Source organism: Sprattus sprattus, assembly GCF_963457725.1.
Source record: "Sprattus sprattus genome assembly, chromosome: 20".
Classification (NCBI taxonomy): Eukaryota; Metazoa; Chordata; class Actinopteri; order Clupeiformes; family Clupeidae; genus Sprattus; species Sprattus sprattus.
In genome coordinates, this window is record NC_137918.1 from 17,316,794 (window position 1) to 17,460,972 (window position 144,179).

General features: G+C 41.8%; 2 protein-coding genes across 2 annotated transcripts; both read right to left on the bottom strand.

The window, feature by feature from the left end:
- Nucleotides 1–16,112: 16,112 nt before the first annotated feature.
- On the bottom strand, nt 16,113–93,041 carry LOC308381611 (NACHT, LRR and PYD domains-containing protein 3-like; the record flags this gene model as incomplete). Its single annotated transcript, XM_080859201.1, has 10 exons — nt 16,113–16,133; nt 16,586–16,732; nt 26,639–26,955; nt 27,087–27,371; nt 30,711–30,802; nt 56,836–57,009; nt 59,461–61,261; nt 61,383–61,578; nt 92,811–92,871; nt 93,001–93,041. The coding sequence occupies 10 exons, from the start codon at nt 93,039–93,041 to the stop codon at nt 16,113–16,115; spliced, it is 3,135 nt and encodes a 1,044-aa protein (XP_080715327.1).
- A 16,114-nt stretch (nt 93,042–109,155) lies between these two features.
- LOC308381613 (NACHT, LRR and PYD domains-containing protein 3-like) lies at nt 109,156–136,795 on the bottom strand (the record flags this gene model as incomplete). The annotated part of the gene is made up of 15 exons (XM_080859202.1): nt 109,156–109,308; nt 112,035–112,044; nt 113,303–113,451; nt 113,866–113,887; nt 115,107–115,255; nt 116,161–116,278; nt 116,634–116,807; nt 117,040–117,090; nt 120,404–120,577; nt 127,220–127,425; nt 127,777–127,936; nt 128,519–128,692; nt 129,125–130,922; nt 131,065–131,260; nt 136,463–136,795. 15 exons carry the CDS (start codon nt 136,793–136,795, stop codon nt 109,156–109,158), a joined length of 3,867 nt encoding a protein of 1,288 aa, XP_080715328.1.
- Between the last annotated feature and the right edge of the window lie 7,384 nt (nt 136,796–144,179).

The following is a 144,179-nucleotide window of genomic DNA, read 5'->3' on the forward strand; positions in this document are numbered from 1 at the left end:
AGTGATAGAATAAGAGTGCAGGGGAAGAGAGGATCAGACAGTCAGACAGAGTGATAGAATAAGAGAGCAGGGGAAGAGAGGATCAGACAGACAGTCAGAGTGATAGAATAAGAGTGCAGGGGAAGAGAGGATCAGACAGTCAGACAGAGTGATAGAATAAGAGTGCAGGGGAAGAGAGGAGAGACAGACAGACAGAGTGATAGAATAAGAGTGCAGGGGAAGAGAGGAGAGACAGACAGACAGACAGAGTGATAGAATAAGAGTGCAGGGGAAGAGAGGATCAGACAGACAGATTGATAGAATAAGAGTGCAGGGGAAGAGAGGAGAGACAGACAGACAGACAGAGTGATAGAATAAGAGTGCAGGGGAAGAGAGGATCAGACAGACAGACAGAGTGATAGAATAAGAGTGCAGGGGAAGAGAGGATCAGACAGACAGACAGAGTGATAGAATAAGAGTGCAGGGGAAGAGAGGATCAGACAGACAGATTGATATAATAAGAGTGCAGGGGAAGATAGGATCAGACAGACAGAGTGATAGAATAAGAGTGCAGGGGAAGAGAGGATCAGACAGACAGATTGATAGAATAAGAGTGCAGGGGAAGATAGGATCAGACAGACAGATTGATAGAATAAGAGTGCGGGAGAAGAGAGGATCAGACAGAGTGATAGAATAAGAGTGCAGGGGAAGAGAGGATCAGACAGACAGAGTGATAGAATAATAGTGCAGTGGAAGAGAGGATCAGACAGACAGATAGAGTGATATAATAAGGTACAACTGTACAACTGTAAATAATAGCAATTTAATACACATATTGGATGCCATTTGAAAAAATGAATGACCAAATAAACCTGAATTCATGAGATTGAAAATAACACCTGGGTTGAATGGGTGAGAGAAGGTGAAAGAGAGACAGACAGACAGAGTGATAGAATAAGAGTGCAGGGGAAGAGAGGATCAGACAGATAAAGTGGAGGGGAAGAGAGACAGACATACATAGTGAAATACAGTAGAATAAGAAAGCAGGGGAAGAGAGGATCAGACAGACAGACAGACAGAGTGATAGAATAAGAGTGCAGTGGAAGAGAGGATCAGACAGACAGACAGAGTGATAGAATAAGAGTGGAGGGGAAGAGAGGATCAGACAGATAGAGTGATAGAATAAGAGTGCAGGGGAAGAGAGGATCAGACAGACAGACAGAGTGATAGAATAAGAGTGCAGGGGAAGAGATGATCAGACAGACAGATTGATAGAATAAGAGAGCAGGGGAAGAGAGGATCAGACAGACAGTCAGAGTGATAGAATAAGAGTGCAGGGGAAGAGATGATCAGACAGACAGATAGAGTGATATAATAAGAGTGCAGGGGAAGAGAGGAGAGACAGACAGACAGACAGACAGAGTGATAGAATAAGAGTGGAGGGGAAGAGAGGATCAGACAGACAAACAGAGTGATAGAATAAGAGTGCAGGGGAAGAGAGGATCAGACAGATAGAGTGATAGAATAAGAGTGCAGGGGAAGAGAGGATCAGACAGACAGACAGAGTGATAGAATAACAGTGGAGGGGAAGAGAGGATCAGACAGACAGACAGAGTGATAGAATAAGAGTGCAGGGGAAGAGAGGATCAGACAGACAGACAGAGTGATAGAATAAGAGTGCAGGGGAAGAGAGGATCAGACAGACAGAGAGATAGAATAAGAGTGCAGGGGAAGAGAGGATCAGACAGACAGAGTGATAGAATAAGAGTGCAGGGGAAGAGAGGATCAGACAGACAGATAGAGTGATATAATAAGAGTGCAGGGGAAGAGAGGAGAGACAGACAGACAGACAGAGTGATAGAATAAGAGTGCAGGGGAAGAGAGGATCAGACAGACAGAGTGATAGAATAAGAGTGCAGGGGAAGAGAGGATCAGACAGACAGAGAGATAGAATAAGAGTGCAGTGGAAGAGAGGATCAGACAGATAGAGTGATAGAATAAGAGTGCAGGGGAAGAGAGGATCAGACAGACAGACAGAGTGATAGAATAAGAGTGCAGGGGCAGAGAGGATCAGACAGACAGACAGAGTGATAGAATAAGAGTGCAGGGGAAGAGAGGATCAGACAGACAGACAGAGTGATAGAATAAGAGAGCAGGGGAAGAGAGCATCAGATAGAGTGATAGAATAAGAGTGCAGGGGAAGAGATGATCAGACAGACAGATAGAGTGATATAATAAGAGTGCAGGGGAAGAGAGGAAAGACAGACAGACAGACAGAGTGATAGAATAACAGTGGAGGGGAAGAGAGGATCAGACAGACAGACAGAGTGATAGAATAAGAGTGCAGGGGAAGAGAGGATGAGACAGACAGACAGAGTGATAGAATAAGAGTGCAGGGGAAGAGAGGATCAGACAGATAGTGTGATAGAATAAGAGGGCAGTGGAAGAGAGGATCAGACAGACAGAGTGATAGAATAAGAGTGCAGTGGAAGAGAGGATCAGACAGACAGAGTGATAGAATAAGAGTGCAGGGGAAGAGAGGATCAGACAGACAGACAGAGTGATAGAATAAGAGTGCAGGGGAAGATCAGGGGATCATCTGGGTTACAATCAAACTACACAGCAGGTACATCAACAAAGAGATCCTGATCAGACTACTGCCCATATCATAAGGATTAAGAACAAACATGAATTTGTTAAATTAATTTCATAACTGCCCATAATGTTAATCATTTCGACTATCAGCATAGATTTCTAATTCATTCTTTATTTAATATGTTAAACTGTTCTAAAATAATAATCTCACCCCATTTTATCCACAAATCATTTGGTATTGATTATGTCATCTTCATACATGTAGCCTGCTTGTACATTTGTCCCATGTATGGTAGCATGCATACGTGTATGAATTAATCTGCCATGCTTCTGATTCTCTCCCCCCTCTCTTTTATCTCTACCTTTATACCTGGTCAGATGCAGAAATATGCCCTGCAGGCATTTAGTTTCACCCTACTACTGTTAGCAAGAATAATAATCAGTAAGCACCTACAAATCTTTTAAATATGTAGCCTATAGAACAACTACTGAAAACATAACATATTATAGTAGTAGAATAGTAGTGTGAATAGATGAATCACTGACCTGTTTACTATGCCGCCATTTTGTAGCAGTACGTCCCGTGGGGAATCAACCTTTCCTAAATATATCAATCACAGCACGGATGTGTACACACATCAGAACATGTTCCTCAAGATTAGACTTACATGTTTCTATCAAACATAACCAAGCTTAAGGTTTTCAAATTGAGGTAGATAGCTTCTTCCTCCTGTTAAAATGGAGTCTGTAAAGTGAACTTTGACTATTTCTGCCCTTCCTCTTATGTCAGACCTGTAAGGAGGAGCCCAGAGTGTCTAAGGTGTAAAACTTTATTGTCATGGCGAGCAAAGTTGAGCATAGTATAAGAACACACACACACACACACACACACACACACACACACACACACACACACACACACACACACCCTCTCTCTCTCTGTCTCTCTGTCTCCCACTCCCTCTCCCTCTCCCTTCCTCTCTCTCTCCACGTCCCTCCCCCCTCTCTCTCCCTCTCTCTCCTTCTCGCCCCTCTCTCCCCCCACCTCTCTCTCCCTCTCCCTCTCTGTATCTCTCTCTCTCCCTCTCTGTATCTCTCTCTCTCCCTCTCTCTATCTCTCTCTCTCCCACTCCCTCTCCCTCTCCCTTTCTCTCTCTCTCTCTATCTCCCGGTCCCTCCCCCTCTCTCTCCCTCTCTCTCCTTCTCCCCCCACCTCTCTCCCTCTCCCTCTCTCTATTTCTCCCTCTCCCTCTCCCCCCCCCCCTCTCTGAGAAGCAACAACATATGAGGCAGTGTCCCACCTCAGGGAGTGTTTGCCAAAAGTGTCATTGTGCAGCAATCATTGGAAATAATCACATTTATACCTTCTGCCAGCTCCCTATCCCCTTTCTTTATCTCTACCTCTCTACCTGACCCATGCAGATGGCCCCCCTCCATCTCTACCTCTCTACCAGGCCCATGCAGATGGCCTCCTCTTTCTCTACCTCTCTACCTGTCCCATGCAGATGCCCCCCCTCTATCTCTACCTCTCTACCAGGCCCATGCAGATGGCCTCCTCTTTCTCTACCTCTCTACCAGGCCCATGCAGATGCCCCCCCTCTATCTCTACCTCTCTACCTGGCCCATGCAGATGCCCCCCCTCTATCTCTACCTCTCTACCTGGCCCATGCAGATGCCCCCCCTCTATCTCTACCTCTCTACCTGGCCCATGCAGATGGCCCCCTCTATCTCTACCTCTCTACCTGGCCCATGCAGATGGCCCCCCTCTGGGCTCTGTAAAGAGCTCTAAGACAGTTGTATTGTTTTGCCGCCATATACTGTGAATAAAATTACGTTGGCCTATCTTATTAAGTCGAGAGGTATCATTGCCCCTATATTTAAATCACTACTACTTTTAAACACGTGTCTGATAGAACGGCCCCTATATTTAAATACGTACTACATTTAAACACTGCTACGTACTTCTGATAAAACTGCATACATGAAAGAACCTGGGGTCGTGAGCACCAGTGATGTGTATGAAATAATAGTCAACATTTTTTAAATATCTCTCTTCATGGAGAGTGTTGTTTCTATATCCACTCTAAAGGCGGAAATATGTCCCGAAGGCATTAAGTTTTACCTTACTAAGCAAAAATAATAATCAGTATGCACCTACAAATATAAGCACCATTTTCAAAACAGGAAGCCTATAAGACAACTACTGAGACACAACATATCATTTCAGTAAAAAAGTAGTGTGAATAGATGATTCACTGACCTGTTTACTATGCCACCATTTTGTAGCAGTACATTCTGTGGGGAAACAACTTTTTGAAATAAATCAATCACTGCACGGATGTGTACACATATGAACATGTTTCTCATGATAAGACTTGAATGTTTCTATCAAACATAACCAAGCTTAAGGTTTTCAAATTGAGTTTAGCTAAAGGTAGATATCTTCTTCCTCCTGTTAAAATGGAGTCTGTAAAGTGAACTTAGACTATTTCTGCCCTTCCTCTTATGTCAGACCTGTAAGGAGGAGCCCAGAGTGTCTAAGATGTTAAACTTTATTGTCATGGCGGGCAAACTTGAGCAAAGTCCAAGAACAAAGTTGAAGTCTTGCCTTTTAAATTTAACTCCTTCCTGTCAGTCTGTGCATGAGAAGCCGTTTCACACAGCAAACATTGCTAGTGCTGATAAACAGATGGATACATGGGCAGTGGTGGGAGTTCCTGCATAAAAAAGCTGCATGGAGATCAATTCTGTGTTCAACACTTCTCCATTGACAGTATGGGAGAGTACTATCAGAGTTTCATTGCACACATTTACTGACAATCAATCTGAGAGGGGTAGGGGTATCACTAAGTAAAATACATGGGTCTTACTGCTCTCTCCATAGCCACTCCTTGCCTGAAAGGCTTCTAAAAAGCAGTAAAGACCACGGAAGACCATAATTGGCACGTCTATTTTTCTGTAAAGGCAACATATTTCCTTTTGTATGTAAAGAATCCTCAAAGATTTGCAAGAAATGCCTTCACTGGCTGGCAGTGGATGCTGTGTGTGTCGCCCCCTTGTGGTGAGATCAAGAACATTCCTGCTCACCCTCATGTCTCCGGTTCTGCATGTGAAGACTGAGCTGGTCGACCCAAGACCCAGAGCTGCTCCTGAACAGACCCAACAGAAGAGAAGACCCGTAACCTCCCAAACCCACCACAACAGTGTGGATAGTAATAGTGCTCTTTTTCCTCTGGGACTTCAGTCCGCCCTGAACCGAGCTTTAGCACTCTCTCCTGAACAGGGCCAAACCGCACCGGCTCTGCCTCCAGAACTCCCCAATCTCTTCTGTGATTGGCTCTGTCATCACCAATCTCCTCTGTGATTGGCTCAGTCATCCTTCAGTGGGTCTAGTTTTGTACTTCAAAAAGAAGATTTGGTTGAAGTTAAATCTTGAAAGTGGAAAATACTGTACATAGTAAACTGCCCAATCCACAATTCTATCCCTGTGTGAGTATGTTACGGCAGACATTTAATTAACAAAATAAATATATGTTCTCATTGTAACGAGTCGTATGAATAACACTGTTATCTGGAGAAATAGCACATTGAACTGGAAACCACAACAGAGAGACGATGACCTGGAGCTCTTGCCACACAGGAAGTGAACAGAGGATTGTGTTTCAAATTCTGCTGCTTTGGTGTAGATAGATATTTAGCATTAGGTGGGTTCAGGTAGATTTACTTTAATACTGCATTTTAAACATGGTTTCTACGAAAGGTGGTGAAGAATTTAACATTTTTAAAAACATTTTTAATGGAAGTTGCAAAAAAGCTTCAGAAAGGGATATTGAGTGCTAAAATATCTCCTTGGTCTTGCTAATCTCGCTACTAATGAACCTGAGCGGCTGTTTTTCAGGACACAGAGGGTGGGGTGTGTGTGTGTGAGGCCATGATGCATGTTGGGGTGTGTGTAATTGTGTGTGTGTGTGTGTGTGTGTGTGTGTGTGTGTGTGTGTGTGTGTGTGTGGACAGCTCACCTCTCATGTGGAAGCACTTTATGCTGGCTGAGCCGATGTGTCTGCTTTTAAGAATGATTTGTTTAATGTACACCAAGGTTGGGGTGTGTGTGTGTGTGTGTGTGTGTGTAGAACGACTAGGTTAAATGGACACGGAGGGTGGGTGTGTGTGTAGAATGAATGTTTAATGGACATGCACTGCCCCTGAGTTCTACTATAATGACTTCTTTGTCCTAATTTCCTAATTGATCTTTCTCTTCTCTGACTTTAATTTCATTGGACATATTCCTTGAGTTGTTATTAACACAACAGAGCGTCTTCTGTGTGATTAGGGTCCTGGTTGAGCAGTTTTACATGTAAATATGGAGATTCCTATTGTTGCCGACTGTTTTCGTGTGTATTACTTGTTACATGTTTTTGTTTTTTCTTCTTTCATTTCGGTCAGAAGGCCTTTTGTTGCCTGGAGATGTTGATATTATCCCGCACGAAGATTGAGACTTGGATTGAAACACATCTGATGTTTGTTTTGGTTTTCAGAGTTTTTTGTTTCTTCTAAGCATGAATAAAAGTCTAAATGGAGTAATTTGTATGGGGATTGTCCTATTGACATGTTTTTGTTTCATTCATTAATTCATCATTAGTTATTATTACTACTTCTCTTGAGATTGTCACCTGTCTAAAAAGTGTTGATGCCAACCGCATTCCAAAACTGATAACTGAGCGCTTGACACGTTATGTGTGACACTTTATTTGGGACGGGTTGTGTGTGACGGGTTATGTATGACGGTGATGTGTGACAGGTTGTGTGTGATCACGGCCTAAAGAGGGAAGTTGCACATCTGTTCTATGCGCAGGTCTAACAGTTGTCTGTAAACAACAACAATTAACAGTAGAATTCTATAGAATCTATGCAGCCATTTATGGAATAAATGTTTCTATGACATCACAATTCGCTGGCAGTATAAATAGGGGCATTGAGCAGCCTCATGTCATTCTCTAAATCAGGATTTCTTTCACTTTGGAGCCTGATGCCACACACACAGGCCACTATGAACTTTGAGTGGCTAAAGACCTTTCTGCCTGCGGTTGCAACCCCAGACAGTGGTAAGTTTCCGCTGCCGTTAAATTCAGTAGTAGGACGCAGACAGTAAAACTACTTTATTTTTCAGTTTGATATGAACTGATAATCCAGCCCTTCACTCACTTACACAGGAGGCATGGTGGAGCCCCCTACAGGAGGCATGGTGGAGCCCCCTACAGGAGGCATGGTGGAGCCCCCTACTGGAGGCATGGTGGAGCCCCCTACTGGAGGCATGGTGGAGCCCCCTACTGGAGGCATGGTGGAGCCCCCTACAGGAGGCATGGTGGAGCCCCCTACAGGAGGCATGGTGGAGCGCACTAAAGGAGGCATGGTGGAGCCCCCTACAGGAGGCATGGGGGAGCCACCTACTCGAGGCATGGTGGAGCCCACTACTGGAGCAGACAGGAGGATCCAGCTTGCAGGTTTAGGGGCAGGGGCAGGTTTAGGGGGAGTGGAGCGGATGATCCGGTTCCTGGCCCTTCCCTCTGAGCCGACTCAGAGCCCCGTCTTCACTGCTCTCCCTGTCAACCTCATCCTGCAGTCTGCCCCCCTCGTCCAGCAGGTGGCGCCACCTCTCAAGGCAAAGGCCAAGAGGCGCAAGAAGCCATCTCAGTCCAAGGATCCCAACAGCTTCAATGAGAAGTACCGCAGGCTCATGGCCAAGATGGAGCAGCCCCAGCTGGCGCCCCCTGTGGCTCAGGAGGGGAAAGACAACCACACCTGCGCTGGCTACAGTGGGCACGTGTGCCCGGTCATGGGCTCCCCCTTCAGCGGCCCCGGGGCTGGGGGTCAGAACACCCTGGAGCCGCTCTTCAGAGGTTACCATGACAACAGCACCCCACCGCCCATCACCCCGGAGGTGATGTACGGAGGCCCCCATCAGTGGGCAGCTGGCTCTCTGCTCCCCTTCCCAGACACCTGGCTAGCTGCTTCTCCCCCCATACTGCCTGACTGGGGAGCAGTGGAGCCCCCTGATGGACTGGAGGCTGAACTGGAGCTGCTGTTCCCCGATCAGCCAGACCCCGAGACAGAGAGACAGGAAGTGCTCCTCAGTGCCTACACTCCCATCTCTGAGAACACAGGTTGCCGTGGCTACCCAGAGCTGCTCTTTGGGGACCTGGAGGACAGCGAGGACTGGAGAAAGCCGTCCGGCTTGGACCACGTGAGCACCATGTCTCTGCTTGACTGGGCTCTCATCACAGACATGTTCCCTGAACACACCCCCTTGGACAGACCCGCCCCCCCGCCTCTCCCCCGCATTCCTAGCTACACTCACACACCTGCTCAACACCTGTGGAACACTGGGAATTATGGTTACCACAGCAACGTGTTCCATCATAATGCAATGGCGTGTCAAAATGGTGAGGCTGTCTTTCATGCATTGGTCGCTGGTGTGGAGAGGGGCGGCCTGAGTGAGCCAATGAGGAGTGCAGGGGTGGAGCTGGGTCTGGAGTGTACCACGTGTGCTGACAGAGAGGGGTGCAGCCTTGAGTGCTACCTGGAACAGCAGCAGTGAGGAGACATTGCATAACATCCCCCCAGCTATGCAAACTCACACACACTCACACACACACACACATTCACACTCTTACTTCTCACAGTCACATTCACACACGTTTACACACATACACACACACACACACACACACACACACACACACACACACACACACACACTCACACTCACACTCACATACACACACACAAACACACAAACACACACACACACTCACACAAACATACTTTATCCCTCCAACTATGTCAACCATGAGAGGTCTTTTTCTAATGAACTCGAGCTAAGTGGCTAAAACTGTCTGAGGTCGACCTATCAGTGTCATTATACAACTCAAGAACACACACAGTCATTAGTCATTAGTCTGGTCTTCACACAGTCATTAGTCATTAGTCTGGTCTTCACACAGTCATTAGTCTGGTCTTCACACAGTCATTAGTCATTAGTCTGGTCTTCACACAGTCATTAGTCATTAGTCTGGTCTTCACACAGTCATTAGTCATTAGTCTGGTCTTCACACAGTCATTAGTCATTAGTCTGGTCTTCACACAGTCTTTGGTCTGGTCTTCACACAGTAATTAGTCATTAGTCTGGTCTTCACACAGTCATTAGTCTGGTATTCACACAGTCATTAGTCTGGTCTTCACACAGTCATTAGTCATTAGTCTGGTCTTCACACAGTCATTAGTCATTAGTCTGGTCTTCACACAGTCATTAGTCTGGTCTTCACATAGTCATTAGTCTGGTCTTCACACAGTCATTAGTCATTAGTCTGGTCTTCACACAGTCATTAGTCATTAGTCTGGTCTTCACACAGTCATTAGTCATTAGTCTGGTCTTCACACAGTCATTAGTCATTAGTCTGGTCTTCACACAGTCATTAGTCATTAGTCTGGTCTTCACACAGTCATTAGTCATTAGTCTGGTCTTCACACAGTCATTAGACTGGTCTTCACACAGTCACTAGTCATTAGTCTGGTCTTCACACAGTCATTAGTCTGTGGGGGGGTGGGGGGGGGGGTGAGGAGATGAAGTGGAGTGGGGGGGTTTGAGGAGTGGAGTGGGGGTGTGTGAGGAGAGGAGATGAAGTGGACTGGGGGGGGGGGAGTGAGGAGATGAAGTGGAGTGGGGGTGTGTGAGCAGTGGAGTGGGGGGGGGGGGGTGACAGGACATCATGGGACTGGAAACATGACGGAGGGGAGTTGGATCCAGAGGGGGCGTGGCAGGATTGGGCTCAGTGCTGGTGTGACTACGTGCTACATTTAGCCTAGCATCTTAGACTCGCCTCAAGAGGCTGCCTATATTACCTAAAGCGTCATTGTACAGTGACAATAGCAACAAAGACAGGGAAAAGGAGTGAAAAGCCTCTGGTTGAACTTGAACACTTTCAGGAAACGCACCCCTGCACTGCCCACAGCACCCAGCACACGAGCCACACGTGTTTCATCTCTGACTAAAGACTGAGCACAAAGCATCCTGATCACGGGATAATGGGGAATCTAACACACACTGTTTTCAGTGTCAACTTCAAATGACCACATTTAGAATCATTGAACATTAAACATTAATCTGTTCTCATCAGTTCTGTTTATTTTCAATATTAGAATTAAGGGCATATCAATATAAACATTCTTTATACCCTACTAACAATTTTATTTTGTACTGAGATAGGAGTAACATAATTGATTCCTAAACAAAGACAGGTACAGTGGAAAGGAGCTGTTGGACAACTACTATATCACATATGCAGTGACTTCAACATGTCGCTAATCATTCCATTAACTAAAGAGAAATAATGTTTTACAACAGATGTCATTATTTGTTTTATACACAGTGTAGAGGAATATTTAATGTGGAATAAAGGATAAAATAAATGTGAAAGGATTCATGAGAGTCTAGATCGTTATGTTGATATGTTTACAGTTTGGATCTTCCTGAAGTTCAGAGAACAGCTGCAGTGCTGAGGGTCCAGGATGATTCCCACCCAGGTAAAGCTTTCTGAGGGCTGATGGGTTTGATCTCACTGCTGATAGTAAAGATCTGAGGCCTTCATCTGTTATACTGCAGGACTGTAGGCTGTAGAGAGAAAGAAGGAAAGACTCTATTAGGTCAGCTGTGAGTGAGTGTGTGAGTGTGTGTGTGTGTGTGTGTGTGTGTGTGTGTGTGTGTGTGTGTGTGTGTGTGTGTGTGTGTGTGTGTGTGTGTGTGTGTGTGTGTGTGTGTTGTGTGTGTGTGTGTGTGTGTGTGTGTGTGTGTGTGTGTGTGTGTGTGTGTGTGTGTGTGTGTGTGTGAGTGTGTGTGTTAGTGTGCATGTGAGTGTGTGTGTGTGTTTGTTTGTGTGTGTGTGTGTGTGTGTGTGTGTGTGTGTGTGTGTGTGTGTAATAAAGATGGAAAATCAGAGTGATAAGAGGTGTTGACTGGTGGATTAATAGTGACCATCTACACGTGAAGAAAATGATAAGTCACTGAATCAAGAATTGTGTACATCTCTATAACACACACACTCTCTATAACACACACAAACACACACACACACATACATACACTCTATATAACACACACATACACTCTCTATAACACACACACACACTCTCTCTATAACACACATACACAATCTCTATAACACACACACAAACACTCTCTATAACACGCACACAAACACTCTCTTTAACTCACACACACTCTCACTATAACACACACACACACACACACACACACACACACACACATACACACACACACACACACAAACTCTATATAACACACACACACACTCTCTCCATAACACACACACACACACACACACTCTCTCTCTATAACACACACACACTCTTTATAACACACAAACACACACACACTCTATTTGTGTGTGTGTTAACCCTCTATACCCCAATAGAATTTTACAACAATGCTCCTGATTCTAGTTAGGGAAAGATATGGATATTTATGAAAATCTGTGAACTAATTTCTTACCAATAGATTTCTTTACCATGTATTCTTACAGGTGTCTAGAGACACCACACAATTTATCCACGGCCAAATCTCATGGGAATCTCCTGGACAGCCTGTCAAAGTTGGGGTGCCCAGAAGGTCTGTGTAAAAATCGGAACCCGACAGATTGAAAAGAAGGATGCAGAATGGGTCATAACTTTTGAAGTTAACTGCATACAGAGACAAATTAACACATTTTCCCATACAATATTGACCCAGTGAACACAAATAACGGGTTATTTTTGTCATTTGACCACATTTTAATTGTGTTTTTGGTCAAAAACAACAAAAAATTGCCTAAAATGTGTAAAAATTCAACTGTCTTTTCATTATTTCAAGTTTTACTGTGTGCTTTTTCACCACTTGCTCTTCATTTCTTCATTGAATTCTTCATTCTTCATTTCTTCAGTGAATTTGATTATTTTATTGGGTTGTTAGGTGAAAAAATGCCCCAAAGTTAACCTTTTTAACCCTTTAATGCCCTAGACTGCAACCCGGAAAAATGATAAAACTCTCAGAATGTGGGATAACATTTGAAGTTAACCGCATACAGACACAAATTAACACATTTTCCCATACAGTAATGACTCAAGGAATGAAATTAAGTATTTATTTTTTGACTTTTGATGATGTGGGTTTATTGAACAATAACAAATAGAACATCTATAATCAGTTCATCGTAGCATCAATTCTCATCTCATCCAGTGTCATCAAACTCTACTGTATCTCCCTCAGTGCTGTAAACTTCAGGATGGTTGATATTCTGACAAGAGGTACCATGGCAGTTCCTGCACGCAGGGTGTCACATTCCCCTGCACAGCTGCAACTGACAAATCTCAAAAGATAGTGTGGTGCAATTGGATCGGTGAGACAGATTCCGAAATTTAGAAGACTTACGTTTTGAGATCTTCAGCAAGCGGGCCGCAGCAGGGAGAATCAACCCAGAGAAACTGCCTCCAACTACTGGAGCTGCAGCCCAGCACTCACTGAGAGCATATCTTCAGACCCGAGACTGGCTAGTGCTGGAAAGTCCGACATTGGATGTCCTTCAGTATGGATGGACAAAGGGGCAGCAAGGTTATGAGCCAGTGCCGACCACCGATCCAATTGCACCACACTATCTTTTGAGATTTGTCAGTTGCAGCTGTGCAGGGGAATGTGACACCCTCAGGTGCAGCTGTAAAAAGCAAGGGGTAAAGTGCTTTTCTGCGTGCAGGAACTGCCATGGTACCTCTTGTCAGAATATCAACCATCCTGAAGTTTACAGCACTGAGGGAGATACAGTAGAGTTTGATGACACTGGATGAGATGAGAATTGATGCTACGATGAACTGATTATAGATGTTCTATTTGTTATTGTTCAATAAACCCACATCATCAAAAGTCAAAAAATAAATACTTAATTTCATTCCTTGAGTCATTACTGTATGGGAAAATGTGTTAATTTGTGTCTGTATGCGGTTAACTTCAAATGTTATCCCACATTCTGAGAGTTTTATCATTTTTCCGGGTTGCAGTCTAGGGCATTAAAGGGTTAAAAAGGTTAACTTTGGGGCATTTTTTCACCTAACAACCCAATAAAATAATCAAATTCACTGAAGAAATGAAGAATGAAGAATTCAATGAAGAAATGAAGAGCAAGTGGTGAAAAAGCACACAGTAAAACTTGAAATAATGAAAAGACAGTTGAATTTTTACACATTTTAGGCAATTTTTTGTTGTTTTTGACCAAAAACACAATTAAAATGTGGTCAAATGACAAAAATAACCCGTTATTTGTGTTCACTGGGTCAATATTGTATGGGAAAATGTGTTAATTTGTCTCTGTATGCAGTTAACTTCAAAAGTTATGACCCATTCTGCATCCTTCTTTTCAATCTGTCGGGTTCCGATTTTTACACAGACCTTCTGGGCACCCCAACTTTGACAGGCTGTCCAGGAGATTCCCATGAGATTTGGCCGTGGATAAATTGTGTGGTGTCTCTAGACACCTGTAAGAATACATGGTAAAAAAATCTATTGGTAAGAAATTAGTTCACAGATTTTCATAAATATCCATATCTTTCCCTAACTATTCCTGGGAATTCCGAAAGAAAAAGGCAATTTGAGAAACATTTCAAATAACCAAGAATAACTTAAAAACTAATGAAAAGTGTCCATTGTAAGTTTCTTTCTATTTAAAGATTGGAAATAACTCTTTCAAATGATATGTGATCCATTAAGAATTCTACCATCATGTTTTCCATAGATGACCATTGAATTGTATCAAAAAGGATATTTTGTGACAAAACAAGTATTCACTCTGCTTTTTAACCTGATAAAAATAGTTAAAGTAGTAAGTTAAAATACAAAATGTACTTTAGGCATATAGAGGTATTGTTTTGGATAGCATATCAACATCTCAGGTGATTGAGGTGTTTGTTTTAACTTCTAATTGTGTTCAGTTCGCATAGCACGGCAAAGCATGGCATATGGCACAAAGGTTTGACACTTTCACTTGCGCCATCAGTCAGTGTGAATTACCATGTCATTAAATACAACACTGAGATAGGAGAACAATAATAATATTTATTTGTCTTATTGTAGAATAATATGAGATTTTAATTGTTAGTCAATTATATCACATTCACACTGAATCAGAGTATAAAATAAATACTGTGCAACAACTAAAAAGTAACAACAACTATAACTGTAATTGAAATAATAATAACAATCATTTATTTATACATTATATTTAAGCAATATAGCACGAGTGGGAGTGGGGTAGGTAAGGGATAATAAATAGGTAAGGGTGGTGTTCGGCCGTAGCCACCGAGTTCACTACAACATGCCATGGAACTCCTGGAAACATGGTCCCATTTTGCACAAGGGCACTAAACATGTGGAGCAGCCAAAAGATGTTTCTATGCATCTCCCACTCTTAGTGCGCCGTCCCACTCTGATGCAGCTTGAGCACCCTTTCTTCCTCCCCTCAAAATGAGCCAATGAGTGCCCCTCTTTTAAATTTCGTGACCCAACAAAGTCCACCCCTCCTGTGTGCATTCCCTGGACACTCCGCTTCCTCCCATAGAATTCATCACACATTGCATGAACAAGTTGTAATTTAAAGGCCTTCAGGGACCATGACCTTCTGTTTTTGGGCAGTGGCTTCTGCTGCAGCATCCAGATTATGTAGGAATGAATTATTGAAATGTTTAACATACCCCAAAAGATGTACTTCCACCATTTTTTACCAGTACGGCCAACATTGTAGTAGCTTCTGAACTGGTCCAAGTGGTCAACCCCGCCCATTTTCCTGTTGTAGTCTGAGACTACATCAGGTACAGTAATAATATCGGTGCTAAATCTACTGCGAGGCTTCAATGTATCTTGCCCGGAACTGTTTGTGCTGATGAGATAAACATCCCTCTTGTCCATCCAGCGACAAACCATCATACCTGCTTTCATTTCTTTAATGCTCTCCCCTATCGCCAGTTTGGCTTCCAAGATGTGCTTTGGAAAGCCCTTCGATGTTTTTCGGATAGTGCCACAGTAATAGGTTTTATTATCCAGAAGCTCTGTCACCAAGGGAAGTGAAGAAAAAAAATTGTCTGCATAGACATGATAATTTGCCCCCAGGTAACCCTGCAACAAATCCATGACAACCCTGTGGGCCAACCCTTTCCCGCTTGTGCCATCCTTGCCTGTGTAAATTTGGAAGGAAAGACAGTACCCTGTCAGAGAGTCGCACAGGCACCATATTTTAATTCCCCACTTTACTGGTTTTTTGGGCATATACTGCTTCCAGCGAAGCCTGCCATCAAATTTGATCATTGCCTCATCTACAGATAAGGATGGCCAGGGACTGAACATTTTGGGGAAGTTGCTTTGTAGGATTTCAATAAATGGCCGGACCTTTGTCAATTTGTCAGTGGTGTCTGACACACCACTGCACTGAAAATACTGGCAGATGGCCTCAAAACGGTTGCGGGACATTCTGTCAGCAACAAAAGGCACACGGACAGCAAGATCCGTGCTCCAATAATCCGCCAGACATGGCACGCGGTGGATGCCCATTAAAATATTTAGGCCAATAAACCCTTTCATCTCCTCCTCCGTCACATCGTACCATGTGGCGGAGGGATTGAGAGATGCACACATGTTGGTACACATACACAAATTTGTGAGGAAACACATTCCCACAAGCTGCAGCAAAATGTCCAGGACATTAGTCACAGCAGATTTTGGGCCAGGTTGGACAATACATGGCTCGATGGAGGGAGATGTCAGAGTTTGCGACCAAAGTTCTTCATCCAGTTCTCCTTGCACTGCTCTTGGTCCTCTTCCTCTCCTCCCCCTGCCCACTCCACCTCTTGCCCATGCACCCCCTCTTGCTCTTGCCCCTCTTCTCCCTCTCCTCCCTTGCCATTGTCCTCTTCCCCTCCTAACTCTCCCTGTCATTTCCACCATTTCCTCTTCAACCTCCTCCACCTCTCCTACCACTTCCAACATCTCTACTTCCTCTTCCTCATTAATTTCCGCTCCTTCCACTTCACTCTCATCTCCTGAGCTATCTGACACTTCAGATAGATTAATCTAAGAACAAAAAATATAGAAATATGAGGAAATGATAGCCTCACCAAAATAGTATAAACATTATGGCAATACATGATAAAAAGGAGGGTAGGCTACTATTGCTAATAAGGCAGATGTGAGAGAAGTGAAAGTGGCCTATTGTTAAAACTAGGGGCAGATATCAGTGATAATTGCTTAGATTTTCTTAATGATAATTTACAACACTTAGTAAACAAAACAAAAAAAGGTGTGGCATCCAACATGGGCTTGTAGTCTTGTAAATCACTTAGTGTAGGCCTACAATAACAGGGAGCATGAATCTATAGATGTATTCATATCTACACATCCATCCACGCATCCAATATAATGTGCCCGTGGGATCACATGACGTTAGGTACAAAATGTCAGGTCCCTCCCTCACCCCTCATTAGTTGACTCGCAGTGATTCAGGCAGACGGATGGAGGATATCAGGTAACCCGTTGATAATATAGCCAAGGCCTGTATGACTGTCAGGTTGTTGACCAAAAATGTAAAGTTTATATTTCTGTACCCATTGGTTGACCAATAAAAGTTTAAACAAATCCGAGTTATCGTGAGACCGTCGCATTTTTTTATGAGCTAGTCGCCCCAACTGGATAACCCAGTGCTACAACTGACCCAGTGCTACAAGTTGGCTATACACCTGGACAAATGCCCCTACACTCATTCCAATATCGTATATGGATAACAGAGGATGTGATTACAGTATAAATACAGTTAACAAGTTATCTTTGAGTCATCAATTGCGAACAGGTACGATACACCGCTAGCTATAGCCCACCCCATCGTAGCCTACTGCTTGAAAATTATAAGCTGTGCTCGATAGTTAGCACAAATAGCTAAACCTATCAACTTTCGTTGGTGACAGCCTCTGAGAACAGCGATGTATTTGTTCAGTGTGTATTTATTGAAAATGATTAGTTTACCAGGCACTTACATCTATGTCATCCAATCCATGTCCTAACTCATGTGAGTTATCGTTGGTGGTACACATCATTATGGTTTCTTCAAGGCTGAAAATTCGCGATCTTTTTGCTGCTGACATATTGACGAAATGACTTATTATGTGATGAAGTCTTGAGCTGAGGTAATGATATCAGAGGCTACAAAGTTACATTCTTTGCAGCGGGAAAGTGAGTCATATGTAACAAATAATATAGCTCGTGTTTCAAAGAATTAGCTGGAACAAATTACTTTCATTGGGTAGGTAGATATAAGATAGCCAGTGACTTCAGGCGAACTCCGGCTCCCTCCGTGGTGGACACTGACATAACTCATAAGAAAACTAAATTATCCCAAAATCGCTCAATACAAACATATGGTTAAAATCATGAATATATGTTGTCAAGAGTCAAAAGTGTGTATTAGGCTTGAAGGTAACATTCAGAAATAACTTGTTCGCTTGTGTTTGGTCATTATAACATGCTGGCCGGCCACGGCCGCTACAGGAGAATAGAGAGCGGCCGTTCACGGCCGTTACGGGGTACAGAGGGTTAATATGTGTGTTATAGAGAGTGTGTATGTGTTATAGAGATAGTGTGTGTGTGTTATAGAGAGTATGTGTGTGTGTTATAGAGAGTGTGTGTGTGTGTTATAGAATGTGTGTGTGTGTGTATTATAGAGAGTGTGTGTGTTATAGAGTGTGTGTGTGTTATAGAGAGTGTGTGTGTGTTATAGAGTGTGTTATAGAGAGAGTGTGTGTGTTATGGAGAGTGTGTGTGTGTGTGTGTTATAGAGAGTGTGTGTGTGTGTTATGGAGAGTGTGTTTGTGTGTGTGTGTTATAGAGAGAGGGAATGTGTGTGTGTTAGTGATGGGTGTGTGTTGCAATGAGTGTTATAGAGAGAGCGTTTGTGTGTTATTGAGTGTGATGGGTGTGTTAAAGAGTGTGTGTGTGTGTGTGTGTGTGTGTGTGATATAGAAAGTGTGTGTGTCTTAAAAGAGTGTGTGTGTGTGTGTGTGTGTGTGTGTGTGTGTTAAAGAGAGTGTGTGTTTGTATGTGTTATAGAGAGTGTGTGTGTGTTATAGAGTGTGTGTGTGTGTGTGTGTGTGTGTGTTAAAGAGCCTGTGTGTGCGTTATAGAGTGTTTGTGTGTGTGTGTGTTATAGAGTGTTTGTGTGTGTGTGTTATAGAGAGTGTGTGTGTGTTATAGAGATAGTGTGTGTGTGCTATAGAGAGAGTGTGTGTGTGTGTGTGTTATAGAGAGTGTGTGTGTGTGTTATAGATAGTGTTTGTGTTTGTGTTATACAGAGTGTGTGTGTGTGTGTTTTAGAGAGTGTGTGTGTGTGTGTCATAGAGAGTGTGTGTTTAATAGAGAGTGTGTGTGTTATAGAGAATGTGTGTGTGTGTGTGTGTGTGTGTGTGTGTGTGTGTGTGTGTGTGTGTGTTATAGAGAGTGTGTGTGTGTGTGTCATAGAGAGTGTGTGTTTTATAGAGAGTGTGTATGTTAAAGAGTGTGTGTGTGTGTGTTATAGAGAGTGTGTGTGTGTTATAGAGAGTGTGTGTTTGTGAGAGAGAGTGTGTGTGTGTGTTTGTTACATAGTCCTGTGGTTGTATTTGCTTCCTGCTTTGGTCTGAACAATTCCTGCTGTAGGTGGAGACTGGGCGTGGTCCTGTAATGACTGGGGGGCTGGACTACCAGGATAAAAGGCATCCAGTTCACAAGATGGCTGCTCGCTCTCGCCTCGCAAAAGAACAGACGCTGGCACACCCAATACTGCTTTCAATTGACAGGTAGGTAGTTAGGGTAGGTAAGTAAGTTGGACTGCGGAAGACTCACTACTTGTTTTGCCTGTCCTGTGATTTGTACGTCGGGCACGGGAGCCAGGCAAGTTCACCCCATCAGAACAGCAAGCGTGAGGCTTTCTTTTCCCGTTTTCCTTTCGTCCTTATAACCACCCTGTTTGTGTATGGAATTGTGGCGTTCTGGTTTGTTCTAAGTAAACTCATATTTTTGTTCATCAAACCACACTGTGACTCCGTTTATGTTACTACTCCTGGTTGGGATATGTAACAGTGTTATAGAGATAGTTTGTTTGTGTTATACAGAGTGTGTGTGTGTGTGTGTGTGTGTGTGTGTGTGTGTGTGTGTGTGTGTGTGTGTGTGTGTGTGTGTTATAGAGTGTGTGTGTGTGTGTGTGTGTGTGTGTGTGTGTTTGTTATAGAGAGAGATTGTGTATGTGTGTTTTAGAGCGTGATGGGTGTGTGTTATAGAGAGATAGTGTGTGTTAAAGAGTGTGTGTTTGTTTGTTATAGAGTGTGTGTGTGTGTGTTATAGAGAAAGTGTGTGTGTGTGTGTGTGTGTTAAAGAGAGTATGTGTGTGTTTTAGAGAGTGTGTGTGTGTTATAGAGTGTGTGTGTGTGTTATAGAGTGTGTTTCTGTGTGTGTTATAGAGAGAAGGTGTGTGTTTGTTATAGAGAGTGTGTGTGTTATAGAGAGAGTGTGTGTGTGTGTGTTATAGAGAGAGTGTGTAAGTGTGTTATAGAGAGTTTGTGTGTGTTATAGATTGGTGTGTGTGTTATAGCGAGTCTGTGTTATAGAGAGAATGTGTGTGTGTTTTAGAGTGTTTGTGTATGTTATATAGTGGGTGTGTGTGTGTGTGTGTGTTTGTGTGTGTGTGTGTGTGTTATAGAGTGTGTGTGTGTGTATTATAGGGAGAATGTGTGAGTGTGTTATAGAGAGTGCTAGTGTGTTATAGATTGGTGTGTGTGTGTGTGTGTGTGTGTGTGTGTGTGGTATAGAGAGTGTGTGTGTGTTATAGAGAGTTTGTGTTTGTGTTATTGAGAGTGCGTGTTATAGAGAGTGTGTGTGTGTGTGTTATAGAGAGGTGGTGTGTGTGTGTGTGTGTGTGTATGTGTGTGTGTGTTTGACGTTTGTGTCAATGTAAGTGACGTCCTAACAATCGTTGTTCAAGCACTCCGTACTGGAATAAAAATAATACATATCTGGACACTCTTAAAGAAATTAAAACACAATGCACCGGGAGAGAAACCAGGGGTAAACAAGGGAACAGGGGCGCTGCTCATTCTCCCGGCGTGCGCCCTCTTACCTAAATGCCGATTGAACACTTGGACTTGGGCCTGTACTTACATGCTGCCGTACAACATACAATATTTCTCAAAACAATCGTTTCTCCACAAAAATATCCCACCACCACCACCTGACAACGTGTCTGATCCTCAAATACGTTATAATTACTCCAAAAAATATTCTGATCCGATCGTTTTTGAGAGCATATCAGCATGCTAACATTATACTTATTAGCAGTGAGGATAGCTAGCTACTTGTTGTTTCAATGGATTTTTGGTCTAAGCGTTAGCAGCAACCTGTTACCTGTTAACCTGCTAACTATGAGATACTACAGCTAAGGTATTCTAGCGATAGTTTGCTAGTAAACTCATAGCAGAATGGACTACTATAGGATAGGCCACGCATGGCATTCATTTAAAAAAAAAAAAATGAATACGTGTTTGGCGTACATATCCTTGTTATTATCATTGGAACCACTTTCAACTGTCAAAACTATCCGTCTAGGTAAATCTGTTGGCTATCAGATTGCATAGACATTCATATGGAGGATGTGTGGTTGATTTAACCTCTTAGGCCAGGTAGGCATAGTAAACTCCTCAAAAAAAGATATCTCACTGAATTCCAACAAAAGAATATTGCAGGGGATTTTGGCAAATTTTTTTTCAAGGGAACAGGGGCGCTGCTCATTCTCCCGGCGTGCGCCCTCTTACCTAAATGCCGATTGAACACTTGGACTTGGGCCTGTACTTACATGCTGCCGTACAACATACAATATTTCTCAAAACAATCGTTTCTCCACAAAAATATCCCACCACCACCACCTGACAACGTGTCTGATCCTCAAATACGTTATAATTACTCCAAAAAATATTCTGATCCGATCGTTTTTGAGAGCATATCAGCATGCTAACATTATACTTATTAGCAGTGAGGATAGCTAGCTACTTGTTGTTTCAATGGATTTTTGGTCTAAGCGTTAGCAGCAACCTGTTACCTGTTAACCTGCTAACTATGAGATACTACAGCTAAGGTATTCTAGCGATAGTTTGCTAGTAAACTCATAGCAGAATGGACTACTATAGGATAGGCCACGCATGGCATTCATTTAAAAAAAAAAAAATGAATACGTGTTTGGCGTACATATCCTTGTTATTATCATTGGAACCACTTTCAACTGTCAAAACTATCCGTCTAGGTAAATCTGTTGGCTATCAGATTGCATAGACATTCATATGGAGGATGTGTGGTTGATTTAACCTCTTAGGCCAGGTAGGCATAGTAAACTCCTCAAAAAAAGATATCTCACTGAATTCCAACAAAAGAATATTGCAGGGGATTTTGGCAAATTTTTTGGGGTCGCTACCCTCACGGTTAGCTGTGTTGCTCATCCCACGAATGCACGATCCTTAAAAGTTGTAACTATTTGTAAAGGTGACTAATCGGGCTTTCCAACGATATACAATACATTGGTAATTGGTATTATTAAAGGGGAGGAATAATGTTTCCAAACCTTTTTTGAAGGGTTTAGTTGTAATGTGCCATCACATCATTTGAATCTTCAAAAGCTAGACTTGATATTCTCTTATATTTTAATGATGATAATGTTAATTAAGTATTGCTTTAAAATGATTATTTACATTGAATTAATTGGAATTCAGCTGTAGGCATGTACTAGGAGATCTGTATCTTAGAGACTAATTGCACCCACAATTTAAGTACTGCAAGCTTGACTATAATGCAGTTGAAGACACAACACAGGGGGCCCTAGGCCTGACGGAAAATTGTTTAATGTGGCTAAATAAGATGGACTTTTTAAATGTGACTAAAACTAGACCTAAATGTAATGAGACTTAGGGCCTCATTTATAAAACGTACTTACGCACAGAATTGATCTTAGACTGTGCGTGCGATCAAATCCACGTCTAAGTACAGATTTATAAAAACCGTCTTAGACGTAGAAAAGGACGTATCTCTACGTCTGGTTTTAGTTTGTGTAAGTACATTTCCCTGTGGCAATACTGGAGTACTGCAGGAATTCAGAACTCAGCGCCGACACGCAGTTTCATCATCATCATCGTCAGCACCACCGTCACCATTAGGGCTAATGTTTCGCTCAATAAAATCAATTAAACTATTAGAACAATTCACACATGAATGAGATTCACGTCTAATAGGTATTCCGTTTTAATTTCACAAGTGTAAAACATTTCGCTCAATCTAGTATAGCCTACAGAAAGACTAATAGTGGCTAAGTTTTCAGTAGGAGATATGGCTGCATTGGCGTTGTTAGAGGATATTGCCAACTGCGCAATAATGAGAGAAAGGTTTTTTTGTGATCGCGCACACTTTTTGACACAGGATGATGTATCGCTGATAAGCAGGTACAGCTTGTCGAGAGCGTTGTGCCCAAATAGCCTCTCGTCTACAGAGGCGCACCAGATGCAACCAGGCCATATACGTTCAGGTTTTGTCTGTTCTTGGATTCCTGGCTACAGGAACGTTCCGATGACAAATTGGAATTCATTTAGCAGAATTTTGCCCGATGTTCTTCGCAGTATTATCACTTTATATGCCCGTAATTTATTAGATTTCCATACAGTGCCCAGGAACAGCAAAATGTGTAAGAGGATTTCCTGCGTAAAACAGGGTTCCCAATGTATTTTCATCCAGATTGCGCACACTCAAACAGCCTAGGAAGACCATTTTAATACAGCACATGCCCGTGCGCGGTTGGTAGTGGAGCACAGCAAAGGCATGCCTAACGGAAGGTGGCGATGGCCGGCGAGGCTCCGATGCTGGAGCAGCAGGTGCTGCTGCCGCAGATGCACCTTCTGGTGCTGCTCGTGCGACAGTTGTGGCCGCTGGTGCTTCGGAGACGTGCCTTCTACATGTCACATACTTTGCTTTTGCCATTACCAGGCTTTCTAACGATGTTTTAGCCCGCATCTGCTCTTCCATCAGCAGAACGTCGATGTCAGCCTCACTTTAATTCTTCTGTTTACATGTTTCTTTCTTGCTTGCCACTGTCACAGAGAGTTTGTGCATTGAGGATGCGCTCCGTTTGTGCATTAATAATATGCTGATAAGATTAAATAGGGGCGTTTTGAGGGCGGAGATTCAGTTGCGCACAATTTCACGACCATTTGTGATTTATAACCGAAGGATTGGCGTACACACGTTTTTTGTGTGTACGTCTGTTTTCTGTGGATCTCACTTACGCTCATTTCAAGAAATGTCTTAGACAAAATGTAGGTTGGTTTCTACGCAACTGTTTATAAATGAGGTCCCTAGTCGACTAAAACTAGACTAAAATGTTCTGAGTTTTCAACAAAAAATAGACTAAAACTAAGGAGGATACAAATGACAAAGTGACTAAAACTAATATGCATTTTCGTCTAAAGACCAAGACTAAATCTAAAATAGCTGCCAAAATGAACACTGATAGCAACTCAGTATTTGGTTTTGTGATACTCACAGTAGTGTCTCAAGTTTACAGATGGGATCCTCCAGAAGAGAAGAAAGATGCTTCACTCTTGAGTCTCCTGCTTTACTCCCATCCAGCCACAGCCCTCTCATGTGTGAGGGGTTTGATCTCAGTGCTGATGCAAGAGAATTGAAGCCCTCTTCTGTAATACTGCAGTTTGACAGGCTGTAGAGAGAATATCATAATAAAACATAAATACAGAGATTTCAGTGTCCTTTTTATCTTTGATTTTGCAGATGCTTTCATGTTCAGGACTAGGACTAGGATTAGACTCCAGTTGAGTAGACTGAGGCTGAGGCTGAGGCTGAGACCGAGCAGGCCATAGCTGAGGCTGTGTGTGTGTGTGTGTGTGTGTGTGTGTGTCTGTGTGTGTCTGTGTGTCTGTGTGTCTGTGTGTCTGTGTGTGTGTCTGTGTCTGTCAAATTCATTGATATCAACTCAGTATTTGGTCTTGTGATACTTACCTTAGTATATTCAGTTTACAGTTGGAATCCTCTAGAAGAGAAGAAAGATGCTTCACTCCTGAGTCTCCTGCTTTACTCCCATTCAGCCTTAGGTCTCTCATGTGTGAGGGATTTGATCTCAGTGCTGATGCAAGAGAACTGAAGCCCTCTTCTGTAATACTGCAGTTTGACAGGCTGTAGAGAGAAAAGGAAAATATTATAATAAAAGATAAATACAGAGATTTCAGTGTCTTTTTTATCTTTAGTTTTGTAGATGCTTTCATGTTTAGGACTAGGACTAGACTCCAGTTGAGTAGACTGAGGCTGAGGCTGAGACCGAGCAAGCCATAGCTGAGGCTGTGTGTGTGTGTGTGTGTGTGTGTGTGTGTGTGTGTGTGTGTGTGTGTGTCAAAGTCAAAGTCAAAGTCAAAGTCAAAGTGTGTTTATTATTGCATATACCAAATTGCTTCAGCACAGCAAAATTCATTGGCAAGCATCATTCATCTACCGGTAGACGTCATACATATAACATATACCAAAAAGTTACATAAAACTCTATAACACTATGACAATAAAACATATAAAATATAACCTAAACATACTACAATTTAAAGAACAACATATAGCTCTATAACATATAACATATAACATTAACATTCAACAATGAGGAGTACAGTAGAAGGGCTAGCAGCAGTTTAAGTGTGAATTGAGGCATGTTAAGGATAAGTACAGAACATTTTAAAATTGTGCAAATATATCTAGGAAGTGAAGTGTATGAGTGGGGGGAGCAGGGAGTAGGTGGAGGTGGCAAACTGTTCAGTGGGTCAGTGTTTCTGATTCAAAAGCCTTACAGCCAGGGGGAAAAAGCTGTTCGTGAGTCTGGTAGTCCGTGTTCGGATGCTCCGATAGCGTCTACCAGACGGCAGCAATGAAAATAGTTCATAGCCTGGGTGGCTGTTGTCCTTTACATTTTTTTGTGCTTTCCTCAGGCATCTATTGTTATAGATGCCTTGCACGGAGGGGAGATGGCTGCCGGTGATACGCTCCGCTGTCTTCACCACCCTCTGCAGGGCCTTGCGGTCGGTAGCGGAGCAGCTACCATACCAGGCAGTGATGCAGCCTGAGAGGATGCTCTCAATGGTGCATCTGTAAAAGTTTGTTAGTGTCTTAGAAGACATGCCAAACTTCTTGAGTCTCCTCAAGATGTATAGCCGCTTCTGTGCAGTTTTGACTGCTGAGCCTGCCTGCATGGACCAGGTAAGGTCATCCTTGATGTACACACCGAGGAATTTGAAGTTGGACACTTTCTCCACTTCAGCTCCCTCGATGTGTATGGGGTCCTGACCCCCCCCTCTGCAGCTTCCTGAAATCCACGATCATCTCCTTGGTTTTGCAGACGTTGAGAGACAGGTTGTTGACTTGGCACCATTCTGCCAAGCCCCTTACCTCATCTCTATAGGCGGTCTCATCGTTGTTAGAGATGAGACCCAGGATGGTAGTGTCGTCTGCAAACTTCAGAATGATGTTAGAACTGTGTGTTGCCACACAGTCCTGCGTGTACAGGGAGTACAGGAGGGGACTGAGTATGCAGCCCTGGGGGCCCCCGGTACTCAGGGTCAGTGAGGAGGAGGTGCGGTTGCCCATTCTCACCACCTGGGGTCTGCTCGTCAGGAAGTCCAGGATCCAGTTGCACAGGGGTGTTTTAAGACCCAGGCCCCTGAGCTTCGGGACGAGCTTGGCAGGCACAATAGTGTTGAATGCTGAGCTGTAATCCACAAACAGCATTCTCACATATGTGTTGCTCTTTTCCAGGTGGGAGAGGGTGGTGTGTGTTGCTAGGGCAATGGCATCGTCTGTTGATCGGTTTGGACGGTATGCAAACTGAAAGGGGTCCAGGGTGTTGGGAAGGGTAGAGCAGATGTGGGTTCTGACCAGCCGCTCAAAGCACTTCATAATTGTGGAGGTCAGTGCTACAGGGCGGTAGTCATTCAGGCAGGTTACTGATGTTTTCTTTGGTATGGGGATGATGGTGGCCTGCTTGAAGCAGGTGGGGACTTCAGACAGATGCAGTGATAAGTTGAATATGGAGGTGAATACCTCCGCAAGCTGGTTAGCGCACCCCCTGAGGACGCGGCCTGGGACTCCATCGAGCCCCAATGACTTCCGGGGGTTCACTCTTTGGAGCTCTCGCCTCACGTCAGCCACGGTCAGGGACAGAGTGTAGTCGTCCTGGTCCTCGGCCAGTCTTGCTGAAGGAAGGGGGTTGGTTGCCTCAAACCTTCCGTAAAAGGTGTTGAGGTCATCAGGGGGAGAGGCGGCAGGCTGATCATCACTGCTATTCCTTCCTTTATAGCCAGTGATGTGTCGCAGGCCACCCCACAGGCGTCGGGGTCAGAGCTGAGGTAGGTGGACTCCAGCTTGTCCCTATATTCTCTTTTTCCATCTCTGATGGCCGTCCGCAGGTCACATCTGGACTTCCCCAAAGCCTCCTGGTCACCAGAGTTAAAGGCAGAGGACCGTGCTTTGAGCTTAGCACGGACATTACCATTTACCCAGGGCTTTTGGTTTGGGAAAGTCTTAACACTGACCCTAGGTACGACATCATCAATGCATTTGGAGATGTATAAGGAGGCATAGTCTGTGTATTCATTGATGTCCCCATCAGCTGCAACAAAGAACAACTGCCAGTCTGTTGTGTCAAAGCAGTCCTGCAGAGTGCTAATGGATTCAGCACTCCAGCGTTGAACTGCCCTAGAAACCGTTTTTTCCTGTTTGAGGCGCTGTCTGTAGGTAGGGATTAGCATAATGTGTGTGTGTGAGTGTGTGTGTGTGTGTGTGTGTGTGTGTGTCTGTGTCTGTGTCTGTGTGATAAAAATGGAAAATCAGAGTGATAAGAAGTGTTTACTGGTGGATTAATAGTGACCCTTTACATCTGAAGAGCTTGATACGTCACTGACACTGTCAAATTCACTGATATCAACTCAGTATTTGGTCTTGTGATACTCACCTTAGTGACTCCAGTTTACAGTTGGGATTCGCCAGAAGTGAAGAAAGATACTTCACTCCTGAGTCTCCTGCTTTACTCCCATCCAGCCTTAGGTCTCTCATGTGTGAGGGGCTTGATCTCAGTGCTGATGCAAGAGAACTGAAGCCCTCTTCTGTAATACTGCAGTTTGACAGGCTGTAATATAAAACATAATTGCAGAGATTCCAGTGTCTTTTTTATCTTTAGTTTTGATGATGCTTTCATATTCAGGACTAGACAGGGACATAAACAAATTCCCGCCACGGGAAGAAGGCTGTTATCCTAAAATACAGGACCTTAAAGTGATTTTATTCTCAAAAACAAACTTTTGCATCATGTGAAGCAGACAATTGGCTTCACTATTTATTAAGATATTTTAAATATGGAATGTTCAATGCATTATCGCGCTGATGTGTCCGAGCCCGACCCGAGCCCGCTTATACATTTCTAAATATTTGACCGAACCCGGCCCAACCTGTCGGGTTCTGACGGGCTTGAGTCGGGTATCCAACCCCTAGTGTGAGTGTGTGTGTGTCTGATTTTCCATTTTATCACACAGACACAGAGTGATAAAAAGTGTTTACTGGTGGATAAATAGTTACCCTTTACATGTGAAGAGCATGATGTCACTGTCACTGACAAATTCACTGATATCAACTCAGTATTTGGTCTTGTGATACTCACAGTAGGGTCGGCAATTTACAGATGGGATCCTCCAGAAGAGAAGAAAGATGCTTCACTCCTGAGTCTCCTGCTTTACTTCCATCCAGCCACAGCCCTCTGATGTGTGAGGGGTTTGATCTCAGTGCTGATGCAAGAGAACTGAAGCCCTCTTCTGTAATACTGCAGTTAAGAAGGCTGTAGAGAGAACAGGAAAATATTATATATTATTATAATACAGCTGAGGCTGAGGCTGAGGCTGAGGCTGAGACTGAGACTGAGACTGAGACTGAGGCTGAGACTGAGCAGGCCATAGCTGAGTCTGTGTGTGTGTGTGTTTGTGTGTGTGTGTCTGTGTGTCTGTGTGTCTGTGTGTGTGTTTGTGTGATAAAAATGGAAAATCAGAGTGATAAGAAGTGTTTACTGGTGGATTAAGTGACCCTTTACATCTGAAGAGCATGATACGTCACTGTCACTGTCAAATTCACTGATATCAACTCAGTATTTGGTCTTGTGATACTTACCTTAGTATATTTAGTTTACAGTTGGGATCCTGCAGAAGAGAAGAAAGATGCGTCACTCCTGAGTCTCCTGCTTTATTCCCATCCAGCCACAGCCCTTTCATGTGTGAGGGGTTTGATCTCAGTGCTGATGCAAGAGAACTGAAGCCCTCTTCTGTAATACTGCAGTTTTGAAGGCTGTAGAGAGAAAAGGAAAATATTATAATAAAACATAAATACAGAGATTTCAGTGTCTTTTTTATCTTTAGTTTTGTAGATGTTCAGGACTAGGACTAGACTCCAGTTGAGTAGACTGAGGCTGAGACTGAGACTGAGACTGAGGCTGATACTGAGGCTGAGACTGAGCAGGCCATAGCTGAGTCTGTGTGTGTGTGTGTGTTTGTGTGTGTGTGTGTGTGTGTGTGTCTGTGTGTCTGTGTGTCTGTGTGTCTGTGTGTGTGTGTGTGTGATAAAAATGGAAAATCAGAGTGATAAGAAGTGTTTACTGGTGGATTAAGTGACCCTTTACATCTGAAGAGCATGATACGTCACTGTCACTGTCAAATTCACTGATATCAACTCAGTATTTGGTCTTGTGATACTTACCTTAGTATATTTAGTTTACAGTTGGGATCCTGCAGAAGAGAAGAAAGATGCTTCACTCCTGAGTCTCCTGCTTTACTCCCATCCAGCCACAGTCCTTTCATGTGTGAGGGGTTTGATCTCAGTGCTGATGCAAGAGAACTGAAGCGCTCTTCTGTAATACTGCAGTTTTGAAGGCTGTAGAGAGAAAAGGAAAATATTATAATAAAACATAAATACAGAGATTTCAGTGTCTTTTTCATCTTTAGTTTTGTAGATGTTCAGGACTAGGACTAGACTCCAGTTGAGTAGACTTAGGCTGAGACTGAGACTGAGACTGAGGCTGAGACTGAGCAGGCCATAGCTGAGGCTGTGTGTGTGTGTGTGTGTGTGTGTGTGTGTGTGTGTGTGTGTGTGTGTCTGTGTGTGTGTGTGTGTGTGTGTGTGTGTGTGTTTGTGTGTAATAAAGATTGAAAAGGACAGTGTTAAGAAGTTTACTGCTGAATTAATATAATCCCTTTAGATGTTAATATACTCAATGTTGTCTTCTGAGCTTTCACTAAATTCATGGTCGTACTGCTGCAACAACAGCTCCTCCAGGTTTACAACAGAAACTCTGTTTGGCGTGACTTTAGGACAGCTATCCATGCAACATCCATTTAGAGGACGGTTGACAAACCAGCCAGATTTGGTTATAACTGCGAGTGGCCCATCTCCTTGGCTAATGACCACTTCCCATCGTTCAAAAGCCTTTGGAGCATTGCTGCCAATCGACGACTCCAGATGGGCTTTGACTGTAAGAAGCTTCACCTCCCTAATGTAAGGAAATCTAGAGAGATCGTCATTGGTGGGAATGCTACTTGTGTCTACTGGCATGCTTTCCTGAGTGTATACCTCTGGTAATGCAATAAAGTAGTTTTCATCTACAGCAGAGATCTCTAACCCTGTGATGATGTCTGAGCTAGCAGGCTTCTTCTGGGACCTAGTTCAGAGCTAGATATTGGCCAACTGTCACTTAAGAAAACCTATGTATTCATTGCACATGGGGAGCACCTTTAAATCTTTAAAAAGACTTAACTAGATATCCATCCTCTAAAATGAGAAGAATGCAGCTTATGCGTGTAAATTAAAAAGAATGTAACAACATCCACTAACATCAGTTTATGCAGTCTGCAGTGGGAATCCTCCAGTAAAGCACACAGCTGAGTCACTCCCAAGGCTTCTGGTATGAGCTTACTCAGATCCAGCTCAGTCACGAGTAAGGGGTTTGAACCCACAGCTGAAGCCACAGCAGCACAGGCTTCCTCAGCAGCACTCCCCTTCAGGAACCTGTACAAATAGAGACAATAAACATATCTGTTGCTGAAACAAAACATCATCACTGGTGCTTAAATTAAAAAAACACACAAAAACATTACAACGTCTGCCAAGGCAGCCTTTTAAAAAAATGAAAAAATCTGTCACATGTGTGTTTTCTCATTGAAAAGGAAGCACTGCTACCCACTAGCATAGTCTATTAGTTCAATAAGTCTGCTTGGCCTGGTGCAGCAGATTTAAATCTAGCAGGCTGAGTTTTCACTGCAACAGCTGAGCTCATCCTGTCACTATCAATATAATGTTTATCTATGAGGTGTGGCTATTAAATAGAGGGACTAATGCTTTATGTCAATTGTAATTAAGAAGACTTGCTATAGTCATAAAACTCGTCTCATTTTTCATTTTTTATTTGAAACTCTTCGAAATAGTCTTGGTCTTGATATACATTTACCTGAGATAGTTCAGTTTACACTGCGGGTCCTCCTTTAGGTCTAAAAGCAGTTTGACTCCTGATTCCCCTGGATCGTTTCCTCTGAGATCCAGTTTTCTGAGATGATTGGGATTTAACCTCAAGGCTGAAGCCAGACTAGCATAGCCCTCCTCTGTGATTCTGCAGTCTGAGAGTCTACAGTGATAGTATAGTCATAATTCAGTCAAGGCAAAAACAACAAGACATTTGCAATATATTTAAAGTAAGATTATTTCTGTAGATTATTGAGGTGTTCAGTAGTTTACTACGTCAGGTACATTGGATGACAGAGCATTTGAAAGGTTGAAAATAATGCACACTGAAGGTGGTATTCCCACCCAAATGCATGATGCTATGGTCAAGGGGTCACGGAACGTGGGACGACACAGAGATTGCAGGGAGGAGGGAGTTTATCGAAACCAGCCAGTACACGGTTCACAGGGGGGAAAAACGGGAAAAACACAAAAGCAACTTGGGACAGAAGATAAGTTCAGACTGGAATAAACAAAAGATCAAATTGCAAAAAACTGTAACGCACAAAAGATCAAAATGCAAAAAACTATAATGCAGAAAAGATCAAAATCCAAAAACTATAACGCACAAAAGATCAAAATCCAAAAAATATAACGCACAAAAGATCAAATCCAAAACTATAACACAACATTTTAACTGGGGAAACTAGAATGACCTGGGTGTCATGGAGATCATGGAAACACTGGACCTGTCGGTGCAGGAGTGTGGGACCAGAACTAAGACTAAACGACCTGGAAGAGGAGAACACTGTCATGGCAGCGGAGGTCGGGGATCCGGAGCTTGTATCGTCTTGAGGTATAACCCATAAGTGATGTGAGCGTGATTCCAGAACCGACAAGGGAGTGAAGGGAGTGAGGAGTTTAAGTAAGGAGAGTGCCAGGTGTGTGGGATCAGTACTGGTTGGGATTGGGTAGCCGGAGCAGGGTTCAGCACAGACGTGACACAAGATTCCATTGTTAATTAACTGAAGGGTTTTGTTTTCCGTGTGTGTCTGTGTGTTTGTAAGTGTGTGTGTACGTGTGATCAAGTACGTGTGTGTGTGTGTGTGTTTCTAAGTGTGTGTGTGTGGGTGTGTGTGTTTCTAAGTGTATGTGTGTGTGTGTGTGTGTGTGTGTTTGAGAGTGCTTGTGTGTGTCTTTTTGAGAGTGTGAGTGTGTGTGTAAGTGTGTGTATTTGTAAATGTGTTATATGTGTGAGTGTGTGTGTGTGTGTGTGTGTATGTAGGTGTGTGTGGGTGTGTATGTAGGTGTGTGTGTGTGGTTGTGTGTGTGTGTGTGTGTGTGTGTTTGTGTAATAAAGATGGAAAATGAGAGTGATAAGAAGTGTTTGCTGGTGGATTAATAGTGAGCATGTGAAAAGCATGATAAGTAAGCATGATAAGTCACTGACACTCTCAAATTCACTAATAACAACTCAGTAGTTGGTCTTGTGATATTCACCTTAGTTTCTCCAGTTTACAGTTGGGATCCTCCAGATGAGAAGAAAGATGCTTCACTCCTGAGTCTCCTGCTTTATTCCCATTCAGCCACAGCCCTGTCATGTGTGAAGGGTTTGATCTCATTGCTGATGCAAGAGAGCTGAATCCTTTTTCCGTAATACTGCAGTTTGACATGCTGTAGAGAGAAAATATAATACAAAAATATAATGTATGTCATTTTAGACTAAATAAAATGTGATTAGAATATATTTATATATATATATATATTGTGTGTAAGTGTCTGCGTAAGTAAGCGTGTGTGGGTTTGTAAGTGTGTGTGTGTGTGTTTGTGTGCGTGTAAGTGTGTGTATACGTTTGTGTGTGTGTGTGTTTAAGTTTGCATGTGTGTTTGTGTTTGTGTAAATGTGTATGTGTGTGTGTGTGTGTGTGTGTGTACATTTGTGTTTGTGTGTATGTGTGGGTGTGTTTGTGTGTGTGAAAGAGTGTGTTTGTGTGTGTGTGTGTGTGTGTCATAAATATGGAAAATCAGGTTGATAAGAAGTGTTTACTGCTGGATTAATAGTGACCCTTTACATGTGAAGAGCATGATAAGTCACTGTCACTGTCAAATTCACTGATAGCAGCTCAGTATTTGGTCTTGTGATACTCACCTTAGTGACTCCAGTTTACAGTTGGGATCCTCCAGAAGAGAAGAAAGATGCTTCACTCCTGAGTCTCCTGCTTTACTCCCATTCAGCCACAGCTCTCTCATGTGTGAGGGGTTTGATCTCAGTGCTGATGCAAGAGAACTGAATCCCTCTTCTGTAATACTGCAGTTTGACAGGCTGTAGAGAGAAAAGGAAAATATTATCATAAAAATAAAGGTGTGTGGGATCAGTACTGATTGTGAATGAAGTGCAGCTAGGAATGTGAATGTGACTGAGGCTGTAGCAGAGATGTGTGGGTTTAAAGACGAAACAGGGGGCATGGCTGGAGCAGGGTTCAGCACAGACGTGACCCAAGGCCCCATTGCTAATGAACTGAATTTAAGGATTTGGGTCTTTAGTAACAACCCACGTTAGGAGAAAACATATCTGAGTCACCTAGTCATCGAGATTTGGGGAGTCAAACAATTTGTGACATTGTGGTTTCATGATACTCTAAAAAGTGTATTCCAAAATGCACTTGGTTTTAATTTTGTAAACTGAGACAACTTCTGCAGTTCGTTCGGTGAGCTTTTATCATTGAAATATGGAAGGATCTTCAAGTCTATGTGCGTCTGAAACTTTACATGAAAATTTGAAAAAGTGTTTAGGAAATACTGTCTGTGTGCCTGTCTTGATATTTGATCAAGAAATAAACAGTTAAAATGACTATACAGAACTCATTACTAGGGAACACTGAAGAATCAAAATGTCTTACCTGAGTGTCTCCAGTGCACAGTTTGGGCTCTCCAGTCCTCTAGACAGTTCTTGGACCCCAACATCTCCAATACTGTTGTCACTTAGATCCACATTTTTCAGTTTTAAAGATGCTTTGCTGAGGATACATGCCAGTGCTGTACAGCTCCTTTCAGTGAGCCCACAGCTATTGAGCCTTGAGGAAAAAACAGTCATCAGTGACTATAAGCTCAATGAAAAGGACACTGCAGCCGTCTATATATTAGTGATGTGCCTCTAAACTAAATCAAGAATCACACCAAGGATCGTTGACAAGCCAGCAAGGTTTGGTTATAACTGTATGTGGCCCATCTCTTTGGCTGTTTGCCACTTTCCACTGTTCTAAAGCCTTTGGAACATTGCTGCCAATCAACAACTCAAGAATGGCTTTGACTGTAAAAAGGTTCACTTCCCTAAGGTGAGGGAATCTAGAGAGATCATCATTGGTGGGAATGCTACTTGTGTCTACTGGCATGCTTTCCTGAGTGTATACCTCTGGTAATGCAATAAAGTAGTTCTCTGGAGATCTCTAACCCTGTGATGATGTCTGAGCTAACAGGCTTCTTCTGGGACATAGTTAACAGCTAGATATTGGCCAACGGTCACTGAAGAAAACCTCTGTATTCATTGCGCAGAGGAAGCACCTTTAAGTCATTAAAAAGACTAACTTAACATCCTCCAAAAAGAGAAGAATGCAGCTTATGCGTGTAAATTAAAAAGAATGTAACAACATCAACTAACTTTAGTTTCTGCAGTCTGCAGTGGGAATCCTCCAGTAAAGCACACAGCTGAGTCACTCCCAAGGCTTTTGGCATGAGCTCACTCAGATCCAGCTCAGTCATAAGTAAGGGTTTTGAACCCACAGCTGAAGCCACAGCAGCACAGGCTTCCTCAGCAGCACTGCCCTTCAGGAACCTGTAAAAAAAGAGACAATAAATATATCTGTTGTCACAAACAAACACAAAACATCATCACTGGTGCTTAAATAAAAAAAAAAAACACTCTAAAACATTACAACTTCTACCAAGGCAGCCTTTTGCAGAAATGTAAAAAGCAAGCTGAGCAGTCACATATGTGTTTTTCTCATGGGGAAGGAAGCAATGCTACCCACTAGTATAGTCTATTAATTCAATAAGTCTGCTTGGCCTGGTGCAGCAGCTTTAAATCTAGCAGGCTGAGTTTTCACTGCAATAGCTGAGCTCATCCTGTCACTTTTAATTTAATGTCCATCTATGGTAATTAATTATGCCCCTAAGTCAACAGCCTAAAATATGAGGTGTGGTTATTAAATAAAGAGACTAATAATTTAAATTAATCGCAATGAAGAAGACTTGTTATAGTCATAGAACTCGTATACTCGTAATAACAGTCTCATTATTTTTGTATGTATTTGAAACTCTTTGTAATATTCTTGGTCTTGATATCCATTTACCTGAGATTTTTCAGTTTACACTGCGGGTCCTCCTTTAGGTCTAAAAGCAGTTTGACTCCTGATTCCCCTGGATCATTTCCTCTGAGATCCAGCTCTCTGAGATGATTGGGATTTAACCTCAAGGCTGAAGCCAGGCTAGCATAGCCCTCCTCCGTGATATTGCAGTCTGAGAGTCTACAGTGATAAAATAGTCATAATTCAGTAAAGGCAAACACAACAAGATATTTGCAGCATTTAAAATATCTTAATAAGTATTGAAGTTTACGTGTATGCTTTACATGAAGCAGAAGTTCTTGACACATCTTTTAAGGACGACCACAGCGCTTTGAAACAACATGTTTATAAGTTACATTATTCAAAGGTGGAAGATAAAATAAAATATAATCGCCAGGTTTACTTTCTCATTATATGTGTGTGTTGTCATTGTTTGTAATACAATGGTGTTGGCTGCAAGTTAACTCCACTTCACGTTAATGTTAGATTTTGTATGTGAGCGGACAGATAACCGAAAAAAACTCTACCTGCGTTTGCCTCACGGGTGCAATACCATATGCCATTTAATCATATTTGATAGATTGAAGGACAAATTAGTTGTGAATACTATCACCGAGTTATAGAGGTAGACCTATTGGTCAGGTAATAGCCTGGTGACAGCTGATTTTCTCTCTGATTTGACAGTCCTTCTGTGTGTTTTAAGCAAATAAAATGTGTGATGGTTACGAAGGGGCACCTGCTATGTAATTTATACACTAAATACGTTGCAAAATGAAACAAAAACACATTACAGTCAATAGTATTGATTGATTCACATCTATATGAATGGATAGCATGACTAACAAGTGGTGGAAATCGAATATGAAAGTATTTGTTTGATGAAGTAGCGCGTTTGCTCAAAACAGTTAGTCAACGTTTTTTTTAATGTCAACACAGTGGCATACCACTTAACTATCGTTTGACTTAATACTCGGAGAAGGTGGTATGTTGCAATTTATGTTGATTTCTTTGCAGATGTATAGTTTTTGAGGATAAAATAAAAAAAATGTGTGCAGGAGTTTGTATATGTCACGATAACAGGCGGCAAACTGTATCATGGAAGAAGTTGAAAAGAAATCATGTCATTTGGAGGGTTTAAAACAAAACAAAACAAGGGAAATCTGTATGGAAATATTTCTGTCGGATGGCATCCAAGTCGATGCGGATTCTAATGAGGCTGTTGTATACGTCTAATGTCAGAAGTGTGAAGCTTTAATGAAATATGATTGATGCCATCATCTTTCTCCTCAACAACATGGATTAAACCTCGATGGTTGGACTTGTTTTGGTTCTGGTGTAGAAGCCTATATAACAAGAGTTTTTTTAGGCATAGCAGATGCCTAGCGTGTATTAAATGTAGGCTATTTTCCGTTCTTGCAATGTGAATAATTTCATTTCAATATGCTCATCTCCCTCTTCTGCGCGCTTGCGCGTTTAACAGGGCTTGTTCGTGTGAGTGAGTGCTTGTATCTGTTAATGCTGGAGTTTAATAAAGGCAGGCTATTCATAAAAAACGTATGTGCCAGTAGTATGAACATTTGAGACATTGACTCCGTGGGGCTCAGGTCGGTTTGGACAAAATATTTGAATTGCTCTAGGCTGGTGCCGGGCTCTGGCACTACTCTGCCGGACGCGGTCTGGCTCTGACAGAAATAGGAACAGATAGGGAAAGAACAAGAAACATTTCTTTCGGAAATACTGTCGTTAGCGGACCAATCAGAGCCAAGGGGGTGTCCGAAAAGTTAGAAAAATCAGGAGGTGCACGTAGGGATCCGTCAAGCTCTCCGAGGTGCTCAGAGGAGCGTTCCATCTCGGGCAAGGTGTTGCCAAGGCGTGGCCAAGTGCCCGTCTCCGTCCAAATGCAGGAGTATGAATCAGGCAATAGTGTGTGTGTGTGTGTGTGTGTGTGTGTGTGTGTGTGTGTGTATGTGTGTGCAAAAAAGATGGAAAATCAGAGTGATAAATAGTGACCCTTTACATGTGAAGAGCATGATAAGTCACTGTCACTGTCAAATTCACTGATAGCAACTCAGTATTTTGTCTTGTGATACTCACTTTAGTTTCTCCAGTTTACAGTTGGGGTCCTCCAGAAGAGAAGAAAGATGCTTCACTCCTGAGTCTCCTGCTTTACTCCCATTCAGCCACATTTCTCTCATGTGTGAGGGGTTTGATCTCAGTGCTGATGCAAGAGAACTGAATCCCTCTTCTGTAATACTGCAGTCTGACAGGCTGTAGAGAGAAAAGTAAAGTATTATTAAAAAATAAAGGTGTGTGGGATCAGTACTGATACAGTACAGTTTGACATGCTGTAGAGAGAAAATATAATACAAAAATATAATGTATGTCATTTTAGACTAAATAAAATGTGATTAGAATATATTTATATATATATATATATTGTGTGTAAGTGTCTGCGTAAGTAAGCGTGTGTGGGTTTGTAAGTGTGTGTGTGTGTGTTTGTGTGCGTGTAAGTGTGTGTATACGTTTGTGTGTGTGTGTGTTTAAGTTTGCATGTGTGTTTGTGTTTGTGTAAATGTGTATGTGTGTGTGTGTGTGTGTGTGTGTGTACATTTGTGTTTGTGTGTATGTGTGGGTGTGTTTGTGTGTGTGAAAGAGTGTGTTTGTGTGTGTGTGTGTGTGTGTCATAAATATGGAAAATCAGGTTGATAAGAAGTGTTTACTGCTGGATTAATAGTGACCCTTTACATGTGAAGAGCATGATAAGTCACTGTCACTGTCAAATTCACTGATAGCAGTTCAGTATTTGGTCTTGTGATACTCACCTTAGTGACTCCAGTTTACAGTTGGGATCCTCCAGAAGAGAAGAAAGATGCTTCACTCCTGAGTCTCCTGCTTTACTCCCATTCAGCCACATTTCTCTCATGTGTGAGGGGTTTGATCTCAGTGCTGATGCAAGAGAACTGAATCCCTCTTCTGTAATACTGCAGTCTGACAGGCTGTAGAGAGAAAAGTAAAATATTATTAAAAAATAAAGGTGTGTGGGATCAGTACTGATTGTGATTGAAGTGCAGCTAGGAGTGTGAATGTGACTGAGGCTGTAGCAGAGGTGTGTGGGTTTAAAGACGAAACAGGGGGCGTGGCTGGAGCAGGGTTCAGCACAGACGTGACCCAAGGCCCCAGTGCTAATGAACTGAATTTAAGGATTTGGGTCTTTAGTAACAACCCACGTTAGGAGAAAACATATCTGAGTCACCTAGTCATCGAGATTTGGGGAGTCAAACAGGTTGTGACATTGTGGTTTCATGACACTCTAAACATTTCTGAGTGTTTGTTCCAAAATGCACTTGAGGTTAATTTCGTAAACTGAGACAACTTCTGCAGTTCGTTCAGTGAGCTTTTATCATTGAAATATGGAAGGATCTTCAAGTCTATGTGCGTCTGAAACTTTACATGAAAATCTGAAAAGTGTATAGGAAATACTGTCTGTGTGCCTGTCTTGATATTTGATCAAGGAATGAACAGTTAAAATTACTATACAGAATTCATGACTAGGGAACACTGAATAATCAAAATGTCTTACCTGAGTGTCTCCAGTGCACAGTTTCGGTTCTCCAGTCCGCTACAGAGTTCTTGGACTCCAATATCTCCAATACTGTTGTTACTGAGATCCACATTTTTCAGTTTTGAAGATGCTTTGATGAGGATACATGCCAGTGCTGTACAGCTCCTTTCAGTGAGCCCACAGCGATTGAGCCTTGAGGGAAAAACAGCCACCATTGACTATAAGCTCAATGAAAAGGACACGGCTGCCGTCTATATATTAGTGTTGTGCCTCTAAACCAATTCAAGGATCGTTGACAAGCCAGCAAGGCTAGGTTATAACTGCGTGTGGCCCATCTCTTTGGCTGTTTGCCACTTTCCATAGTTCTTAAGCCTTTGGAAAATTGCTGCCAATCAACAACTCAAGAATGGCTTTGACTGTAAGAAGGTTCACCTCCCTAAGGTGAGGAAATCTAGGAAGATCATCATTGGTGGGAATGCTACTTGTGTCTACTGGCATGCTTTCCTGAGTGTATACCTCTGGTTATGCAATAAAGTAGTTTTCATCGACAGCAGCTATCTCTAACCCTGTGATGATGTCTGAGCTAACAGGCTTCTTCTGGGACATAGTTCAGAGCTAGATATTGGCCAACGGTAACTTAAGAAAACCTCTGTATTTTTTGCACAGAGGAAGCACCTTTAAGTCGTTAAAAACAGTGTTGTTTTTGGCAGGCATTTTAGATTTAGTTTTAGTCTTAGTCTTTTTGACGAAATGCGTCTTAGTTTTAGTCCCATTTTAGTCATTTCTATCTTTGAAAGTTTTAGTCTAGTTTTAATCTGACGAAAACTCAAAAGGTTTTAGTCTAGTTTTAGTCCGACGAAAACTCCAAAGGTTTTAGTCAAAAATCAAATATACGTAAGATGCGTGTATTTATTTAATAGGCCAATACATTTATCATAATGAAGCACACTGAGACTGATCTAACTTTCAAAAGGAGGGGAACACAATGTGGCTCCTAGTGCAATGCTACTAAAATATGAGGGGTTGGGGAACAGTAATTATTCTGCCCTAGCAATTACGTGCATGTAAGGCGTAGACAGATAGACAACAATCCAGAGGGTGTATGATGTTCAGGTCTTTACTTTCTGATGCTCTCATTCCCAATGTATTTATTGTAAAACTATAAAACAAACACAAACACAGCAAATTACCATATGTCCAATTTATCCCGTTCAACATGTTTTGTGAATAAGAAGCTAGTCACCAGACACGTTAGTTAGCTTAACAGTTGAAAATAGCTATCCCTCCCAACCAAAGGCAAACTACGCTAATTATGAATTGATTTAATTAAATTAACCCTCTTATTAATTACTACACACCGCACATAACACATCCCACAAACATAACATTTCTACTTACGGACGTTCCACTCCAAAGGTCGGAAGATTTGACAGCTTCCATGCAGCTCTTTGAACAGCTTAAAATAACTGACTATAACTGAATTCTCGCGGGCGAGACGTAACAAATGCACTCAAGGTGCACTACCGGAATGCACCAGTAGGTGTCCTTCTCGGACAACAAATTATGTTAACAAACATATTAACAAATATCAAGTCAGAACACTCTTTTTACGACCACCCGCACCCGGCACATGTTTTGAAGCTTTGTTCGTCCACTCACTAACAATTTAGTCTCGTCTAGTTCTCGTCTGACGAAAATGTCTACATTTTTCGTCACATTTTAGTCTTTATATGGCTTTGGTGACGTTCGTCTTAGTCTCATTTTCGCCATGGAAAAAAGGGGTCTGACGACGTCATTTTCGTTTTCGTCTTGCCTGACGAAAACAACACTGGTTAAAAAGACTAACTTAACATCTTCCAAAAAGAGAAGAATGCAGCTTATGTGTGTAAATTAAAAAGAATGTAACAACATCCACTAACTTTAGTTTCTGCAGTCTGCAGTGGGAATCCTCCAGTAAAGCACATAGCTGAGTCACTCCCAAGGCTTCTGGTATGAGCTCACTCAGATCCAGGTGAGTCATGAGTAAGGGGTTTGAACCCACAGTTGAAGCCACAGCAGCACAGGCTTCCTCAGCAGCACTCTCCTTCAGGAACCTGTAAAAATAGAGACAATTTCTCATGGGAAAGGAAGCACTGCTACCCACTAGTATAGTCTATTAATTCAATAAGTCTGCTTGACCTGGTGCAGCAGCTTTAAATCTAGCAGGCTGAGTTTTCACTGCAATAGCTGAGCTCATCCTGTCACTTTTAATTTTATGTTTATCTATGGTAATTAATTATGCCCCTAAGTCAACAGCTTAAAATATGAGGTGTGGCTATTAAATAAAGAGACTACCCCACAAACAGGGAACGTCCCCAGGACGTTAACAGGACATTCGCAAGGTCCCCAATCGTCCCCAATTGGTCCCCACCACAACGTTCGCTAGAGGACGTTACCAGAACGTTTTTGAAGTTCGTAGCAAGTCTATGTTTGGTCCTTCTGTGACGTTCGCATGAGTCTTAAATCAGACTTTTAGGGAACATGATAATTTGGTCTCTCAGCACACGCCCCCATGACGTCCTCAAAAATGTCACCGTTACCTTTACCTGTGGTCCTCATGCGTGACGTTCGCATGAGCCTTAAAACGGACTTTTAGTGAACCTTATAATTTGGTCTGTCAGCACACGTCCCCAGGACGTCCTTTAAAAACGTCCCCATAACCTTTACCTGCAGGTCCTCTGCGTGACGTTTGCATGAGCCTTAAAACGGACTATTAGGGAACCTTATAATTTGGTCTGTCAGCACACGTCCTTTAAAACGTCACCGTAACCTTTACTTGCAGGTCCTCTGCGTGACGTTTGCATGAGCCTTAAAACGGACTATCAGGGAACCTTATAATTTGGTCTGTTAGCACACGTCCCCAGGACGTCCTTTAAAAACGTCCCCATAACCTTTACTTGCAGGTCCTCTGCGTGATGTTCGCATGAGCCTTAAAACGGACTTTTAGGGAACGTTCTTATTTGGTCTCTCAGCATACGTCCCCAGGACGTCCTTTAAAAACGTTCCCGTAACCTTTACCTGTGGTCCTCTGCGGGACATTCGCATTCGGTCCTTCCAAAATGTCCCCTTGACGTCCTCTGATGGTCCTCTCTGAACCAGAGGTTCCGCTGGAGAAAAATGTTTTTCATTTGCCCGACATTTTAATGATAAGCCGGCCAAATATCCATTTCTGCTTCTAAATTAGCCTATTGAAGAAAACTGACGGCCTGCGTAGCTTAAATAACAAAATATTCAGGTAGTTTAGAATGCAACATGTATATTTTCCTAAGTTTACAATGGGAAACAAAAACATTAATGTCTGATGCGCTTCAATAAGTGGCCTTTGTGGCGATAAAATGAGCGCCGCAACATGGTCATTGCTCAGTTCAATGAGAGCAGAGATTCAAAAATTATTCGACCCTCTTGTGAATCCTTTGCGTCGCCTTTTCGCAGTGCTAACAGAACATTTTGCTGTGACTATCAATTACCTCACACCTTAGCCAAGAGAACTTGTCACTCCATAACGACATAAACGCCCGACATTTCGGCTTTTTTCTCTGGTGAAGCTGTTCGAACATCTACGGCTTCAGGTAGGCTATTCAGTGTTTGGAAAGTTCACTTTCTACATGAACTAGTTCAGTTCATTGTCCATAATTCAAAATTTTGAACTAAGTTCACAGCTCCAATTTTCAATATGCTCCGAGTGCGAGCTATAATTTTTCCAAATCCCTGTCTCTCGGCTCCAACTTCGGCACGCTCACGCACGGGCATAGACAGTATAATGAAATGAAACGCGTTCAGACATAACACTGCAGGTATTACAGGTTCATCCTCGTCAGACGGTTTACCCTCATCAGTTGTGTTTGGCCTCTGAAAAAAAGCTTTTAAGGCTAGTCTGCTTGGCCATGTTGGATCCTGGTCACTCAGTTCGCTCCTCGTTTGAAACCGAGGGTTTGCACTTTATTTAAAATGCAGCATATGCGTGTTGGTAAATAACTTTCTAACGGCAGATTAGCCTGTTCCTTTAAAACATAATAAGGGAAGTGCACGTTTGCTTTATAGGCCTAAATATTAGGATTGTTGTCAAATCCAGATTGTGTTTGTGAGACGGGATTTTTAAGAAATTCCAATCAGTCAATTTGGCCTGTGAGATCTATATTCTGTTGCAGCATCTTTGAAGGGCTGCGGAAAGCTCAATGTTAAAGCTAGACACTTGGTAGACCTTCCTATGTATGCATTGTATTGGAATCATGCAGACATTACATTTATACCACAGATCAGTAGAGAAGCATTCATATTTATTTTATTTCATCATTCTTAGGTTGGCTAGTTATTCTGCCTCCCTGCCCGCACGTCTGTGACGTGCCATGGATGTTAATTAAAAAAGGAATCATTACGGAAAACCCTCAATGCGTAGTGACTGAGATCGCTACAATATGCTTTTCCTCAAACCCTCGGAAAAAATTACTAAGTTTGTTGGCTGTCTCACCCTGAGATAAACGTGTTAAAGTGACAAAATAGTAATCAGACAGTGTTAGTACAGTAGGTAGCGAAGTGGTTTAGTAATAGGAAAGTTAACGGTTCGATTCCCATTCCTCGCAATCAAGTTTGTAAGCGCGTGTGTGTCTGTGTGTGTGTCTATGTATATCATATGAAATATGTAATATAAATGAACTTCAACTTGTGTGTGTGTGCGCCCTGTAAGCAAAATGACGGCTCCGCGATCTATTATTATTTTATTTTCTTCATTTAGCTCAGCAAAAACGGTCGTGCCTGCTACGTCCGCGGTGCGTCCTTGAATAACGTCCCCAGGACGTCTAAAACACGTTTCCCAGAAGTCACCACAATGCCCTCAGGACGTTCTTGCAACTTCCTGCAGAACGTCCCCAGGACCTATAGAAACACGTTCCCCAGACGTAACCACAATGAAAAGTGAAAGTGAAAGTCCTCTCTATGGCAGAGGTGGTGTAGACACACACACTCTGAAATTAACCTCTGCATTTAACCCATCCAGGGAAGTGACACACACACACACACAGTGAAGTGAAGTAACACTAACCCGGAGCAGTGGGCTGCCATTGGCGGCGCCCGGGGAGCAGTGATCGGGGTTAGGTTCCTTGCTCAAGGGCACTTCAGCCGTGGATGTGGGCATGGGAGAGCAGTAGTCTACCACTTCCCCCTCCCACATTTTTCCTACTGGTCGGGGATCGAACCGGCCACCCTACGGTTTCCGGCCTGAATCCCTAACCAGTAGGCCACGGCTGCCCTGCGACGTGCTTGCAACGTCCTGCATAACGTCCCCAGGACCTATAGAAAACCGCAACGTCCTCGGGGCGGTCTTGGAAGGTCGTGCAAAACGTCCTTGAGTTGTCAAGGGAACCATACACATTTACGTTTTTACAATGTTCAGAGAGACCATTACAGGACGTCGAGGGGACGTAATTTTGCTTACAGAGTAATGCCTTAAGTTAACTGCAATGAAGAAGACTTGTTATAGTCATAGAACTTGTATACTCGTAATAACTCTTTGTAATATTCTTGGTTTTGATATCCATTTACCTGATATTTTTCAGTTTACACTGCGGGTCCTCCTTTAGGTCTAAAAGCAGTTTGACTCCTGATTCCCCTGGATCATTTCCTCTGAGATCCAGCCTTCTGAGATGATTGGGATTTAACCTCAAGGCTGAAGCCAGACTAGCATAGCCCTCCTCCGTGATACTGCAGTCTGAGAGTCTACAGTGACAAAATAGTCATAATTCAGTCAAGGCAAACACAACAAAATATTTGCAGCATTTAAAATATCTTAATAAGTATTGAAGTAAACGTGTCTGCTTTACATGAAGCAGAAGTTCTTGACACATCTTTTAAAGACGACCACAGCGCTTTGAAGTTACATTATTCAAAGGTGGAAGATAAAATGCAAGATAATCGCCGGGTGTACTTTCTCATTATGTGTGTGTGTTGTCAGTGATTGTAATTAGTGCTGTCAAACGATTAAAATATTTAATCGCGATTAATCGCATTTTTGTCATAGTTAACTCAAAATTAATCGCGATTAATTGTAAATGTATTAATCGCAATTTTTTTTATGCTCTTATCCACATGGAAAAGTGGAGTGGCTTGCTTTATGCAATGTTTTATTTTATTGAAAAACAACATTGCCAAACAGGGCGTTACCAATAACAGTTAGGTTACCAATAAAAGGTAAGCCTTCTACTTCTGTGCTTTCAGCCAGATGCCTGTTGTTTCAGACAACAATGAAGCTGGCTTTTTTTGCACAACACAACTTTTAAATGTAAACTTTCCATTCCGAAGGTTTTTATCATTAATTTCGCCGTATCGCGCTCACCATTCACTCAAACGTAACGTTAGCCTACTACACAGTCTGGGAGAGCAAAAAGAACGTTAATCTTTTTTTTTTTTTTTACGCGTTAATCGCGCGATAAAAAATGTACGGCGTTAAAATGGGCTTGCGTTAACGCCGTTAATAACGCGTTAAACTGACAGCACTAATTGTAATACAATGGTGTTGGCTGCAAGTTAACTCCACTTCACGTTAATGTTAGAGATAACCAACCAAAACTCTTGCAACACCCTAAAAACACCTGCAAGCACCTGCAAGTGATAATCCATAATCAGCACATTGATAGAGAGATATATAAATAAATAGAGAGACAGAGATACAGCGGCCCTCGTGATAAAGCATTGAACATTCCATATTTGAAATATCTAAATAACTATTATAGTCAACATGTCTGCTTTACATGAAGCAGAAGTTCTTGACACATCTTTTAAGAACGGCCACAGCACTTTGAAACGACGTGTTTATAAGTTACATTAATCAAAGTTGTTCTTTCTCATTATGTGTGTGTGTTGTCAGTGTTTGTAATACAATGGTGTTGGCTGCAAGTTAACTCCACTTCACGTTAATGTTAGCTTTTGTATATGAGCGGACAGATTACCGAATAAAGCTCTACCCGCGTTTGCGTCACCGGGGCAATACCATATGCCGTTTAATCATATTTGGTAGATTGAAGGACAAATTAGTTTTGAATACTATCACCGTGTTTTAAAGGTAGGCCTATTGGTCAGGTAATAGCCAGGTGACAGCTGATTTTCTCTCTGATTTGACAGTACTTCTGTGTGTTTTAAGCAAATAAAATGTATAATGGTTACGAAGGGGCACCTGCTATGTGAATTATACACTAAATACGTTGCGAAATGAAACAAAAACACATCTATAAATCCAGGAACTCTGTGTGTCTGTCTGTCTAGGGCGTATCTCCCTGACGGTAGTTCTGTTAGTTATGAGATTTTGCATGTAGCTTACGCATGTCATGAACCTGTGCATCCTTGATTTTGAAGATTTTTGAATATATAGTTCGCGAGATATTTGTATTTTACCGTTTCCCATAGGAAACAATGGGTTATCGTTTCCCGTCCCGTCGGGACTATGGGTAGTGACGTCACAATCAAACGCGTAGCGTTATTAAACTACCCTGCCTTCACTCAAAGTTCAGAATAGCGTTGGATATGATAAGGAGGTCCGCATTCAAATTCTTCTTGGTGAACAGATACAGACTTTTGCTCAGGTAATCTTAAGACAGTGATTGATTTGATCTATTTGTTTATGTTTAAGCTTCTTTATATTAAGTTTCAAAGTAATGTAGCTTACGCATGTCATGAACCTGTGCATCCTTGATTTTGAAGATTTTTGAATTCATAGTTCGCGAGATATTTGTATTTTACCGTTTGCCGTAGCCTACGGTGCAAACCCATGTCACCGTTGTAGCGGTGTAGTACTCAACTCTTGCAATGCGTTGTGATTTTGATTGGCACCCAGCCTTTTATTCACAGGTTTAATGAACACAGAGCAAAGGCGACCACACACAGTATCTTCCGAATGACAGCCTCTCCAAGCCAGGGTAAATGCAGACTGAGGTTTATAATATTGCAATAATGAGAAAACAAAGTAAACGAATTACAACAGATACATCGGGACACTTTTTTGTGAATTATGTCATAGTCATAGAACAGTCGTCGTCATAGATGTTACCCCCTACGGGCACTGCACTAGTCACAGTTAAAGATGTATTAGTATTGATTGATTCACATCTATATGAATGCATGACATGACTAACAAGTGGTGGAAATCGAATATGAAAGTATTTGTTCTGTGAAGTAGCGCGTTTGCTCCAAACAGTTTCAGTCAACGTTTTTTTTTAAGTCAACACAGTGGCATACCACATAACTGTCGTTGGACTTGAGACTCTGAGAAGGTGGTATGTTGCAATTTATGTTGATTTCTTTGCAGATGTATCGTTTTGGAGAATAAAATAAATCACATTTAGGATAACAGCCTTCTTCATTCTCTTTTATGTCAAAACGCGATTACAGGTGGCAAACTGTATCATGGAAGAAGTTGAAAAGAAACTGTCATTTGGAGAGTTTAAAACAACACTAAACGAGGGGAAATCTACTGTATGGAAATATGTATGCTTAGTAGCCAATGCGGATTCTACGGATTAAACCTCAATGGTTGGACTATGTAGATGTATTGTTTATAAAGACGTTGCGGTGAACTGAACGTTTTAAAAAAAAGAAACTGTCATCTGGAGAGTCTTAAAACGATACTCAACGAGGGGAAATGTAGCCTACTGTATGGACATATTTCTGTCGTGTGCATCAAAGTCGATGCGGATTCTAATGAGGCTGTTGTATACTTCCAATCATGGGCGTCGCGACAATGTGATTGGGGGGGGACAAGACCCCCTCACTTTTAAAAACAAGTCGTTTCGACCCCCCCACTTTTGCAGTCAAAATATCAGTGCGTGCGTGACTGCTGGTCTATTAGTCCAGCATTCTTTCCATTGCTTCACAATTAAATCCGTTCCACTTTATCAGTGGGGAATACCCACAGCAATATAAGTCCACTCCGCGTTTTCCTGGTGTATTACGCAGCCTCATCACGCACGCAGATTCAACTGTCATTCATTTTCATTCATTCTCTGATTTGATCGGAGCGTCGCGCTAGAAGCAGACCACAGAAATGGACATACGGAATTTTTTGAAGAAGAAGAGGAAAGTAAGTCAGAGTTACAGAGTGGACAATTAAGGACCACCCAATGGACATTATCTGGCTATAATCGTATTGTTATTGCCATAACAACCGTGAGCTAATCTGGCGTTAACGTTAGCTAGCTAATGGCAGTTTTTCTAACGACAGCAGCGACTAAACACACTCACCAAAGAAGATTTTTTTTTTAATGTGTCACTCACTTGTCCTCCTTTTAAACCCTTTGGTTTCATGAAATAGACTATAAAGTGTCAAAAAAGTTGTCAGTGTCAGTCCTCTGTGTATTACACCATAGAATATTCTATATCTATGATACGAACCCTCTTATCCATTATAAGGAAGGACCCCTGCGAGCTCCGTCTCTGGCACGGAAGTTAATAATTCTTCAGTCCATCTCAACTGCATGACTAGTTTAACTCTCTTTTTCTATCTTAAAACATGGTAAAATGCACCAGAATGCGAGAAATTGCATCTACGTTTTTCAAAATTTTCAGACCCCCCGCTGAAACATGTCCCCCCCACTTTCAAATTGGTGCTGACGCGATGCTTCCAATGTCAGAAGTGTGAAGCTTTAATGAAATATGATTGATGCCATCATCTTTCTCGACAACAACATGGATTAACCCTCGATGGTTGGACTTGTTTTGGTTCTGGTGTAGAAGCCTATATAACGTGGCTTTTATTTAGGCATAGCAGATGTCAGCGTGTGTAAAATGTAGGCTATTTCATTCCGTTCTTGCAATGTGAATGATTTAATTTCAATATGCTCATCTCCCTCTTCTGCGCGCTTGTGCGTTTAACGGCGCTTGTTTGTGTCAGCGAGTGCTTGTATCTGTTGATGCTGGAGTTTAATAAAGGCAGGCTTTTCATAAAAAACGTAGGTGTCAGTAGTATGAACATTTGAGACATTGACTCCGTGGGGCTCAGGTTGGTTTGGACAAAATATTTGAATTGCTGTCGGCTGGTGCAAGGCTTTGGCACTACTCTGTAGGACGAGGCCCGCCTCGGACAGAAATAGGAATAGATAGGGAAAGAAACAAGAAATTATGTCGTTCGAAAATGCTATCGTTAGCAGACCAATCAGAGCCAAGGGGGCATCCGTAGCTATCCGAAAAGTAAGAAAAATCAGGAGGTGCACGTAGGGGTCCGTCGCACTCTCCGAGGTGCTCAGAGGGTCGTTCCACCTCGGGCAAAGTGTTGCTAAAGGCATTTTTATGCTACTCCGTACGACACGTTTTTGGGCACATAGGAACGCCTTCAGGTAAGTGAAACGCCTTCTCCGGTAGCTGAAACGCCCTCTCCGTGCTCTCCAGAGACGTCGGACAGCTCTCCGTGTCCCCGCAAAAATTTCTGTCGGTCCGCTCATGGCGACGGATACTCCTTGGCCGTGATTGGCACACTACAACCTCATTTCCATACGACATCAACTCCGGAAACTAACATTTCTGGACCTAGCGTTTCCTGTTTCATTACCTTTATATCCATATATATATACAGCCGCGGAAAAAATTAAGAGACCACTTAAAAATTATCAGTTTCTCTGGTTTTACTATTTATTGGTATGTGTTAAAGTAAAATGCATATTTTTGTTTTATTCTATAACCTACTGGCAACATTCCTACCAAATTTCAAATAAAAATATTGTCATTTAGATCATTTATTTGCAGAAAAATGACAATTGGTCAAAATAGCAAGAAAGATGCAGTGTCTTCAGATCTCGAATAATGCAAAGAAAACAAGCTCATATTCATTTTTAAACTACACAATACTAATGCTTTAACTTAAGAAGAGTTCAGAAATCAATATTTGGTGGAATAACCTTGATTTAAAATCACAACTTTCATGTGTCTTGGCATGCTCTCCACCAGTCTTTCACATTGCCGTTGGGTGACTTTATGCTACTCCTGGCGCAAGAATTCAAGCAGCTCGGCTTCTTTTCATGGCTTGTGACCATCCATCTTCCTCTTGATCACATTTCAGAGTTTTTTTTATGGGATTCAGGTCTCGAAATTGGGCTGGCCATGACAGGGTCCTGATCTGGTGATACTCCATCCACACCTTTACTGGCCTGGCTGTGTGGCATGGAGCATTGCCCTGCTGGAAAAAACACTTCTCAGAGTTGGGGAACATTGTCAGAGCAAAAGGAAGCAGGTTTTTCTTCCGGGACAATGTTGTACTTTGCCTGGCTGAGGTTTGTAAAAGACCATAAGGATTGAACCAAAGCCGACTGGAGGGTCTCTTAGTTCGTCTTCTCTGATGAGTCCAATTTCACAGTAGGTGCAAGACTCTGTGGCTTGTAGGCCTCTCCAGGTCTCCGTCTAACCATCAGACGACCATGTGTTGGGCAAAGCTGAAAATTGGACTCATCAGAGAAGACGAACTAGGAGACCCTCCAGTCCGCTTTGGTTCAATCCTTATGGTCTTTTACAAACCTCAGCCAGGCAAAGTACAACGTTGTCCCGGAAGAAAAACTTGCTTCCTTTTGCTCTGACAATGTTCCCCAACTCTGAGAAGTGTTTTTTACAGCAGGGCAATGCTCCATGCCACACAGCCAGGCCAGTAAAGGTGTGGATGGAGTATCACCAGATCAGGACCCTGTCATGGCCAGCCCAATTTCGAGACCTGAATCCCATAAAAAAAAACTCTGAAATGTGATCAAGAGGAAGATGGATGGTCACAAGCCATGAAAAGAAGCCGAGCTGCTTGAATTCTTGCGCCAGGAGTAGCATAAAGTCACCCAACGGCAATGTGAAAGACTGGTGGAGAGCATGCCAAGACACATGAAAGTTGTGATTTTAAATCAAGGTTATTCCACCAAATATTGATTTCTGAACTCTTCCTAAGTTAAAGCATTAGTATTGTGTAGTTTAAAAATGAATATGAGCTTGTTTTCTTTGCATTATTCGAGATCTGAAGACACTGCATATTTTTTGCTATTTTGACCAATTGTCATTTTTCTGCAGATAAATGATCTAAATGACAATATTTTTATTTGAAATTTGGTAGGAATGTTGCCAGTAGGTTATAGAATAAAACTAAAATGTACATTTTACTTTAACACATACCAATAAATAGTAAAACCAGAGAAACTGATAATTTTGAAGTGGTCTCTTAATTTTTTCCGCGGCTGTATATGCATAACAGCCACTGTCAAAGGCGCAGATCCTTTCCTTGAAAACTATTCCCTGTATATCACAATACATGAGCCGGCCCAAGTAGCCTACTGCCAGAGAACCAGCATGAGCGACGGCAATTAAAGATGTGTTTCAACAACGGTAGAAAACTGTGTTTGCTCCGTATTTTACTGAACTCATAATTATATGACAGTGGTATTAGTTACAGTTGAGACACCCGAAATAACGTGCATGCGCAGAAATCCTGAGACGTGATTTTTAGTCTGCACATGAATACATTAATTTCTTTGATCCCAGGAAATTTGAGCACACAACCCATCTCCCTTACGGAGATATTGGCGAAAGTTGTTTTACCTACTTCATTTCAAACGTTGCAAACGTGTCTAGTTTTGTGCAGTAGTGAATAGAGTCTCAGTTTACTACACCGCATATCATGTTTGTAGAAAATGATTAAGGTGCAACAAATGGCAATGATTCACATTGCAAGTAAAATGGTGCGGCTGGAGCAGATACAGGGAGGGACAACGGTGACGCAGTTTGGATGTAGCGACAAACGTTTATGTGCTGTAACAAACAGTGTTAACCAGTATGTGAGTAACGTGGGTTTTATTAAAACATAGTGTGTAATGTGTAGCTATTTCATTCTGTTTATTAACCTTTCCGGCTGTCTGTAGGCTATGTATTAACTAGCCAGCAGTAGACGAAAGGGAATTAACCCCGAAGTTAAAAACATGTAATCTACTTCGGGAGCATTTTACTCCCCCGCATTCTCCCATGATAAAGATAAGTTTGCCCTATCAGGTGTATATATAGCATTAGACACAGTCACAATATTGTGTATCTGCTGACACCTGTTGCATTTGAGTAGTGGCAGCTGGTGGGAGAGTAGAAATTGACTGTTGTGGAGGAGAGGTAAAGCCAACTAACGATTTCCATCGCACAAAGACGTCATGGGGTAGCTTGTCTTTCGGGACTTAAACCGTTACTCCCCCTACTGTTGTGGAAGAGAATTGTTTTCAGCACCCACAGCCGTTGGAGTACTATAAAGGGACACAAATGCTAACTAGTACGTACTATCCGGCCGCCCGCCCACTGTCCAACCATCCGACACGACCGTTTTGTGTACTATATAAGGCCCTTAAGGCGTGACCAAGTCTAAGTCTTAGCTAAGTCCGGACGATGCATGTTCAAGGTTTCCGAGAAGGCTACACTTGTGCAAAGTCCTTGACTAATTAGCTAGCTAGTGAGTAGCTGCGTAGATGAATGATGCTTGCCAAGTCGTAAGAATTTTGCTGTGCTGAAGCAATTTGGTACATGCAATAATAAACACACTTTCACTTTCACTTTGACTTTAGCTCTAGCCGAGTTAGCCTTCTGTGTGAATTGGTGACTCAGTCCGTTGAGTTACCCGAAATAACTTCATATTACACGACTACACTACTGAACTTTTAAAAGAGTCCCTAGTCGTTTGTTTAACAAACATTAACGGTTGCATGCTGAACTGAGAGTATTCCCCACATTAGAACTTTAGCTGTGTCATGGAGAAAAAATCAACATGGTTTCTGGCTTTCTGCAGCTTTGTTCTCATCTCTAGGCTAACGTTTCCTTAGAAAATAAACATAATGTAAACTCTTACATTTGAATTTCTTTTCTTACAATATTCAAAATAAAATGCATGAAAACATTTCCAACATCAGGAACTTAGTATAAAAGAAAACAAAATACATTTCACATCATGCAATTCCAAACCTTTGAATAGTTTTTAACTTTTGAAATTCTATTTATTCTGTGTAACTTATTCTATTTATACTATTTATTACTTCCTATTTATTAATCTATGAACTTTTTTCCCTCATTTTCCATAGGCTATATTTAGTTTTGCCAATGCTTTCACGGTCAGTATCAGCTTGAGGTCTTGCCACCATCTCATCGGCCATCTCGTCTGCCATTATTTTAGAAATAAAAAGCGCCGGGAAGGGCTCCTCCTCTTCACCTATGAGGCCAAGATGGCACCCCTTTAGGGTGAGTTGTGTACATCATTTCACACTGCATTTTTTTTACCATTTGCAGTGCACCATCCGGGTACTTTCAGTGCCCTGAATTCTGCTGGTTCTGTCAGTGTGAACGCCCTAAGCACTGAAAGTCAGTGTTTGAAGTGCACAAGTGCGCAGTAATAGACATATCTTAGGACTAGGCTCCAGTTGAGTAGGCTGAGGCTGAGCAGGCTGTAGCTGAGGCTGAGGCTGAGCAGGCTGTAGCTGAGGCTGAGACGGAGGCTGAGACTGAGCAGGCTTTTATAAGATCGAACAAGGGAACACATTCTTTGTGGCGCGCAGTGAAACAGGAGGCTAGCTAGAGCTAGCGACAACAAAGTGCTTGAGAGCACTACTTGCATTTTCTACAAGAAACAAAAACGACCCGATAAAGTCCACAGGAGCTAGCCAGGCATTTAAATCCTTTTAACTACTTATCAGACATGGGACACAGATGAGTTACACAATCAGCATAGGTGGGACACAGGTGGGTAACACAATGACACTTGTACAACGATAAGACTGTCCAACTGTCGTTTGGCCACCAGATGCTGCCAATGTGCCAAATCATGGCAATCGCTGCCCAAAGTCCTGACAGCAACAGGTAACCTATACGGCTATTGTGAAAGGTACAGTGGTGGCCAAAATTATTAGAACACCTGACAGATCTGAGAATAATTACCTTTTTTTTGCCTCCAAAACATGATTTAATTTCATAATGTTCATGAAACATGCAGATGGCTGTTCTGAGCACAACAAATATCAGATGAAGTGATTCCTACTGTTTTTATCCACTTTTAACTTTAATATGTGGTACGTCCACCTTTTGCAGCAATTACAGCAGCACATCTCTCTAGCATAGAGTCAATATATTTCTTCAACTTCAACAATAATGTTATCCCATGCCTTCTGCAACTCAAACCTAAGGCTTTCCTTGGAATTTACAGTAGATCTGTCAAGTTTATTTTCCAACTTGCCCCAAATTTGCTTGATGGGTTTCAAGTCCGGACTTTGAGAGGGCCGGTCCATAATTTTCAATGTTCCAGCAGATTCCTTGTCGCCGTTAGATCCGGCAATAGTTAAAATAATGTTTAGGGTCATTGTCCTCTTGGAAAATAAATACAGGCCCAATAAGACGTCTCCAAGAAGGAACTCCGTGCCTCACCAGAATGTTGTGGTATACTTTTGTATCCATGATGCCATCAAATTAGCCAAAGTCACCTGTTCCTGAGGCTTAAATTGCACCCCACACTATAATACTACCCCCTCCTTGTTTTACTGTTGGCAAGAGACACTCATTTTTATATCTCTCCCCCTCACTTCGTGGAACATACACGCTTTGCTTGTTGCCAAACTATTCAAACCTGGACTCATCAGTACACAACACTTAAACCAATCTTTATTTGTCCATTTCTTGTGTTCTTTTGCAAATTTTTAAGGCGTTACACTCAATTGTTCTCTTTCAGTAATGTTTCTTTGCTGCTATTCTGCCAAAAAGTCCTTCTTCTCCCAGTTTCCGAAGGACAGTTCTTGAAGACACTGTTGCACCATTAGTCATTGTGATGTTGATCTCGTCACACAGTTCTTGTAAAGTCTTTCTTCGGTCCTGAAGACTGAGAATTTTGAGATGCTTCACTTGTGTGTCTGAGAGTTTCTTTTTGAAACCTCCCTCCTTTCGGTTCTGGTGCCATGGTGGTCTAAAGTGTACTTTACAGTGCTGGGACTGCATCTCAAGTCCTTGGCTATGGGGCAGTAACTCCAGCCAGCATCAAAAAAAGCCTTTATTCGAACCCATTGCTCACTCGTTAGCTCCTTCTTCACCTTAGCCATGTTCAAAGAGCAAAATGTGCTTCAAGACTGCTTCTAGAGGCTTTGGATCTATACAATTTTGTGGTGTTGGCTCAGTGACAAAACCCTGATGTTACCAATCACTTAATGAGCAGGATAGGCCTTGTACATTCAAAAGAATCGCCAAGTTGTGTCCTAAGACTCTTGCATCACCATCAATTTAACCACAATAACACCTGACAATGATTACACAAGTAATTTGGCCTCTTCTGTGTAGGAACATTGTGTGACATTGACAGTGAAATAGGCCTAGCTTGTTTTTGTACGGAAAATGACCTAAATCTCATTATGATGGCTCTATTCTATGATTAATAGAGCATAATGATGACTTTGTACATATTGAATTAGTTTTTAGGGTATTTTAATGGCCAATTCAACAAAAACAACTGAAAACTCTTTAATATGTCTAGTGTTCTAATAATTTTGGCCACCACTGTATATATTTCAAGAAAAGTTATAGCCTACATACATTATGGTAGGGCAGGATTACTAGGCTACAAGTTGGGTAAATAGTGGTCACTATTATTATTTCTTTCTAACAATTTTTACTAGTGCTGTCAAACAATTATAATATTTAATTGCGATTAATCGCATATTTGCCATAGTTAACTCAAAATTAATCACGATTAATCGCACATTTTTATCTATTCTAAATGTCCCTTCAATTATGTTTTTCCATCATTTTAATTTTTTTTAATGCTCTTATCAAAATGGAAAAGTGAATTGGCTTGCTTTATGCAATGTTTTATTTTATTGAAAAACAACATTGCCAAACAGAGCGGTACAAAATAAAAGTGTACATATAAAGTGCACATTTCAGATAAACAAGGACTCAGCCTATAGTGCAGTTCAACCATGGCTTAATATTTTCATTTTTTCAAGTTTGCTGTGAACATAGAAGTCAGGCCTCTTTTTTCAAAAACAATGAACCGTGACAGTTAGGTTACCAATAAAAGGTAAGCTTACTACTTCTGTGCTTTCAGCCAGCTGCCTGTTGACATTTTCAGATGACAGTGAAGCTCGCTTCTTTTGCACAACACAACTTTTAAAGGTAAACTTTCTATTCAGAAGCTTTTTATCATTCATTTTGCCGTATCGCGCTCACCATTCACTCAAACGTAACGTCAGCCTACTACACAGTTTGCAAGGCCAAAAATAATGTTACTACTTTACGCCACTGCACGGTTCTAAAGCCTTTGGAACATTGCTGCCGATCAAAAACTCCAGATGGGCTTTGACTGTTAGAAGGTTCACCTCCCTAAGGTAAGGAAATCTAGAGAGATCATCTTTGGTGGGAATGCTACTTGTGTCTACCGGCATGCTTTCCTGAGTGTATACCTCTGGTAATGCAATAAAGCAGTTCTCTAGAGATCTCTAACCCTGTGATGATGTCTGAGCTAACAGGCTTCTTCTGGGACATAATTCAGAGCTAGATATTGGCCAGCTGTCACTTGCAAAAACCTCTATATTCATTGCACATAAGAAGCACCTTTAAGTCGTTCAAAGGCTTAATGAGACTTCCATCCTCCAAAAAGAGAAGAATGCAGCTTATGCATGTTAACTAAAAAGAAAGTGACATCATCCACTAACATCAGTTTCTGCAGTGTGCAGTGGGAATCCTCCAGTAAAGCACAAAGCTGAGTCACTCCCAAGGCTTCTGGTATGAGCTCACTCAGATCCAGCTCAGTCATGAGTAATGGGTTTGAACCCACAGCTGAAGCCACAGCAGCACAGCCTTCCTCAGCAGCACTCCCCTTCAGGAACCTGTACAAATAGAGACAATAAACATATCTGTTGTCTACCACACAAAATCATTACATTTGCTTCCATTAAAAAAAAACACACAAACATTATAACTTCAAACTGATCGCTCACATATGTGTTTTTCTCATGGGCTAGGAAGCACTGCTACCCACTAGTATAGTCTATTAGTTCAATCAGTCTGATTGGCCTGGTGCAGCAGCTTTAAATTTAACAGGCTGATGCCCCTAAATGTGGCTATTAAATAAAGAGACTGATGCTTTAATTAAATTGCAATGAAGAAGACTTGTTGCATACATATAACTCGTATACTCATAATAACAGTCTCATTATTTTTTTTTTATTGTAATATTATTGGTCTTGATTTCCATTTACCTGAGATTTTTCAGTTTACATTGCGGGTCCTCCTTTAGGTCTAAAAGTAGTTTGACTCCTGATTCGCCTGGATCATTTCCTCTGAGATCCAGCTCTCTGAGATGATTGGGATTTAACCTCAAGGCTGAAGCCAGACTAGCATAGCCCTCCTCCGTGATACTGCAGTCTGAGAGTCTACAGTGATAAAATAGTTATAATTCAGTCAAGGCAAACACAACAAAACATTTGCAGTGTATTTAAAGCAGCATAACGGATTTTTAAAAAAAACAGAGAAACCTCTTGAAATGTCCTTACTTTTACTAGTTACAAAGTAGTTACTCAACAACTGTCTTACCACAGTCAAACATCAAGCAAGTGCAACACAAGACAAAGCAAGACGGAAAATAAGCTACTCACTAGTTCGGCAGACAGTAGAAACCGGGTGGCTTCAGGCAAACCTACAGAACACAGTAATATGCCTACGGACCCTGGTATGGCAGTGGCACGGAGGCGATTCTTCATATTGAAATTCATTTTAGCGGCCCAATTTCTTTTTAAGCTGTTATTTTCAGGTAAAACTGCTTATCCTAACTCTAATCCTGAAGTATAATTACTGCATAATGCCACTTTAAAGTAAGATTATTTTTGTAGAATATTGAGGGGATCAGTAGTTTACTACGTCAGGGACCTTGGATGACATTTGAAAGGTTGAAAATAAGGCACACTGATGTAGTATTCACACCCAAAATGCAGTACTAAATGCATGGTACTATGGTCAAGGGGTCATGGAACGTCAGACGACACAGAGATTGCAGGGAGGTGGGAGTTTATTGAAACCAGCCAGAACAGGGTTTACAGGGAAAAATCATGCCAAAAAGAAAAAAAAGTAACTTGGGATACAAAAGCACAGAAAATTAACTAGAACGACCTGGGTTTCGTGAAGATCATGGAAACACTGGACCTGACGGCGCAAGAGTGCCGGACCAGAACTAAAACTTAACGACCTGGAAGAGGAGAACACTGGCATGGCAGTGGAGGTTGGGGATCCAGGGCTTGTATTGTCTTGAGATAGCCTATAACCCATAAGTGATGCGAGCGTGATTCCAGAACTGACAAGGGAGTGAAGGGAGTGGGGAGTTTAAGTAAGGAGAGTGCCAGGTGTGTGGGAGCAGTACTGATTGGGATTGGGAATGAAGTGCAGCTGGGAGTGTGAATGTGACTGAGGCTGTAGCAGAGATGTGTGAGTTTAAAGTCGAAAAAAGGTCTGGAAGGATCTTCAAGTCTATGACAATTTGAAATGAAGAAATACTGCCTGTCTGTCTGTCTGTCTGTCTGTCTGTCTGTCTGTCTGTAACCATGGGGATAGCAATGAAGAAATTGAAATCATCCCACAGAACTAATTCCTAGGGAATACTGAAGAATCTAAATGTCTTACCTGAGTGTCTCGAGTGCACAGTTCGGGTTCTTCAGTCCACTACAGAGTTCTTGGACTCCAACACCTCCAATACTGTTGTCACTGAGATCCACATTTTTCAGTTTTGAAGATGGTTTGCTGAGGATACATGCCAGTGCAGTACAGCTCCTTTCAGTGAGCCCACAGCTATTGAGCCTTGAGGGGGAAACAGCCACCAGTAACTATAAACTCAATTAAATGCTGCTGTCTGTATTTTAGTGTTGTGCTTCTAAACCAACTCAAAAATCAGACAAAATGTCTTTTTTGCATATCGAAAGCTGGGTTTCCATCTAATTAATTCCCATCTTTTATGCGCTTTCATGAAAATTCAGCTAAACAACTGCAAATCAGTGCACTTTCATCATCGGTATTATGCAAATAAAAAATGGACACTCTCCTAATTAAGGGAAAAATGCGAATGAACCCATTTAACTAACAAACTCGCATTATACCAGAACAGCAGGTTAATCCACCCGCCTCTAGCAAATAGAATATTTATTTGCAAAAGATTTTTATAAGAACTCCAGTGTTTCCAGTCAGGGTTTATTATTCAAATAGTCAAATTGTGCATTAAAAACTTGGATGGAAACCCAGCTAGTGTCATCAACCCCTTCCTTTCTGAGAATACACACTGCCACCATACTTACTTGGCCTTCTGTGATTCCTCCACTACTGGCTGAAGCCTGAGGAAGGCTTCATCAGATCTGATGTACTTCTTCAAGTCAAACACATCCAGGCTCTGTTCTGATGTCAGCAGCACAAACACTACAGCTGACCACTGGGCAGGTGAGAGTTCAGCTTCAGAAAGTGTCCCAGCACTCAGGAAGCTTTGGACCTCTTCCACTAAGGAGTGATCATTGAGTTCATGCAGACAGTGGAAGAGGTTGATGACCCTTTCTGATGAAGGAACCTCCCTGATCTTTTCCTTAATGTAACTGAATGTTTCTTCATTGTCGATCTTATTTTGTCCTGTCTGTAGTAGGCCATGAAGGAGAGTCTGGTTAGACTCTAGAGAGAGGCCAAGAAGGAAACGGAGGAATAGGTCAAAGCGTCCATCTTCATGCTCCAAAGCTTTGTCCACGGCACTCTTGTGTAAGATGATCATGGATTTGCGTACTGATCTCATTTTCAGAATCTTAAAGACTTTCCTGAGGGTTTGCTTTGGAGAAATGATGTCTTTCCTTTTCATTTTTAACATCAGAAGAGCATACAAAGCTGCAAGATACTCCTGGACACTTAAATGCACGAAGCAGAACCCCTTTCCTTGATTAAGCCCTGATTCTTCTCCAAAGATCTGGGAGCAGATGCCAGAGTTTACTGCTGCCTCTCTGACATCAATGCCAGACTCTTTTAGGTCCTCTTCATAGAAAATCAGATTTCCCTTCTCTAACTGTTCATATGCCAGCTTTCCAAGACCAAGGATAACTTCTTGGTCCCACTGTGGATCAAGGTCATGCACATTTTCAAACTTTAGGCTCCTCTGTTTGGTTTGGAAAATAAGGAAATAGGTATACATCTCTGTCAAAGTCTTTGGAATCTGTCCACCTCCTGAAGAGCCAAGAATGAAACCAAGAACAGTAGCAGCAATCCAGCAGAACACTGGTATGTGGCACATAATGTGGAGACTCCTTGATAATTTGATGTGAGAGATGACTCTGCTGGCAAGAGTCTGATCACTGATCCTCTTCTTGAAGTACTCCTCCTTCTGTGGGTCATTGAACCCTTGTACCTCTGTAACCCGGTCGACACACTCAGGTGGGATTTGATTGGCGGCTGCTGGTCGAGAGGTAATCCAAAGTAAAGCAGAGGGGAGCAGATTACCCTTGATGACATTTGTCAGGAGTATATCCAATGAGTTGACCTCTGTCACATCAGTCAAACTTTCATTTTTCTGAAAGTCTAGTTGGAGTCGACATTCATCCAGACCATCAAAGATGAACAGCACCTTGTACTTCCCTTCGCTGGGAAAGGTTAACTGCTTTATTTCTGTGAAAAAGTGGTGGAGGAGATCCATCAAAGAGAGCTGTTTTTCTCTCATGAGATTGAGCTCCCTAAAAAGCAGCGGGAATATGAAGTGGATATCCTGGTTTTCTTTTCCCTCTGCCCAGTCCAGGATGAACTTCTGAACTGAGACAGTTTTACCAATGCCAGCAACCCCTTTTGTGACAACACTTCTGATTGGTTTGTCTTGGCCAGGTAAGAGTTTAAAGATATCACTGCATCTGATTGATGTGTCCTGTCCAGCTGGTCTGTTGGATCTTGACTCAATCTGTCTGACTTCATGCTCTTCGTTTACTTTTCCACTTCCTCCCTCTGTGATGTAGACCTCTGTGTAGATCTTTTCTAGCAGAGCAGAGCATCCTTGTGTGGGTATTCCTTCAAACACACTGTGGTACTTCTTTTTGAGATTTCTTTTTAACTCAGTTTGACAAACTACGTCCAGCTCATCTATTTAAAAAAAAAAAAAAAATCATAATAATGTTTTGCAAGCCACTGACACTAAGGACAAACAATAGCTATGTATTTTTTGCCTAGCTTTAGCTAATTGATGTGAAAAAATAATTCTTACTTTCTTGCAGTTTGTCAGCGAGATCTTGCAGCTTCATATTCTTAAGGAAGTGCAGTGCCATCTTCAGAGCCCCTTTTCTGGCTTCACTCTCATCCTCCTCTTTACTCTTAAAGTTCTCTTGGTAATCTGGACTCAACATCCTCTTGAATCTCTTCAGCTCATTCCTCACAAAGGTGATGATCTTCTCCTCTAACACCTAAAGCACAAATAGTGCATTGCATTACAGAGCACTTATAGACTACTCACATTTACATTACCCTAAACCTGGTATATTAAAGTACAAAGTAATGTTCTATTACATAATGATTCTCAGTATGACATTTTCTATTACTCTGCATTCATTAGTGTAATTACAATATTGAAAGACCACTGTGAAAAAGCGAGACAGGAAATAATAACAGAATGCCAGGTAGCTATCCCTCCACAGACATTATTATGGTATATGTGAAGAAATGATTATCATCGTGGCTGGTATTGGATTTGTTGTGGTGTACATCTGTTTAAGAACACTGTAGAAACATGCTGCTTAATGAACTATATATAGGGCAGAGATGTACACTATAGTTGCCAGCTGGACCCTGGGAGAGAGTTATGAGATTAAAAACTACTGCATGACCAGTGCAGAACATTTAGACAGACAGTGGAGCCTTATGTCACCCATGACCATATGTTAACAATGTTGCAAGACAAAGAAACAACAAAGAAATGGAAAATAGGACTGAGCCCTTCTTACATGGGACGGAAGGTTGAGGCTATGACAACTCAGTGAATTTTCCAATAGGATCATTCATATTATCTAAACGCTTGTCTGTCCAAAATATTAAATATAAACTTACACCCTTACTAATAGATTGCACATTTTACAGAGATACAGATGAGGTCACTATGTGAATTCACACTTTGACATTTTTCAGTTTGGATTACCCAGAAAATGACGCATTTTCCGGGAAAATATATTTTTTTATTTTACAAATAAGGTGCAAAAGGAAAGGAAAATATTATGAAGGCAGTGACAAGGCTAGAAATAATGATTCCTGATTGAAGCAGCAATGTCTGTGTGTGTGTGTGTGTGTGTGTGTGTGTGTGTGTGTGTGTGTGTGTGTGTTTTCCCCTTCAAAACTTCTGAGGGTTGTGTTCATTGGACTTTATTATTCTGAGTGTTGTGTTTTACTGAACTTCTGAGGGTTCTCCACTGTTGAGCTCATGTGTTTTTCCCGTTTATACCTCTATTTCCCTTGTTACTGGCTGTTTGCAATCAACTCTGTGTGACACCCCGGCTTTGCCGTGCTGTTTGGGGTTACGCCTCTTTCTCCCACTGCCTATTGACACTAGGCTCTGTGCATATACAGCCGCGGAAAAAATTAAGAGACCACTTCAAAATGATCAGTTTCTCTGGTTTTACTATTTATTGGTATGTGTTAAAGTAAAATGTACATTTTTGTTTTATTCTATAACCTACTGGCAACATTCCTACCAAATTTCAAATAAAAATATTGTCATTTAGATCATTTATTTGCAGAAAAATGACAATTGGTCAAAATAGCAAAAAAAGATGCAGTGTCTTCAGATCTCGAATAATGCAAAGAAAACAAGCTCATATTCATTTTTAAACTACACAATACTAATGCTTTAACTTAGGAAGAGTTCAGAAATCAATATTTGGTGGAATAACCTTGATTTAAAATCACAACTTTCATGTGTCTTGGCATGCTCTCCACCAGTCTTTCACATTGCCGTTGGGTGACTTTATGCTACTCCTGGCACAAGAATTCAAGCAGCTCGGCTTCTTTTCATGGCTTGTGACCATCCATCTTCCTCTTGATCACATTTCAGAGGTTTTTTTATGGGATTCAGGTCTCGAAATTGGGCTGGCCATGACAGGGTCCTGATCTGGTGATACTCCATCCACACCTTTACTGGCCTGGCTGTGTGGCATGGAGCATTGCCCTGCTGGAAAAAACACTTCTCAGAGTTGGGGAACATTGTCAGAGCAAAAGGAAGCAAGTTTTTCTTCCGGGACAACGTTGTACTTTGCCTGGCTGAGGTTTGTAAAAGACCATAAGGATTGAACCAAAGCAGACTGGAGGGTCTCCTAGTTCGTCTTCTCTGATGAGTCCAATTTCACAGTAGGTGCAAGACTCTGTGGCTTGTAGGCCTCTCCAGGTCTCCGTCTAACCATCAGACGACCATGTGTTGGGCAAAGCTGAAAATTGGACTCATCAGAGAAGACGAACTAGGAGACCCTCCAGTCCGCTTTGGTTCAATCCTTATGGTCTTTTACAAACCTCAGCCAGGCAAAGTACAACGTTGTCCCGGAAGAAAAACTTGCTTCCTTTTGCTCTGACAATGTTCCCCAACTCTGAGAAGTGTTTTTTTCCAGCAGGGCAATGCTCCATGCCACACAGCCAGGCCAGTAAAGGTGTGGATGGAGTATCACCAGATCAGGACCCTGTCATGGCCAGCCCAATTTCGAGACCTGAATCCCATAAAAAAACCTCTGAAATGTGATCAAGAGGAAGATGGATGGTCACAAGCCATGAAAAGAAGCCAAGCTGCTTGAATTCTTGCGCCAGGAGTAGCATAAAGTCACCCAACGGCAATGTGAAAGACTGGTGGAGAGCATGCCAAGACACATGAAAGTTGTGATTTTAAATCAAGGTTATTCCACCAAATATTGATTTCTGAACTCTTCCTAAGTTAAAGCATTAGTATTGTGTAGTTTAAAAATGAATATGAGCTTGTTTTCTTTGCATTATTCGAGATCTGAAGACACTGCATCTTTTTTGCTATTTTGACCAATTGTCATTTTTCCGCAAATAAATTAACTAAATGACAATATTTTTATTTGAAATTTGGTAGGAATGTTGCCAGTAGGTTATAGAATAAAACAAAAATGTACATTTTACTTTAACACATACCAATAAATAGTAAAACCAGAGAAACTGATAATTTTGAAGTGGTCTCTTAATTTTTTCCGCGGCTGTATTTGGTTATGCCTCCTGTTCTCTGTTCAACCTGTAGTAGGAGCTGAGTTACAGGCTGTGGCTAATGAGGGGTGGGGCTCCAGGATGGCCATAGCCGGTGTCCTGGAACATCATAGTTGGACTCTTTTCTGCTCTGGCCTGATTGGAAGGCTGGCTGCAGCATACTCATTGCCTTAACTTTATGCATTACACATAGTCTATATTACTGACGTGCATGACACTTTAATTAACCGTCCTTCTCACTTACTGACTTTTGTACCTATTTTGTAAAAAAAATGTTTTAATTGTTTAAACGTTACCCGACGGTGTCTTGTCTTCCCTATGTCATGGCTACTGCAAGCTAAGTAGTCATGACATCTGCCATATTCTGCTTCTGAGTCCTCTGTGCCTCTCTTTATCTCCTGGTTAACGCTAGTGTGGTGTGTGTGCCTCTCTTTATCTCCTGGTTAACGCTAGTGTGGTGTGTGTGCCTCTCTTTATCTCCTGGTTGCCACCAGTTTGCTCTGTGTGAAGGGTGTGGTGCACACCTTGGGAAGATCTAACCTTTGGAAGATACATTCAGTAACCTTCTAATTTCTTACATGTAATAACTTTAGTTCCTCAGAACAACCCACACCACTTTATGTGAAGGGGTGGGCATAAGACTGACCAGACACTGTCATAACCATAACATGACTCCTGTCATAAACAAGATGGAGTTTTTTGAACGTTTATGACTGTTGTCATTCAGTGGCATTTGGTCAATAATGTCATGTATAAGGGGAAGTTGACATAGTTTGGGATGTCATTGCTATGACAACAAGTATTAACCACGACAACATAACCTGTCAAACACGCCCTAACAGCCCTAATGATTAGCTTTATTATATTTGTGGTTAATCTTAGGTTATTTGAATTGTAAAATGTTATTTTCTTTCAAAAACAAGTACATTAGTGAATAATTCAATCCTTTTGAATGGTGGTGTACATTACTAAATATGAACATATACTCCATAGCAGCACTGTATTAAATGTCTGCATCAAACCTGGAATATGTGCTTCAGATCCCCATGTTGACTCTGGGTGAACTGGTCACTGACAGATTCTTGTTGACATTCCTCCATTTGGCTTCTGGGGATGGGAAATCAAAGTGAGGAAATATGGAGCTCACCTTTAAACATCAACAAAAGGACAGATGACCCTGATTTAAACTACCCAGCTTGATAACGGATGTACTTTGATGAAATATTTGGCAAAACTGTGCTTTCAAAGCAGGTTTTACATTTAAATTTCCACAGGGTTTCAAGCCTATATCAGAAGCCTAGAGCAGGGGTTTTCAGCTGGTTTTGTCCCAGGGACCACCATTCTGACTAGAAAGTATTCGCGGCCCACTGATGTGCCTGCGCGCGTGTTTGTAACCACTGCCGCCACGCCCCTCCCCCGGCACAGATATTCTGCCTATAACCAGGGACGTGCACAGGACAGGGCTAAGTATGCTTGGGCAACTGCCCGTTTGCCCTCCTCGACTGAAGCTGCCCTTCCGAAGGAAATACAGTATATATATTTTTAAAATAGTATTACGGCTGCAGAACTTCCTGTAAGCCTAGATAAAATAATCGCGGAATATTTGATCAGGGAACCAGGGCGTGGTAGCGGCAGTTAGTGAGACTCTAAAATGATAATATTGGCAAAATATGCGATCAGGGGACGGGGCTAGGCAGCGGCGGTGACAAAAATGAACGTGTTGCCCCTTTTTTCCAGGGCAGAACGACTGCCCTTCAAAATTCCTGTGCACGTCCCTGCCTATAACACTTCAATATTTGAAATGATCAGGGTCGATCACTAACTGCCGCCACATATTGCGCCTGTACCACTTGTCAGTGTAATTTCTTCGCTGAATATGGGTCTACATCAGTAGATTTCAGGCAATGCGACTTGGCTATCCAGGCTATCTAGATTGACATATTTTTCTTATTTTAGACATTTTTCACAATATTCAAGAGTAATCTGGAAATGTGTTGAAATATCAAAGGGAATTTATAAAAATAAAAATACATTAATGGTGAACTGATCAACATAGGCTCATGTCGCGTACCCCCTGCAATGCCTTCGCAGACCACCAGGGGGCCGCGGATCCCTTGTTGAAACCCCTGGCCTAGAGAATAAACTGAGTGGATTATGAAATTAAATTAAGCTTATTCCATAACCATAGCTCAAAACCTGTTATAAAGCTGCATCATTCAGTAACATATGATGTTAAATGTACCCAGATCTTTTTTCCTTGCCTCTAGGTTTTTGGGTCTGCACTTGACTGTTGTCTATTCTATAATGTAATTATTTCTGAAAATTATTTCTGGGTTTTTAGTCTGATTGAATTACAAATTACTAATTCTCCAAATGCATCTCAAGGGGGTCTGCCGTCGGACATGAGATTTGCAAAAAAAGCACCCGTGATTTCCTACAGAGACATTTAGACCCAAAATCTGACTGACTATTCAAGAAAAGTGGAAGCTGGAAGGGGAGTGATGATGTTTTAATTAAATACAATTACAAAGTATTTATAGACAAATTACTTGTTTATGACAAATAGAGTTACAAAGCAAATAAAGAAAGCATTTATAGAAATATTGTTTGTTTCTTGACAAAATCTGGCTGTAACACTTCAAATTCACAGTTTTTTTGACTTCCTAACACACCCTTCCTAGCATACCTTTGACATGAGTCTGTTTCATAGACTTGCCTTGATGCAGTTGTACCATCTTCATTTTGGAAGTTGATGTGGCCATCATGTGAGCGGTCACTCTTCATGGACACACAAGTGGGCACAGGTGATAGAGGTCTCTCCTGATGGACGTGTCTATCACACAAAATAGCACCCAGGATTTACTACAAGGGCATTTACACACAACATCTGACTGACTATTCTTAAAAAGGGGAAGCTGGAAGGGGAATGTTGGTATTTAAAGGAAATACAATTAGAAAATATTAATGGGTAGCATCATTTCTTAATTTTTATTTAATGATGCTGCTATGCTCACATTTCCATATGAAGAGCAAGTAAACTAAAGTAGCCGACAGCCTATATAAATAACCTGTAGTCTGGGCAGTTTTTAATATATATTAGACTGAATGAATGACCTTACTTAGAGCTCTGTAACTCTGTTTATTCTGATGTCATTGCAAATTACAAATAATTTACTGATGTCCAAATGAATCTAAATAGGGCCATGGCCGGATTAGCCAATGGGTTTTCCGGATTAGCCAATGGGTTTTTTATGTATTTATTTTACATTTCAACAAAATTATGTTGGTTAACAAATATAGTATCTACCCGGCAATATTTCTCTACTACAGTATGTTGCCTTGACTGCCCTGCAGTAATACCTAAATATAATGAACGTAACCATTGGCTTGCGTCACGATGATGTTTTGTTGTTGTACCCGCCCATAGTAGTAAGAAGCGCAGTGAATTTTCAGATGAATGCACAGAGCACGAAATAACACTAAAAGGACGGGAGCGATTTAAGGTATCAACATTCAATGTCATTGTTGACACGTTGATTGGGTCACAGAATGGACGCATATCGCAGCGTTTGTGACAAATTAAGGGTTTTATTGACCGACGATTTGAGCAGATTTAGATGAGAACTTCACTGATGAAATTATTCAGTTCAGAGAAGTCTCCTCTAAATGTGCTGCAAGTACTTTTGAAATGTAGTCTACCGTATCGTAGCTCTCCATATTTTTTTGACGCTGCCCGTGACAATGTGAGGGAGAAAGGTCATTTTCGCAGTTGGCACGAATTAAAAATGAACTCCGCACAACACAAACACAGGGACGCCTCTGCGCATTGTCCCTCATGGCCATCGACTCTGAGCTTGAGATGGAGTGAGAGGACATACAATGACAGAACTTTGAGTTTGGAGAAAACGAAAGCAGAGGACATACTGTACAATGGACATAAAATGACAGAACTTTGAGTTTGGAGGAAAAGAAAGCAGAGGACATACAATGGACGTACAATGACAGAAATTTGAGTTTGGAGAAATGTTTGGTAGCATATGTGTTTCATGTTGCAATGAGCAGTGCTTTCCCGTTTGCGTTGGAAATTCTCCGTGTCATTACGTGTGTGTGTTAAAATAATAATAATATTATTATAATAATAATAAAAAAAATATATAGAATTTTTTTTTTTTTGTGAATGGGGGGGGGGGCCCTTCAGACATTTGTGCCCAGGGGCCTATGATTTGTTAATCCGGCCCTGAATAGGGCCCTGCCGACGGACTTGAGATTGACACAGAATAGCACCCATGATTTACTACAGAGCCATTTACACCCAAATCTGACCGACTTGGTAACACTTTATAATAACTACACACAATTCATCATTTATTAAGCATGTGTTACCTATTAGATAATGGTTTGTTCACCATAAGTTATTTGTTGTTCATACATAACGTATCATTAGTAAAGCATTTGTTCACATAGTTATGAATGGTTTGTTCATAGTAAATAAGCCTTCTAAAAAACTATTAGATAATGGTTTGTTCACCATTAGTTATTTATTGTTCATACATAACGTATCATTAGTAAAGCATTTGTTCACACAATTGTAAATGGTTTGTTCATAGTAAATAAGCCTTCTAAAAACAATGCTTGTAAATACATAAATTATACTTAATTAATACCAAAATAACCATTTATAAATTAAATCATGTTCTCATTATAAACCAGTTGCAAACTATTACAAAATGCTTTATTCATCATTTGTAAAGCATTGCTCCTATGTTAGTTCTCATCAATAAAGCACACACTCATTAATGGCTTGTTCATAGTAAGTAATGCTGTCCAAAATTACGGTAAGTAATTTTACCATTATTATCTAGGTACTTAGGAATGTATAAGGCCGGTTAAAACATGGAAATTGATGATTAACAGACTATCTAGACATACATTTGTTCATGCCTTAAATAAAATGTTATGATTTAGAAATAGGCCTCAACAAATAGCTGGGGTGTTAATACATATGTTACAAATACTTACCAATTAGGTTATCCATGATTAATTCAGGAGTTACTGCTGGTTAGTAAAGTATATTATGTGAGCCCATCTAAAGTGAGCACTTTCTATGCTTTACAAAGCATTTTTAAATGAGTTGCAAACATCACCTGGACAAAAAACATGTATTATTCTACTTGGACATGCCTTCAGAAATATGCCTACGAATAGTCAGTGCTACTGCATCTTTAACAATAAGTTAACAACACTACAATTGATGCTTAACTCATGAGTTGACTACATGGTCTGAGCCCATCTAAAGTGAGTACTTGTTATGCTTTACAAGGCATTTATTAATGAGTGGCAAAAGCTAGCAGATACCAAAGAGACACAAGTAAAAGTAGTATTATTTTAAGAAAAGGGAAAGAAATGCCAAAGTGATGAAAACGTACAAATATTTATTTAAAACTAAATATTCACACAAGTTGAAAATCATCACTTAAAATAATGAAACTGTTGAGTTCAAGTAATGCTTATATTTAGACATAAAAGCTTTACGCAGACATCAATAAAACATTTGGAAAGAAATTATGAGATTCGGACTGGAAAGGCTTTTCGTATATCCTTGAACAACCGTCCAAGTGACCCATCATCAGGGTGACCGGAGCCAAAAAGTCAATCATTTTATCCGGATCACGGCACCATTGTAACAAGTCCTGCATTGCGTTCTGTGTGAGTGTTTGCTGGGCAAGAAATGGCCACGCACTGAAGTTCTGGTGCTTTGTTCCAGCGAAGCGGAGTTCCATGCACTGAATGTTACGGATTGGAGGTGGGGTGGTGAACTCAAATGCACGACTCAGACACAACAGGAGTAGGCTGAAGAATAAACGTTTTACTATCCAGGGTTCGGTACACGGTAGGGCAGACAATCAAGCAGGCAAACAAATCCAATAGGGCAAGGCAAAAGAGAAGTCAAAAACAGTCCAGGGTCAGCAACACAAGGAACTTACTTAACACTGTGAACACGGAGGAACACGGAGGAACACGGAGAGAACACGAAGGAGACACAGAGAAACAACACGTAACAAGGAGACACAAGTGGACTAAACGAGGGGAATTGGCAAGGCACAGGAGAAACCAATAAGACAAACAAACCAGGTGATTATTGGGAACAGTTGAGGGGTGGAGACACAGACAACAAGGGCACATGGAATACACAAACAAACACAGGGAAGCACATGGTGAAAAGCACATGTTGGAAACCAGGAAGTACGATGACTAGACAAAGGAACAGAGATCACATGACACACAAGGGAGACCAACTAATACACAGAACAAGCAGAATAACAAGGGGAGGGCGTGAGGAGACAGACACGAGGAGACAAGGGTAAACAAACACAAATGAAGAAACGTGAGAACACAAGGGATACATAGGGCAACAAGACAGGGACAGAACACAGAGCTTACACTGAACACATTAACATACAACGAGACAGTCTGTAACATGCATGCATGTCGTCAAACACAATGGATATTAGCCTGTTAGCAGAGGGAAAACGAATGCTAGACCTCATGGCATATGACAAACAAGATACATGCATTAAATATCACATTGTGTGTATCACACAGTTCACAATCTTTTGAGTATATACACCGTTATGTCATTATTATGCCATAGCTTTGTGGGTTAATCACTTATAAATACGTTTAGTATAGCATACATACCTCTTTTCAGATCAGCAACTTGAACTGAAGTCTTTAAGGCCTCCAGGAATTTAATTTGAATAGTTGAATTTGTAAAAATTACGTTTTTATCCAGACTCTTATTTTGACGATGTATTTCCGATTTGAACAGGAAGTAGGCAAGAAAATTGTCGAGTTCCGTTCTTTCAGCAACGATAACCCACAATAACCCCAGGAAGTAAAAGGAAACGAGGAAGTAAAATACGTTTTTTGTATCAAATGAAAGGTTTTTACAACAAACAGCCCTGTAAATCGACTGGGTTATATAAAAACCTTTTTTATGGAACGAGTTTTTGTTGCATTTGTCGTAATTATCGGAAAAATAGTTGAAAGCGTGTTTGAAAGCTATTGTAGACTAATTGTCAGTATAAAGTCTGAGTCTGACTACTTGCTAGATCATTGTTTATAATAGTATTGTGTTATCTGTGCATTATATTAACTTGTTTTAAATCAAGGTAAGATATATTAAATTACTTTTAAACGTACAGGATACTTGTAGCTGAAAACTATATTAAAAATAATGTATTTGATCAGTGCACTTGCATTATAAGAGCAAAACAGGATTACAATGCATATAGTATACATATTTGGTACTGTTTAGAAGTTACTTTAAAATGGTTATAAGATACCATTGACTAGGCAGGCCTAAGATTGAAAAAAAAACTAACCTTTAATAACCAGGACTACATCATGAAAGCACAGGTTTTACTTCACTTTAAATCATATCTTCTGCAGACATGCACCCTCTCAAACTGTCTATATTTGTATTGGTGCTATTTGTATTAACAGTGTAGGCTTATATTTTTTATATTCTCCTATTTTGGATTCAGTATAGGTCCAATGTAGTCAAATTATGCCTAATTATACCTATTATGAAGTCTCTGTTGAAATTCAAGAGGAAATTATGGATTAATAGTGGTTCCATGTCTTCTTTTGACCAGCCTCAGATTATATACCTGATGTGTGGTGGTTAAATCAATCTTAGTGTTATTTTCTTTTTGAGTATATGTATACTCTTCACTAACTGTTGTATATCACCCCTATTACATCTCCAAATTGTTCTAAGTAGCTTCACACTACGTCTTTGACCTTTTGGTCTTTCATAGGGCCAATAAATAGCTGGGAAAATTGGATGTAACACTTTCTTTTACTAGAGAGAATACATTGCAGTGCTATCCTATTGCAAGTGAGGAACTGTTTTTTTCCCTCTAAACTTTTTATGTTCAGTGTTCTTGAAAGGTGTAACATTAAGTACATTACGCTCCCCTCTGCCATACAGTTTAGATAGATGGATACTTTATTAATCCCAAGGGAAATTTAGGTCATCCAGTAGCTTATACACAAATTCCCTCCTCCTCCCCTTATGCGTGGCGTTATAAAGCTGAATGGCCCTGATGACAAAGGACTTCCTCAGCCTGTCCGATGAGAATGACATTGACAGGAGTCTGCCACTGAATATGCTCCTCTGTCTGTTGAGAGTACTGTGTAGTGGTTGGTGGACATTGTCCAAGATGGTCAGCAACCTACTCAGGGTCCTTCTCTCCGACACTGTTGTGAGGCAGTCCAGTTCAGTGCCAACAACAGCTACCGCCTTCCTCACCAGCCTGTTCAGTCGCCCTGCATCCCTCTTCTTTATGCTGCCACCCTAGCACACCACAGCATAAAAAAGGACGCTGGCAACAACAGGCTGGTAAAACATGCGCAGGAGTTTGTTGCAGACATTGAAGGACCTCAACCTCCACAGGAAGCAGAGCCGACTTTGACCCTTCTTGTAGATTGCATCAGCGTTGGCTGACCAGTCCAGTTTATTGTCCAGATACACTCCTAAGTATTTGTAGGTGTTAGCCACCTCCACACTGACCCCCTCGATGGAGACTGATAGCAGAGGAGGCTGAGACCTCCTACAGTCCACCACCATCTCCTTGGTCTTAGTGGTGTTTAGTGCCTGCACCACTGCATAAAGTTGTCCACCAGGCTCCTGTACTCACCATCCCTGATACATCCCTGATACATCCCACAACAGCATAGTCATCAGAGAACTTCTGGATGTGGCATGACTCTGTGTTGTAGGTGAAGTCCGATGTGTACAGGGTGAACAGGAGCGGTGAGAGCACAGTCCCCTGCGGAGCGCCGGTGCTGCACAGCACAGTCTCATAAACTGTGGCCTCTCCGTCAGGTAGTCAGTGATCCAGGATACCAGGTGGTAGTTCACACCAGTCTGCACCAGCTTGTCACTCTCAGTCGGAGGGGCTGGATGGTGTTAAAGGCACTGGATATATCAAAGAACATGATTCTCACAGCACCTTTCCCCTTGTCCACATCTTTACAAACCTCTCTCCTCACAATCTTTAGTTTCATCAGCAAATTATTGTGGAGCATTCAGGGACGTAAATCTCAACTACTTCACACATTTTATTTAATGTTTGGAGTGTCCTGAACATATTCCACCCCCCTTTTATTGAGACACAATCTTTAGTTTCATCAGCAAAGTATGAAACGTGTCGTATGGCCCTACCATTGAAAATAATGCATTTTCGCCTGTGTGTAGGCCTATGTTAAAGTTTTGTGGAGCATTCAGGGACGTAAATCTCAACTACTTCACACATTTTATTTAATGTTTGGAGTGTCCTAAACATATTCCACCCCACTTTTATTGAGACACAATCTTTAGTTTCTTCAGCAAAGTGTGATATGTGTCATATGGCCATGCCATTAAAGATAGTGCATTTTCGCCTGTCTGATCGCCTATGTTTAAAGTATTCTGGAGCATTCAGGGACGCAATTCACATCTTCATCACACATTTTATTTAATGTTTGGAGTGTCCTGAACATATTCCACCCCACTTTCATTGAGACACAATCTCTAGTTTCATCAGCATAGTGTGAAATGTGTCATATGGTCCTGCAATTGAAAGTAATGCATTTTCGCCTGTGTGATCGCCTATGTTTAAAGTATTCTGGAGCATTCAATGACGCAATTCACATCTTCATCGCACATTTTATTTAATGTTTGGAGTGTCCTGAACATATTCCACCCCACTTTCATTGAGACACAATCTCTAGTTTCATCAGCATAGTGTGATATGTGTCATATGGTCCTGCAATCGAAAATACTGCATTTTCGCCTGTGTGTAGGCCTATGTTTAAAGTATTTTGGAGCATTCAATGACGCAATTCACATCTTCATCGCACATTTTATTTCATGTTTGGAGTGTCCTGAACATATTCCACCCCCCTTTCATTGAGACACAATCTTAAGTTTCTTCAGCATAGTGTGACATATGTCACATGGCAATACCCTGGCATTGGAGATACTCCTTTTTCACCTGTGTGATCTGTGTGTCAATTGTTCTTTCACAGTGAATGACCAGAATAATTACTGTTAAACATATTTTACCCTTTCTTTACAGTGTACTGAACATGTTCAACCAACTTTAATGGTGGTATAATCCTTTTATCAGCAGATTGTGGTGTGTTTTACTGTTTCTTACTATAATAATTGCAAAATGTCCTGTTTAGTCAGTGTTCCTTATATTTAAACAAGAAAATCATAATTTTTTAACATCAGTGAATCGTTTTTAACCAATTTTGATGTTCCTATGAAATTAATATTTCTGACAGTTAAAGAAACAGGGGGTAAAAAAAGGCGCTTTTATTTTGAAAAATCGTAACCGGAAGTTGCTCAAGCTCATTTGACTATAGTTGCTCACAGAACGCTGCTAAATTGTCGGGAGTAAGTAAGAAACGGCAGGTTGACGGTTATTACGCCAGATTTCTTCACAGGTTGATTCCCCAGCAGAGGCATCCCGTTGTATGTATTTTATTTCAACTAAGTTCATTAATTAGTATGTTCATTTCATTGTTTACAAAAACGTAGTTATAATGTCAAACTAAATGCTATTAGGAAACGTTAACAGTAGCTTCATGTGCTTTATTTTCTTTATGGAATTAGGTAACGTGGCTAATTGCAACATTTTGTTTGTCTTCTAGTTTCACTCTCTTCACCCATTTCTTGAATGTATTGTTGCGGATTCAGTTAGAAGAATAAACCTGCAACAAGAATTCAAAGCATTCTTCATTTTAAAGAATATAATAGAGTTTAGCTAACTGTCTAGTGGATGTTAGCACACATCACCACGAGGACAGCATATTGCAGACAGTCTCCCGGAAGTTCCAGGAGTCTCCCGCATATTGATAAGGACTTCCTGATGCCCGCAAATTACTTCAAATCTCCCGGAATCTAGAGCGAGCGAGCAAGACCGCGCACACGAGACAGACGTGCTCCAGACCGCGTTAGCCTTTGTGTAGCAAGCGCACGACAGAGAGGGAGAGGGACCCAGAGACTGTGCTTGTGTGAGGCAGTGTACGTGTGTGCCTCATGAGCATCCTGATTGGCCTGTTTCGGTAAGTCAACCAAACAATGTTCAGTGTGGGCGTTTTTTTTTTATCTCTTCTACCGAATTGATCAGTTCAGTGTATCTAGGATCAGGGGCACCATGGCACAGGGAGAGTGCCCCCCAAAAAGAAAATATAAGACATTTTACAACAGACTATACAAAGGTGTACCCCTGTCTTATAAAAGTAAATTACAAAGACAGTCTTGTACGCTGAACTATCGGTTACAGTTATTTCAGCATTGCCCATGGTGGGTTAAATGACTGTAAAAGACATGTTGAGGTAAGTTCATCAAGTTTCATTTCATGTGCATATTATTCATGCCGGGTAGTTGCCTGGGCTACATGAAAACAACAAGCTCCTTAGACTTGTTTAAAGTTGCAATGGAATACAAATAAAAGCAGTTAACATAAATAGGATAGTATTAGCAGCATATAATAGATAGTAAAAGTAATCTACATATTTAAACATAATTATCAAAGAATTGCATAGGGCTTTAGCCTATAGAATGATAGAATGCTTTTATAACTTTTAGGGACCACAACAGAAATACGTAGACCTAGGAGGGGAATACCTCCCTGAAATGACTTTTTGCAGGTTGGGATGTCTGATATTGCTGATCTGAAAAGAGGTATGCTATACTAAACATATATTTATAAGTGATAAACCCACAAAGATATGGTATAATGATGACATAACGGTGTATATACTCAAAGATTGTGAACATGTGATACATACGGTATGATATTTACTGCATGTATCTTGTTTGTCATATGCCATGAGCTAAATGCTCTGAAAACAGTGGAGATGGTTGTAGACTTTAGAAGGAACGCAGCCCCACCCACCCCAATCACCCTGAGAGACTCCCCAGTTGACACTGCAGAGTCCTTCCGCTTCCTGGGCTCCATCATCTCCCAGGACCTCAAGTGGGAGCTGAACATCAGCTCCCTCACCAAAAAAGCCAAAGACATTGATGGTGCACTTCTACACCTGCATCATCGAGTCCATCCTCTCCTCCTCCATCACCACCTGGTACACTGCTGCCACTGCCAACGACAAGGGCAGACTGCAGCGTATCATCCGCACTGCTGAGAAGGTGATTGGCTGCAATCTGCCATCTCTACAGGACCTGTTTGCCTCTAGGACCCTGAGGCGGGCAGGTAAGATTGCGGCCGATCCCTCCCACCCGGGTCACATACTCTTCGAGGTCCTCCCCTCCGTCAGGAGGCTGCGGTCCATCAGGACCAAAACCTCACGTCACAAAAACTGCTTTTTCCCAACTGCAGCTGGCCTCATCAACAAGGCCCGGGACCCCCACCTGTCTTGGACTATTGCCCCTCCCCCACACCCCAAGCCTGAGTTATGTTATCTCACATTTCACTCCTTTACATTGCACATTGCGCACTCACTTTTGCATACCTGCACTCCATTTTTTTTTGCATTTTTACCTCTCACTTAACTTCTTTATACACACTCTTTTTATATATACATCTGTTTCCATACTGTGTTTCTATGTTTTATGTTATGTGTAGTACTTATTGTGTATGTTTGTGTTTTTATGTTTTTATGTTTACTGTATGCACCTGTGCACCAGAGCAAATTTCAGGTAGTTGCATACCTACTTGACAATAAATCTGTTTCTGATTCTGATTCTGATGAGGTCTAGCATACGTTTTCCCTCTGCTAACAGGCTAATATCCATTGTGTTTGACGACTGCATGTTACAGACTGTCTCGTTGTATGTTAATGTGCTCAGTGTACGGAGCTCCACTTCGCTGGAACAAAGCACCAGAACTTCAGTGCGTGGCCATTTCTTGCCCAGCAACACTCACACAGAACGCAACGCAGGACTTGTTACAATGGTGCCGTGATCCGGATAAAATGATTGACTTTTTGGCTCCGGTCACCCTGATGGTGGGCCACTTGGACGGTTGTTCAAGGATATACGAAAAGCCTTTCCAGTCCGAATCTCATAATTTCTTTCCAAATATTGTAATGATGTCTGCGTAAAGCTTTTATGTCTAAATATAAGCATTACTTGAACTCAACAGTTTCATTATTTTAAGTGATGATTTTCTTGTGTGAATATTTAGTTTAAAAAAAATATTTGTACGTTTTCATCACTTTGGCATTTCTTTCCCTTTTCTTAAAATAATACTACTTTTACTTGTGTCTTTTTGGTATCTGCTAGCTTTTGCCACTCATTAATAAATGCCTTGTAAAGCACAGCAAGTCCTCACTTTAGATGGGCTCACACCATGTAGTCAACTAATCAGTAGTAACTCATATGTTAATCATGAATTGAAGTGTTGTTAAGTGCTTGTTAAAGATGCAGTAACATTAACTATCCGTAGGCATATTTCTGAAGGCATGTCCAAATAGAATAATACATGTTTGTGTCCAGTTTATGTTTGCAACTCATTTATAAATGCTTTGTAAAGCATAGCAAGTCCTCACTTTAGATGGGCTCACACCATGTAGTCAACTAATCAGTAGCAACTCATGAGTTAATCATGAATTGAAGTGTTGTTAAGTGCTTGTTAAAGATGCAGTAGCACTAACTATCGGTAGGCATATTTCTGAAGGCATGTCCAAATAGAATAATACATGTTTGTGTCCAGGTGATGTTTGCAATTCATTTATAAATGCTTTGTAGCATAATATGCAATCTACCGTGAAAAACAGAAGGCAGGCGATTTTTTTTTAATCAGTTCTCACCACACAACGACGTCGCATCTTTGCTCCTTGAATGTCCAGTGGTGTAGTCCAGTGTATACGCAGGTATACGGAGTATACCCACTTATTTTTCAGTCAGCATTGGGTATACCCACTTCTCAAAACAGGGTGTTTATCCTGTGCTGTATGAATAAATAGAGAGTATACCCACTTCTCCAGGGACCACTACACCACTATGAATGTCGATATGTAATGGTATGGTGTTATTGAAACTTACTACGTGTAAAAAAGACTAGAAATTGAACGTTTATTATTTCAGGTAGGCGCATACCTACGTGACAATAAATCTGTTTCTGTTTCTGACTCGAGTCTAAAGTTTCTAATGTTGCCTCGGGCGCCTTTACGTGAACATAATTAAAACGTCACATAAGTCCACTAAAGAATTCCCGATTTGCACGCTCCAGTAACAGAAGAGAAATACCCCAGAGGAGGGAGGAATGATAAACCAGGTACTTGCTCGCACCGACGAGCTAGAACATTACCAGCAAAGGTGGCTAAGCGGTTAGCAACAGCACCATTAGGTACAAAGTACCACTAACCTGAAGAGCGCAGGTTCAAATCTCGAGAAGCTCGCATAAAATCTACCTGAAAAGTCACAGGTTAGATATTTACGAGTGGCAAACATGTCCCAAGTTGCGAAATGACTATCTCGATATCAGAGTAAGCCCGACTCTGTATAATCACATGCCAAAAGTGAATCTCAAGAACATTACAGAGAGGAAGCTCCGGAATATGAGTGGAACAGCCTCGAAAGTACATTGCAACCCCCGAACTCTGAAAATTAAAGGCAAAGCAAGAATCGTGAAATCCCCGAAATCAAAACCCTAAAGACAGAACTCTGAAAACGGTGAGCAAATCTAGAAATGTGATAACCCCGGAGCAAAACCCCAAAGACAGAATATTAATTAAATTATAATCGTGTAGCCTACATTTTAATTTCGTTTTTATGGGGCAATAGCTGTAAATGGGAGGGGATACGTTTTGTCAGTTGAAAGCTGACCTATAGACAGAATCTCATTCCGTCTCATCACAAGACGTTTTAATTCAATTCCTTCTCGTTTTCAACCAATGGCTGCAGCAGGGTGTGTGTGGCTAGACTGCTGACAGTCAATATGCTAATAAGAGCATTTCGCACCTCTGTCAGCGGGAGGTGAGAATGCTAAACACATCGGCCCCCCTCCCCTCGCAGGTTCCTTCCCGGGAATTTCCGTTCGTATGCGGCAGACGGATATTTCGGGGGAATGTCCGCGATCAGCCAGTAATGGTGATCATTCGCGGCTGTATCACAGCGTTTACGGGCCCGATAATCTTGCTTTTCGTGCAGTGGTAGCTGTTGGGTAGTGTAATAGCAAGACATTTTTGCACTCCACATAGGTACAGGTTACACTGAAGTATTATTGTGATGCATGTTTCCTTTTCAATAAGAAATGGAGATATACCAACACATTTTTGGAGATATACCAACAAATAAAGTTTGAGATTATGTAGTGGATGCAGTTGAATATAGATATCAAAGTTGCTGTCTAAACTAAAAAACTAAATGTCATAAAGAAAGAAATTATTTAAAATGAAGTTATGGTTGAAATAGGATCACTTCTTTATTGTTAGGGTAAGTGTAGGGTAAGAATGGTCATGCAGTTGGACTCAAATGTAGGTTAATTTTATTGAATGTATGTAGGCTACTGTACTGTATGACCTCGATGATGCTAGCTTTGACAGCCCACTCTCAGACAGATCGTAAGCTAATAATGTCCTTACAATGGGAACACAGTTTAAATACTCTGACTGGAGATGGCGTTACTATCCCCCACCCAAATTCAGTGCAGAACTGGGAGGATAACATGACGACGTGGCCCAACATAATTTACAGCGAGATTTGCGCGTATTTTCGTGGACTCCATAGCAACAGATGGGAAAGCAATGGACAATCTGAAAGCCTCCGAGGCTTATCAATATAAGCTACCATTTGTAGCGGTGTAGTACTCCACTCTTGCGTTGTGATTTGATTGGCGCCCAGCCGTTTATTCATACACTCTGACAGGTTTAATGAACACAGAGCAAAGGCGATCACACACAGTATCTTCGGAATGACAGCCTCTCCCAGCCAGGGTAAATGCAGACTGAGGTTTATAATATTGCAATAATGAGAAAACTAAATTTACAAAATTACAACATATACATCGGACACTAATACATCGGAAAACCTCTCTCATTGCGTCAATAGATGAATGAACGCATGGTCAGTGGTCTAGGCTCTAGGCTAACCACACGACTGTTCTCTGACTATAACATCATTCACGTCGCGCGGGTCCGCCCCTCTTTCTCTGAATTACTACAGTACCCATAAAGCAACGATAACAGGTAAGAGACATTTTTGTAAGTAGGTAGGCTATTAGTGACCTTCAGGTTTTAGGGGGGAGGGGTGAATGGGGGTCATTCCATTCCATAAAACATTGGTCCCTAACTTTCAAAGAATACGTCCCTATGCAACTTTCAAAATTAATCAGTTCGATGCACGTCAATAGGCTAGCTAATTTCACAGCAATTAACGTAAACAGGTTAAATTTACTTACAGATGAGCAGGCCTACTGCATTGGGTTTAGAAATCGCGTCGCTAAACCCAATGCATTTCAATGCACGGCAAACGGTAAAATACAAATATCTCGCGAACTATGAATTCAAAAATCTTCAAAATCAAGGATGCACAGGTTCATGACATGCGTAAGCTACATGCGAAATCTCATAACTAACGTAACTACCGTCAGGGAGATACAACCTAGACGGACAGACACACAGAGATTCCTGGATTTATAGATAGATACAATTACAAAGTATTTATAGACAGATTCTTTGTTTTTTGACCAAATATCTGGTTGTAACACTCTAAATAAACAATTTGTTGACTTCCTAACACACCCTTCCTAGCTTACCCTTGACATGAGTCTGTTTCATGGACTTGCCTTGATGCAGTTGTACCATCTTCATTCTGGAAGTTGATGTGGCCATCATGTGACCGATCACTCTTCATGGACACACAAGTGGGCGCAGGTGATGGAGGTCTCTTCAGACGGACGTGTCTATCACACAAAATAGCACCCATGATTTACTACAGAGGCATTTACACCCAAAACATGACTGACTATTCTTAAAATGGGAATCTGGAAATGGGATGTTGGTATTTAAATGAAATAAAATTACAAAATATGAATGGGAAGCATCATTTCTCATTTTGATTTGGATATTCAAATTCAGACATTGAACTGAGCTGGCCAGAGTTTTAATGACGCTGCGGTGCTCAAAACTCCATATGAAATGCAAGTAAACTAAAATAGCCCAAACTATAACTAACCTGTAGTCTTGGCAGTTTTGAATACATTTTATATCATATTAGACTGAATGAATAACCTTACTTAAAGCTTGTTATATTATTGGTATTTCTTTCAAATGACTTATAAGATCACTGTTGAATAAAGCACTCATGTAAGTGTACTTGGCAAACACAATATTACATGAAACCCTTGTGGAGGAATGAATTATTGCAGTTATTGTGGAGATTATTGTTCTAAGCCTGATTGTGTTCAGTGGCCCAGTGGGCCTGGACTGTGACTCATTCACAATTTAGAATGATTATCCATGTTTGTGTTCATTTGTTAAAACTTATTTTCACATAATGTAAGCCTACATCCGTGTTTTCACAAATGGTGTTGGACAGTGACTGACCTGCTGTTATGAAAAGGGAAATTAACACGGAGAATTGAAGAACAAAGGCAGTGTTTAAGAGTAAGCTATTAGCATATGTGGAGTCGACCTATACGTCCACTAAAAAGCCCAAGAGCCACAGAAACAATTAAACATATCATTAAGCAATAAGCCCCAAGAGGCCGTGCTTTGCGCTGATTTTAGAACAGGTAAGGGAGTTGTTAGGCACGACGCGAAGCGGAGTGCCGTTAAACCCCCTTACCTGTTCTAAAATCAGCGCAAAGCACGGACTCGCGGGGCTTATTGCTTTTCTAAACCTGTTACTACACATATTTTATATGGTTTCATAAATAAAGACAATTCAATTTAAGAAACAATAGTTTAATGATAAACCGTCATTCTTCCGCCACTAAAAATTATAGCTCCTAAATAAATCGTTGCCACGCAACCCTTGAAGCAACGCAACAGCCAGATGGAACACTGGGTATGAAATGCGCTATATGAATGCCTTGCCATTCGCTGCGCAGTAATATGGAATGTAATCAGGTCAAATTGTAAGGTAATGCTGGATTTTACAACGGCTTTTAGCCAATCACAATCAAGGATTTGAACAATCAGGTTTAGAATCTTAATTTAACATCACACATGATTCAGATGATGCATTACCTCTGTCCCTCTGGAGCGTCTCCTGGTGTTTCCATTGCTCAGCTTCTCTTCATGGACACACTACTGGCTTCAGTAGAAACAAGGAATCAAAACAATAATGTATATAAAAAACACATTACATTTATATATATATTTTTTTATACTATTCATTTTAAATATAAGTACAAATTCAATTAATCAAAAATGTCCTACAATATTACCAAATAGGATATATGAAAATTGTTAATGAAATGGCATGACAGACGAGGAGTTACATAAATGGTTGATGAACAGTTCATTCATTCAATAAACTGAATGGACTACATAACCTAAAGAGTGCAGGGGAAGAGAGGACAGACAGACAGACAGTGTGATAGAATAAGAGTTCAGGGGAAGAGAGGATCAGACAGACAGGTAGAGTGATAGAATAAGAGTGCAGGGGAAGAGAGGATCAGACAGACAGAGTGATAGAATAAGAGTGCAGTGGAAGAGAGGATCAGACAGACAGAGTGATAGAATAAGAGTGCAGGGGAAGAGAGGAGAGACAGACAGACAGAGTGATAGAATAAGAGTGCAGTGGAAGAGAGGATCAGACAGACAGAGTGATAGAATAAGAGTGCAGTGGAAGAGAGGAGAGACAGACAGACAGAGTTATAGAATAAGAGTGCAGTGGAAGAGAGGATCAGACAGATAGAGTGATAGAATACGAGTGCAGGGGAAGAAAGGATCAGACAGACAGATAGAGTGATAGAATAAGAGTGCAGGGGAAGAGAGGATCAGACAGACAGAGTGATAGAATAAGAGTGCAGGGGAAGAGAGGATCAGACAGATAGCGTGATAGAATAAGAGTGCAGGGGAAGAGAGGATCTCCACACTGAAAGACAGGAAAGGAGAAGCAGCAGCAGAAAGAGCAGAAGAAGAAGAGAGCAGAGCGAAGAGGAAACCAGCCACTCTAAAGTGGTTTTGCACCTCTATGCTCATTGCTATGCACTTTCCACCTGTCAATCCCTTAACGTCACCATCTCTCCTTGATGCCCTTAGATAACGTTCTCCCCCCACCAACCCTGGTCATCTGGGTCATCAGCTATAGCAGGTACTTCAGACTGCAAAGAGAGCCTGATCAGACTACTGCCCATATCATAAGGATTAATTCAAGACCAAACATTATTTTGTTAAATTAATTTCATTACTGCCCATAATGTTAATAATTTCCACAATCAGTATAGATTTCTGATTACTTCTATATTCATTATGTTAATCTGTTCTAAAATACTGGAATAATCTTGTCCCATTGTATCCACTATTAATACAGACATTTAGTTTTACCCTACTAAAATAATGTTAGCAAGAATAATACACAGTACATTTTGTAGCAGCTAACCCTTTTCATCTCTACCTTTCTACTTGGCCAGATACAGAAATATGCCCTGCAGACATTTAGTTTTACCCTACTAAAATAATGTTAGTAAAAATAATCGGTAAGCACCTAAAAATCTAAGCAACATTTACAAAATACGTAGCCTATAAGACAACTACTGAAAGCAAAACATATTATTTTAGTAGAATAGTTGTCGGAATAGATGAATAACTGACCTGTTTACTATGCCTCCATTTTGTAGCGATACGTCCCGTGGGGAATCAACCTTTGCTAAATAAATCAATCACAGCACGGATGTATACACACATCAGAACATGTTTCTCAAGATTAGACTCACATGTTTCTATCAAACATAACCAAGCTTAAGTTTTTCAAATTGAGTTCAGCTAAAAGTATGCAGATGGCCCCCCTCTATCTCTACCTCTCTACCTGGCCCATGCAGATGGCCCCCTCTATCTCTACCTCTCTACCTGGCCCATGCAGATGACCCCCCTCTATCTCTACCTCTCTTACTGGCCCATGCAGATGGCCCCCTCTATCTCTACCTCTTTACCTGGCCCATGCAGATGGCCCCCTCTATCTCTACCTCTTTACCTGGCCCATGCAGATGCCCCCTCTATCTCTATCTGGCCCATGCAGATGGCCCCCTCTATCTCTACCTCTCTACCTGGCCCATGCAGATGGCCCCCTCTATCTCTACCTCTCTTACTGGCCCATGCAGATGGCCCCCCTCTGGGCTCTGTAAAGAGCTCTAAGACAGTTGTATTGTTTTGGCGCCATATACTGTGAATAAAATTACGTTGGCCCATCTTATTAAGTCGAGAGGTATCATTGCCCCTATATTTAAATCACTACTACTTTTAAACACGTGTCTGATAAAACGGCCCCTATATTTAAATACGTACTATATTTAAACACTACTACGTACTTCTGATAAAACTGCATACATGAAAGAACCTGGGGTCGTGAGCACCAGTGATGTATATGAAATAATAGTCAACATTTTTTAAATATCTCTCTTCATGGAGAGTGTTGTTTCTATATCCACTCTAAAGGCGGAAATATGTCCTGAAGGCATTAAGTTTGACCTTACTAAGCAAAAATAATAATCAGTAAGCACCTACAAATATAAGCACCATTTTCACAGGTAGCCTATAAGACAAATACTGAGACACAACATTTCATTTTAGTAAAAAATTAGTGTGAATAGATGATTCACTGACCTGTTTACTATGCCACCATTTTGTAGCAGTACGTCCCGTGGGGAAGCAACTTTTAAAAAAATAAATCAATCACTGCACGGATGTGAACACACATCAGAACATGTTTCTCAAGATAAGACTTGCATGTTTCTATCAAACATAACCAAGCTTAAGGTTTTCAAATTGAGTTCAGCTAAAAGTAGCTATCTTCTTCCTCCTGTTAAAATGGAGTCTGTAAAGTGAACTTTGACTATTTCTGCCCTTCCTCTTATGTCAGACCTGTAAGGAGGAGCCCAGAGTGTCTAAGGTGTAAAACGTAAGTGTCATGGCGAGCAAAGTTGAGCATAGTATAAGAACACACGCACACACACACACACACACACACACACACACACAAACACAAACACACACCACACACACACACACACACACACACACACACACACACACACACACACACACACACACACACCCTCTCTCTCTCCCACTCCCTCTCTCTCACCAGGTCTCTCCCTCTCTCTCCTTCTCGCCCCTCTCTCCCCCCACCTCTCTCTCTCCCTCTCCCTCTCCCTCTCTGTATCTCTCTCTCTCCCTCTCTCTATCTCTCTCTCTCCCACTCCCTCTCCCTCTCCCTCTCTCTCTCTCCCGGTCCCTCCCCCCTCTCTCTCCCTCTCTCTCCTTCTCCCCCCACCTCTCTCCCTCTCTCTCCCTCTCCCTCTCTCTATTTCTCCCTCTCCCTCTCCCCCCCCCTCTCTGAGAAGAAACAACATATGAAGCAGTGTCCCACCTCAGGGAGTGTTTACCAAAAGTGTCATTGTGCAGCAATCATTGGAAATAATATCATTTATACCTTCTGCCAGCTCCCTATCCCCTTTATCTATCTCTACCTCTCTACCTGGCCCATGCAGATGGCCCCCTCTATCTCTACCTCTCTTACTGGCCCATGCAGATGGCCCCCTCTATCTCTACCTCTCTACCTGGCCCATGCAGATGGCCCCCTCTATCTCTACCTCTCTACCTGGCCCATGCAGATGGCCCCTCTATCTCTACCTCTCTTACTGGCCCATGCAGATGGCCCCCTCTATCTCTACCTCTCTTACTGGCCCATGCAGATGGCCCCCTCTATCTCTACCTCTCTACCTGGCCCATGCAGATGCCCCCTCTATCTCTACCTCTCTTACTGGCCCATGCAGATGGCCCCCTCTATCTCTACCTCTCTACCTGGCCCATGCAGATGCCCCCTCTATCTCTACCTCTCTTACTGGCCCATGCAGATGGCCCCCTCTATCTCTGCCTCTCTACCTGGCCCATGCAGATGCCCCCCCTCTATCTCTACCTCTCTACCTGGCCCATGCAGATGGCCCCCTCTATCTCTGCCTCTCTACCTGGCCCATGCAGATGCCCCCCCTCTATCTCTACCTCTCTACCTGGCCCATGCAGATGGCCCCCTCTATCTCTACCTCTCTACCTGGCCCATGCAGATGGCCCCCCTCTATCTCTACCTCTCTACCTGGCAAATTCAGATGGCCCCCCTCTATCTCTACCTCTCTACCTGACCCATGCAGATGGCCCCCTCTATCTCTACCTCTCTACCAGGCCCATGCAGATGGCCCCCTCTATCTCTACCTCTCTACCTGTCCCATGCAGATGGCCCCCTCTATCTCTACCTCTCTACCTGTCCCATGCAGATGGCCCCCTCTATCTCTACCTCTCTACCTGACCCATAGAGATGCCCCCAGGCATGAAAACGGGTCAAGGGCGAAAAAGGTGAGGAGGATATTACCCCTCTAGGGGGGTCCGGGGGCGTGCTCCCCCGTAAGTAAAATTTTAATATTCCATATTTTAAATCGTCAATCTGATGCAGTTTGAGATGCTTTTTTTCCAACCTGGGGAGATCTGGAGAAACTTAGCTTCAGCCATGAGTCAAAAATTATTTTGGCCTCCTTACTTAGTATTACTCAGGCCATTTCATGCCAGCCTGTCACTGGGTCTATCATTTACAGTATATGAGGCACAATGTGGTAAGGGCACCACAAATGGCTTAATGCATAGCCCCCACGAGAGATGCCGTAACTTAACTTGTCTACTCTTCCATCATGATTGACAGCCAATACAATGTTATGTAATTCAGATTTCAATACATTTTATTGGCAAGGCCCTTCGCGTTAATATTTCCATGCACTCGCATCCTCCAGTTATTCAACATAATAAATCAGCGGCGAAAAAAACAATACAATCATATATTCTTTAGAAGTACTAAATGATGCAAAATGTAAGGATCTCTTTTCATTTATGGAATTCTTGTCAAGAAAATATGATTCTATTGTTTTTTTCGCCGCTGATTTATTATGTTGAATAACTGGATATATATATCATAGCTTGGCGACTTGGCCTTTTTGAGCAGAGCTCACCTTTCACCAAAGTGCTTATCATGTCAGTGCTCAGGGTTGCGGTAACGAGACTGAAAATCGTCATCTGACGTCATGATTTGTTTTATACCTGCAAGGCTTGTAGGTTGACTGGCTGCAATAGTAGGAATTATTTGCTACGTTAACAGTCTGTAGTCAAACACCTTTGCAATGGTCACTTTGCCCCAACAGAGCGATTCAAAGTTAGAACAGGGAGTCTCCGTGGCGTTTGAGTTAATGTAGCTAAATGAGCTTACTCCAGTTATTCACACCGTAGCCGTCTCGTAACCAGGCTAATCACATCATATGCTTGCTAACTTTTTTATACAAATGTATCTGAAGGTTATACCCCTAGAAATGAATCATCTCGTTAAGTTACCGAACACGTGTTTTAACGTTGTATATGCTTACATTACGGTCACACACAAAAAATGCTTCCAGCAGGGATTCCAAAATTGTCCGGGATTTTGCCAATTAGTTACGTCTTTACACGTTTGGAAACTGTATCTAAGACTTACGTTCCACCTTTTTGCGCGAGCTCTGACTGTAGACAGAATTGTCATTGGTCAAACTTTCCCAGTGTTGACAGATATTATCCTCCAAATACGATCATTTGGAGCCTTATTTACAATCTGGCAACACTGACGCCTGCCGCCAATGAATATGCCCCCCCACACACACAAAAAAACAAAACTCATCGAATCTACACGATTCACGTAGGTCACCTATTTTGTTTTCAAAACGGCGAATTTCGCTGAAAGGTGAGTGATTCTCATGCCTGGATGCCCCCCTCTATCTCTATCTCTCTACCAGGCCCATGCAGATGGCCCCCTCTATCTCTACCTCTTTACCTGGCCCATGCAGATGGCCCCCTCTATCTCTACCTCTTTACCTGGCCCATGCAGATGCCCCCTCTATCTCTATCTGGCCCATGCAGATGGCCCCCTCTATCTCTACCTCTCTACCTGGTCCATGCAGATGGCCCCCTCTATCTCTACCTCTCTACCTGGCCCATGCAGATGGCCCCCTCTGGGCTCTGTAAAGAGCTCTAAGACAGTTGTATTGTTTTGGTGCCATATACTGTGAATAAAATGACATTGGCCCCCTTATTAAGTCGAGAGGTATCATTGCCCCTATATTTAAATCACTACTACTTTTCAACACGTGTCTGATAAAACGGCCCCTATATTGAAATACATACTAAATTTAAACACTACTACATACTTCTGATAAAACTGCATACATGAAAGAACCTGGGGTCGTGAGCACCAGTGATGTGTATGAAATAATAGTCAACATTTTTTAAATATCTCTCTTCATGGAGAGTGTTGTTTCTATATCCACTCTAAAGGCGGAAATATGTCCTGAAGGCATTAAGTTTGACCTTACTAAGCAAAAATGATTATAATGATTAAGCACCTACAAATATAAGCACGATTTTCAAAACAGGTAGCCTACTGTATAAGACAACTACTGAGACACAACATATCATTTTAGTAAAAAAGTAGTGTGAATAGATGATTCACTGACCTGTTAACTATGCCGCCATTTTGTAGCAGTACGTCCCGTGGGGAAACAACTTTTTTAAAATAAATCAATCACTGCACGGATGTGTACACACATCAGAACATGTTTCTCAAGATAACACTTGCATGTTTCTATCAAACATAACAAAGCTTAAGGTTTTCAAATTGAGTTCAGCTAAAAGTAGATATCTTCTTCCTCCTGTTAAAATGGAGTCTGTAAAGTGAACTTTGACTATTTCTGCCCTTCCTCTTATGTCAGACCTGTAAGGAGGAGCCCAGAGTGTCTAAGGTGTAAAACTTTATTGTCATGGCGAGCAAAGTTGAGCATAGTATAAGAACACACACACACACACACACACACACACACACACACACACACACACACACACACACACACACACACACCTCTCTCTCTCTGTCTCTCTGTCTCTCTCTCTCCCACTCCCTCTCCCTCTCCCTCTCCCTTCCTCTCTCTCTCCACGTCCCTCCCCCCTCTCTCTCCCTCTCTCTCCTTCTCGCCCCTCTCTCCCCCCACCTATCTTTCTCCCTCTCCCTCTCTGTATCTCTCTCTCCCTCTCTCTATCTCTCTCTCTCCCACTCCCTCTCCCTCTCCCTTCCTCTCTCTCTCTTTCTCTCTCTCTCTCTCCCGGTCCCTCCCCCTCTCTCTCCTTCTCCCCCCACCTCTCTCCCTCTCCCTCTCTCTATTTCTCCCTCTCCCTCTCCCCCCCTCTCTCTGAGAAGCAACAACATATGAAGCAGTGTCCCACCTCAGGGAGTGTTTACCAAAAGTGTCATTGTGCAGCAATCATTGGAAATAATATCATTTATACCTTCTGCCAGCTCCCTATCCCCTTTCTCTATCTCTACCTCTCTACCTGTCCCATGCAGATGCCCCCCTCTATCTCTACCTCTCTACCTGACCCATGCAGATGCCCCCCTCTATCTCTACCTGGCCCATGCAGATGGCCCCCTCTATCTCTACCTCTCTACCTGGCCCATGCAGATGGCCCCCTCTATCTCTACCTCTCTACCTGTCCCATGCAGATGGCCCCCTCTATTTCTACCTCTCTACCTGGCCCATGCAGATGGCCCCCTCTATTTCTACCTCTCTACCTGGCCCATGCAGATGGCCCCCTCTATTTCTACCTCTCTACCTGGCCCATGCAGATGGCCCCCCTCTGGGCTCTGTAAAGCGCTCTAAGAAAGTTGTATTGTTTTGGCGCCATATACTGTGAATAAAATTACATTGGCCCATCTTATTAAGTCGAGAGGTATCATTGCCCCTATATTTAAATCACTACTACTTTTCAACACGTGTCTGATAAAACGGCCCCTATATTGAAATACATACTAAATTTAAACACTACTACATACTTCTGATAAAACTGCATACATGAAAGAACCTGGGGTCGTGAGCACCAGTGATGTGTATGAAATAATAGTCAACATTTTTTAAATATCTCTCTTCATGGAGAGTGTTGTTTCTATATCCACTCTAAAGGCGGAAATATGTCCTGAAGGCATTAAGTTTGACCTTACTAAGCAAAAATGATTATAATGATTAAGCACCTACAAATATAAGCACGATTTTCAAAACAGGTAGCCTACTGTATAAGACAACTACTGAGACACAACATATCATTTTAGTAAAAAAGTAGTGTGAATAGATGATTCACTGACCTGTTAACTATGCCGCCATTTTGTAGCAGTACGTCCCGTGGGGAAACAACTTTTTTTAAATAAATCAATCACTGCACGGATGTGTACACACATCAGAACATGTTTCTCAAGATAACACTTGCATGTTTCTATCAAACATAACAAAGCTTAAGGTTTTCAAATTGAGTTCAGCTAAAAGTAGATATCCTCCTGTTAAAATGGAGTCTGTAAAGTGAACTTTGACTATTTCTGCCCTTCCTCTTATGTCAGACCTGTAAGGAGGAGCCCAGAGTGTCTAAGGTGTAAAACTTTATTGTCATGGCGGGCAAACTTGAGCAAAGTCCAAGAACAAAGTTGAAGTCTTGCCTTTTAAATGTAACTCCTTCCTGTCAGTCTGTGCATCAGAAGCCGTTTCACACAGCAAACATTGCTAGTGCTGATAAACAGATGGATACATGGGCAGTGGTGTGAGTTCTTGCATAAAAAAGCTGCATGGAGATCAATTCTGTGTTCAACACTTCTCCATTGATAGTATGGGCCAGTACTATCAGAGTTTCACTGCACATATTGCACATGCAGACAACCAATATGATAGGGGTAGGGGTATCACTGACTAAAAGACATGGTCCTTACTGCTCTCTCCATAGCCACTCCTTGCCTGAAAGTCTTCTAAAAAACAGTCAAGACCACGGAAGACCATGGAGACCATAATTTGCACGTCTATTTTTCTGTAAAGGCAACACATTTCCTTTTGTATGTAAAGAATCCTCAAAGATTGTCAAGAAATGCCTTCCCTAGGAGAATGTTTCATTATCTCCCACAGAATAGAGCCATTCAAATGGCCTTTGAAACAAGAGCATAAGTATTTTATTCATGCAGAGTATTTATTTAGGAAGAATATTATTCTATAAGATTTGATCTTTGGCTTTACTCTAACAGTATTGGTTGTAGGTTGGATGTTGGTTTCAGGACAATGTACACAGGAAATCTACACAGTTTTGCTGAACCTGCATTAACCTGCATACTGGTGAGGGCAGTATAAACAGATTCATTAGTCCCCACTCATCTTCACTGCCCCCTCTCATGGTCATTCTTGGTATGGCAGTGTGACGCCCAGATGGCTAGTTTGAAAATAACATTAATTTTGATCCAAGCATAAGAAGCATGTTAAGACGTACAATTACTGTCTACAAACTGTAAGAGCTTTTGAGCTTTGGTTTTATGCCTGAACAGTGTGACACGGCATGAACCAAAGGCTCCTTTGGTGTTCTGTTCAGCTGCCTAAACTCTACGACCTGCCATCCCTCATCCAAAAAAAAAGATCTTTGCAAAAAAGATTTGAGCTTTAGCTTTACTCCAACAATATTGGTTGTGGGCTGGGTGTTGGTTTCAGCACAATGTACACAGGAAATCTACACAATTTTGCTGAACTGCATTAATTATCATAATCATTAGCCCCCACTCATCTTCACTGCCCCCTCTCATGGTCCTGAAGCAGTTTCCCTTATTCATGAGTGAATATGTAGACACGTTTGTGTTTGGTCATGAGGACTGAATGTCTATGGGGCTACAACAGGTTCAACCCAGACGCTTTTGATCCTCTGCAATCCAAGGCATACTGTCTCACAAGTCCACCCGTGGACACCTGTTCAACTGCCTAAACTCTACGACCTGCCATCCCTCATCCATGACAGAAAAAAGGATATGAAACTCTAATGGATATAAATGTGAATATGAAGGTCAAAACACCAAACTGTACTCATGACTTGCTGTGAGATTGACATTAGTCTATGAGCTCAGCCAATCACAAAGCCTCCACAGCTCCACAGCACAGGACACACACACAGAGACACACATTCACATACACACACACACACACACACACACTGTGTCTGTGTGTGTGTGTGTGTGTGTGTGTGTGTGTGTGTGTGTGTGTGTGTGTGTGTGTGTGTGTGTGTGTGTGAGAGAGTGTGTGTGTGTGTGTGAGTGTGTGTAAAACTCCTCAGCTCAGCTGGCTGGCAGTGGATGCTGTGTGTGTCGCCCCCTTGTGGTGTGATCAAGAACACTCCTGCTCACCTCATGTCTCCGGTTCTGCATGTGAAGACTGAGCTGGTCGACCCAAGACCCAGAGCTGCTCCTGAACAGACCCAACAGAAGAGAGGACCGTAACCTCCCAAACCCACCAGAACAGTGTGGATAGTAATAGTGCTCTTTTTCCTCTGGGACTTTAGTCCGCCACTCTCTCCTGAGCAGGGCCAAACCGCACCTCGAGAACTCCCCAATCTCTTCTGTGATTTGCTCAGTCATCAGCTTTCTCTTCTGTGATTGGCTCAGTCATCACGTATGTCTTCTGTGGTTGGCTCAGTCATCACCAATCTCCTCTGTGATTGGGAAAGTCATCATACAGTGGGTTTAGTTTTGTACTTCAAAAAGCAGATCTGGTTGAAGTTAAATCTGGAACGTGGAAACTACTGTAAATAGTAAACTGCCCAGTGCACAATTCTATCCCGGTGTGAGTGTGTTTAGGCAGACATTTAATTAACAAAATAAATGTGTTTTGTCATTGTAACGAGTCGTATGAATAACACTGTTATCTGGAGATCTAACGCATAGAACTGGAAACAACAGAGAGACGTTGACCTGGAGCTCTTGCCACACAGGAAGTGAACTGAGGAATATGTTTCAAATTCTGTTGCTTTGGTGTAGATAGATATTTAGCATTAGGTGGGTTCAGGTAGATTTACTTTGATACAGCATTTTTAACATGGTCTCTACGAAAGGTGGTGAAGAATTTAACATTTTTAAAAACATTTTTAATGGAAGTTGCAAAAAAGCTTCAGAAAGCAATATTGAGTGCTAAAATATCTCCTTGGTCTTGCTAATCTCGCTACTAATGAACCTGAGCGGCTGTTTTTCAGGACACAGAGGGTGGGGTGTGTGTGTGTGAGGCCATGATGCATGGTGTGTGTGTGTGTGTGTGTGTGTGTGTGTGTGTGTGTGTGGACAGCTCACCTCTCATGTGGAGGTCTAAATGGAGTGATTTGTATGGGGGATTGTGTTATTGACATGTTTTTGTTTAATTCATTAATTCATCTTTAGTTATCATTCCTACTTCTCTTGAGATTGGTCACCTGTCTAAAAAGTGTTGATGCCAACGGCATTCCAAAACTGATAACTGAGCGCTTGACACGTTATGTGTGACACATTATTTGGGACGGGTTGTGTGTGACGGGTTATGTATGACGGTGATGTGTGACAGGTTGTGTGTGATCACGGCCTAAAGAGGGAAGTTGCACATCTGTTCTATGCGCAGGTCTAACAGTTGTCTGTAAACAACAACAATTAACAGTAGAATTCTATAGAATCTATGCAGCCATTTATGGAATAAATGTTTCTATGACATCACAATTCGCTGGCAGTATAAATAGGGGCATTGGGCAGCCTCATGTCATTCTCTAAATCAGGATATCTTTCACTTCGGAGCCTGATGCCACACACACAGGCCACTATGAACTTTGAGTGGCTAAAGACCTTTCTGCCTGCGGTTGCAACCCCAGATAGTGGTAAGTTTCTGCTGGCGTTAAGATCAGTAGTAGGACACAGACAGTAAAACTACTTTATTTTTCAGTTTGATATGAACTGATAATCCAGCCCTTCACTCACTTACACAGGAGGCATGGTGGAGCCCCCTACAGGAGACATGGTGGAGCACACTACAGGAGGCATGGTGGAGCGCACTACAGGAGGCATGGTGGAGCGCACTACAGGAGGCATGGTGGATCGCACTACAGGAGGCATGGTGGAGCCCCCTACAGGAGGCATGGTGGAGCCCCCTACAGGAGGCATGGTGGAGCCCCCTACAGGAGGCATGGTGGAGCTCCCTACAGGAGGCATGGTGGAGCCCCCTACAGGAGGCATGGTGGAGCGCACTAAAGGAGGCATGGTGGAGCCCCCTACAGGAGGCATGGGGGAGCCACCTACTCGAGGCATGGTGGAGCCCACTACTGGAGCAGACAGGAGGATCCAGCTTGCAGGTTTAGGGGCAGGGGCAGGTTTAGGGGGAGTGGAGCGGATGATCCGGTTCCTGGCCCTTCCCTCTGAGCCGACTCAGAACCCCGTCTTCACTGCTCTCCCTGTCAACCTCATCCTGCAGTCTGCCCCCCTCGACCAGCAGGTGGCGCCACCTCTCAAGGCAAAGGCCAAGAGGCGCAAGAAGCCATCTCAGTCCAAGGATCCCAACAGCTTCAATGAGAAGTACCGCAGGCTCATGGCCAAGATGGAGCAGCCCCAGCTGGCGCCCCCTGTGGCTCAGGAGGGGAAGGACACCCAGCCCTGCGCTGGCTTCAGTGGGGACGTGTGCCCGGTCATGGTCTCCTCCTTCAGCGGCCCCCGTGCTGGGGGTCAGAACACCCAGGAGCCGTTCTTCAGAGGTTACCATGACAACAGCACCCCAACGCCCATCACCCCGGAAGAGATGTACGGAGGCCCCCATCAGTGGGCAGCTGGCCCTCTGCTCCCCTTCCCAGACACCTGGCTAGCCGCTTTTCCCCCCATAATGCCTGACTGGGGAGCAGTGGAGCCCCCTGATGGACTGGAGGCTGAACTGGAGCTGCTGTTCCCGGATCAGCCAGACCCCGAGACAGAGAGACAGGAAGTGCTCCTCAGCGCCTACACTCCCATCTCTGAGAACACAGGTTGCCGTGGCTACCCAGAGCTGCTCTTTGGGGACCTGGAGGACAGCGAGGACTGGAGGGAGTCGTGCGGCTCGGACCACGTGAGCACCATGTCTCTGCTTGACTGGGCTCTCATCACAGACATGTTCCCAGGACACACCCCCTTGGACAGGCCGGCCCCCCCGCCTCTCTCCCACATTCCCAGCCACACTCACACACCTGCTCAACACCTGTGGAACACTGGGAATTATGGTTACCACAGCAACGTGTTCCATCATAATGCAATGGTGTGTCAAAATGGTGAGGCTGTCTGTGCTGCATTGGTCTCTGGTGTGGAGAGGGGCGGCCTGAATGAGCCAATGAGGAGTGCAGGGGGTGGAGCTGGGTCTGGAGCATACCACGTGTGCTGACAGAGAGGGGTGCAGCCTTGAGTGCTTCCAGGAACAGCTGCAGCGAGGAGACATTGAATAACATCCCCCCAACTATGCAAACACACTCAAACACACTCACACACTCAAACACACTCACACACACACACACACACACACATACACACACACACACACTTTAACATCCCTCCAACTATGCACACACACACACTCTCTCACACACACACACACACACACACACACAGACACACACACACACACACACACACACACACACTTTAACATCCCCCCAACTATGCCAACTATGAGAGGTCTTTTTCTAATAAACTCCAGTTACGTAAGTGGCTAAAACTGTTTGTAGGCAACCTGTCCGGGTCATTATGAAACTCACAAAAACACGCAGTTGCTAACAGCAACAACCATTAGTCTGGTCTTCACACAGCCATTAGTCTGGTCTTCACACAGTCATTAGTCTAATCTTCACACAGTCATTAGTCTGGTCTTCATACAGTCATTAGTCTGGTCTTCACACAGTCATTAGTCATTAGTCTGGTCTTCACAAAGTCATTAGTCTGGTCTTCACACAGTCATTAGTCTGGTCTTCACACAGTCATTAGTCATTAGTCTGGTCTTCACAAAGTCATTAGTCTGGTCTTCACACAGTCATTAGTCTGGTCTTCACACAGTCATTAGTCTGGTCTTCACACAGTCATTAGTCTGGTCTTCACAAAGTCATTAGTCTGGTCTTCACACAGTCATTAGTCTGGTCTTCACACAGTCATTAGTCATTAGTCTGGTCTTCACAAAGTCATTAGTCTGGTCTTCACACAGTCATTAGTCTGGTCTTCACACAGTCATTAGTCTGGTCTTCACACAGTCATTAGTCTGGTCTTCACACAGTCATTAGTCTGGTCTTCACACAGTCATTAGTCTGGTCTTCACACAGTCACTAGTCATTAGTCTGGTCTTCACACAGTCACTAGTCATTAGTCTGGTCTTCACACAGTCATTAGTCATTAGTCTGGTCTTCACACAGTCATTAGTCTAGTCTTCACACAGTCATTAGTCTGGTCTTCACACAGTCATTAGTCTGGTCTTCACACAGTCATTAGTCTGGTCTTCACAAAGTGATTAGTCTGGTCTTCACACAGTCATTAGTCTGGTCTTCAAACAGTCATTAGTCTGGTCTGGTCTTCACACAGTCATTAGTCATTAGTCTGATCTTCACACAGTAATTAGTCTGGTCATAAGTAATTATGAGGGGGATGTGAGAAGTTGAAGTGGAGTGAGAGGGTGTAAGGAGTGGAGTGGGGGGTGTGAGGATTGGAGTGGGGGGGGGGAGTGACAGGACATCAGGGGAACGTGACAGAGGGGAGTTGGATCCAGAGGGGAGTTGGATCCGGAGGGGGCGTGGCAGGAGTAGAGCTCAATGCTGGCATGACTACATGCTAAATGTAGCTTAGCATCTTAGACTTGCCTCAAGAGGCTGCCTAGTTTAACCTAAAGCGTCATTGTGCAGCAACAATAGCAATTAAGAGAGAGAAAATGAGTGAAATGTCTCTGGTTGAACTTGAACACTTTCAGGAAAACGCACCCCTGCACTCCCCACAGTACCCAGCACACGTGCCACAAGTGTTTCATATCTGACTAAAGACTGAGCACAAAGCATCCTGATCACGGGATAATGGGGAATCTCACACAGACTATTTTCAGTGTCAACTCCAAATGACCACGAATATAGAATCATTGATCAATAAACATTAATCTGCTCTCATTGGTTATGTTTATTATCAATATTAGAATTAAGGGAATATTAATGAAAACATTCTTCATACCCTACTAACACAACTGACAATTGTTTTTTATGTCACTTAAAAAAAAAAACATACATATTGCTTCAAATAGTAACGTGATGCAAGTAGTACACAAGGGAGAGGGGAATATATTTAGAGTCCAGTGGAGTACAGAGATAGGAGTAACATAATTTCTTCCTAAACAAAGACAGGTACAGTGGACAGGAGCGGTTGGACAACTACTATATATCATATATGCAGTGACTTCAACATGTCACTAATCATTCCAGTAACTAAAGCAAACGCATATTTACATCAGATGTAATTATTTGTTTTATACACAGTGTAGAGGAATATTTAATGTGGAATAAAATGTGAATTGATTCATGAGAGTCTAGATCCTTATGTCGATATGTTTACAGTTTGGATCTTTCTGAAGTTCAGAGAGCAGCTGCAGTGCTGAGGGTCCAGGATGATTCTTACACAGCCAAAGCACTCTGAGGGCTGATGGGTTTGATCTCACTGCTGATGCTAAAGATCTGAGGCCTTCATCTGTTATACTGCAGCGCCACAGGCTGTAGAGAGATAGAAGGGAAGACTCTATTAGGACAGCTGTGTTTGTGTGTGTGTGTTTGACAGTGTTTATGTCTGTGTATTTTTAAGTGTGTGTGTCTGTACATGTCTGCTTGTCTGTGCATGTCTGTGTGTGTATAATGTGTGTGTGTGTGAGTGAGTGAGTGAGTGAGTGAGTGAGTGAGTGAGTGAGTGTGTGTGCCTGTGTGTGCCTGTGTGTGTGTGTGTGTGTGTGTGTGTGTGTGTGTGTGTGTGTGTGTGTGTGTGTGTGTGTGAGTGAGTGAGTGAGTGAGTGAGTGTAAGTGTGCATGTGTATGTGTATGTGTATGTGTATGTGTGTGTGTGTGTAATAAAGATGAACAATCAGATTGATAAGAAGTGTTGACTGGTGGATTAATAGTGACCCTCTACATGTGAAGAGCATGATAAGTCACTAAATCAAGAATTGTGTACATCTCTTTATAAAACAATTGGGTTCTAGCGCGTAATTTAGCTGTTTCTGATTGGACGAGAGACGTTCCATGCTATAGGTTATTCGTCAACATACCTACAGTTACGGGACTTTTCACAGCTAAAAATAAATCACTCCGCGATGAAACATTCGCATTGATGATAACCGTTAATTCAAAGTTTTTAAAATTCCAAACCAAGACGTTGACAATGGAACTATTTTTTGTTGCGGAGAAACAATGGCGAAATAAACCATTTTGAATCAATAACTTCGTGTTGAAATGTTAATTTGTTGACGGTAGAATTGTTTTATAAAAGCAATATAGCACTCGTGGGAGTGGGGTAGGTAAGGGATAATCCCACGGGTGTTGTTGCCTACGCCACTCGGCCTGGCGGCCTCGGTGGCTACGGCCGAACACCACCCGTGGGATTATCCCTTACCTACCCCACTCCCACTCGTGCTATATTGCTTAAATAACACACAGACTCTCTCTATAACACACACACACACACACACACACACTATCTCTCTATAACACACACACACACACACACTCTATAATACAGATGCATACACACTCTATAGCAAACACACACACACACACACACACACACACACACACACACACTCTCTATAACACACACAAACACACACACTCTATAACACACACACACTCTCTATAATACACACACACACTCTCTAAAACACACATACACTCTCTATAGCACACACACACAAACACACACACACTATAAGACACACACACTATCTATAATACACACACACACACACACACACTCTCTCCCTATACCACACACACACACACACTCTCTATAACACACACACACTCTCTCTATAACACACACTCTCTCTATAACTCATACAAACACACTCTTTATACACTCTTTATACAACACACACACACAACTATGGCTACTCATGTACAGTCATTGCCTTGATCTTTGGTAGCTTAGGTCATATACATAGAATGTGTGTGCGAGGCCTGCAAATCAGTACTTCTCAAAGTACTGCTCTACATCAGCAGTGTGTGTGTGTGTGTGTGCTCTACATCAGCAGTGTGTGTGTGTGTGTGTGTGCTCTACATCAGCAGTGTGTGTGTGTGTGTGTGTGCTCTACATCAGCAGTGTGTGTGTGTGTGTGTGCTCTACATCAGCAGTGTGTGTGTGTGTGTGCTCTACATCAGCAGTGTGTGTGTGTGTGTGCTCTACTTCAGCAGTGTGTGTGTGTGTGTGCTCTACATCAGCAGTGTGTGTGTGTGTGTGTGTGCTCTACTTCAGCAGTGTGTGTGTGTGTGCTCTACATCAGCAGTGTGTGTGTGTGTGTGCTCTTACTTCAGCAGTGTGTGTGTGTGTGTGCTCTACATCAGCAGTAATTGGTAGCCTCTTCATCTGGAAGCGCAGGTGTCACCTTTACCCGTAATGCACAATATGGACTAAAACTTTGAATGCAAAATACTTCCTTTTAGCCAAATTTGGATTTTGCCATGATATGTACTTATGAGAGTGTGTCTGTTATAGAGAGTGTGTGTGTGTGTGTTTTAGAGAGTGTGTGTATATTATTACAGATCCCGGGTACAGCATACGTCGTGTGTTGCGACTGTTACCAGCCATTTGGGCACTGCTGTGTACCCTGCAACCCTAAAGCTTACGAATAATATCTCCACATGTACAATACCAAACAAAATGCTAAATGCCAGCATTACATATCTTCTCCCTTTCTCTCTCTCTCTCTCTCTCTCTCTCTCTCCTTTCATATCATAATGCTTATGCCTATAATAACACTGATAAAATAGCCATATTGCCTACTGTTAAATCTACTACCCAAAGGTATCTCCCTATCTGTTTCTGAAATTGATGTCTACTAACATAAATGTTCTCTCTCCCTTATAGCATGTTCCAATTGCTGATGGAAGTGGAAACATTGCTCCTCACCCCCACTACTCATCATCTACGCATATGGACAGCCAAACTCTACCCACTCACTGTTCTTTTTCTTTCCCTCCTAATCTAGACTTTCTCCGCCATGGGACGCTGCTGTAGTCTCTCCACTTGGTCTACCTGTAGAAACCCTCGGCCAATTGCACCCACCGCATTTCCGTAGACTTACTCTCAACCATACCCTACGCTAGGATTTATATACACTATATATTATTGCCACCACTGAAATGTTTCTCTGTCCCTACGTCCCCTACCCCTGTAACAGTAACCCTATGAATACAGTAAACTGGTCTTGCCTGTATCATGTATTTACCACCGGATGTCTGTATATATACTATGTCCATCAACCAAATGCTGGCTGTGTACAACCCCTGTTGTTTCCCTTCCCCTTCTGCCACACAACCCTCCCCCTTCCCCCCTTCCTGTCTCCACCCGGCCGACCTCAAGCAGATGGGTCCCCCCTTATGTGCCGTGGTTCTGCTTAAGGTTTCTTCCTGACTAACAGGGAGTTTTTTCTTGCCCCTGTTGCCATTGTGCTTGCACTAAGGGGGTTCAGGCTCTGGGCTCTGTAAAGCGCCTAGAGACAATTGTATAGTTATGGCGCTATATAAATCAAATTTAATTGAATTGTTATAGAGTGTGTGTGTGTGTGTTATAGAGAGTGTGTGTGTGTGTGTTTTAGAGAGTGTGTTTGTGTTATAGAGAGTGTGTGTGTTTGTGTGTGTGTGTTAGAGAGACAGTGTGTGTGTGTGTTATAGACAGAGAGTGTGTGTCCTATAGAGAGTGTGTGTGTGTGTGTAGTAGAGCGTGTGTGTGTGTGTTATAGAGAGAGAGTTTGTGTGTTAAACAGAGCGTGTGTGTTATAGAGAGTGTATGTGAGTTATAGAGAGAGTGTGTGTGTGTGTTATAGAGAGAGTGTGTGTTTGTGTTATAGAGAGAGTATGTGTGTTATAGAGAGTGTGTGTGTGTGTGTTATAGAGAGTGTGTTTGTGTTATAGAGAGTGTGTGTGTGTTATAGAGAGTGTGTGTGTGTGTGTTATAGAAATAAGTGTGTGTGTGTTATAGAGAGAGTGTGTGTGTCCTATAGAGTGTGTGTGTCCTATAGAGTGTGTGTGTGTGTGTTATAGAGAGTGTGTGTTTTAGAGAGACAGTGTGTGTGTGTGTTATAGAGAGAGTGTGTGTGTCCTATAGAGAGTGTGTGTGTGTGTAGTAGAGCGTGTGTGTTATAGAGAGAGAGTTTGTGTGTTAAAGAGAGCGTGTGTGTGTGTTATAGAGAGTGTGTGTGAGTTATAGAGAGAGTGTGTGTGAGTTATAGAGAGAGTGTGTGTGTGTGTGTGTGTTATAGAGAGTGTATGTGAGTTATAGAGAGAGTGTGTGTGTGTGTGTGTGTGTTATATAGAGTGTATGTGAGTTATAGAGAGAGTGTGTGTGTGTGTGTGTGTTATAGAGAGTGTATGTGAGTTATAGAGAGTGTGTGTGTGTGTGTGTGTGTGTGTTATAGAGAGTGTATGTGAGTTATAGAGAGAGTGTGTGTGTGTGTGTTATAGAGAGAGTATGTGTGTTATAGAGAGTGTGTGTGTGTGTTATAGAGAGTGTGTTTGTGTTATAGAGAGTGTGTGTGTGTTATAGAGAGTGTGTGTGTGTGTGTGTGTGTGTGTGTTATAGAAATAAGTGTGTGTGTGTGTGTGTGTGTGTGTGTGTGTGTGTGTGTTATAGAGGGAGAGTGTGTGTGTGTGTAATAAAGAGTGATGGGTGTGTGTTATATAGAGTGTGTGTGTGTGTGTTAAAGAGTGTGTGTGTGTGTGTGTGTGTGTGTTATAGAGAGTTTGTTTGTATTATGTGTTATAGAGTTATAGAGTGTGTGTGTGTGTGTGTGTTATAGAATGTGTGTGAGTGTGTGTGTGTGTGTGTGTGTGTGTGTGTGTTATAGAGATTGGTGTGTGTGTATGTGTGTGTGTGTCTGTGTGTGTGTTAAAGAGAGAGAGTGTGTGTGTGTGTTAAAGAGAGTGATGGGTGTGTGTTATACAGAGTGTGTGTGTGTGTGTGTGTGTGTGTGTTATAGAGATTGGTGTGTGTGTGTGTGTGTGTGTGTTAAAGAGAGAGTGTGTGTGTGTGTGTTATAGAGAGTGATGGGTGTGTGTTATACAGAGTGTGTGTGTGTGTTGATATAACTGGAAATATGGTTGTTATTATTATATTAAGACATTTTACTGCTTGCTCTGTATCTGCAACTCACATTGGCTGTGTACTCTGTCTCCAAATGCAAATGACATGTGACCCCCCTCCTCCCCCTCTTCCTGCTAGAAACCTTTGTAACTTGGAATCACCCCATCCCCCCAGAGGTGAACCCCTCACTGTTCTCCCCCCTTTCTGTCACCTAAAGGGTGTGGCCCTCCCCTCTCCCTTTGTACTGTAACCTGAACTGTATAAATGCCATTGCGTTCTGCTATCAGGTTAGACCTTTCTTGAACCAACAGCTGAGAGGGGTCTCCATGCTGAAATACAACCTCCAGAAAACTGACTCTGCCTCCGATCCATTCTTCAACTTTAGCGTGCTTATTCATATTCTATCAGTGTGTTAAAGAGTGTGTGTGTGTGTGTTATAGAGTGTGTGTGTGTTATAGAGTGTGTGTGTGTGTGTGTGTGTGTGTGTGTGTTATAGAAAGAGTGTGTGTGTGTGTTACAGAGAGTGTGTGTGTGTGTGTGTGTTATAGAGAAAGTGTGTGTGTTATAGAGAGTGTGTGTGCTATAGAGAAAGTGTGTGTGTGTGTTATAGAGAGAGTGTGTGTGTGTTATAGAGACAGTGTGTGAGTGTGTTATAGAGGGTATGTGTGTGTGTGTGTGTGTGTGTGTGTGTGTGTGTTATAGAGGGGTGTGTGTATGTGTTATCGAGTGTGTGTGTGTGTGTGTGTGTGTTATAGAGAGTGTGTGTGTGTGTGTGTGTGTGTGTGTGTGTTATAGAGATTGGTGTGTGTGTGTGTGTGTGTGTGTGTGTGTGTGTTAAAGAGAGAGAGTGTGTGTGTGTGTGTGTGTTATAGAGAGTGATGGGTGTGTGTGTGTTAAAGAGTGTGTGTGTGTGTGTGTGTTATAGAGTATGTGTGTGCTATTGTGTGTGTGTGTGTGTGTGTGTGTGTGTGTGTGTGTGTGTGTGTGTTATAGAAAGAGTGTGTGTGTGTGTGTGTGTGTGTGTTATAAAGAGTGTGTGTGTGTTATAGAGTGTGTGTGTGTGTGTTATAGAGAAAGTGTGTGTGTGTGTGTTATAGAGAGAGTGTGTGTGTGTGTGTTATAGAGGGTATGTGTGTGTGTGTGTGTTATAGAGAGAGTGTGTGTGTGTGGTATAGAGACAGTGTGTGTGTGTGTTATAGAGACAGTGTGTGAGTGTGTTATAGAGGGTATGTGTGTGTGTGTGTGTGTGTGTGTGTGTGTGTGTGTTATAGAGGGGTGTGTGTATGTGTTATCGAGTGTGTGTGTGTGTGTGTGTGTGTGTGTGTGTGTGTGTTATAGAGAGTGTGTGTGTGTGTGTGTGTGTGTGTGTGTGTGTGTGTGTGTGTTATAGAGATTGGTGTGTGTGTGTGTGTGTGTGTGTTAAAGAGAGAGAGTGTGTGTGTGTGTGTGTGTTATAGAGAGTGATGGGTGTGTGTGTGTTAAAGAGTGTGTGTGTGTGTGTGTGTGTTATAGAGTATGTGTGTGCTATTGTGTGTGTGTGTGTGTGTGTGTGTGTGTGTGTGTGTGTGTGTGTGTGTGTGTTATAGAAAGAGTGTGTGTGTGTGTGTGTGTGTGTGTGTGTGTGTGTGTTATAGATAGAGTGTGTGTGTGTGTGTTATAAAGAGTGTGTGTGTGTTATAGAGTGTGTGTGTGTGTGTTATAGAGAAAGTGTGTGTGTGTGTGTTATAGAGAGAGTGTGTGTGTGTGTGTGTGTTATAGAGAGAGTGTGTGGGTGTGGTATAGAGACAGTGTGTGTGTGTGTTATAGAGGGTATGTGTGTGTTAAAGAGTGTGTGTGAGTGTGTGTATGTGTGTTATAGAGGGGTGTGTGTGTGTGTTATAGAGAGAGAGTTTGTGTGTGCTATAGAGAGAGCGTGTGATTGTGTTATAGAGGGTATATGTGTGTTATAGAGTGTGTGTGTGTGTGTGTGTGTGTGTGTGTGTGTGTGTGTGTGTGTGTGTGTGTGTGTGTTATAGAGGGGTGTGTGTATGTGTTATCGAGTGTGTGTGTGTGTGTGTGTGTGTGTGTGTGTTATAGAGAGTGTGTGTGTGTGTGTGTGTGTGTGTGTGTGTGTGTGTGTGTGTGTGTGTGTGTTATAGAGATTGGTGTTTGTGTGTGTGTGTGTGTGTGTTAAAGAGAGAGAGTGTGTGTGTTATAGAGAGTGATGGGTGTGTGTGTGTTAAAGAGTGTGTGTGTGTGTGTGTGTTATAGAGTATGTGTGTGCTATTGTGTGTGTGTGTGTGTGTGTGTGTGTGTGTGTGTTATAGAAAGAGTGTGTGTGTGTGTGTGTTATAGATAGAGAGTGTGTGTGTGTGTAATAAAGAGTGTGTGTGTGTTATAGAGTGTGTGTGTGTGTTATAGAGAAAGTGTGTGTGTGTGTTATAGAGAGAGTGTGTGTGTGTGTGTTAAAGAGGGTATGTGTGTGTGTGTGTGTGTTATAGAGAGAGTGTGTGTGTGTGTTATAGAGACAGTGTGTGTGTGTGTTATAGAGGGTATGTGTTTGTTAAAGAGTGTGTGTGAGTGTGTGTGTTTGTGTTATAGAGGGGTGTGTGTGTGTGTTATAGACAGAGAGTTTGTGTGTGCTATAGAGAGAGTGTGTGATTGTGTTATAGAGGGTATGTGTGTGTTATAGAGTGTGTGTGTGTGTGTGTGTGTGTGTGTATGTGTGTGTGTGTGTTATAGAGTGGTGTGTGTGTGTGTTATAGAGAGACAGTGTGTGTGTGTGTTATAGAGAGAGTGTGTTTGTGTCCTATAGAGTGTGTGTGTGTGTGTGTGTTATAGAGAGTGTGTGTGTGTGTTACAGAAAGTGTGTGTGTTTGTGTGTGTGTGTTAGAGAGACACTGTGTGTGTGTTATAGAGAGAGAGTGTGTGTGTGTAGTAGAGCGTGTGTGTGTGTGTTATAGAGAGAGAGTTTGTGTGTTAAAGAGAGCGTGTGTGTGTGTTATAGAGAGAGTGTGTGTGTTTGTGTTATAGAGAGAGTATGTGTGTTATAGATAGTGTGTGTGTGTGTGTTATAGAGAGTGTGTTTGTGTTATAGAGAGTATGTGTGTGTGTTATAGAGAGTGTGTGTGTGTGTGTGTTATAGAAATAAGTGTGTGTGTGTGTGTGTTATAGAGGGAGAGTGTGTGTGTGTGTAATAGAGAGTGATGGGTGTGTGTTATGTAGAGTGTGTGTGTGTGTGTTAAAGAGTTTGTGTGTGTGTGTGTTATAGAGAGTGTGTATGTGTGTTATAGAGAGAGTGTGTGTGTGTGTTATAGAGAGAGTATGTGTGTTATAGATAGTTTGTGTGTGTGTGTTATAGAGAGTGTGTTTGTGTTATAGAGAGTATGTGTGTGTGTTATAGAGAGTGTGTGTGTGTGTGTGTTATAGAAATAAGTGTGTGTGTGTGTGTGTTATAGAGGGAGAGTGTGTGTGTGTGTAATAGAGAGTGATGGGTGTGTGTTATGTAGAGTGTGTGTGTGTGTTAAAGAGTTTGTGTGTGTGTGTGTTATAGAGAGTGTGTTTGTATTATGTGTTATAGAGTTATAGAGTGTGTGTGTGTGTGTTATAGAATGTGTGTGAGTGTGTATGTGTGTGTTATAGAGATTGGTGTGTGTGTGTGTGTGTGTGTTAAAGAGAGAGTGTGTGTGTGTGTGTGTGTGTTATAGAGAGTGATAGAGATTATTTCCAAACACTGTTAATGACTTAAGAATATAATAATCAAGTGACTTGTTTGAATATATTCCTGTGAATTATGTGCTTCTGAAAGCAGGAGCATGGCTTTTCTCTCTGTGTGTGTAACTAGAATATTAGGTGCCACTAAGTCTGCATATGAACAAGAGCATGTTTAGACCAGAGGAGATAAGAAAGGAACTGTGCTTCTTCCGACCTTGTGCAAAACTGCCATCCTTGCAAGACAGGGAGCCTCGGACATGAGAAATCCACCACGTGATCATCCCTGCTCAAAGCTAAACTTCTGACTATATAAACTTGGTGCGAAGAGTTTATCATGGCTTCACTGTCAGCCTCGGCTGGGAGGGGAGCCCAATTGCAATTGTTGTTGTTTGTCTGTCTAATAAATATACTTTCATGCAGCTACGGAGTCCTGAGGTAACTAGGGTGATTTTTCACCTATCAGAGAGTGATGGGTGAGTGTGTGTGTGTGTGTGTGTGTTATAGAAAGATTGTGTGTGTGTTATAGAGAGTGTGTGTGTGTCTGGTTATAGAAAGTGTGTGTGTGTTATAGAGTGTTTGTGAGTGTGTGTGTTAAAGAGAGAGTGTGTGTGTGTTATAGAGAGTGTGTGTGCTATAAAGAAAGTGTGTGTGTGAGTGTTATAGAGAGTGTGTGTGCTATAGAGAAAGTGTGTGTGTGAGTGTTATAGAGAGAGTTTGTGTGTGTTATAGAGACAGTGTGTGAGTGTGTTATAGAGGGTATGTGTGTGTGTGTGTGTGTGTTATAGAGGGGTGTGTGTGTGTGTGTGTTAAAGAGAGTGTGTGTGTGTGTGTGTGTGTGTGTGTGTGTGTGTGTGTGTGTTATAGAGTGTGTGTGTGTGTGTGTGTGTGTGTGTGTGTGTGTGTTATAGAGATTGGTGTGTGTGTGTGTGTGTGTGTGTGTGTGTTAAAGAGAGAGAGTGTTTGTGTGTGTGTTATAGCGAGTGATGGGTGTGTGTGTGTTAAAGAGTGTGTGTGTGTGTGTGTGTGTGTGTGTGTGTGTGTGTGTGTGTGTGTGTGTGTGTGTGTGTGTGTGTGTGTTATAGAGTGTGTGTGTGTTATTGAGTGTGAGTGTGTGTGTGTGTGTGTGTGTATGTGTTATAGAAAGAGTGTGTGTGTGTGTGTTTTAGAGAGTGTGTCTGTGTGTGTGTGCTATAGAGAGTGTGTGTGTGTTATAGAGTGTTTGTGTGTGTGTTTGTTAAAGAGAGAGTGTGTGTGTTATAGAGAAAGTGTGTGTGTGTGTTATAGAGAGAGTGTGTGTGTGTGTTATAGAGACAGTGTTTGTGTGTGTTATAGAGTGTGTGTGAGTGTGTGTGTGTGTGTGTGTGTGTGTGTGTGTTATAGTGGGGTGTGTGTGTGTTATAGAGAGAGTGTGTGTGTCCTATAGAGTGTGTGTGTGTGTGTGTGTGTGTTATAGAGAGTGTGTGTGTGTTATAGAGAGAGTGTGTGTTTTTGTGTGTTATAGAGAGAGTGTGTGTGTGTGTAGTAGAGAGTGTGTGTGTGTGTGTTATAGAGAGATTTTGTGTGTGTTATAGAGAGTATGTGTGTGTTATAGAGAGTGTGTGTGTGTGTGTGTTATCGAGTGGTGTGTGTGTGAGTTATAGAGAGAGTGTGTGTGTGCTATAGAGTGTGTGTGTTTTGAAGTGTGGTTATTGTTATAGAGTGGTGTGTGTGTGTGTGTGTGTGTGTGTGTGTGTGTGTGTGCTATAGAGTGTGTGTGTGTGTGTATTGAAAGAAAATGTGTGTGTTATAGAGATTGTGTGTATTAAAGAGTGAGTGTGTGTTATAGAGAGAGTGCGTGGCTGTGTGTGTGTGTGTGTGTGTGTGTGTGGTATAGAGAGTGATGGGTGTGTTTTATAGAGAGAGAGTGTGTGTGTTATAGAGAAAGTGTGTGTGTGTATTATAGAGAGAGTGTGTGTGTGTGTTATAGAGACAGTGTTTGTGTGTGTTATAGAGTGTGTGTGAGTGTGTGTGTGTGTGTGTGTGTGTGTGTGTTATAGTGGGGTGTCTGTGTGTTATAGAGAGAGTGTGTGTGTCCTATAGAGTGTGTGTGTGTGTGTGTTATAGAGAGTGTGTGTGTGTTATAGAGAGAGTGTGTGTTTTTGTGTGTTATAGAGAGAGTGTGTGTGTGTGTAGTAGAGAGTGTGTGTGTGAGTGTTATAGAGATATTTTGTGTGTGTTATAGAGAGTGTGTGTGTGTGTGTGTGTTATCGAGTGGTGTGTGTGTGAGTTATAGAGAGAGTGTGTGTGTGCTATAGAGTGTGTGTGTTTTGAAGTGTGGTTATTGTTATAGAGTGGTGTGTGTGTGTGTGTGTGTGTGTGTGTGTGGTGTGTGTGTGTGTGTGCTATAGAGTGTGTGTGTGTGTGTATTGAAAGAAAATGTGTGTGTTATAGAGATTGTGTGTATTAAAGAGTGTGTGTGTGTTATAGAGAGAGTGTGTGGGTGTGTGTGTGTGTGTGTGTGTGTGTGGTATAGAGAGTGATGGGTGTGTTTTATAGAGAGAGAGTGTGTGTGTGTGTGTGTGTGTGTGTGTGTGTGTGTGTGTGTGTGTGTGTGTGTCTGTGTGTCTGTGTGTTTGTGTGTGTTTGAGTGTGTTTGAGTTTTGTGTCAATGTACACACACACATACCTCAGAGACGTGTCACTGTCAAATTCACTGATATCAACTCAGTATTTGGTCTTGTGATACTCACCCTAGTCTCTCCAGTTTACAGATGGGATCCTCCAGAAGAGAAGAAAGATGCTTCACTCCTGAGTCTCCTGCTTTACTCCCATTCAGCCCCAGCAATCTCATGTGTGAGGGGTTTGATCTCAGTGCTGATGCAAGAGAACTGAAGCCCTCTTCTGTAATACTGCAGTTATCCAGGCTGTAGAGAGAAAAGGAACATTTCATAATAAAAAATAATTACAGAGATTTCAGTGTCCTTTTTATCTTTAGTTTTGCAGATGCTTTCACGTTCAGGACTAGGACTAGGACTAGACTCCAGTTGAGTAGGCTGAGGCTGAGACTGAGAGACTGAGTCTGAGCAGGCTGTAGCAGAGGCTATGTGTATGTGTGTGTGTGTGTGTGTGTGTGTGTGTGTTATAGAGAGTGTGTGTGTTATAGAGAGTGATGTGTGTGTTATAGAGAGTGATGGGTGTGTGTTATACAGAGAGTGTGTGTGTGTGTTAAAGAGTGTGTGTGTGTTATAGAGAGTGTGTGTGTGTTATAGAATGTGTGTGTGTGTGTGTGTGTGTGTTATAGAAAGAGTGTGTGTGTGTTATAGAGAGTGTCTGTGTGTGTCTGTGTGTGTGTGTGTGTGTGTGTGTGTGTGTGTGTGTGTGTGTGTGTGTATTATAGAGAGTGTGTGTGTGTTATAGAGTGGTTGTATTTTTACAAATACATTGGCCTTCATATAGCCACACACGCGAAGCACAAACTCGAACTTCGCGCTGCATACATAGGCTCGTACCTCTTTCACACCATATTGATGGAAATTGGTAGAGTCATATAATTACCATTGCATATACATAGGTTCTTGTGTGTGTGCGTGCCATGTGTATTCACAGTCTGTCCCTCACCCTCACCAATGGCCCATGCTAAACGGAACCTCTCTAGACATCCCCTCTCTACTCATGGCCTATGTAATACACATACCAGGCCTTTGTGTAAGCATGTTCCGGAACATTCCGTGGGGGGGGGGCTGGGGCTGGTGGTCACCTCACCTCCCCTCCCACTCGCACCTATCACCCCAAGGTATCCCATGATTGACCAGTATCTAAACAGTAACACACCCCCATTGACCTGTGACCTCCCATAGCTGACCTTATAAAAAGTAATACTGTACAATGATATTCAGTCTTTACCCTGTCTACTCAATTTGGAATTGACTCCCTGCAGGCGCATGTGAGAAATAAACACAAGACCTTTGATTCACCTTGTGGTTCCATTGTCTAAAGTTTATAGCTGGATTCAGAGCAATCAATATGTATGTTCACTAACGTGCACACACATGCACGCGGAACTACGGTGGTCAGACAAAGGAAAACGCACACATATTTTCAGGCGCGCTCCTAACAGCGCAACTCAGAGCGTACAAGCTCACACACACACACTCCCTCTCCCTTACACATACATATACTCATTCAATTAATAAGTTAGATCCATTTAGCTAGATTACATATTGTGTGTTATTCTCTTATCATTGTGTAAATTAATACTTTGATTTATATACGCTGGTTTATTTAATGTTACACAAGAATGGACGTTGTCAACCTCTTCTATTCAGAACTCCAATGACCTTCAACCATACTATTAATAAGGTAACTTTGTTTGTAGTTATTAATTGAATTATTAATCAGAGTTCCAAATTGATAGTATAATATATTTTATGAGACTGATATATTTAATGAGACTGATTTGTGGATTATCAACTTAATTGATCTGCCTTTGTGTTGAATGGTTGATCCCTGTCCAACCGGGTGAGATTACCAACATATTGTTGCTGTTACAAGGACAGCACCAGTGTGTCTTGGTGGCCCTCGTGGAGACAATATCACAATTCAAACACAATTGCACCCACATTCACCCGGCACCTGCTTACTGGGTAAGATACCTACATAATCTGGTACTCCCATATGAGAACGGTACCCATTTCACCTACAGAGGGTATGTGTGTTATAGAGTGTGTGTGAGTGTGTGTGGGTGTGTTTTATAGAGTGGTGTGTGTGTGTGTGTTATAGAGAGAGAGTGTGTGTGTGTTATAGAGAGAGTGTGTGTGTCCTATGTGTGTGTGTTATAGAGAGTGATGGATGTGTTTTATAGAGAGAGATTGTGTGTGTGTGTGTGTGTTTGTTTGTGTTTGAAGTTTGTGTCAATGTACACAAACACAGACCTCAGAGACTGTCACAGTCAAATTCACTGGTATCAACTCAGTATTTGGTCTTGTGATACTCACATTAGTGTCTCCATCTGAGTCTGAGCAGGCTGTAGCAGAGGCTATGTGTGTGTGTGTGTGTGTGTGTGTGTGTTTGCGTGTGTGTGTGTGTGTGTGTGTGTGTGTGTGTGTGTGTGTGTTTGTCTATAGAGAGTGTGTGTGTTATAGAGAGTGTGTGTGTGTGTGTTAGAGATGCGCGGTTGGCGGTTGCACCCGCGGACTCCGCGGTTAAACCGCGGATCGGGCGGATGACGTGACAAAAAATAACATTTTAATTAAATTCGGGCGGGTGGCGGTTTACCCAACGAAATTCAAAATTTATACACATTGTTAAATGTCGTTACCTACATCCAAGCACATTTTGAAATAATCACATTTTCATCAGGCAGTAAAATGAAACTGCCTGGGTTATTTTGTTTCGTTAGGCTATTAGTTATATTTTAAAACAGCCAGTCATTGTAGCCTTCCACTCGTGGAATAAGGAATTTCAAAGAGATGATGGAGTGATTTGACTCAGAAGTGACATTGGGCATTGGCAGCGCGAGATGTTAAACTTCTAGCTCATTAACATCACCAGCTAAGAAAGAAGGTAAGAAAAATAGTCGGAAAACTTTGATTTGCAAGGCAAGCAGGCAAGTGTTGGGGTTGTTACAGTATAAAGCCTAAAATGCGGTGACATTTCGGAATTAATAGACTCTGCGTTTCCTTCTAAACTAAAAACAGTAGGCTATATTACCATATTAAAATGGTGTACAAAATTGCGTTTTATTACAATGATAAAAAAGTGTAGGCCTACTAGCCTATGGTAAGGTCAGGTTTGCCGATGTGCTTGGCTATTTTAAAGTTTCTCCCTGTGCATCGATCGGAGACAGACGTCACTTCACTGATAATATTCTGAGGATAGGCTACAACATAGCCAATAGGCTTTCATACTAGGGGCTTTATCCTTTAAATATATTTGCGGCATTGGATCAGTCTCCTTTCAAGAACAGGCAAGAACTTTCTAGCCTAGCGTCACAGCGCCTATACCTAAAAACAACAGGCGGATGGCGGGCGGGTGCGGTTTTGAAAATTGGTCAAAAAAATGGGTGCGGATGGATAGCGGACGGATCATGCGTTTTGTGATGCGGTTGCGGATGAAATAATAGCCCATCCGCGCATCTCTAGTGTGTGTGTTGCAGAGAGTGTGTGTGTGTGTGTGTGTGTGTTTGTCTGTGTGTGTCTGTGTCTGTGTCTGTGTCTGTGTCTGTGTGTGTGTGTGTGTGTGTGTGTGTGTGTGTGTGTGTGTGTGTGTGTGTGTGTGTGTGTGTGTGTGTGTGTGTGTGTGTGTGTGTGTGTGTGTGTGTGTGTGTGTGTGTGTGTGTGTGTGTGTTTGTGTGTGTGTTTGTCTGTCTGTGTGTGTGTGTGTGTGTGTGTGTGTGTGTGTGTGTGTGTGTGTGTGTGTGTGTGTGTGTGTTTGTCTGTGTGTGTGTGTGTTTGTCTGTGTGTGTGTGTGTGTGTGTGTGTGTGTAATGAAGACGGAAAATCAGAGTGATAAGAAGTGTGCACTGGTGAATTAATAGTGACCCTTTACATGTGAAGCGCATGATACGTCACTGTAACTGTCAAAGTCACTGTGTTATAGAGAGAGTGTGTGTGTGTTAGAGAGAGAGTGTGTGTGTGTTATAGAGTGTGTGTGTCCTATGTGTGTGTGTTATAGAGAGTGATGGATTTGTTTTATAGAGAGAGAGAGAGTGTGTGTGTGTGTGTGTGTGTGTGTCTGTGTGTCTGTGTGTCTGTCTGTGTGTGTGTGTGTGTGTGTGTGTGTGTGTGTGTGTGTGTGTTTGAGGTATGTGTGTGTGTACATTGACACAAAAATCAGAGACGTGTCACTGTCAAATTCACTGATATCAACTCAGTATTTGGCCTTGTGATACTCACATTAGTATCTCCAGTTTACAGATGGGATCCTCCAGAAGAGAAGAAAGATGCTTCACTCCTGAGTCTCCTGCTTTACTCCCTTTCAGCCACAGCTTTCTCATGTGTGAGGGGTTTGATCTCAGTGCTGATGCAAGAGAACTGAAGCCCTCTTCTGTAATACTGCAGTCATCCAGGCTGTAGAGAGAAAAGGAACATTTCATAATAAAAAATAATTACGGAGATTTCATTGTCCTTTTTATCTTTAGTTCTGCAGATGTTTTCACGTTCAGGACTAGGACTAGGACTAGACTCCAGTTGAGTAGGCTGAGGCTGAGACTGAGAGACTGAGTCTGAGCAGGCTGGAGCGGAGGCTATGTGTGTGTGTGTGTGTGTGTGTGTGTGTGTGTGTGTGTGTGTGTGTGTGTGTGTGTGTGTGTGTGTGTTTGTCTGTGTGTGTGTGTGTGTGTGTTTGTCTGTGTGTGTGTGTGTGTGTGTGTGTGTGTAATGAAGATGGAAAATCAGAGTGATAAGAAGTGTGCACTGGTGAATTAATAGTGACCCTTTACATGTGAAGCGCATGATACGTCACTGTAACTGTCAAAGTCACTGTGTTATAGAGAGAGTGTTTGTGTGTTATAGAGACAGTGTGTGTGTGTGTGTTTTAGAGGGTATGTGTGTTATAGAGTGCGTGTGAGTGTGTGTGGGTGTGTTTTATAGAGTGGTGTGTGTTTGTGTTATAGAGAGAGAGTGTGTGTGTGTCCTATGTGTGTGTTATAGAGAGTGATGGATGTGTTTTATAGAGAGAGAGAGTGTGTGTGTGTGTGTGTGTGTGTGTGTGTGTGTGTGTGTGTGTGTGTGTGTGTGTCTGTGTGTCTGTGTGTCTGTGTGTCTGTGTGTTTGTGTGTGTTTGAGTTTTGTGTCAATGTACACACACACATACCTCAGAGACGTGTCACTGTCAAATTCACTGATATCAACTCAGTATTTGGTCTTGTGATACTCACCTTAGTTCCTCCAGTTTACAGATGGGATCCTCCAGAAGAGAAGAAAGATGCTTCACTCCTGAGTCTCCTGCTTTACTCCCATCCAGCCACAGCTCTCTCATGTGTGAGGGGTTTGATCTCAGTGCTGATGCTAGAGAACTGAAGCCCTCTTCTGTAATACTGCAGTTATCCAGGCTGTAGAGAGAAAAGGAACATTTCATAATAAAAATAATTACGGAGATTTCAGTGTCCTTTTTATCTTTAGTTCTGCAGATGTTTTCACGTTCAGGACTAGGACTAGGACTAGACTCCAGGTGAGTAGGCTGAGGCTGAGACTGAGAGACTGAGTCTGAGCAGGCTGGAGCGGAGGCTATGTGTGTGTGTGTGTATGTGTGTGTGTGTGTGTGTGTGTGTGTGTGTGTGTGTTTGTCTATAGAGAGTGTGTGTGTTATAGAGAGTGTGTGTGTGTGTGTTGCAGAGAGTGTGTGTGTGTGTGTGTTTGTGTGTGTGTGTGGTATAGAGAGTGTGTGTGTTATAGAGAGTGTGTGTGTGTGTATTACAGAGAGAGTGTGTGTGTGTTATAGCGAGTGTGTGTGTGTGTGTATGTTATAGAGAGAGTGTGTGTGTGTGTGTGTGTTAAAGAGAGTGTTATAGAGTGTGTGTGTGTGTGTGTGTGTGTGTGTGTGTGTGTGTGTGTGTGTGTGTGTGTGTGTGTCTGTCTGTCTGTGTGTCTGTCTGTGTGTGTTAGAGTTTTGTGTCAATGTACACACACACATACCTCAGAGACGTGTCACTGTCAAATTCACTCATATCAACTCAGTATTTGGTCTTGTGATACTCACCTTAGTAGCTCCAGTTTACAGATGGGATCCTCCAGAAGAGAAGAAAGATGCTTCACTCCTGAGTCTCCTGCTTTACTCCCAACCAGCCACAGCTGTCTCATGTGTGAGGGGTTTGATCTCAGTGCTGATGCAAGAGAACTGAAGCCCTCTTCTGTAATACTGCAGTTTGACAGGCTGTAGAGAGCGGTACAAAATAAAATTATAAAGTGCACATTTCAGATAAACAAGGACTCAGCCTATAGTGCAGTTCAACCATGGCTTAATATTTTCTTTTTTTCAAGTTTGCTGTGAACATAGAAGTCAGGCCTCTTTTTTCAAAAACAGTGAATCATAACAGTTAGGTTACCAATAAAAGGTAAGTCTACTACTTCTGTGCTTTCAGCCAGCTGCCTGTTGACATTTTCAGACAACAGTGAAGCTCGCTTCTTTTGCACAACACAACTTTTAAAGGTAAACTTTCTATTCAGAAGCTTTTTATCATCCATTTCGCCGTATTGCACTCACCATTCACTCAAACGTAACGTTAGCTTACTACACAGTTTGCGAGGCCAAAAAGAATGTTACAACGTTACGCCACTGCACGGTTCTAAAGCCTTTGGAACATTGCTGCCAATCAAAAACTCCAGATGGGCTTTGACTGTTAGAAGGTTCACCTCCCTAAGGTAAGGAAATCTAGAGAGATCATCATTGGTGGGAATGCTACTTGTGTCTACTGGCATGCTTTCCTGAGTGTATACCTCTGGTAATGCAATAAAGTAGTTTTAATCAAAAGCAGAGATCTCTAACCCTGTGATGATGTCTGAGCTAACAGGCTTCTTCTGGGACCTAGTTCAGAGCTAGATATTTGCCAACTGTCACTTATGAACACCTCTGTATTCCTTGCACATAGGAAGCACCTTTATATCGTTCTAAAAACGTAACTAGACTGCCATCCTCCAAAAGGATAAGAATGCAGCTTTTGCATTTTAATTAAAAAGAAAGTGACATCATCCACTAACATCAGTGTCTGCAGTGTGCAGTGGGAATCCTCCAGTAAAGCACACAGCTGAGTCACTCCCAAGGCTCCTGGTATGAGCTCACTCAGATCCAGGCGAGTCATGAGTAAGGGGTTTGAACCCACAGCTGAAGCCACAGCAGCACAGGCTTCCAGAGCAGCACTCCCCTTCAGGAACCTGTACAAATAGAGACAATAAATATATCTGATGTCTGACACACAACATCATCACTGGTGCTTAAATAAAAAAAAACACTCAAAAACATTACAACTTCTATCAAGGCAGCCTTTTACAGAAATGTAAAAATCAAAAGTCAAATATGTGTGCAGCAGCTTTAAATCTAGCAGGCTGAGTTTTCACTGCAACAGCTGAGCTCATCCTGACACTTTCAATATCATGCATTCAACAACAGCTTAAAATAAAGTAGATTGCAATAAAGAACATTTGCTGTAGTCATATAACTTGTATTCACTCGTAATAGCAGTCTCATTGTTTGTATTTATTTATCTGAAACTCCTTGTTATAGTCTTACCTGATTTTTTTCAGGTTACACTGCGGGTCCTCCTTTAGGTCTAAAAGCAGTTTGACTCCTGATGCCCCTGGATCATTTCCTCTGAGATCCAGCTCTCTGAGATGATTGGGATTCAACCTCAAGGCTGAAGCCAGACTAGCATAGCCGTCCTCTGTGATACTGCAGTCTGAGAGTCTACAGTGATAATATAGTCATAATTCAATCAAGGCAAACACAACAACACATTTGCAGTATATTTAAAGTATACAAAGTAAAAGATTATTTTTGTAGATTATTGAGGGGATCAGTAGTTGACTACGTCAGGTACATTGGATGACAGAGCATTTGAAAGGTTGAAAATAATGCACCCTGACTACGCTCCAATTGAGTAGGCTGAGGCTAAGCAGGCCGTAGCTGAGGCCGAGACTGAGGCAGAGACTGAGGTTTGAGCAGGCCGTAGCTGAGACTGAGGCTGAGGCTGAGACAGAGACAGAGACAGAGACAGAGACAGAGGGCCTGATTTACTAACAGGATTGCGCCCATTTCAGGCGTAAAATAGCGGGTGTAAACATAAAACGGTATTTACAAAGGAGGCGCATTTGAGTAGAAGCGCATATTAACGCTTTGTGGGTGTGAACCGCAAACAGATGGGAGGGTATAAGGTAACGTGGGTGTGTGGCGCTAATATATGGGAGGAGAGAAGTTAAGTGCGCCTAATGATGTAATGCGTGGTATTTACTAAAACTGCCTGGCGAGAGTGCGTCTCTAATTTGCGGGATAATTCTCTGCCTCATAAAAGCACGCTATTTTGATTGAGTCTGGAAACTTCGATATGGCAGCAGTTATTAGAACAAGGCGAGGCCAGAGACAAAGACAACGCAGAAAAAAAAAATTCAACACGAATAACACTTTTCCAGTTAAGCAAACCAGAAATCATAAGACGGTACAGGTTAACGAGCCACGCAATATTATAATTACTGAACCAGAAAAGAGACGACATCGAACCCTCCACCCTGCGATCACATTCCATGCCATCAGTTGTTAAACTCATGGCAACATTGCAAATATTGGCCTCCGGATCATTTTAAACAGTTACAGCATCTGCAGTTGGTATATCTCAGCATTCACTCAGCCAAATATTCACCCAGGTACTCGACGCATTGCTACGGCGCACTGGTCAATATACAGCCGCGGAAAAAATTAAGAGACCACTTCAAAATTATCAGTTTCTCTGGTTTTACTATTTATTGGTATGTGTTAAAGTAAAATTTGCATTTTTCTTTTATTCTATAACCTACTGGCAACATTCCTACCAAATTTCAAATAAAAATATTGTCATTTAGATCATTTATTTGCAGAAAAATGACAATTGGTCAAAATAGCAAAAAAGATGCAGTGTCTTCAGATCTCGAATAAGGCAAAGAAAACAAGCTCATATTCATTTTTAAACTACACAATACTAATGCTTTAACTTAGGAAGAGTTCAGAAATCAGTATTTGGTGGAATAACCTTGATTTAAAATCGCAACTTTCATGTGTCTTGGCATGCTCTCCACCAGTCTTTCACATTGCCGTTGGGTGACTTTATGCTACTCCTGGCGCAAGAATTCAAGCAGCTCGGCTTCTTTTCATGGCTTGTGACCATCCATCTTCCTCTTGATCACATTTCAGAGTTTTTTTTATGGGATTCAGGTCTCGAAATTGGGCTGGCCATGACAGGGTCCTGATCTGGTGATACTCCATCCACACCTTTACTGGCCTGGCTGTGTGGCATGGAGCATTGCCCTGCTGGAAAAAACACTTCTCAGAGTTGGGGAACATTGTCAGAGCAAAAGGAAGCAAGTTTTTCTTCCGGGACAACGTTGTACTTTGCCTGGCTGAGGTTTGTAAAAGACCATAAGGATTGAACCAAAGCGGACTGGAGGGTCTCCTAGCTCGTCTTCTCTGATGAGTCCAATTTTCAGCTTTGCCCAACACATGGTCGTCTGATGGTTAGACGGAGACCTGGAGAGGCCTACAAGCCACAGAGTCTTGCACCTACTGTGAAATTGGACTCATCAGAGAAGACGAACTAGGAGACCCTCCAGTCGGCTTTGGTTCAATCCTTATGGTCTTTTACAAACCTCAGCCAGGCAAAGTACAACGTTGTCCCGGAAGAAAAACTTGCTTCCTTTTGCTCTGACAATGTTCCCCAACTCTGAGAAGTGTTTTTTCCAGCAGGGCAATGCTCCATGCCACACAGCCAGGCCAGTAAAGGTGTGGATGGAGTATCACCAGATCAGGACCCTGTCATGGCCAGCCAAATTTCGAGACCTGAATCCCATAAAAAAAACTCTGAAATGTGATCAAGAGGAAGATGGATGGTCACAAGCCATGAAAAGAAGCCGAGCTGCTTGAATTCTTACGCCAGGAGAGGCATAAAGTCACCCAACGGCAATGTGAAAGACTGGTGGAGAGCATGCCAAGACACATGAAAGTTGTGATTTTAAATCAAGGTTATTCCACCAAATATTGATTTCTGAACTCTTCCTAAGTTGAAGCATTAGTATTGTGTAGTTTAAAAATGAACATGAGCTTGTTTTCTTTGTATTATTCAAGATCTGAAGACACTGCATCTTTTTTGCTATTTTGACCAATTGTCATTTTTCTGCAAATAAATGATCTAAATGACAATATTTTTATTTGAAATTTGATAGGAATGTTGCCAGTAGGTTATAGAATAAAACAAAAATGTACATTTTACTTTAACACATACCAATAAATAGTAAAACCAGATAAACTGATCATTTTGAAGTGGTCTCTTAATTTTTTCCGCGGCTGTACATTTCCCCACTACGATAGCTGAAATTAGAGACATCAAACAGGACTTTTTTCAAATTGCAAACTTTCCGAACGTAATTGGAGCCATTGATTGCACCCACATCCAAACAGTCCCACTTTCAATCCACGAACACATTTTCCGAAACAGAAAGCACACATATTTAATGAATGTCCAGGTCATATGTGATGCCAACATGACCATTACTAACGTGGTAGCCAAATACCCTGGATCTGTCCATGACAGTTTTATCTTCGGGAATATTGCCATCTATCCAAGATTGAGCAACAGGGATTTTGGAGAGGCCTGGCTACTTGGTAAATGTATATGTTTCAGTGGGGATATATTGTAGTGAACCCATGTCCCTTGTAGAAATTATTAATCTCGCCATATATACATCTATATTGTTATAATAGACAGTTTATGCATTAATGCCACCAATAGCATATTATTTATAGTCGTGTTCTTTTTAAACATCTCGCTGTAGGTGATGGCTGGCAGAACAACAATATAGCAGCACACACATTGAATCAGGTTCAGTGATTTAGCGAACGTGAACCAATATATCTATCTCCTCTTCGCTGAACCTTCATTTTCTCTTCCTCGAACCTCCATGGTGGCAGTAACTTGCAGGCAATTTTTGCCGCCTTTTAACGGTGTGCTACATAATAATTGCCCAGCGCGGATCTGTTTTGATAAATACCACGAAAAATGCGGAAAAACACTGTGCGTTAATGGCGCCTTGGCAAAGGCGTGAATTAAGCTGCTGTCGCAATGTTAGGAAATCAGGCCCTGAGACTGAGAATGCTGAGGCTGTGTGTATGTGTGTGTGTGATAAAAATGGAAAATCAGAGTGATAAGAAGTGTGCACTGGTGGATTAATAGTGACCCTTTACATGTGAAGAACATGATAAGTCACTGTCACTGTCAAATGTACTGATATCAACTCAGTATTTGGTCTTGTGATACTCACTCTAGCAACTCCAGTTTACAATTGGGATCCTCCAGAAGAGACGAAAGATGCTTCACTCCTGAGTCTCCTGCTTTACTCTCATTCAGCCACAGCTCTCTCATGTGTGAGGGGTTTGATCTCAGTGCTGATACAAGAGAACTGATGCCCTCTTCTGTAAGACTGCAGTTTGACAGGCTGAGAGAAAATGGAAATAAAATGATGAATATCCTTTTAGAGAAAATTGTATGAGAATAAAATAAATATATACTGTATATATATATATATCTATATACAGTCGTGGCCAAAAGTTTTGAGAATGACACAAATATGCATTTTCACAAAGTTTGTTGCTTCAGTGTCTTTAGATATTTTTGTCAGATGTTACTATGGAAGACTGAGGTATAATTACAAACATTTAATAAGTGTCACTGGCTTTTATTGGCAATTACATGAAGTTAATGCAAAAAGTCAATATGTGCAGTTTTGACCCTTCTTTTTCAAGACCTCTGCAATCCGCCCTGGCATGCTGTCAATTAACTTCTGGGCCACATCCTGACTGATGGCGGTCCATTCTTGCATAATCAATGCTTGGAGTTTGTCAGAAATAGTTTTTTTTTGTTTGTCCAACCGCCTCTTGAGGATTGACCACAAGTTCTCAATTGGAGGTCTGGGGAGGTCTGGGGAGTTTCCTGGCCAATGGACCCAAAATATCAATGTTTTGTTCCCCGAGCCACTTAGTTATCACTTTTGCCTTATGGCAAGTTGCTCCATCATGCTGGGAAAGGCATTGTTCATCACCAAACTGTTCCTGGATGGTTGGGAGAATTTTCTCTCGGAGGATGTTGTGTGTCTGTAATTTTGTGTTATGAATTGGTGTATGTTTGGAAGTGTGTGGATGTCTGCATGTGTGTGTGTGTTTGTGTAATTATGTTTGTGTGTGTGTTTAAGTGCATTTGTGTGTGTGTGTGTGTGTCTGTGTTTTTCTAAATGTTTGCAAGTTTGTGCGTAAGTGATAGTTTGTGGGCTTGTTAGTGTGTGTGTGAAAGGGTGTGTGTGTGTGTGTGTAAGTGTGTTAAATTGTGTGTGAGTATGTGTGATGGTGTGTGTGTGTGTCTGTAAGTGTGAGTGTGTGTAATAAAGATTGGAAAATCAGAGTGATATGAAGTGTTTACTGGTGGATTAATAGTGACTCTTTACATGTGAAGAGCATGATAAGTCACTGTCACTGTCAAATTCACTGATAGCAACTCAGTATTTGGTCTTATGATACTCACTCTAGTTTCACCAGATTACAGTTGGGATCCTCCAGAAGAGAAGAAAGATGCTTAACTCCTGAGTCTCCTGCTTTATTCTCATTAAGCCGCAGCTCTCTCATGTGTGAGGGGTTCGATCTCAGTGCTGATGCAAGAGAACTGAAGCCCTCTTCTGTAATACTGCAGTGTCCAACGCTGTAGGAAGGAAAGGAAAATATTATGTATATCCTTTAACCATTCTGGGACAGGGACCCACCGGTGGGATATTTTTTTCATGTTGTCAAAACTCTGCAAGTTTTTGTCCTACAGACATATAAAGAAAACCCACATGAACCTTGGACCCTTTTCTTTTAAAATATATAAAGTTCGAAAATTAAATATAAATAAGTACTTTGTAAGAAGAATATAGCTGAGCAGATGCACTTTTCAGTCTGTCAATGAGTTTTCTGCTCCTAAGGACCCGCCCATTAGCAAATGACAGCCAAGTAATGGTGATTCAGTGATCTCCATTGGGCCATGTTGTGGCGTGAAAACCTTTGGGGGAAGTGAGCCACAAAGACATTCCAGGGCCATTATGCAATGGCCATTGTCTTTGTCTGAGGTCTCCCAGGTAACTCATCAATATGCATTTGTAGGGACACACATTTGAGAGAGAAACAGGTTACTCTGCTAATATAAATATGTAATAGTAAAACCACACACAGTTTCTGAATGCTGAATGAATGAATGACTTAAACAAATGTGATGAGATATAATAAAAGAAAAATAATATTTATATGCATATTCTGTGTGTGTGTTACGCCAAGCTCAGGCAATTGCTTGGGATGCGTTTATCCGTCAAGTTTGACGGATCCCCATTCCCTTTGAATGGGGTGAAGTCATCCTTTGCCAAACTGAATTGTGGTTCCATTGCGTTGCGTTGCATATATTGTGTTGCATGCGTTGCTTGTGGCGAGGGGTGTCGATTGGCAGAGAGGACGGTGAAGGTTTGTCTCAACTTTTAAGAGGACATTCAGGACTACAGACAAAAGAGCACCAAACACAAAATGGAGGAACTGGTGAGGATTCTGTGGGAGAGCCAGAGGGCCCAGCTGGAGACCAGTGCAGCCTTGTTGCAGATGCAGCGGATGGACAATCCGTCTGAAGCTGACCAACAGGAGGTTCGGAAGTGGTGAGTTGTTTGCGAGAGAGCCCAAGAGAGGCTAACCAAGATGAGCAGCGCCACAGCGTTTAACGAGCTGACCGCCAGTGTTTTACCTGAACGCGTTCATTGAACGAAAGTGCATGAACTCGTTCATAATTTTGGTGAACGTGAACTGAACGTTCTGTTTTATTGCCTGATGAACGGTACTGTGAACGCGTTCATTCTGGTGTCTGTGAACGGCACGTTCACTCTTTTTAATTTCAGTCAATAAGGGGCCAGATTTCTAGAGACTTTTAGGCGAAAAACACACATTTAAAGGTCCTGTTTCCAATCGCTGCGTATGCTTTCTTTTACTGTCAATGCCTGAAAAGTGTAAGAGCGCCAAAGTTTTGGTTCAGTGGCTCGAGCTCATGGTTTAAATTTAAAAAATTGCTAGTTCGGTTCCCCTTACCTCCGTACTATTTAAAGTTTTACATCTCCTTGTAAATCGCTTTGAATAGAAGCGTCTGCTAAATTACTAAATGTATTAATAAGAAATTCAATAAATTGAAGCAATGAAAATAAATTGTGTGTATTTCTCTCTTCTTATCATGCATCCACCTTAATCATTTTCTACAAAATGATATGCTATGGTGTATATTAACCCATTTAAGCCGGGAAAGCATTACCGCTGTTCTACCATTAAAGCCGGGAGCGCTGTTGCGTCATTCTACCTTTAAGGCCGGGAAAGCGTTTGTGTCGTTTTTTCTGTATAAGGGGAGTTTTTGCCCAAAGTGTCGGCCTCTGGGCCAATGAAATGCATCAGAATAGACATGTGATAGTGCCTCAAATGTTTTGCCATTAGTAGTTTAAAAAAAAAATCGTTGGTTTTCTCGCTTTGCTAAGTAACGTCTCCTCCGCGACAGCCAGGATTATAGCTCAAAGTAAATTAGGCAAGGAGTGAGTTGTGAGTACTGGTAGTTACAGAATATGGTTATCTGTAGTTGTTAACGATTGTTACTTGCTTAAATGTAGGTTTACTCGAGGTAAATGAAAGGGAATATGGTATCATAGAGGGCTATATTAACACTAAGCTAGCTTGCTATGTTGTTAAAACTTTCTCCAGTGAGCGAGTGTGAACGAGCGAATTATATCGTCAACTCTCTATTCTTTGCATTACTATATATTCTAGTATTTCAAAACAATAATCAGTCCCTATAGAATGTTGTTTATAATCAGTTAATGCTACTGAATCCTCGTTTGACTTTATTATAGTGAATGCTTTGGTTGCCTTCCATTTCAGCCCAGCATACAGTATTTATCAGTTGATAAATAAGATGTACTTGAAATTTGTTTTGTTTTTTATTTGAATTATTCCTGTTTTTTCCCTTTGAATGGAATATTTGACACTAAACTAGTTCATCTGTATCTCAGTGATAGTATCCAAATGAGCATAAAAATATCACTGGTATGTAAAAACTACATGGACAACAAAATAGTTATAATTGTTGATCAAAATCTTATTCCCTTCTGCTCATAATACAACAAGTAAACAACTCAGAGGTTGACACTGTCAGGTCCATTCTCCATCCATAGTGTCCAAATGAGCATTAAATATCCCTGGTATGTAAAAACTACACGGACAACAAAATAGATGTTAATCGTATTCCCTTCTGCTCATAATAAAACAAGTAAACAAATCAAAAGTTAAAACTTTCCCTATAAGAATTATATATTTATAATTATATAGTTATATACTTTATTTCACTTTGTTATATACTTTATTTCACTTTGTTATATACTTTGTCATATAGCTTATTACATTTTTTTCTACTGTTTTGTGCTGATCCTGCACTTTTACATATTTTGTTTACTTTTGAGAAGGTGTATGTAAATATTGTAAATATTTGTAAATACAAATTCAAATTCCCATGAAAGCCACAGGTGTAAGCTCTCAAATACTTTTTGAATTGTGTTCCTATCTGTTACAGGGGCTGAGAAATCAGTAATGTAGTAGGCGTTGACACAATTGCTGAATTTCTAGAAAAACTTCAGGTTTTGGGGGCTTTTCTGAAATCGCCTATAGGTTTTACAGGCATTTTTTCCAGGCGCTTTAGGCCTTAATGGGTTAAGTAAACTTGAGACACTTTTTGCTTTATTAACTACTGCACAAAAACTAGACACGTTTGCAAAACTAGACGTTTGCAATGATGTAAGTTGCATTTGTTGATGACGTATGCCTAATAGCATCGTCATTGTAGAAGGGACGCCGATATCTCCGTAAGGGAGATGGGTTTTGTGCTCAAATTTCCTGGGATCAAGGAAGACGTTATGCATGTGGAGACTAAAAATCACGTCTCAGGATTGCTGTGCATTCAAGTTATTTCGGCTGTATCAACTGTACCCATGTCTCAACTGTACTCATAACACCGTCATATAATTATGAGTGCTTTGTTCTCCGCATTGCCGACATGACTAAAAATGTAGAAGACATTCAATGTTCGACTGTGGTGTTTGCAATAAATGACTTGAGAAGGTCTTGTAAATTAATTATTCCTTGTCGGCTGAATCGGTAGCACTCATACAAGAACTCATCATGATGGGAAAATGGATCTTGGCGATCGCAAATAACTCTCTCCCTACGCTAATCAATGTATCTAATATGACTCCTTGGTCAATGGGATCCCTCCTTTTGCCGTTGGCAAGCTTAGCCAGCTAAACTTAGGTTAGCCTGCCCTGGAGCAGGTTAGTGCAAAATTATATGTTACTATGGTATTTTATCGGAAGTTGCTTCGCCAAACCAAAAAGAGGGGCGTTTTCTTTTTTTAGCCTGGGATCTAGCTCGCTAAACCGCTTAGCGAGCTATGCCGAACAGTACCCAGGTCTGGGAGGCCCTGCCTGAGAAAAAGGGGCAGCAACGCTGGCCAGCACCAAATAGCTGGTGGTCCTAGGGGGCGAAGATGACTGTGCCGATGATGAAGCTGCTGTTGAAGAGTGTGACAATGATGATATCAATGATGAAGATGAAGATGATGTCGATGAAGACGATGATGTCTATGCATTAGAATGCGTTGATCCAACGGATGGCGGAGTAGGAGTCTGGTGCCAGTGGTTGTGTTGATACCAGAGACGTTATAATGAGATTGATAGGTCAACAAACCAATCACGCCACTAGCAAGCTGTGTACCTTGTGAGTAGTATCATTCTAACATTAGATAGGGGGCTCAGGCACCTTGCAAACCTATCAGACATATTTTTCAGTTACAATAAAGGGGTTTTTACATTCTACAGTGACTTTCTCGGTTTGTAAGTGTGTGTGTATGTGTGATTAATTAAGTGTGTGAGTTTCTAAGTGAGTGTGTGTAAGTGTTTGTGTGTGTGTGTGTGTGTGTGTGTGTTTGAGAGTGCTTGTGTGTGTCTTTTTGAGAGTGTGACTGTGTGTGTATTTGTAAGTGTGTTATATGTGTGTTATGTGTGTATGTAAGTGTGTGTGTGTGTGTGTGTGTGTGTGTGTGTGTGTGTGTGTGTGTGTGTATGTGTGTGTCTGTGTGTGTGTGTATGTGTGTGTGTGTGTGTGTGTGTGTGTGTGTGTGTGTGTGTGTGTTTGTGTGTGTGTTATTTGCGTAATATGTAAAATGAGAGTGATATGAAGTGTTTACTGGTGGATTAGTAGTGACCCTTAACATGTGAAGAACATGAAAAGTCACTGTCACTGTCAAATTAACTGATAACAACTCAATATTTGGTCTTGTGATACTCACTCTAGTGTGTCCAGTTTACAGATAGGATCCTCCAGAAGAGAGGAAAGATGCTTCACTCCTGGGTTTCCTGCTTTACTCCCATTCAGGCACAGCTTTCTCATGTGTGAGGGGTTTGATCTCAGTGCTGATGCAACAGAACTGAAGCACTCATCTGTAATACTGCAGTTTGACAGGCTGTAGAGAGAAAAGGAAAATATTATGTATATACTTTTAGACAAAAGAAAATGTGATGAAAAAAAAATATATATATGTACTTTATGTATAGTGTGTGTGTGTGGTAGTACGTTTTTTTGTATGAGTGTGTGTTTGTATGTGTGTCTGGGTGTGTGTGTGTGTGTAAGTATGTGTTTAAGTGTGTTTGTCTGTGTGTTTGTAAGTGTATGTGCGTAAGTGTGTGTGTGTGAAAATGTGTGTAAGTGTCTGTACGTGTGTGTGTTGGTGTGTGTGTGTTTGTCTGTAAGTGCGCATGTGTTTGTGCATTTATGTATGTTTATATGTGTTTGTGTAAGTTTGTGTTTGTGTGTGTGTGTGTGTGGTTGTGTGTGGAAGTGTGTGTGTGTGAATGTAATGAAGATGGAAAATCAGAGTGATTAAAAGTGTTTTCTGGTGGATTAATAGTGGCCATTTAAATGTTAAGAGCATGATATGTCACTGTCAAATTCATTGATAGCAACTCAGTATTTTGTGTTGTGATACTCACTTTAGTTTCTCCAGTTTACAGTTGGGATCCTCTAGAAGAGAAGAAAGATTCTTCACTCCTGAGTATCCTGCTTTACTCCCATCCAGCCACAGCTCTCTCATGTGTGAGGAGTTTGATCTCAGTGCTGATGCAAGAGAACTGAAGCCCTCTTCTCTAATACTGCAATTTTCCAGGCTGAAGAGAGAAAAGGAAAGTATGATGAATATCTTTTAAGACAAAAACAAAATGGGATGAACATTTTAAGTAAATAAATAATAAATAAATAAATATATATGATGACTGTATGCCTGTCTGTGTGTGTGTGTGTGTGTGTGTGTGTGTGTGTGTGTGTGTGTGTGTGTGTGTGTGTGTGTGTGTGTGTGTGTGTGTGTGTGTGTGTGTGTGTGTGTGTGTGTGTTTGCGTAATAAAGATGGAAAATCAGAGTGATAAGAATTGTTTACTGGTGGATTAATAGTGAACCTTTACATATGAAGAGCATGATAAGTCACTGTCACTGTCAAATTCACTGATATCAACTCAGTATTTGGTCTTGTGATACTCACTCTAGTTTCTCCAGTTTACAGTTGGCATCCTCCAGAAGAGAAGAAAGATGCTTCACTCCTGAGTCTCCTGCTTTATTCCCACTCAGCCACAGCTCTTTCATGTGTGAGGGGTTTGATCTCAGTGCTAATGCAAGAGAACTGAAGCCCTCTTCTGTAATACTGCAGTGTCCAACGCTGTAGAAAAGGAAAAATGATAGGTGTACAAAAATAAAGGTGTGTGTGATCAGTGCAGATTGTGAATGAATTGCAGCTGGGAGTGTGAATGTGAATTTGACTGAGACATTAGCCTGTGTGTGTGAGTTTAAAGACGAAAACAGGGCGGCGTGGCCGGAACAAGTTTCAGCACAGACGTAACACAAGGTCCCATTGTTAATTAACCGGATTTAAGGATTTTGGTTTATGGAACAACCCACATATCTGAGTCACCTAGTCATCCAGATTTTCCATGAAACTGTTTGTGACATTTTGGTTTCATGATACTCTAAACATTTTATTTCCATCTGACCGTTTGTTCCAAAATTGACTTGTTATTAGTTTTGTAAACTGAGACAACTTCTGCGGTTCGTTCAGTGAGCTTTTATCATTGAAAGGAAGGATCTATGTGCGTCTGAAACTTTACATGAAAATTTGAAAAAGTTAATAAGAAATTCAGTCTGTCTGTTTGTAACCATGGAGATGTTTATCAAGAAGTCAAACAGTTCAAATGATTCCACAGAACTCATTCCTAGGGAATACTGAAGAATCAAAATATCTTACCACAGTGTCTCCAGTGCACAGTGTGGATTCTCCAGTCCTCTACAGAGTTCTTGGACCCCAATATCTCCAATACTGTTGTCACTGAGATCCACATCTTTCAGTTTTGAAGATGTTTTGCTGAGGATACTTGCCAGTGCTGTACAGCTCCTTTCAGTGAGCCCACAGCTATTGAGCCTGAAGGGGAAAACAGCCACCAGTGACTATAAGCTCAATGAAAAGGACGCTGCTGCCATCTGTATATTAGTGTTATGCTTCTAAACCAATTCAAAAATCAGATCAGAAATTTGTTCGCATATCAGAAGCTTGGTTTCCATGTAACTCATTATCATCTTTAATGCGCATTCACAAAAATTTGGCTGAACAAAATGCGAATCAGTGCACTTTCATCATCTGTATTATGCAAATTCAAAATGGACACTCTTTTAATTAAGGAAAGAGTTGTGAACAGCTGTATGATAACAACATATACCAGAACGTCAAGTTAATCCACCTGCCTCTAGCAAATCATATGTTTATTCACAATAGAAGATTAAAAACATGGATGGAAACACACCTAGTGTCATTAACCCCTTCTTTACTGAGAATACACACTGTCACCATACTTACTGAGCCTTCTGAGATTCCTCCACTACTGGCTGAAGCCTGAGGAAAGCTTCATCAGATCTGATGTACTTCTTCAAGTCAAACACATCCAGCTTCTGTTCTGATGTCAGCAGCACAAACACTAGAGCTGACCACTGGGCAGGTGAGAGTTCAGCTCCAGAAATTGTCCCAGCACTCAGGAAGCTTTGGACCTCTTCCACTAAGGAGTGATCATTCAGTTCATGCAGACAGTGGAAGAGGTTGATCACCCTTTCGGATGAAGGAACCTCCCTGATCTTTTCCTTAATGTAACTGATTGTTTCTTCATTGCCCTTCTTATTTTGTCCTGTCTGTAGTAGGCCATGCAGGAGAGTCTGGTTAGACTCCAGAGAGAGGCCAAGAAGGAAACGGAGGAATAGGTCAAAGCGTCCATCTTCATGCTCCAAAGCTTTGTCCACAGCACTCTTGTGTAAGGTGATCATGGATTTGTGCACTGATCTCATTTTTGGAAGCTTAATGACTTTTCTGAGGGCTTGCTTTGGAGAAATTAGGTCTTTCTTTGTCATTATTAACATCAGAAGCGCATACAAAGCTGCAAGATACTCCTGGACACTTAAATGGACGAAGCAGAAAACCTTTCCTTGATTAAGCCCTGATTCTTCTCTAAAGATCTGGGAGCAGATGCCAGAGTTTGCTGCCTCTCTGACATTAATGCCAGACTCTTTTAGGTCCTCTTCATAGAAAATCAGATTTCCCTTCTCTAACTGTTCATATGCCAACTTTCCAAGACCAAGGATAACTTCTTTGTTCCACTTTGGATCAAGGTCATGCACATTTTCAAACTTTAGGCTCCTCTGTTTGGTTTGAAAAATAAGGAAAAAGGTATACATCTCTGTCAAAGTCTTTGGAATCTGTCCACCTCCTGAAGAGCCAAGAATGAAACCAAGAACAGTAGCAGCAATCCAGCAGAACACTGGAATGTGGCACATAATGTGGAGACTCCTTGATAATTTGATGTGAGAGATGACTTTGCTGGCAAGATTCTGATCACTGATCCTCTTCTTGAAGTACTCCTCCTTCTGTGGGTCATTGAACCCTTGTACCTCAGTGACCCGGTCAACACAATCAGGTGGGATTTGATTGGCTGCTGCTGGTCGAGAGGTAATCCAAAGTAAAGCAGAGGGGAGCAGATTACCCTTGATGACATTTGTCAGGAGTACGTCCAATGAGGTGACCTCTGTCACATCAGTCAAACTTTCATTATTCTGAAAGTCTAGTTGGAGTCGACATTCATCCAGACCATCAAAGATGAACAACACTTTGTACTTCCCTTGGCTGGGAAAAGTGAACTGCTTCATTTCTGTGAAAAAGTGGTGGAGGAGATCCATTAAAGAGAGCCGTTTTTCTCTCATGAGGTTGAGCTCCCTAAAAAGCAGTGGAAATAGGAAGTGGATATCCTGGTTTTCTTTTCCTTCTGCCCAGTCCAGGATGAACTTCTGAACTGAGACAGTTTTACCAATGCCAGCAATTCCTTTTGTGACAACACTTCTGATTGGTTTGTCTTGGTCAGGTAAGAGTTTAAAGATGTCACTGCATCTGATTGATGTCTCCTGTCCAGCTGGTCTCTTGGATCTTGACTCAATCTGTCTGACTTCATGCTCTTCATTTACTTTTCCACTTCCTCCCTCTGTGATGTAGACCTCTGTGTAGATCTTTTCTAGAAGAGCAGAGCTTCCTTGTTTGGGCATGCCTTCAAAAACGCTCTGGTACTTGTTCTTGAGATTTCTTTTTACCTCAGTCTGACAAACTACGTCCAGCTCATCTATTTCAAATATACAAAATAAAACAAAACAATGTTTTGCAAGACACTGACATTGAGGAGAAACAATAGCTGTTCCTATTTTTCCTAATTTTAGCTAAGTAATGCAAACAAATGCAAATGTAAATAATGGAAGAATTCTTACTTTCTTGCAGTTTGTCAGCGAGATCTTGCAGCTCCATATTCCTAAGGAAGTGCAGGGCCATCTTCAGAGCCGCTTCTCTGGCTTCACTCTCATCGTCCTCTTTACTCTCAAAGTTCTCTTGGTAATCTGGACTCAGCATTCTCTTGAATCTCTTCAGCTCATCCTTCACAAAGGTGATGATCTTCTCCTCTAACACCTAAAGCACACAAATCTGGTAAAGGTCTTCAGTGCATTGCATTACAGAGCACTGATACACTACTTACATTAACCCTAAACCTGGTATATGTAAGAACAAGGAATGTTCTATTACTTAAGGATACTCGGTATGACATGTTCTATTACACTCCCAATTGGTTCGTTCCGAACAGAAACAGTATTTTAACGTTTCCGGTTTTCGTTTCAACCCTAAAATTGACGTTCCTGAACCGGTTAGAACAAAAAAATTAAGTTCCTGAACCGGTTAATAGCGTTCCATGTCAGCTGCGGGACATTCAAATAAGTAGGCTGATCAATAGGACTTTAAAATAACCTTTTATGTCTCTATCCTGTCATTAAACATTTAAAAAGCACTATAGGCTACATTATGTAAGCGGCATAACTGTAATTCTGACATTTTGTAAGTATTATACATGAGTTAAGACAAGGAAAATGTATGCTTTGTTGTTTATTGGGCAAACAAAACATAACAGCATTTGGCAAAAACCTCCTCAGGGCCCAACCGTATTAGCTTACGTTTTAAATAAAGACTTAAAAACTAGGGTAGGTTATGCTGGACAATAGCCAGGTAGTCTACTGCCAATGCTAACTGTCCAACTTAGCTATAATTTCATTAACTTGACCATGGGCGTCGCGACAATGTAATTGGGGGGGGACAAGACCCCCTCACTTTTCAAAACAAGTCGTTTCGACCCCCTCACTTTTGCAGTCAAAATATCAGTGCGTGCGTGAATGCTGGTCTACTAGTACAGCATTCTTTCCATTGCTTCACAATTAAATCCGTTCCACTTTATTAGTGGGGAATACCCACAGCAATATAAATCCACTCAGCGTTTTCCTGGTGTAGTACTACGCAGCCTCATCACGCACGCAGATTCAACTGTCATTCATTTTCATTCATTCTCTGATTTGATCGGAGCGTCGCGCTAGAAGCAGACCACAGAAATGGACATACGGAATCGAAGTAGAGGAAAGTAAGTCAGAGTTGCCCAAGTTTTACCTGTAGTGGACAATTAAGGACCACCCAATGGACATTATCTGGCTATAATCGTATTGTTATTGCCATAACAACCGTGAGCTAATCTGGCGTTAACGTTAGCTAGTTAATGGCAGTTTTTCTAACGACAGCAGCGACTAAACACACACTCACCAAAGAAGATTTTTTTTTTTTAATGTGTCACTCACTTGTATACCTCTCTTTGACTCACACACGAAAGATGATGTCAATGCCACAATTAATAAAATGAACACTGGTGTGCTAGGCATGCTGTCAAGCTTTGCCATATATGAAAACTATTCCCCCTACGTTAACCGTTTACTTCTGGCAGCTTCCATCCTTAAGAGACTATGGGTTTCAATACACATTTGGACATTTCTGACCTGAACAGTCATACTTTAATGAGGTGGTCAGTTTGAATGTAGCCTACATAATTATCAGGCTCAACTGCATGACTAGTTTAACTCCCTTTTTCAATCTTAAAACATGGTAAAATGCACCAGAATGCGGGAAATTGCATCTACGTTTTTCAAAATTTTATGGGGGAGGACCCCCAGACCCCCCGCTCAAACATGTCCCCCCCACTTTCAAATTGGTGCTGACGCCCATGAACTTGACCCTGCAGATTTTTACAACAATGCATTGAACTTCGTAGCCTATCTTAAAAGATAGAATTCCTATTTAAAAACAAACATGTTTGAGATACTTGGTACAATATTTACCTCTTCTTAAGATTGAGTTTGAAAGACTGGTGGCTACAGCTTGTTCATATTTTGTGCTTGATTTGATCCGATAAGGCTACTAGCTGGCTGCGGCAAGTTCTCTATCGAAGTGAACAACCGGAAGTGAACAACCGGAAGTGAACATCACCAATCATATTGAATTAAGGAATCTTGTGAAAGAACGAAAAAATAACGTTATTAACCAGTTACCATTATTTTAGGTAAACGATTCTGATCCGGAACATAATTTTTTTTTAAGTTTCTGGTTTCGTTCCGTTCCTAGCAAAACATCAAACGTTTCTGGTTTTCGTTTTCGTTCCGTGAACCGGTTCAAAGCCTTGATTACACTGCATTCATTAGTGTCATTACAATATTGAAAGGCCACTTTGAAAAAGTGAGACAGCAAATAAAAACAGAAGGTGTCCATCTGTTTTAAGAACACTGTAGAAACATGCTGCTGAATGAGCTATATCCAGTATAGGGTAGAGATATAAACTACAGTTGTCAGCTGGACCCTGGGAGAGAGTAATGAGATTAAAAACTACTGCATGACCAGTGCAGAACATTTAGACAGACAGTGGAGCCTAATGTAACCCATGACTATATGTTAACAATGTTGCAGGTCATTAAAAATGAACCAAGGAATGGAAAAAAGGACTGAGCTCTTCTGACATGAGACAGACAATGGAACCTATGACATATTTTAAAAATAGCCCCTCAGTGAATGTTCCCATACATTCAATTCATACAACATTATATGAATGCTTGTCTGTCCAAAATATTATATATTAACTCACAACACTTTATCCCTTATATGTATTTGTTGAACATGAACGGTATCATCTTGTCCTGGTAAAGTACGGATCCTTCTCTAAAGCTCTGGGTGATAATGCCAATGTGTACTGCTTCTCTGACATCAATGCCAGTCAGGTCTTCTTCATGAAAGATCAGACAGCCCTTCTCTAACTGGTCATAGGCTAACCTCCAGAGAGCAAGGAGACAGCAGTGGATTCACTGGTACTTTAACCATCGCTGGCTGTTTTCTTTTGTGCCATTTTCAGCATTGCTATGAACTTAAAACTACGCACCTAAACTTCCACTGCTGATTGATACAGAAGAGGTTTATATTAAACAATATTGAATTATACACTTAACCAATCAAAAGTTGCAAAATTAAAAAATCTTTAGACCGTTACAAGGTTAAAATACAACAATGCTGTGCTTGTGTGTGTGTGTGTGTGTGTGTGTGTGTGTGTGTGTGTGTGTGTGTGTGTGTGTGTGTGTGTGTGTGTGTGTGTGTGTGTGTTTGTGTGTGTGTGCCTCTCTTTATCTCCTGGTTAACGCTAGTGTGTGTGTGTGTGTGTGTGTGTGTGTGTGTGTGTGTGTGTGTGTGGGTGTGTGTGTGCCTCTCTTTATCTCTTGGTTAATGCTAGTGTGTGTGTGTCTGTGTCTGTGTGTGCGCCTCTCTTTATTTCTTGGTTAACGCTAGCCTGCACTGTTCTGTAAAGGGTGTTGTGCACACCATGGTAAGATATATTCAGTAACTAGATTTCTTGCATTTATAACTTTCTTTCGTGTCATAACCATAATATGCCATAACAGGTCTTATGATTAAACAAATGTACTTATAACTAAAACTATAACTATGGTCATCTTATTTTAATGAAATGAACAATTGTGAGTAATTCCACACTTTTGAATGGTGGTGTATATTACTTAATATCAAAATATACTCCATAGCAGTACACTGCATTTAATGTGTGCATCTAACCTGGAATATATGCTTCAGATCCCCATGTTGACTCTGGGTGAACTGGTCACTGACAGCATCTGGTTTACATTCCTCCATTTGGTTTCTGGGGATGGGAAATCAAACTGATGAAATATGGAGCTAACCTTTAAACATCAACAAAAGCACAGTTGACCCTGAATAAAACCAGGCAGCTTGCTAATTGGTCCTTAAATGTACTTTGGCGATATATTTGGCAACACTCAATGTGCTGGTCTTACATTTCCACAGGCGTTCAAGCCTCTATCAGAAACCTAATGAATAGACTGAGTGACTTATGAAAACAACTAACTGTACTAAGTGATGTACTTTGGCGATATATTTGGCAACACTGTTGTCACAACCTCAGCTGCACGCTCCTCTGTTTCTGTTCCTGCTCTTGTTCCATATGCTACTCCAGTCCGTTCATCCCCTCCTGTGTTTAGTATTTCCCTCACAACTTAGTTTTTCCTCGATGTTTGGTTTCCTCGACGTTTGGTTCACCTGTAGCCAATGTGTTAATTGTCTTTAGTTCAATGTGTTAATCGTGTTTAGTTCTCATCTGTAGCCAATGTATTAATTGAGCTCCTATTTAAGCCTTAGACTTTTCCTTTGTCTTTGTGTGTAATTGTTTGTGATCAGCAAGACGTACTGTGTTCTCCAGTCCTGTGAACTTTGCCTTGTTTGCCCATCGTGGCACTTTGACTTATTTAAGTAAAACACGCCTTGAGCATTTGCATCCTCTTTCTTGTTTCAAGTCTCCAGTTTGTGACACCTCTGCTGTAAAAGCTGGTCTTATATGTCCACAGGGTTTTGAGCCTCTATCAGAAACCTAGCGAAAAGACTTAGTTGCTTATGAAAATTAAGCATGTGCTTATTCCAAAACCATACCTCAAAAATGTTATTATTTCAGAAATAATCCAGATGCATCTCTGAAGGGGTCACTCCTGGTTGTAACACTCTAAATTCACTATCTGTTGACTAACATACCCTTGACATGAGTCTGTTTCTTGGACTTGCCTTGATGCATCTGGACCATCTTCATTCTGGAAGTTGATGATGTCCTCTTTTGACTGGTCACTCTTTATGGACACACAAGTGGGTAGAGGTGATGGAGGTCTCTCCTGACGGACGTGTCTATCACACAAAATAGCACCCATGATTTACTACAGAGGCATTTACGCACATCTGAAAAAGGGGAGGCTGGAAGGGGAATGTTGGTATTTAAATGAAATATGATAAAAGTATTTATAGAATTGTTTGTTTCTTGACCAAAAATCTGGTTGTGACACTTTAAAATTCAGTATTTGTTGAATTCCTGCTGTGTGCGTGGACAGTATACATGTTAAAGTATACACTTGACATGAGTCTGTTTCATGGACTTGCCTTGATGCATTTGTACCATCTGACCAGTCACTCTTCATGGACACACAAGTGGGCGCAGGTGATGGAGGTCTCTCCTGACGGACGTGTCTATCACACAAAATAGCACCCATGATTTACTACAGAGGCACCTTGGTCTTAAACTTGAAAGAGTTGGTCTTGATCTTGATTTTGTTTACCTGAGGTTTGTTTTAGTGTGAGCTATGCAGTAGTGGTAAACATGGTGCAGTGACTTGAAAAAGACAGTTTGTTACAGTCTTATCTCTTAAGGGTCATGTGGAAACAACAACAGTGTATTCATGCATACCTTACAGAGAATCCCTTGTCATTGTTGTCAGCTGCAGGGGATAGGGGCACCTTGTCCTTCATCTCTTGGTCTTCAGAGTCTGGTGTCAAGGCAGCATGAGTAGGCCAAGGATTACCAGGCCTGATGCAGGGCGACTGAGGCAGGGACTGCATAGACCCCATAAGTTGCCTGTTCTTGTTCAGGCTTTTGCGGAACCACGTAGGCTTGGGAGCCACAGGGGGGCCCTTTTTGCCACTGGGGACTTCCTTGGGCACGGCCATGGGTGAAGCACTCTGTGGTTCAGAGACGCCGCTGGTGTCTGCCGCTTCCAATCCCTCTGTCTCAGTATGGTCGGCCATGGTGGATGGGGTTGGGCTGGGCTGGTTCTCTGGGCTGCCTGACCCAGGGGTCCTGCAGCTGATCTGGGGTCAGCCCCACCCAGGCCTGACGTCTCAGGGCCACCCTCTGGTTCTGGCAGCAGATGTGTCTGAGAGAATCAGTACCTGAGCATAGGCACTACAGTATAAACATCCTGTGAGCATGTTCAGATTAATAACATTTTCAAATAATTAAGCATTTTTGCTCCGCTTGATGCACAGCTTACTCAAGAATTCTTGAATGCACAGTTTGTGTAGGATGAAATGAATGTAGGTGACAAAAACACACAGCATTAAGTATGCTTTGCAGCTTTTTGTATTTGTAAAAATATCTATTCAAATCAATTCAGGAAACACTCATATTATGAGCAACCTGTATGCTGATGTTCATACCTGTTTCTCCTTGAGAGCTCTATTCTCGGTTGGAGTTCTCGATCACTTCACAAGTTTCTTGGACTGAATCACTGAGAGCTGCTTTAGTTCCACCTTAGTGCTCACTGGTTTCCTGTGGCACAAACAGTAAATGAGAAAAGTAATCTTGTCCCCATTCGCACCGACCACAAAAGGTGTAGTAATGCAACTGTCTAGCTCCGTGTTTCGATATGCGTCAACCTCAAAACAAAACACATCAGCATGCTCTTCTAGTCCAGCAGCAAAACACATCAGCATGCTCTTCTAGTCCAGCAGCAAAACACATCAGCATGCTCCTCTAGTCCAGCAGCAAAACACATCAGCATGCTCTTCTAGTCCAGCAGCAAAACACATCAGCATGCTCTTCTAGTCCAGCAGCAAAACAAACTAATACCTCAGGGTGTCTCCCTCACTTCGTATCTTCCTCCCTCCATTTCTCTCCCTCCATTTCTCTCTCCCTCCATCTCTCTCTGCCTCCATCTCTCTCTCCCTCCATCTCTCTCCCTCCATGTCTCCCTCACTCCATCTATCTCTCCCTCACTCCATCTTTCTCTCCCTCACTCCATCTCTCTCTCCCTCCATCTCTCCCTCACTCCATAGCTCTCCCTCCTTAGAGCTGTGAATATAATTTTAGGAGTATGTCTTTCAAATGTCTTATACGATCACTGTTGAGCAAAGCACTCATGTACGTGTATCAACTTCACAAAAAAATAAAACATTAAACTGGTGGAGGAATTCAGAGCCCTGGACTGTGACTCCAGAATCCAAAATTTAGAATAATTATTCATATTTGTGTTCATTTGTTCAAACTCATTTTCATACAGTGTAGGCCTACGTCATGTTTTCCACCAATGGTGTTGAACAGTGCATGGCTTGCTGTTATGAAAAGGAAAGTAAACACACAGAAAATGTTGGCAATTTGGGGATTTTTTGAGAGAGAGTAAGTAATTACCAAACGTGGAGTAGGCCTATAGATCCACTAAAAAGCCAAGAGCCACAGAAACACATGGACCTATCAGCTTCATTTAACATCACCCATAATTCAGATGATGCATTACCTCTGTCCCTCTGGAGCGTCTCCTGGTGTTTCCATTGCTCAGCTTCTCTTCATGGACACACTACTGGCTTCAGTAGAAACAAGGAATAAAAAACAATAATGTATCTAAAAACACATTACATTCCTCACAAATAAAAACAATAGCTATCTGTTGAAAGGTATCTCTGACTGGAAGTCTTTATACAACAAGGAGGCGCGTAGAGGGGTATTGTGAGGAGGGCAATTGGTCACTGCCTTCAAACAAAGTCCAGAGAACCACCAGTGAAGAATATTTAGAACCACCAGTGAAGAATATTTACAGTGTCAGGTTCAAAGGTATACACGAAAACAGAAAATAAGCAATAACATGAGAGTCAAAACTAAAGTTGAAGTCAGACTTCACAACAATGAATAATCAAACCACAATTGCTGTAGCAATACCGCTCTGCCAGATGATTCATACAGAATTATTCCAAATGAAACACTAGAAACTGGTCCATTATTGAAGTGGTACGGCTGAAGTGCCAAGTACCAGCGAGAGACTTTAGCATTGAGGTCAGGGTGCAGGTTTAGTACCCCGTAGTCCTGGTATCAGAACCAGGGGTCACAACATACTTCTTGTCAGCCATGTTGTACTGTGCAGGAGGGCCTTTAAGGATCCCGGGTACCGCATGCGTTAGTGTTGCGGCTGTCACCAGTCTGTTGTTTTATCCTGCCACCCTTACTATCCTTGTGTAACTATTATTCTCATGTATCATGCCAGCCAACATAACTAAACATAAATCATCACAACTAAACATAAACAAAATTCCCCCACATCATGCCGGGCAGCCTCTCTCTCACCCTCTCTCTCACTCTCTCTCCCTCTCTCTCACTCTCTCTCACCCTCTCTCTCCCTCTCTCTCTCTCCCCCTCTCTCTCACTCTCTCTCACCCTCTCTCTCCCTCTCTCTCTCCCTCTCTCTTCCTCTCTCCCTTCCTCTCTCCCTCTCTCTCTCCCTCTCTCTTCCTCTCTCCCTCTCTCTCCATCTCCCTCTCCCCCTCTCCCTCTCCCTCTGACATAGTTATAATGAGTGCTACAATGACTACGTTTTAAAGGCATTATTAATGCCCTTATAGGGCCTTATAGATGCAGGCTTCATAGGATGCATTATGACATTTGACAGATACACAGACTAATGATCACATATGTATAATGCATCATTCCATCTTAAATTATAACCATTTACTATTTTGATTTATTTTTGCACAGTTGGAGCATATACCCTTTTATATTTCACTTCAATGTATTGTATGTGACAAATAGAAACACTTGAACTTGATTTATAATTAACGGATATAATGTATCATAAAGGAGGCTATGAGTCATTGTGAAGACATTATCCATAGTTATAATTATTACAATTGTTGACAGTGAGAGGTTTGGCTACTGTCGGGAGTCCCCAACCAGTAGCTGAATGAATTTAACATCCTTTCCTGTGTCCAATGCTGCTTCAGACACCCCTGGCCATATGCAATACCTGACATCATTAAACAAGATTTCACAATCATCGGTGAAGTACTCAGTACCTCATACAATACAGCTCTTCGGTGTCTAAACTCAATTAACATTTCCGTCAATCACTCTCACTCATGCTTTTACAGCTATACGTTCAAGTTTCTTGCCTCTGTTTGTATGAAACAAAATCTGTTTTGTGAATTCCGCATTTCTCTGCACTTTCTGTTTCTATGGTTAGGTCATGAGGTTTGATTTGCCTCACACTCGACACACCTCATCCCAGCCTTGAGCAGCATGGTTATGTGACCAGTCAAATGTAAAAGGCTGAAAACACGGCTTAGCTGGGGGAGTGGAGAGGAGATAAACATGGAACCTTTAATACTTCAAGTAGACAACTCAAGATGAAACTAGACGTGGGTTTGAGGTTGACATTGTTCCAATGATAACTTGCTAACAGGTCTGATCACCTCCACAAAGTTATAGGAACTTAAGAAGCGAAATGATTGTATCTGTTCAGAATTCAACTACTCTTTTTAATAAATGCAGTTATTAAATTTACATCATCAAATTAGCTTAAATGCTACTTTACCGCAAAATAACCCTAGTCACATTTTAGATGGTATCCCTTTCTTTTTACATGCTTTATCGAACCTCAGTTATTTTCTTGTGTTTACTGGCTGTTACTTAGTTACACATTTAACTCTGAAAATTCAGCAAATGGGGCTCACTATTTCACCAAGCAAAGATTCATTCTCTCTCTCTCTCATGCGACCAAGAGTTATTTAGCTACTTCCTGCTCAAAAACATAAGGAACACCAACAGGTAATGAGACTCTTGCAGATATATATTACTTCATCATTACCCCCACTAGAGACTGCTGTATATATTTTGTGTTACTCACCGTGTTTTCCTTAAAGGCACTAGTTAGCTTTTTCTCTGAGAATAGCACCTGATCGAAGCAAAGAGCAAAGTCTCTGGCATGAGAACTCTGGTTCATCAACATACACTTTAGGCAGTTTAAAGCCGTCCAACGTAAAGAATGTAGCCATACAGGATCACCTCACCTACATTCATAACAGGTGTACACCCTGCTCAGAGCTTACTGGCAACAACACCTGGCAGTAAAGATCATGGCAGTTTACTGTGAAATGCTGTCAAAATACTTCAGGGAATTGTGTTGATGTGAATGTAAAATATCTGCCACTGTATGCACCTGCTGCCTGGGGGTCTGTGCCTTTAAGGCGCATCATGTAGTTAAGGCACCACTTGGGGTTTCAGACACAGGGTTCTGTCTCTCTCTTTCTCACTCTCACACACACACACACACACACACACACACTTCACATAGTGAAGGCAGGACATTTCCACTAGGGATATGCTAAAGGCCCCTAACATCTAAATTCCAAACCAGCTTGCTATGTCTGAGTTTATCTCTTTGTGTTTGCATATCTGCGAGTATGGATGTTCATTTCTGTGTGTGTGTTTGTGTGTGTCTTTGTTTGCGTATATCTGCGAGTATGGATGTTCGTTTATGTGTTTATGTGTGTGTGTGTGTGTGTGTGTGTGTACGTGTGTGTGGGTGTATCTTTGTTGTATGAGAGAATGGATGTTCGTTTCTGTGTGTATGTATGTGTCTGTTTGTGAATATCTGCGAGTATGGATGTTTGTTTCAGTGTGTGCGTGTGCGTGTGCGTGTGCGTGTGCGTGTGTGTGCTTGTGAGTTTGTGTGTGTGCGTGTGTGTCTGAAAAGGTGACTTCCCCATTTCCCCCGTTGGCAGTAAAAGGTCCAAGGAGAATCTGAAACATGTGGCTTATATAAGATAAGCTAATATATATATATATATATATACAGCCGCGGAAAAAATTAAGAGACCACTTCAAAATTATTAGTTTCTCTGGTTTTACTATTTATTGGTATGTGTTAAAGTAAAATGTACATTTTAGTTTTATTCTATAACCTACTGGCAACATTCCTACCAAATTTCAAATAAAAATATTGTCATTTAGATCATTTATTTGCAGAAAAATGACAATTGGTCAAAATAGCAAAATTGATGCAGTGTCTTCAGATCTCGAATAATGCAAAGAAAACAAGCTCATATTCATTTTTAAACTACACAATACTAATGCTTACACTTAGGAAGAGTTCAGAAATCAATATTTGGTGGAATAACCTTGATTTAAAATCACAACTTTCATGTGTCTTGGCATGCTCTCCACCAGTCTTTCACATTGCCGTTGGGTGACTTTATGCTACTCCTGGCGCAAGAATTCAAGCAGCTCGGCTTCTTTTCATGGCTTGTGACCATCCATCTTCCTCTTGATCACATTTCAGAGGTTTTTTATGGGATTCAGGTCTCGAAATTGGGCTGGCCATGACAGGGTCCTGATCTGGTGGTACTCCATCCACACCTTTACTGGCCTGGCTGTGTGGCATGGAGCATTGCCCTGCTGGAAAAAACACTTCTCAGAGTTGGGGAACATTGTCAGAGCAAAAGGAAGCAAGTTTTTCTTCCGGGACAACGTTGTACTTTGCCTGGCTGAGGTTTGTAAAAGACCATAAGGATTGAAAAAGCGGACTGGAGGTTCTTCTAAGTTCGTCTTCTCTGATGAGTCCGATTTCACAGTAGGTGCAAGACTCTCTGGCTTGTAGGCCTCTCCAGGTCTCCGTCTAACCATCAGACGACCATGTGTTGGGCAAAGCTGAAAATTGGACTCATCAGAGAAGACGAACTAGAAGACCCTCCAGTCCGCTTTTTTCAATCCTTATGGTCTTTTACAAACCTCAGCCAGGCAAAGTACAACGTTGTCCCGGAAGAAAAACTTGCTTCCTTTTGCTCTGACAATGTTCCCCAACTCTGAGAAATGTTTTTTCCAGCAGGGCAATGCTCCATGCCACACAGCCAGGCCAGTAAAGGTGTGGATGGAGTACCACCAGATCAGGACCCTGTCATGGCCAGCCCAATTTCGAGACCTGAATCCCATCAAAAACCTCTGAAATGTGATCAAGAGGAAGATGGATGGTCACAAGCCATGAAAAGAAGCCGAGCTGCTTGAATTCTTGCGCCAGGAGTAGCATAAAGTCACCCAACGGCAATGTGAAAGACTGGTGGAGAGCATGCCAAGACACATGAAAGTTGTGATTTCAAATCAAGGTTTTTCCACCAAATATTGATTTCTGAACTCTTCCTAAGTGTAAGCATTAGTATTGTGTAGTTTAAAAATGAATATGAGCTTGTTTTCTTTGCATTATTCGAGATCTGAAGACACTGCATCTTTTTTGCTATTTTGACCAATTGTCATTTTTCTGCAAATAAATGATCTAAATGACAATATTTTTATTTGAAATTTGGTAGGAATGTTGCCAGTAGGTTATAGAATAAAACAAAAATGTACATTTTACTTTAACACATACCAATAAATAGTAAAACCAGAGAAACTGATAATTTTGAAGTGGTCTCTTAATTTTTTCCGCGGCTGTATATATATATAACCGTTTCACAGTGCGGTGCAGAGCAGGTAAACAGGACATTGTGGCCGACATTTTGTCTCTCCATCCACCCTCCATGAGGGCGGGAAATGTGAAATGGTGACTTCCCCCTTTCCAGTGTAAAATGGAGTGTATCTCAGGTTATCTCAAACCTCTCACTGCCAACAATACTCAACATCAACAAGGACCATTTACAGCTCACAACATCTTAAATCCGTACGCAGAACGCTAATACCTTCTCTCTGTTCATTATCAGCTAATTTCTATTGCTTCATTAGCTGCCTCCTCTCTTCAATCAGCCTTTTTCATCTTGTCGTCTTGACGTAGGTCAGCCTTGCTTTTCCTTCACAAGGACCATTCACAATAGCTCACAACATCTTAAAACTATACGGGCCTCCTCAGTGACTAAGGTTGTTACTATCCACACTGGCCCCGTTAAGGCCTGCTCAGTATGCTTATCCCACATCCTCAGAACGGTTCCTCTTTTCCAAACAATCATCATGAGCTTCCATAGCTCAGAACACTTATATGTCTTTCTATGCAATAATTATAGATAACCTCAACCATGCGATTCCATATACTCTCTGCTGTCCTCTTTAATCCTTTACAACATTCTTTTTCAATCAACATTGATGCAACTCCATTCCCTGACTTAAGACACCCCTGGCCATATGCCAAACCTGACATCATCAAACAAGATTTCACAATCAGAGGTGAAGCATGTTCACAGTACCTCATACAATTCTGCTCTTCAGTGTATATAAATAATTAACACTTCATTCATATCAGTATGAGTCTCACTCATGCTTTTACAGACATTAGTCCAAGTTTCTTGCCCCTGCTTCTATGGTTAGGTCATGAGGTTTGATTTGCCTCACACTCGACAAACCTCATCCCAGCCTTGAGCAGCATGGTTATGTGACCAGTCAAAT